The sequence below is a fragment of the Simochromis diagramma genome, unplaced genomic scaffold, assembly GCF_900408965.1.
Source record: "Simochromis diagramma unplaced genomic scaffold, fSimDia1.1 OVJJ01000361.1, whole genome shotgun sequence".
Classification (NCBI taxonomy): Eukaryota; Metazoa; Chordata; class Actinopteri; order Cichliformes; family Cichlidae; genus Simochromis; species Simochromis diagramma.
In genome coordinates this window covers 13,459,082-13,603,260 of record NW_024386860.1, presented here as the reverse complement: position 1 = coordinate 13,603,260, position 144,179 = coordinate 13,459,082, and the positions used below count along the sequence as shown (strand labels likewise).

At 39.8% G+C, this 144,179-nt stretch overlaps 5 protein-coding genes and 2 long non-coding RNA genes across 18 annotated transcripts; 4 read left to right on the top strand and 3 right to left on the bottom strand.

Moving 5' to 3' along the window:
- Window positions 1-1,490: 1,490 nt before the first annotated feature.
- LOC120732819 (fucolectin-5-like) lies at window positions 1,491-7,246 on the bottom strand. The gene is made up of 6 exons (XM_040030666.1): window positions 6,465-7,246; window positions 6,207-6,287; window positions 5,265-5,550; window positions 4,529-4,683; window positions 2,097-2,379; window positions 1,491-1,674 (listed from the first exon to the last, which is right to left on the bottom strand). The coding sequence occupies exons 2-6, from the start codon at window positions 6,268-6,270 to the stop codon at window positions 1,509-1,511; spliced, it is 954 nt and encodes a 317-aa protein (XP_039886600.1). The 5' UTR covers window positions 6,271-6,287; window positions 6,465-7,246; the 3' UTR covers window positions 1,491-1,508.
- Window positions 7,247-8,494: 1,248 nt separating this feature from the next.
- smarcc1a (SWI/SNF related, matrix associated, actin dependent regulator of chromatin, subfamily c, member 1a) lies at window positions 8,495-35,262 on the top strand. 3 transcript variants are annotated; one of them, XM_040030662.1, is made up of 29 exons: window positions 8,496-8,738; window positions 10,991-11,110; window positions 11,208-11,293; window positions 11,652-11,733; window positions 12,195-12,287; window positions 12,394-12,463; window positions 12,758-12,827; window positions 13,040-13,115; window positions 13,495-13,620; window positions 15,172-15,290; window positions 15,825-15,955; window positions 17,224-17,283; window positions 17,421-17,458; window positions 17,838-17,956; window positions 18,305-18,376; window positions 18,547-18,660; window positions 18,956-19,109; window positions 19,701-19,811; window positions 19,932-19,991; window positions 20,312-20,570; window positions 21,406-21,567; window positions 22,630-22,685; window positions 23,608-23,761; window positions 23,997-24,175; window positions 24,401-24,535; window positions 29,451-29,814; window positions 30,551-30,676; window positions 31,988-32,092; window positions 32,129-35,262. In XM_040030662.1, the coding sequence occupies exons 1-28, from the start codon at window positions 8,553-8,555 to the stop codon at window positions 32,077-32,079; spliced, it is 3,414 nt and encodes a 1,137-aa protein (XP_039886596.1). In that variant the 5' UTR covers window positions 8,496-8,552; the 3' UTR covers window positions 32,080-32,092; window positions 32,129-35,262. The 3 variants fall into 3 exon arrangements, with proteins under 3 accessions (XP_039886597.1, XP_039886596.1, XP_039886595.1); XM_040030663.1 differs by lacking the exon at window positions 32,129-35,262 and having other exon boundaries at window positions 8,495-8,738; window positions 15,196-15,290; XM_040030661.1 differs by having other exon boundaries at window positions 31,988-35,262.
- A 4,251-nt stretch (window positions 35,263-39,513) lies between these two features.
- Window positions 39,514-40,655, bottom strand: LOC120732817. The gene is made up of 2 exons (XR_005695685.1): window positions 40,270-40,655; window positions 39,514-40,074 (listed from the first exon to the last, which is right to left on the bottom strand). It is a non-coding gene; the product is annotated as an uncharacterized LOC120732817 (long non-coding RNA).
- A 282-nt stretch (window positions 40,656-40,937) lies between these two features.
- LOC120732814 lies at window positions 40,938-50,679 on the top strand. Of its 3 annotated transcripts, none has more exons than XM_040030658.1 (7): window positions 40,938-41,263; window positions 42,725-42,821; window positions 45,066-45,161; window positions 45,781-46,575; window positions 47,110-47,307; window positions 49,467-49,677; window positions 50,025-50,679. In XM_040030658.1, exons 4-7 carry the CDS (start codon window positions 45,870-45,872, stop codon window positions 50,275-50,277), a joined length of 1,368 nt encoding a protein of 455 aa, XP_039886592.1. In that variant the 5' UTR covers window positions 40,938-41,263; window positions 42,725-42,821; window positions 45,066-45,161; window positions 45,781-45,869; the 3' UTR covers window positions 50,278-50,679. The 3 variants fall into 3 exon arrangements, with proteins under 3 accessions (XP_039886592.1, XP_039886593.1, XP_039886594.1); XM_040030660.1 differs by lacking the exon at window positions 40,938-41,263 and adding an exon at window positions 41,303-41,737; XM_040030659.1 differs by lacking the exon at window positions 45,066-45,161 and having other exon boundaries at window positions 40,939-41,263.
- Window positions 50,680-67,109: 16,430 nt separating this feature from the next.
- Window positions 67,110-128,418, top strand: cspg5a (chondroitin sulfate proteoglycan 5a). 8 transcript variants are annotated; one of them, XM_040030651.1, is made up of 6 exons: window positions 67,110-67,670; window positions 88,470-89,454; window positions 104,874-105,062; window positions 116,195-116,273; window positions 119,747-119,803; window positions 127,366-128,418. In XM_040030651.1, the coding sequence occupies exons 1-6, from the start codon at window positions 67,574-67,576 to the stop codon at window positions 127,531-127,533; spliced, it is 1,575 nt and encodes a 524-aa protein (XP_039886585.1). In that variant the 5' UTR covers window positions 67,110-67,573; the 3' UTR covers window positions 127,534-128,418. The 8 variants fall into 8 exon arrangements, with proteins under 8 accessions (XP_039886585.1, XP_039886583.1, XP_039886586.1 ...); XM_040030652.1 differs by having other exon boundaries at window positions 67,111-67,670; window positions 116,198-116,273; XM_040030649.1 differs by lacking the exon at window positions 119,747-119,803 and having other exon boundaries at window positions 116,195-116,351.
- An 859-nt stretch (window positions 128,419-129,277) lies between these two features.
- On the bottom strand, window positions 129,278-136,760 carry LOC120732813. The gene is made up of 3 exons (XR_005695684.1): window positions 136,609-136,760; window positions 132,817-132,999; window positions 129,278-130,973 (listed from the first exon to the last, which is right to left on the bottom strand). It is a non-coding gene; the product is annotated as an uncharacterized LOC120732813 (long non-coding RNA).
- Window positions 136,761-140,651: 3,891 nt separating this feature from the next.
- elp6 (elongator acetyltransferase complex subunit 6) lies at window positions 140,652-143,585 on the top strand. Its single transcript, XM_040030648.1, is given in 8 exon segments — window positions 140,652-141,136; window positions 141,263-141,341; window positions 141,438-141,508; window positions 141,739-141,768; window positions 141,770-141,864; window positions 142,009-142,216; window positions 142,310-142,471; window positions 142,816-143,585. Coding segments are annotated over 8 exon segments (825 nt in total). The 5' UTR covers window positions 140,652-141,082; the 3' UTR covers window positions 142,942-143,585.
- Window positions 143,586-144,179: the final 594 nt, after the last annotated feature.

The following is a 144,179-nucleotide window of genomic DNA, read 5'->3' as shown; positions in this document are numbered from 1 at the left end:
AACAGCAAATGAACTGTACAACAGAAAATACAAATGCTATTTATGGTCTCCTCACAACAATGATAAGTAAAATAGATTGGGCCAATATGGCATGTTTGTTAATACAGAGACACACATGTTAATGTGTGCTCTGGTCTCCCACTCAGAGACACGGGTCTCCGAGTGTCCAGCATTCAGACGGCTACCTGAGGACACTCTTCATGTGAGAGAAAATCTGCTCACACAGACATGTAGAGTCAAATACTGTCAATAAGGCCTCTGCAATGTTCTGAAGACAGTTAAACTTGTCAGGTAGTGATGTCCAGCAGGTGAAAATGCAAGCTCCATGAACACGCACAGCTGTGGATTCCAGCTGCTTCGATGTCGCATTAACTGGCATTAAGACAAATCTAGCTGCTCATTAAAGATTTCTGGTTTGATCAGATAATAACACATTGGTCCATACACCTGAAAGTCTCAAAAATGCATTGTGAATTCTGTCTCGTGTATTTCCATGGTGCTGATGCTGTGCTGAGCAGAAAGCTCCTGAAGCTTTTGAAGTGTCGGAATGTGGAAAGCTAACAACGTCCCTCTCACCAGTAGGCTAAGTTATTTTTAGTCTGGTAGTTGGGGTTGTTAGCTAAGATACTGTCATTAAGAAGAGGCACAACTAATGTGTCTATGCAAGCTGATATGCAATGTACATTGCTGGCCCAGCCATTTATTTTTTTAATGCACCTTCTCAGATTAATTCACTGCATGTCGTGCCCAGGAATGGACTGGGACAAAAAAAAACAGCCCGGGCATTTTGACTAGAGACCAGCCCACCAGGTATTAAAGCCATTAAGCCTTTGAATGAAAACAGACGCTGTTGTGACAGTGATGTACAGTCTTGTTGGTATATGTATGATTTCTATACGTTTTATGTCAGATAAAAACTTTGGTTGTAAGCTTCAGATAATTATTTAATAACAGCCAGACATTTTAAATGAGAATAAGAAAGTATTTCTTTGTGCCCCCCTTTCCCTGTTAATGCCCTACCTGCCCCCCTGGCAAAACTTTGCTAGACCCGCCCCTGCACAGTTACCAGCTGTCAGCTACTTAGAAAAAGGATCCTGGTGTTATTTGTCTCTCAGAAACAGTTCATAACTTCCCTTCAACTCATTCATGTCACCTAAAAGGTAAACCTGTTTCTCCATCACCTGTTCAGCTCTGATGATTCAGTAAGGACGTCTCCTGGTCTCATCTTCATGTTTCCCTCTCACCAGATAACCAAACCGACATCATGACCAGCAGCTTATATTGTACGAACGTGATAATTATGTATATTGTAATAACGTGATATTATGTTGTTCAAACGTGAAAAGTATATTGTTAGAACAATAAAGTTTTCACGTTATAACGTAATATAGCTCTATTTTTCTTTTGGGTGGCAGGTCTATGCTTCCGTACCCTATGAATTTGGGAAAACATTTTCGAGTTACTGTGTAAGAGAAACCTTGCACAGTTATTCTTCACAAGCTTTACAGCTAATCGAGGACAGAGCCATACACTTCCACCTCACACAGAGTCAGGTATTCATGTCTTCCAGGGATGACTATGTTAACATAGCGGCCATCCATCCCCATCCCGTCACTTGCGTTACAGTGGAACTCTTGAATGGAACCTCCTGGGATGCTTGAGATCACAGCACACCTGGCAGAAGAAGCAGAGATTATTTGGTTAACCCAAGACATTTACCAGGGTGTTTCACATTGGATTCTTCACTTGGCAGTGTGGAGCTGCAAAATTTGACAACCCTGAAGGTGATATTGGGCAAATTAAGTCAGATAAGGTTCTTGCTTTCTATGAGTGGAATCACAGAAATTTTTGTTCATACTCATTTTCTGTTTGGATTTTGGTATTTTCCTTTAAGAGGACTAATATTTTTTACCTAATTTATTTGGACTCCCACATTAACCCGAGTATGGTTCACATTTATGATTTGTATTTTATCAACACACTGCTGTACAATAAATTTGCTCTCATCAGTTTTGGAAGATGCAAATGTCCCTATAGTTCCAGTTTGTAATTAATTCAATTTCTATTTAAGTTGCAGTTTTTAGTGTGCATTGTACCTGGGATTATAGTTGCCATTGTTTTCAAGAGAATCTCCGATGCGGATCTCGGCTCCATTTAGTCGTTCTGGGAGAGAATCTATTACATTCAGTACCTTAACAGAAAAAACTTTATGGGTTTTGCGCAGATCGAGTCGCCACCAGGGACTGAAGTCAGGTTTGGTATGAGTGCATGATGCCCCACCCCATATGCCGTTATGATTTCCATCTATGGCATTATAGGCAATACCAATTGTATAGAGTGAGGACTGTGAGGCTTTTCCTTGAAGTGCAAGATTTTCTCCTGCAAAAGAACAAATTCATGAAAAAAAAATTAAACATTGATGTCTTGTCAATAATCATGTTTCGGCGTCAAGAAATGCATTAGATTCAATTACACTTTTCAATTCAGTTTTATCTATAGAGAAACATTTACTTTAAAATTCTTTTTAATATAAGGTAAAAAGTCTAAAATACCCGAGATAAAACCCCAACAATCAGGTGATCCAACATAAGAAAACACTTGTCAACGGTGGGAAAGAAGAACTCTCTCTTCATACAAAGAGACTGCACAGAACCAGGCTCAGGGAGGTCATTCCATCTGCCTTCACTGGTTACACCTATCAGCCACCAAGGAGGCATCCAAGTCAGATGCCAAACCACCTTAACTGACTCCTTTTCATGTGGAGGAGTAGCGACTTTACGTTTAGCCCCTCTCAAATGAGCTCCACACTGTATAACTAAGGCTGACCCCAGGTACCCCACAGAGGAAGCTCTTCGTATCTGCAGTTTGATTGTTCTGATCACTACCCAAAGCTCGTGGCCATGGGTGAGGGTTTGGGAATATATTTACCAGTAAATCTAGAGCCTTCCTTTCAAGCTCATCTATGTTTTCATTAGAATCGAAGATTGCAGCTTTCACTTTATTGCTAGAGCCACGCCACTTGTCCAGTTTGGGTCTGGAGTGCACACACAGCTTCCCCTCTAACCTGCCTAACACTTTTCCCAGAATGATTTTAATTCAAATCAGCTTTAATTACATAGCCACAATTCATAATAATAGTAATCACAATATCTCAGTGTGCTTTCTATTGTAGAGTAAACCCCCTACAGTATCAGAGAGAGAATCACAGCAGTCATACAAGCCCCTTTGAGCAAGCCTTGGTGAACGTGGGAAGGGAAAAAAACACCCTTTTAACAGGAAGAAACCACTGGCAGAACAAGGCTCAGTGCTGCAAATGGTTGTAATGGATGACCTTTCATCCAGTCTTGAAAACATACCTGTAGTTTAAGAAACCAATTTGTATCATCTGGTTCCAAACATAAATATAACTGCACAGCAGTGAAAATATATATGCTCTGACTTCTGATAACAATCCCTAATTGAACTTTTCTGTGAGCGAAAAACTGTTTACTTGTTTATATGAACAGTTTAGGATTTATCAGATAACTATTGAATTGAATCTTTATTTTGAACATGTTTAAAAAAAAGTGTAACAACAGAGAAATAAAAAGAGACAAACAAAGCATTACAAAAGGAAAACAAACCAACTACAACTACAAAAAACTTTCATGTTCAAAAAGAAGTAGGAAAGCCTAAACTTATTTAATCCCTCCCCCCTTCCCACTACCTAGTAATCAATAGACTTCTCCTTTTCTTCCTGTTTAAAATTTCAACACATTGTATTCACATATTGTACATATATTGTATTCTAGGAAATATGAAGTTACTTTTGTAAAATGTTTTATTCAGAGTTATCAAATGCTGCAGTGACGTCTAGCAATACACAAGTACAGAGATGAACCCAATCCCAGAGACAATAAAGAGATCATTAGTAACCTTTGCTAGTCCTTTCTATGCTTTGCTGAATTATGAACCTTTTTTTTTTCTTTTTAGGCTGGACAAGAAAGTTGGATCAAGTAAAAGCTTCTGAATTAATGATTTAATTACTTCCACCTTAAAAGCCTTTAGCCTCTTAATACAGATTAACTGATCATATTTAAAATCAAAGCACTGATTAATGATAAGAGTTCTTTGTAGGAATGTGGACTAGTAGATATATTGATAGTGTGGATAAAGGCGTTACTGAAGTTAGTTCAGAGAAATCAATAGGAAGCAAGCAGTCTAAATAAATATCAGTAGTTACTTAAATAAAAGAAAAATATTTCTTTTAATTTATTTTAAATAAAAGAAAATTCATGAAGCAAACTCTTTGTCGTCATGGTTACAGTGATGAACACTAATGACGTGCTGGCTTTGCAGCTTTTTTTAGGAAATAAAGTACTGGGTGGTTTTTTTTTCACGTTTCTATTTGAAATTGTTTAAACTTTATTGCACTTCATATATCTATTGTTAAACTGCTTTAATATCAGCTTGAAACTCTGGATACCAGAGTTTGGCAATATAGCTGCATACCGTGCACATTTACTCATGTAGTAGTTCAAATTCTCACCAGTTGGAGCGTGATATCCGCAGACTTCCACTTCACAGAGTGCGAGGACCCTTTCTGAACCAGGAAGAGTCAAAGTTACATAACGCCCCTCCACACGACCAGCGAAATTCACAGTGTAGGATTTGCCTGCACCAACTTCAGAAATTTTTCCAACCCTAACAAGAAATGTGTGAGAAAATACAATTTACCATGGCAGCAAATATCAGAACATATGATAGTCAGCGTGATCATTTTTAATTAGTTAAATTTGCTGGTAGCTCCAGAGCCACAGACATGGCACAGAGAGGAGATTGGAGTGAGTGAATAGGCCTTTAAGACAGGTGCCTGCTGTACTCTCAGTTTTCATACTGGTATTTCTTTTTTTTCTTTTTTTTTAAACTGTAAGCACTCCATAACTATAGCACAATACTCACAGAGTCATTGGCACTTCTTTCACTTTATTCTTCTTGTGTTGTGCTGACAAAATCTACAAAAACTGTAACTTAATATTCTCTATTTCAATATATAATGGAATGATTTAATATAGGAATCTATTGTAGGGAGTGCCAATAAAAAGAATATGGGCATCTAACAATGTCAGTCCTACAGCAACCTCTCCTGTTGCCGTTCAGGAAAACAGCAATAAACAAACACTGCAAAGGTAAAAATGAGTAAAATGCCAAAACAGGATAACCAGAACAAAAGACAAAGAATCACAGTGTTGTTGCTAATTACTTATTTCTCTATATTTACTAACTTTGGGTTATTTAAGCCATCATTATTCAAAGAGTTGCCTATGTGGATCTCCAGCCCGTTGAGCTCTTCATGACAGCAGTCTCCTCTGTTGGTGATGGTGAGGGAAGTGACAATGTAGGACTCAAGCAAGTCCACTCTCCACCAGGGGTCAGTCTGTTGATCGGTGTGCGAGCATGATCCATGGCGAAGGTCAGAATCACGGTTTCCATCAATTGCAGCGTAGGCAGCCGACAATACCGTACTCATACAGGTTGACTGGGTTGCTTTGCCACGCAGGGCCACATTTTCTGGCAATAGCATAATGCAAATGAAAGATATCATGAAAGGACATGCATTCAAGCAAGCAGCTGAAAATGAGCACCCATCCAAATGTACCTCATTTAGTTACTTCCTCACGTAGTTAGCTTGATAACTCTGTTTACAGTACTACAGTGACTGTAGTATATGAACATATTTGGATAGGCATATTTGGTAGAGATGCAAAATATCAACAAACACAACTGCTGGTTAGTTTGCTTAGTCAGCAAAGTCTACCCATGATTCAAAATGATTACATAGGATGCTGAACTTGGTGAGCCAAAAGAATGGTTCGAAAGAAAGTTCTTACTGTAGAAACTAAAAAACTGACTCCTTCATGTGTTTTTTGGAAGTATTATTGTCTTACATGTTATGTAAGACACTGATGTTGCTGGATGCATTACTTACATAATGCATCCAGCTCTAAACAAAAACTGCAGTAACTGCAAATAACTTAACACATTATACTCTGTTAAGTTTCTGTTATACTTCTTCACTCTCTATCTCTACCTGATGATAAACTCATTGCCTCTTATTAATAATAAGAGGCAATGAGTTTATCATTGTCATTTTCACATCACTATCTTTTACATATATCTACTTTTCCTTAAAAAAAAGAGTCCATATATACCCAGATCATACTTACGATAGGTGCATGCTGAGGACATTCCCAGGAGAAGGAGCAAAACCAGTGATGGAATGTGTTTCATTGTTGCTACTGTTCACACTGAGAAAATAAAATACATTTGGGAAATGTGCTTGAATTCACCCCAACTTGCATATTTTTTAAACTCTAAACTAAATTTAAACAAAAATAAAACACATTTATGTGAAGTAAAAACAAACAGTGGCCCTCTTAACCCCCTTAGAGAATACTTTACGTCTTTAAATGAAAACTACATACCTTATAATCAGATGAGGAGCTGCTGTTAAGGATTGTTACTTATATTCACATCCAACCAGGGCACATGAGCTTTGTTTATCAATAACCCACCGAGGACTTTGTCCTTTTACTTGTAGAGATAAGGCTCATTTCAGTTACCAAACAAAATAGGGTATTGGGAGCTTCTGATGTTTTTGTAAAAAAGCATTGGTAAATGCAGGCTAGCTCTAAGGTTTATGGTACCATGCGTATTAAAACTTAAAAAGAAAAAGTGAAAAATAGAAAAACTGGCAAGAATAATAAAAACAAGAGGACAAACATTTCTCAAAAAAGTTAAATGGGTTTCATATACTCAAGTCAATCTCAAGTGGGTTAAATCCTAAAGTAAATCCGACCCCAACCTTAGTAATGAACTGACTCGCTTCTGGTTTATTCAGTTTTCAACAAATATAAGCAAAATCTGAAACGTTATGCTGAATATGCCACACTATTGTAATTTATTCTCATTTATAGGGCCGTGCTAATGTGCTTGGAGCAAAAAAAGAGCTCCTGTTCCACTCCCTGTGATTTGTGTACAGGTTTTTCTGTTGAATATAAAGGATTTTGCTCACTAATCTACCAGATATTTATCAGCTGGGGTTTGAAATTCCCAGTACCGGTATCATAAAGTGCCGTTATCAGCTCAGCTGGGATTTAAACAGTACACCCCTTTTACTGGGCACGTGACACATTTTTTATCTCTTGTGCTCGATTAAACTTGTGAAGGGTTTTAACAAGCTACTTTTTTTTAACTAGTGGATTTAATTAGACTAGAGATTAGAGAATTTGAGAAAAGTAGAATGTAGTGTAGAGTGTAGTGTTCAACCAAAAACAAATAAAGTAAATCAATAAAAAAAATAATAAAATAAAATAATCATTTCACCACTTTTTGGAAACACTTTCTTAACTTTTAGATTATATGTTAATGTACTTTATTTACAAGAAGTAAACCTATGTGAAGACAGCTTTATTCTCTTATTCTTGAACAGACATAGATAGATACATGTTATTGAGGTTTTATTTACATCACGGTGTAGTCATGTAAACTTGCTCCACCTCCTGGCTCTGTACAGACACAGGCACAAACTAAGCTGAAAAGAGTCTTGTGTTACCTGACAAAAAAAAATCTCTCTTGAGGTTAAATCTGGCCAAAGCTGGTAGGCAAAAAAAAAGTGTCACCACAAGATGGCGCCATCCTGACTGCTGCTCACAAATAGTCAACTTTGTCTATCAAATTACATGACAATAGTTAATTTATATTGCACCATACAATAGCTTTGAAAAGTAAAAGTGCTAATTTAGTAGATATAACCCCCCCCCCCTCCAAAAAAGTAAGACTGAACTCTCATATAAGTCTCATATTATGTTTGAGTAGTTAAAGCAGAAAAAAAAATCTGTAAGCAACACCAAAAAAAATTTAAATTGTGTTTTGTTACTATAATGTGGCTACTTGGATCTTGTTGGCAAAAACACATTCACTGGATTATAAAAGTTCATACGAAGATTCAAATCTATATGTTGCAGGAAAAAGTATCAAACCACATGAGAACAACAGACAAGAGTAATATAATAATAATGATGATAATCAAATGAATGAATACATTTTAGACATTAATCTTAGATTAAAAAAACAAACTTTTTTCCCCTCTTAGTTTTGTGAATTTATAACCATAAAGAGTGCAAGATTTTTCTTTAAAAATTTAATATTTTAATTTAAGTTTTTTGACATTTTTGACTTGAATTTTGGAAATTGATAGTTTTGTACTCAAATTACTTATAATGGCTATTATTAAGTTATTATATCAACCCGGTCCCATTTTTTAATTTTTTTTAATTTTACATACCATGGCCCCAATACGCCATCTTACTTTTAACATAAACTAACTTCAAAAAAAAAAAAAAAAAGGAGGAACCTTCTCAGGTGCCTACATTTCCCATGGACCATCTGATATTCAGGCTCGCGAGACTTCAAATTACTCAACACGTTTGCGGCTGCGCAATGTCATTCGAAAACTTGCACGCTGAGGGACGCCGTGGAGGAGAAAGACAACGCAGCGAACAAAACACACAATGGCGACGGCGGCGACAACGGCAGGCGGAACGGGCTCGGGTGGACCGACCACTGGCCCCGTCGGTGGTTTAACCGCAGTGGGACGAAAGAAAGATGGTGGTCCGTCTGCGAAATTTTGGGAAAGTTCAGACACGATATCCCAGCTGGAGACGGTGCGACTCTGGATCGGAAAGCACTACAAGAAGGTAAGCTAGCTGCCCGCTCCTCTATTGATTTCTATGAAGGCCCGCGTCCCGCTAGCACAAAGGGGCGCTCATATTTTAGTTAGCTGCAGCCACCCAGAGCTAAGTAGAGTTAAGTTTTAAGAGTGCTTATATATAATTTTGTTTGGGAGTTCACCGTCAGTATACTGCCTATTGTCTTGAACAGTTTGAGTTATCAGTTCTTGTTTATCAAATAGCTATTGTTAGCTCGCTAACTGCCCATTCAATGTTGCTACTAATATGACGCTCAGGGGGGAAATGTTTACAAACGAGCGACACATAGCCGCGTATAATTTTTTAACTAGTATGTAATAAGTTTCTCATTAAAAAGAAATAACGATAAACCAAACTTTCTTATTAGTTTTTCAAAAGGCCCAAGATGCTAACCTATATGTAAGTCACGGGATATACCCTGCAGAAATTATAATATTAGCTTAATAAACCCCAGCTTTCTTTTTATGCCATCTTAAAAGGTACTTTACTTAGAAGGTAATTATCTACTTCACTGCGTGCTGTTTGCAGGCCCAGTCCTGTTCCATGCTGTCAGTGTGAGTTTTGTCAACACAGCAGCATAGCACACCGTGCAGGTTGCACTTGCCTACTGAATTAGCCAAACAAAGAGTGCTCCTCTTATCACGTCAGGCTCTCATTCAAACCCACTGACACGTTGTGCCTGCTCAAGTTATAGCAGAAACATTATTCAAATGAAATGGCATAGATAAGGGCTTGTGAATACAGCGTTTACTCGCAGATTTATATTACAATATTTCATATATAAACTTGGCTTTTTTTAAGTATATCCACTGTTCAATAAAGTTGCATTTAAGAATAATAAATACATCCGTTTTTTTGTTGTTGTTGTTGTTGTTGTTGTTGTTTGTTTGTTTGTTTTTTTTGCAAAGATATTTATGTGAGTTATTTGAGGCCATATAGCAGTGGAAGGTCTTCCAGCTTTAAATGTACTTTGTTGCTGTTGACTGTGATCTTTCTGGCCAGTGTTTAGTTGTTGTGTTGCATGAACTTAGCATAGACTAAATCTAAAATAAGCAACTAAAACCTTATGTCATTATTTGGTGATGCAACAGTATATAAATGGGATTCACTAACATTGTCTCTTGGATTACATTGATTTTGCACTGGCTAAACCTTAAAGGATAAAGTCATGACTTGATTTTTAAATTTTTTTGGTCAAGATTGATTCTCTAGAGCAAAAAGATCAGGAAATAAATGGCATCCAACTATCCCTCTTGTCCTGCTGGTAACAGGACCTGGATATCAGGGACGGCAGTCTAAGCAGAAACCTGTCGCCATGCAAGGCAAAAGATATAACAAGTTTAAACAAAAATCATTAGTCTGTTGACTCTCTAGAGTTGCAACTAACAATTATTTTGATATTCGACTAATCTGCCTAATTATTTCAGTAACTCTTATCTCTGCTTCCTGTAGCCAAACCTCCTGTTCTACCCTGTAGTACCTCATCTGCTGAAGTCTGCCCACCTGTGAATATCACCCTGTTGTTTTGTCCCCCACCAACTTAACATAATGGTCCAAGAAACATTTGAATTTCAAAATAATCAAATGTATTTTTAACATTACTCAATAGTTTGTATATTATTTGGTTCATGAATTTATGATTGGATGTTCTGGAGCGAGGCTTGCTCTTATCTTTGTGATGATGTTCCCAGCTGCTGATAACCATGCTAATGATGCTCTCCGTCATGACTTAAGCCATCTGAGAGGTGCATGAGCCTCTTTACAGGACTAACTTATCTATACCCCACTGCTTAATACTAGTATAGCAAAACAAAACAGAAATAGAGCTCTAGTAAACGACTCTTGTGGCTGCTCATATCATGGTAACAGACTTCTTTTTATTATTTCCTTTTATTACTTAAGTTTTGATACTGTGATGTGTTATGTCGTGTTGTGTTGTATGCAATGTCGTTGTGGGACAGTTTTCCAATTTCATTGTACTATTGTACTATGAATGACTGTGCAATGACAATAAAGAGTCATCTTATTATCAAATGAAGAAGCCCATTCTCAGACTTTTGAGCATTTCTTTGGAATTAATTTATGTACAAAAAAAAAAATCTAAACTCTTGTAGGTTGTATTTTTCTGTCTTTTGGCCACCTTGATTTGCTAAAAAAAAAAATAAAGACTGCTAGATGAGATGGGAATCTGTGCCATTGCTATCATGTTACTGATAACTTTTTTTTGTGCCTACTTCCAGTACGTCCAGAATGACTCCCCCTCCAGTAAATCCCTGGCAGGTCTCGTGGTCCAACTGCTGCATTTCCAGGAAGACGCATTTGGGCGAAGAGTCAACAATCCTGCTCTTACAAAGCTACCTGTAAGCATACAAACATTGCATTCTACAAAAATCGCCATCACAGTTGAATCCCAAATGGTAAAGTGTTCTGTTCTTATGGTTCCTCTCATATCTTCAGGCCAAGTGTTTCCTGGATTTCAAGGCAGGAGGTGCTCTCTGTCACATTTTGGGATCTGTCTATAAGTTTAAGAGCGAGCAAGGCTGGTAAGTTAACTTGTGTAACTTAGTATGAGCAGATGGGTCTGACATTGATCATCAACTTAAACCCTCCTTTTGAAGTCATTGGGCTTAGAAATATAATTTAAACTATCTCAGTTGTGCATTTTGAAGATAAGCAAAAATCTTAATGGTCTTGTATTTTAGGATGTTGGTTTATGGAGTTAAAAAAATAACCATTTGTGTCAGTTCCCAGTGATTGTACTACCTTGAATGACTTTATTTGTCCCCCAAGTTGAATATCTCAGCAGTCCATGGATGGCGTAGGGCATAGAAGTTGCACATAAAGTCATAATAAATGCAGAGTTATTATTTGAATATTCATGTGGCTTTGTGTCATTCTCAGGCGAAGATTTGACCTACAGAATCCCTCCCGGATGGACAGGAACGTGGAAATGTTCTTAAATGTTGAAAAGAACCTGGTCCAGGTACAAGACAAAGTCCTAATGCTCGAGCTACTCCTTATGTTTATTCTAAGTACATTTGTTAATCAAAGTGCAGTCTTTAATAAAATTCAATTAGGCTTCGTGTATTCTAGTTATGAAGTTCAGATATTGCAGTTGTGTTTAACTGGCATTCACACTTTCAAACTGCATACAGGGTTTTTATTGTTAAAATTATTGTAAGTTTCAGTAACTCAAAGTCTTTTAACATTTTAAATGAATAAGCTCAGATTCCATTTAGCCAGTGTGCAGGTATCAGATTTTGACTGTATGCAGTTGTATGGAAATAAGGTAAAGGTGTGTTTTTATGTTGTCAAGTGTCCCTTAAAACTTCAACTGTAATCACTGCATTGAGAGATAAGTGAGTGTACTTTTGTTTTTGTACTTTTGCTTTGTTATAAAGCAACTTTTTGCGTGACTCTAACTTAAACCTTCTTCATGTGTAGAATAACTGCTTGACTCGACCCACTGTTTACCTGTCGCCAGACATCGAGCAGAAACAGGCTAGTAAGCTCAAAGACATCATCAAAAGACACCAGGTGAGCACAGAAATGAAATGATTTCCAGAGTAGTAAAATTCTCGTGGGACGCTCTGGTGTAGCAGCCTTTTAAGTTGTTCATTTTGTTTTTCTCTGTTCTCTTCAGGGCTCCATTACTGATGACAAGTCGAAGGCCACCCATATCATTTACCCATCACTATCCCAGCAAGAAGAAGGTTTGTTAGTTATCTCTGTGATTTACGGACTTAATTCTTAGTCAAGTAATGTGAACCACATATCTACTGTCTTTCATTCTCCCTTCATTATCCTTCTGACCTAAAACCAACTTATTACTACAGTTAAATAATGAAAGATTTTAAAAGTGACTTAAAATATAGTAAAGTGATCAAATACTGCTTGGTAATCTTACCACTTTGTTTTTTTTTAGTTTTGTTTTTGCTTATAAAAGTGTAAATAATTGTGAATAATAATTGTGAAAACTCCTGAATATTGGTATTTATGTTTTGCAGAGGAGTGGCTGCGTCCTGTCATGAGAAAAGACAAGCAGGTGCTTGTCCATTGGGGTCTCTACCCAGACAGGTGAGCAGAGTGAGGCATTAAGCAGCTCACAAAAAAGATCTGTGCTTCAGCTGGTGGATGTAAATTATTTCCTTCTAATATTTGGGCATTTTAGGAAAATGTTGGCATTTTATTAAAGAAAAGAAAAAGAAATAATCACTCGAATCATCCTGAGAGAGATATTTCTGTTCATGACTTCATGAAGTTACTGATAACTGTTTTTATTTTGTTAGCTACGACACCTGGGTGTCAGCCAGTGAGTTAGACGGTGACCCAGAGGACCCACCCAGCACTGACAGACCGTGGAAGGTGAGATGTCTGTAACCAATAGGTTTTCTTTTGATACTGGAAGACTTTTTTGTGTCCCTTAGAGTTTCCAGTTTTGGCTTTTGTTACCTATGTGTTTATAAATTGTCCTGAGAATATAAATGGTCACTATTGTATGCATCTGACATGCGTTTCTACCTGCATACCAAGTAAAGTTTTATTGTATTTATTTATTTTAAAATGTAAAGTGAAGCGGCTTTACCACATCAGCTAACCAATTTCCTTGTTTTTGCATTTATGTATTTCTGTCTCTTCTACTTGTTCTTTAGTGTCTTCCACTGAGAAATAATGGGAAATTAGGTCAGCAGAGTAAATTGATGAGTTGATTTTACTCTGTTATCTCCTTCCTTACTCTGATAAGGTCCATGCCAAGTGGGTTTTAGACACAGATGCCTTCAATGAGTGGATGAATGAGGAAGACTATGAAGTGGATGAGAACAAGAAGCCAGTCAGCTTCCGCCAGAGGATTTTCCCCAAAGAGGAAGAGGTATGTGTTTTTGCTGTGTGGGTGTGTGTCAGTGATCCAAACTTCAAATCCAAGAGAAAGCAGGTTTTCCAGCCACGCTTCATCAGTACAGTGTGACAGCACCGCTCCTACCATTGTTGTTAAAGGGCAGCAACCTGATCGTTGTTACAAGTGACTTGTGTTGAAATTGGCTCTTTTGTAGAGGTATTAATCTAAAATTGGTCTTCAAATCTGTACTGTATGTAAACCTGGAAATGGAAATTATTTGACTGAGACTAGGTGTGAATGCTGGTGTGAATTTGAATGTTTTTGCTGTTAGTCTGTCCCATTGCATGTTGCTTTGCTGTATGGATTGTGCACCTCACTCTTCTTCGTTCACAACTGGCTTCAGTCTGCATGCTGCCCATCCTTTCCAAGCCTTTCCTCACACTTTGTCTATTTCTAATGAGTTTCAGGGTTCCTGTTCGTGTTGGGTAAATGAAGTCCAAAAGTTATGATGCCAGAGACATTAAGTTTTCTTTTACACTGTCTTGGCCTTTTCACTGATCACTCATGATCACTCATGTGAGCATTAAGCAAACTGGCCACACAGATGTTTAAGTGCTCCAGTTTCCCATTAATTGTAGCTCTTTGGGTTACCCTTACGTTGTACTCTTGACCTCTGTCATACACGGACTCACACAAAACATTGAGTGAACTGCATCTATGAGGTTAGTAAGCACATGCTTCACTAAGCCTTTCAAAAAAATAGTTTTTATATGAATTAGCTTTTTATTAATCCTCAGCCCCAGAGTATGCCTGGAAGTAAACAGAAAAAAGACTGCCAGGAATGGCCATTGTAGTAAGTGCAGTCAGGACAGCCTGCCAGCTGACCTAATCATCAGGAACTGCTATGCTGGCTGGCATATTCATCCTTGTTTACATGTGTGAAGCTGTAGATGAAGCTTTCGCTTAAGTGTGAGTTTGGGCTGAATAGGCGGGCACTCACATCACATTCCTTTATGAAAAGCTGACTGGTCAGGCTTAGGCTTTTCTACTAGTTCTTATAATTTGGTGGATGAAGCACCATCTGCAGGATAGAAATATTTATGAAAGCTCCAAATTTATTGACAATGGATGAATTGTTTTGTAGGACTTGGATAAATCTCCAGAATGCAGTCATAGAGTGCGAAGTTAACATCATCTATAGAGCCACAGCAAACACATTAAAAGCTTTTCATTTTATCTAATCTGGAGCCTTTTTTTGTTACTTTTTGTTAAATTTGAAAAGGGGGGAAAAAGAATCAAATAGTGACAACTGGACAAAAAGAAGTTTGTCTGCTGCTGAAGAGAAATTCCTCTGATCCTGAAATGAGGGTCAGTGTGAAAGAGTGTCTGTTTGAAGAGGACAGTATACAGGAACCCTGATTGTCTCCTCCACCTCCACGGCATCCCCACCCCACCCTCTCCTACGGTCGTTCTCCCACTGCTTCCCCTCCTTGTGTGTGCAACCGTTCCATCCTCTCATTCTGCCGCTCTTTCTCTCATCCTCCATCCCTCGCTCCCTGCGCTGCTCGGGGTTTGTCTGATCAGTCTTCCCGTACACCCGATCGCAAGGAGCGCAAGGCCAACTCTGCGGGAAAGAAGAGGAGGCGCTCACCCTCTCCACCCAGCACTCCAGCCGAGTCCCGTAAGAAGGGAGGCAAGAAGGGGTAAGGATGCTTCTCTTCGTTTTTGTTTTTATTGGTAGTATAAAATGGAGCGAGTACTGAGTAAACGCAGATTTGTGCAAGTGGTCTCCTAAAACTTCAGATTTGTCTCTAAAGGATAAAACTTGGTGATCCAATACATTTTTTTCAAAAGACAACAGGCCTAAATGTGACTCAGGAACAGGAGATGTATCATTCATTTTGTTTAAGCAGATTTTAATAAAATATGCTGCAAAAATTAATTTTCCAAGGCTTGGGGACTAGTTGTATTTGGATATTAATCCACAGTGATTGTGCTAGGGAGCATTTATGGTAGCAGGACTGTGTATGTGTGATTGAGTCAATGTAGACTATATTTAATGAATGAACATGTCACTTTGTACAGCAGTGAGACTGATGTGAGTAGAATTAGGACGACAATGAAGCCCTGTGGTGCAGTATAATAAGATATCAGTTGTTTATCCTGGTGTTTGATTTTTTTTTATTGTCACGTTTTAACAGTTAGAGAAAAGCAAATAAATCATTTCTCTCTCTCAGGAACCCGGGGCCTCACTGGAAACGACGGGGCCACAGAGGAGAAGAGGAGGACACTGAAGAGGACATGACAAAAGACATGGACGATTCCTCAGCTGGTGCTAGCATGGAGGAGGGCAGCATCTCCAAGAATGGTATGTGCTGAGTATAGGGGCTAAGCTTGGCTCTATTTGTGTTTGTGTTGCAAACTACCATCTGTACATGAGATACTTTTCCTGTGTATTAAAGCATTAATTTGGATTATCATTAGATTAATTAAATACACTTGTTCATTAAATGTTTTAGCCCTCTAAAATGAATGTAATTATTCTGTCTTAGCTGTCATAGAAAACGTCAGACAGTTATTATGAAACGCCTAACTAATTGAATTTAAATTTAGGTGGTTACATGGACACAAAAACTGCTTGCATAGACCAAATATTTTTTTACCACAATAGGCATCCTAACTTGGCCATCAATACTTTGATATTTGTTAAATGTAGTTAAACATCACAGAATAGTCATATTAAAGAAATTTTACATAAGCAGATAAAAAGGGTATTTAATATTCAGTTACAAATGTAAAGTTTTGCTTTATAGCATGTATAGCAAAGTACGCATAACTAAAATGATTTTACTGTCTTTACATTTAATTGATCATCAATTGAGTCGTATTTAGATTTTATCTATAATTGTAACATAATCATATTTTAAATAGTTTTAAATGGTATTTGTCTGCAGTTGCCAGTAAGATCAGAGACAGAAATTAGGATATTTAAATGATTCCTGTCATAAGTGCCCTCTTCAGTCTTGTTGTTATGTGTTGCAATGTTCAGCTAGAGCTTTATAAGCAGTAAGAAACCTGCACTGTGATATTTGTCCTGTTTCTATCTTTGTAAGGTTTGTCCTTTTCTAAACAGAGATAAATTTTATTTCATTCAATTTTAAATTCATTTTTTTGTGATTTTTCTCTATGTGGCTGCTGTGCACTGAATCATTGTGTTTTGATGACAAGAAAACCCCCTCAGCAGCAAGGGAAAAAAACGTACCCATTGACGCTCACAGTTTAAGTCAGAAAGTAGAAAAACAGCCTTTGGGTGCTTCTTTTTCATGATCTGTATTCTGCTTAAAGATTCCCTTTAAAACCAACACACACAATTCTGTCTATAATACTCTTTTTAGACCAAGTCCCATTCGTTATGTCCCACTTTTGTCCCAAAGAAATCTCCTTGTCTTCCTCCAGCACACAGACACACACTCAGTCTATTTTAGTCTCCCCTTTTGCAAACCAGAAAGCTCGTTATTGTCTTCATGCCCATGGCTGAATTAGACAGTCTTTGAATAATTTTTCTTAAATATTTTAATTTTTCCCCTCTTCTGTACTTCACTTTGTACATTTTTTTTTCTTTTATTCCATGCACAGCAAATTCAAAGAAAGACAGCGAGAATACACCGGTCAAAGGAGGGCATGTGGCCGACTTGGGTATGTATTTATAAATGAACTTGTATCCTTGTGTAGGAGTTATATGAGTGAGATTAGCATCTTTTGTATGTGAGCATAAGCTGTCCCGCAGTTTAAAAGCAAACCTGAGTCAAGACATTTATTTTTATTTTTTCCAGATGACATGGAAGATGAATCTGTGATGTCTGGTGGGAAGGTAAGACCATTGTTGTCTGTCTTTATCTCTCCAGTGTAGTTAGGAATATCACATATACATATCACTCCCAGTCACTCCTGGGAGTGATATGTAATATAAACAGTGTATTTTGATTCAGTTAAACTAAATCTAATTGAAATATGAGGAAATGGTACGATTAAAATATCCCTATAGTTATTATTCAAAGAACTAAAAACTAGCGTGCACCTGCTGTTTTTCTTCATTCTTTATACAGGCTTTGTTTTCTTTTTTTAGATAAATGTTTGTGAGCAAAGCCACTTTACTTCCAAAGTAGGGCTGTCTCATGAATTGTAATTACACAGCACAATGACTTTTTTCAGACTGCTGTTACTTGACCTGTCTGCTTATCCTTCTGCAGGATGATGAGGAACAAGGCAAAAGTGAAATAAACCGACTGGATGCCAATGAGGACAATGTGACTGAACAGACGCATCACATCGTTATCCCCAGCTATGCTGCTTGGTTTGACTACAACAGGTAAGTGTTGTGAATCTGAAACTTAAGCTACATTACACAAATAACTTGGTTAATAAGTTATAACTAACTTTTCAAAAGCTTATGTGGAGTGGAGATGATAGGAGGCTTTTTATTTTGGAGAGATAGTGAGATGTTGCTGTTTGGAAGAAGATGGATTACAGATGCATTTTAAAAAACACAAAAAAACCCACCAGCTGCAGTTTACATGCAGTTAGAGGTGTACTTGATGACATCTGCAGGCCATTCTTAATCTCATTGCCATTAAAAAATACAATTTTATTTTAGGAATAACATTGTTTCTTCCTACTTTGATATCTATCAATATTTTTTCCTTTCCTTTCTTGTTAGCATCCATGAGATTGAGAGACGAGCCTTGCCAGAGTTCTTCAACGGAAAGAACAAGTCCAAAACTCCAGAAATGTGAGTTTATACACACACACACACACACACACACACACACACACACACACACACACACACACACACACACACACACACACACACCCCAGTCCCACATATATAAAAACGCAGCTTTCATGTAATAAGTCTCCTATCATTCTAACGGGACATACTGCGACATCTCAACACAGATACCTGGCCTATCGCAACTTCATGATCGACACGTATCGGCTGAATCCTCAGGAGTACCTCACCTCCACCTCCTGCCGCAGGAACCTGACTGGAGATGTTTGCGCCATCATGAGGTTCGACAGATCCACATGTTGTTAACTTTTCTGGGGTTTTTTTTTTTGGTTTTTTTACATATTAATTTGGTTGGATTAATGGGCAGTGGCTAACTCAATAAAAAAATATTTATGAATATTAAAAACTTACCCTAAATGAATTGAATTATTGTATTATGCAAGTTAACACCTACTGGGAGGCCTTCAGCCAAACACAGTCCTTGTAGGTACCACACATGCTTTAAAGAGAAGATGATAAGTAGCTTTTCATTGTTTTAATTATTTTTTAATGTAATTATTCTCCCTCCCCCTCCAGGGTACATGCATTCTTGGAGCAGTGGGGTTTGGTGAACTACCAGGTCGATGCAGAGTCTCGTCCATTGCCAATGGGCCCCCCACCCACTCCTCATTTTACTGTGCTGGCTGACACACCCTCTGGCCTCATGCCTCTTAACCACAGACCCCAACCGGTAAGGTCAACTTAAAGAGGGAAGGAAGAAGTAGGTTTGAATCCACTCGTCTGGCCAAGGACCATATTTTTTGAGGATAAATAGATTGGTTCCAAATAAAGAAATTTTTGAGCAATGACTCACTCCAGAGTGGCTTTTAATAACATCCCTGAACGTTATCGCTAAACACCTAAAATAGTTTTGTGGGGTTTTTTGTTTTGTTTTTATACCAAATATAGATCAAATTCCTGAAGAATTTTGTCCTTTTTGCTAGCAATTCACTTTAAAAGGGAAGCATGGAATCTGTGATTTGATTGTTTGTTTTGTTTTTGTGTGTGCCAACACACCAACCCCAAAAGATGTTTAACTTTGATTAAGATGTCAAAAGAAAAACAAACTGAAATAGTTGCAAAACAATTATCACTGAAATTATAATAATAATAAAAATCACAGCTGTGTTGTTTTCTCTGGGTTCCCTCCATTATACCCTTGTACCATTTCATTGATGAGCTTCATTTGTAAAACTGCTGCACGTCTCAGATGGTCACATTGCAAAAAAATACATCTTCATAAAGATGGTTTGCTAATGTTTGGCCATTTTATTCCTTCCAGATTCCTCCTCCACAGCCAATGCCCAATTTTGCAGACAAAAGCAAAGACAAGCCCATCGACCTGCAGAACTTTAGCCTTCGTTCTGACCTCTACAACAGGAAAAGCATCAAGGTTGGAGCTTGTTCAACTTCCTAATGTGTTTTTCATGTTTGAAGTTCTAACAGTCTCTCTGAGCTGGTGTGTTAGAATTTAAAAACAAAGAAATGTCTATTGTGGACTTTGATTCCTCAGGGTAAAGCAGGCAGCACTACCAGAGATTGGACTGAGCAGGAGACTCTGCTGCTGCTCGAGGTGAGTCTTAAAGTACAGAAGATAGGAGTGTCCTGTTTTAAATAAGAAAAACTTCCAATGTTTGGCTGCTGATCATAAGCTCAACCTGTTCTTATGACCTGATTTAAAAAAAAAAAAAAAAAAAAAAAAAAAAAAAAAAAAAAAAAAAAACAACACACTTTTTTCTGTCATTTTCTTTCTATGTTTTTTTGTCTTTAACAAAAAAAGATGGCGATAAACTCTTTATGCCTCATGGAATTATAAATATTGCTTTATTAAATGTTCTCTGGCTTTCTTTTTATAATAAGACTTGTATCGTCACTCCTGTCACCTATGGCTAGGCCCTGGAGATGTATAAAGATGACTGGAACAAGGTTTCAGAGCATGTTGGTTCACGCACCCAAGATGAGTGCATCCTGCACTTCCTGCGATTGCCCATTGAAGATCCATACCTGGAGAGTACGGAGGCCACACTTGGGCCTCTTTCCTATCAGCCCATACCTTTCAGCCAGTCTGGGAACCCAGTCATGAGCACAGTAGCCTTCCTGGCATCTGTTGTGGATCCCAGAGTGGCATCTGCTGCAGCCAAGGCAGCACTAGGTGAGAACTGGTGGGAAAGAGCCATAAACTTATACATAATGAGCTTCTGTATTTTAATTGCTAAATAGCTAGAAACAGAAACATTTACAACAAATATCAGTGCAGCAGTTTCTTGACTTCAGAGGAGATACTAGAGATTTATCTGTATTTTCAGTTTCATTATCTTAAACAACATCATGCAGCCACAAATATACACGGGTTGGGTTTTGAATGGTTCTGATTTTTAAATGTTAAAGAGGAAATGTCTGCCTTTTGGTTACACATGTTACTTTTGTGTAACTAAAAGTGACCTGTTACACAAGATAGTAATATTTTTCCTGGTCTTGTGCCAGTTACACTAAAAACAAAAAGACCAGTAGAAGATAAATGTAACTACTGAATTGCTCAGATAACGTAACATGAGATTTAGTTGAGACAACAGACAAACACTGGCCACTGTAATTAATAAATATCAAATGATTTGATTGTTGTCAGCTAAGCTAGAACATGAGCCGATACTGATGTGTGGCTAACAGGGGGAAAGTAGCTATGTACAGGTAAAAAAAAAAATGGTTTAGCTCTGTGAGTAATTAACACTGTTACTACTGCTTTTTGAAACTAAATAAACAGAGAACACCAAGTGAACACACAATACTGAAAGCAGCTCCAAAAACGGTCTGTGCATATGTGACTACTTTGTCATTATAAAGTGAATAAACACAAGCTGCACAGTCCAGCTGGCATGCTTGGGAATATAATACTAGCTTCATGTCTGAGCACACCATGAACTAATGGATTGTCATATTACTATCAATGAGAGTCTGAAAGTAAAAAAACGTCCACTCTTTGTTTGCAGAGGAGTTCTCTCGTGTGCGTGAAGAGGTGCCAGCTGAGTTGGTGGAGGCTCACGTGAAGAAGGTGCAGGAGGCGGCCAGAACTACTGGGAAGGTGGATCCCGCCTTTGGTTTGGAGAGCAGCGGCATTGCTGGAACTGCCCCCGAGGAGCCAGAAAAGACTGGTGAGTGTTGTTTGTACAGATTGTAAAGAAAGACAGGCTGATGCCTCCAAGCCAGCCTCGAAAGTCTTTAACGTATTTCTAAACATGTTAGAAGGTGTAATACCTCAAGCATTTCCTGTTGGGGGAAGGCAGGTATCATCTAAAATAATCATCTGTCTTTGCTGAGGTTTGGTAGTTTTGTGACCAGCTCCAACATCACAATGTTATTCAGCAATGAGGGATGTCCACTCTAATGTAAATTGCTGCTCTGTGCATATGTCCAGGCTAACCGATGTTTCTCATCATATTTAGGCTCGTATTTGACTTTTGCTACACATCAGTCCTTTTACCAGCAGGCTACTGAGGAGTAAAGACATATTGTGAAATGTTGTGGTGTTTCTGTGTACACTGCTGTGGTAACCAGTGGATTAAAGCTGCGGTTGCAGATGGGGCAGCGCAGTGGGAGGAGGTGAAGGAGAAAACTGGGTCACCACACTCATCGATGTTCTCATTGCTTTCTCTCTCTCTGTGTTGTCTTGAAAATTACCCACATCGCCCCTGCACGCAAACAAACACACACACACACACAATACTTATCACTTGTTAAAGATTAATGCTCTCTTGAGCTACAGTTGTAATCAATAAGTTTAAATGTGTTCCATGCCTCCTTTAGCCTAAAGCACTCAACTGGCACAAAATCAATATTCAAACTCTTAACATACGCTCAAGTGCACCCGTGACATGGTTTAACACTCAGCCACACGCATGTATTCACCCGGTCACGTGTAAGTGTACACACAACACTTGTCATTTCCTGTGGGCCTATTCATTTAAAGTGCTTTCAACCTTAGTACCTGCATGTCAAACGATGCCTTTTGATGTTGTTTATCTCAGTAAATCAATAAGTTAATTTCACTCCAGACAGGATGATATATCTTAGTTTGACTATTCAGCTACAGTCATATCACAAATGTTGGTAATATCTATGTAAATTTAGAATGTATTTAAAATAATCTCTGACCCTCTTTGTTAGTTTTATCTGTCTGACAGATGCTGATTTTTCAGTCTTGCTGTCAATTACAGAAACCACAGAGCCGGAAAAGATGGAAACAGACTCGGACTCCCAGCAGGTTGACAAGGTGAGACCACCTTTCATGCATCTTCAGATGTTCACTGTCTCATAAGAAAACACCTGTTTATAAATGGATATTATAATAAATCCCCTACTAATTAAAAGGTCAAACTGATTAATAAATCAGATTAAAACATCCAACTTGGGCCATGCGCATACCTGAATTCATTCATGGTTTAGGTTTTTCATCGAAAGTACACAATATAACCAGACTTGGGGTGACAAGTGTTGGTAATGGAGATGCAACATAATCCCATCCAATGGTGAGGTAGATTATTTTGATCAAAACTATGGTTTGAATTATACCTCAGGTTTTATTAAGAGTGTATGAATTGCAAAATATTGCAAAGTGTCTTACTACCAGCCAGATCAGTTCATCATGTTTTGCTCAAGAGTAAAAAAATGAAACAAAAACAAAGACTAACTACATTATTCTGATGTTATTACAAGGTTACAGCTTCAGATAGTCTGGCATGCTGTAACAGGTTCATGAGTGTTCCTGTACAGACAGATGACTTGTCACTTATTACATTGATAGCCACTTCACTTATTTTTTGCACGATTTAGAACTTTCCAGTTCATTTACTTTTAGCCTTCGTCTCGTGCTTTAAAAAGCGAGTGAATGTAATGACACTAGTGGCTGTTGACTTAATTATTCTCTTACATTAGTGATTGGGGGAAGAAAGTTAACAGGGTCGAGATTTGATCAACTATTGAGTGTACTCGCAGCATTTTGTAGGTGAAAAACCTTGAATGAATGTCCTTTATTCAACACTTTTAAGCAGCTAGCTACTCTGAACCACACTTATTTCTCAAATCTCAGAGCAAATCTTAAATTCAGACTCGCAGTACAGTTGTTGTTGTTGTTGTGGGGGTTTTTTCCTTCTGTGGTGGCACGCCTACCATTTTTGATTTTCCTCAACCTTCAGGGTGAGTTGAAGGATGAAGCTGAGAAGCCAAGCGAGTCTGCCGAGAAGAGCGACAAGACAGAAGCAACAGAAAAGGTGAAAAAAGAGGGAGCGGAGGCATCGGAGCGTGAAGAAGAGAATGAAGAGGGAGGGGAGGCTAAGACCGCTCAAGCAGGTAACAGTTTATGCCAAAGTGAAACTAAAGCTCCATTTCACAGGCATGCAACTTTGTTTTTAAATTGCAATTTAAAGGGTCTACTTCTGGTTGATTATCCTGATGATTTGATAATTTATTTAATGTTTTATTGTTTAATTAGTCTGTAAAATCTGATAATGTTTTTCCACACACATTCTTTGAAAAGTCTACATAAAGTGCTTGATCTTTTCTATTTTTTTCTTTTCCTTATCAGACAAAGACAAAGAGGAGTCTATGGAGACATCATCTTCAGACCAGGAGAAGGAGAAGGAGGAGAAAACCCCTACAGAGGAGGGAGAGGACAAGGGCAAGAAGCTGGAACATGATATCGGAGAAGGAAACATTGCCACTGCGGCTGCTGCTGCCTTGGCATCTGCTGCCACAAAAGCCAAGGTAAGACTGCAGGACTGCTGATTCTGCAACAGCAATTGCATGGAACAACTTCAGCTTTTCTCAAATGACACTGTGTTGCTGCTATAATTTTGTGTACCCGTTGTTCTGATGGAATCCTGTACTTTTTTTTTTTTTTTTTTGGTAAGTGTTAAAATAGTAAAATGCTGGAAATGGTTATTTAGCATTGATTAGATATTGACCATCAGCCCATTGCCTTCCTTTTAGCATTTGGCAGCAGTGGAGGAGCGGAAGATCAAGTCCTTGGTGGCTCTGCTGGTCGAGACCCAGATGAAGAAACTGGAGATCAAGTTGAGACACTTTGAGGAACTTGAGACCATCATGGACCGTGAGAAAGAGGCTGTAAGTCAGGAATACTTCAATACAATGTTGTATTCTGTTGGGCAGCTGGACTCTTCACTTTCAGTTAATGCAGGCACTCAAATCCTCTAATGCTCAGTAAAGGCTTATAACTGTGGTTATCAAAAATGAAGGTGAGCTGTTAACAGAAGTTCATCCGGCACTTTAAAACTACGCCTAGTCTCTAAAGTGGAAAATTAGCTGTTTGAAGCAAAGACAGATTTATAAAGTACCCACCTCTCAGACAAAGTGTCTACAGATCTTTAAAAGGTCTATAAAATTATTAATGCAACTAATACGTTTTTTTAAAAAGACTTGAAGTCAAAGGAGAATGTTTTTAGTCACAGGTTACTTTTAGCTGCTTCCGTATTTCCCAAGAGGTCACCACAGCGGATGGCTCTGCATGCTTGGTTTGGCACAGATTTCATGCCAGATGCCCTTCCTGACACAGCCATCCCATTAATCTGGGACTGGCAAGTAGAAAACCTCGTGTGGTTATTATACTATACGGAGTGCAGAATTATTAGGCAAGTTGTATTTTTGAGGAATAATTTTATTATTGAACAACAACCATGTTCTCAATGAACCCAAAAAACTCATTAATATCAAAGCTGAATGTTTTTGGAAGTAGTTTTTAGTTTGTTTTTAGTTTTAGCTATTTTAGGGGGATATCTGTGTGTGCAGGTGACTATTACTGTGCATAATTATTAGGCAACTTAACAGAAAACAAATATATACCCATTTCAATTATTTATTTTTACCAGTGAAACCAATATAACATCTCCACATTCACAAATATACATTTCTGACATTCAAAAACAAAACAAAAACAAATCAGCGACCAATATAGCCACCTTTCTTTGCAAGAACACTCAAAAGCCTGCCATCCATGGATTCTGTCAGTGTTTTGATCTGTTCACCATCAACATTGCGTGCAGCAGCAACCACAGCCTCCCAGACACTGTTCAGAGAGGTGTACTGTTTTCCCTCCTTGTAAATCTCACATTTGATGATGGACCACAGGTTCTCAATGGGGTTCAGATCAGGTGAACAAGGTGGCCATGTCATTAGTTTTTCTTCTTTTATACCCTTTCTTGCCAGCCACGCTGTGGAGTACTTGGACGCGTGTGATGGAGCATTGTCCTGCATGAAAATCATGTTTTTCTTGAAGGATGCAGACTTCTTCCTGTACCACTGCTTGAAGAAGGTGTCTTCCAGAAACTGGCAGTAGGACTGGGAGTTGAGCTTGACTCCATCCTCAACCTGAAAAGGCCCCACAAGCTCATCTTTGATGATACCAGCCCAAACCAGTACTCCACCTCCACCTTGCTGGCATCTGAGTCGGACTGGAGCTCTCTGCCCTTTACCAATCCAGCCATGGGCCCATCCATCTGGCCCATCAAGACTCACTCTCATTTCATCAGTCCATAAAACCTTAGAAAAACCAGTCTTGAGATATTTCTTGGCCCAGTCTTGACGTTTCAGCTTGTGTGTCTTGTTCAGTGGTGGTCGTCTTTCAGCCTTTCTTACCTTGGCCATGTCTCTGAGTATTGCACACCTTGTGCTTTTGGGCACTCCAGTGATGTTGCAGCTCTGAAATATGGCCAAACTGGTGGCAAGTGGCATCTTGGCAGCTGCACGCTTGACTTTTCTCAGTTCATGGGCAGTTATTTTGCGCCTTGGTTTTTCCACACGCTTGCGACCCTGTTGACTATTTTGAATGAAACACTTGATTGTTCGATGATCACGCTTCAGAAGCTTTGTAATTTTGAGACTGCTGCATCCCTCTGCAAGATATCTCACTATTTTTGACTTTTCTGAGCCTGTCAAGTCCTTCTTTTGACCCATTTTGCCAAAGAAAAGGACGTTGCCTAATAATTATGCACACCTGATATAGGGTGTTGATGTCATTAGACCACACCCCTTCTCATTACAGAGATACACATCACCTAATATGCTTAATTGGTAGTAGGCTTTCGAGCCTATACAGCTTGGAGTAAGACAACATGCATGAAGAGGATGATGTGGACAAAATACTCATTTGCCTAATAATTCTGCACTCCCTGTACATTGTGGAGAGATCCAGAACTGCTTGTTTTGGATGTTTTTGGAGACCCAACAGCAGAGTACTCATTTTGAAGTCTGCTACTCAAGGCTCATGCATTGTAATGTAAATTCTCTGCAGACAAGTCCGAGCAGTGGCAAAAAACAGGCAGCCACATGGACGTCACAGATACACACAATAATCAAGGCTTAAAGCCTTGTTTGTGTCTCCTCTCAGCCTTGAGCTGGGGATCTTTTGTGTGCGCCAAATGTTTCAACCACTACACCACAGAGTCAAGAACGTTTTCATTCTCACCACCGTGAAAATCTCCGGCACATAATGCTACTCAATTAGCTCATACAGCATGACTGCATCGTTAAGGTTTCACCTAATAGGTTTTGCATGTGTGCAAATGGTTTACTGTAGCAGTCTGAAAAGATAAATATTGGGATGGTGTTTTAAAATTAACCAAATATTTGTACGTTTCCTTAAACACCATTTTAACTTGCCATCAACAGGTTTCCTTGGGAAGGGTATATTTCACTTTTATGCGACTTTCACAGCATATTCTCTTAAGATTGTGTTATAAAGGTCTTACATTTAACTTGTTCATACTTACAGATACCCCATCTTAGCCTGTGAAAAAAATTTTTTTTTATAAAAAGAACAACACGTGTAACAAAATATTGAGATAAAGTTGAATGTTTGATTTAAACTCCTAAATTTAAGAACAGACATTTTAAGTTGGGTCAAATGTCAATATTTTAGGAGGGTTAAAAGGTGGAACATGAGTGCAGCATTACACCACTACCATATAATTAATAGGTAAATACACAAATATCCTTACTTGTTAGAAGTCTTTATTAGACTGTTTAAAAAATGTAAAATAATTGTAAAACACTTTAAAATGAAAAAGAAATATAACTATTTGGATTAGCACATCCTTTGGAGTTGTCCAGAAAAGACTGCGTTACAAAGTTTCGCTTCTTCTGTTGCTATATTGGCACAAGTAACTAATAAAGATTTAATTCATCAACAGATATTGGCCAGTCAACAGGTTTGTCCCCACTTGGCCCAAGTCTTCCATAGAGATTGAAAAAGAGACGCAGCATTAATTCTCTGTGAGGAGAACATTTTTTCCAAAGCAAAGCTGTTGTTCAGTGAGGCAAGTGAAAGTGTTACCTGCCCCGACAGAGCAAATGAATGACTCTCAGCTCTTGTTTGTGTGTGTTCTGTCCCTGCACAATCCCTGGAGACGCTAGTGAGAGTGTAAAACTGTGTTTTCACGGTAGCAGCATTGGCAGTGTAGCCCAGTTTCACAGCTGTAAACAGTGCATGAAAAGAAGTCTGGTTAAAGAGGCTTTCTGAACGCTGGAATGAAACCAACCCACTCCTGCTGCTGTTCCTAACATAAACTGTAAAACACTGAGACTCTAAAACAAAGAAACACAAGGCTTTATTTAGAGTTGTATGTGCTATGCAGAAGGAACTGAACAGACCTCCCCCTTTCTTGTTCTGATTTTTGTCATGAAGCTAGTTTATTTCTTTTTAGCTTCATAAACATTCTTTTTGACTTTGGCTGTAGTTCTTTATTTTTATATCCATGTTTTGAAATACCCACCTGATGATACTGTGGGTCCAGTCTCATCAGTATAAGGAATGTGTGGTGAGTGCAGTGGCCTATGTAGTTATTGTAGGACTTCGCTCATTCATCTCAGCATAGCTGCACACACACTAGCTGTACATCTGCTGCAAGTTCAGTCTGGAGGAAGAATTATTGCTGCCAGACTAGAGAAGTTCAGGAAAGGCCGCTGATTGATATCAGGAATGGCCAAAACAGCGACCTGTTTAGTTGGACAAAATGGAAATGAGCACGAGCTCTTCAGTTCTTAAATGCATGCACAGTTTTTAAAGATTTTAAAAAAAGAAAACGTTTTTAAAAGTAGTTGTAAAATATACCTTTGTGGCCTGTAACAAGAAAACCTGTATGTGTAAAAACTGTGTTTCGATTTCATGGCCATGGTATTCATAAGTTAGGCTTCTGTATGGAAGCCCGTTTCCGCCACTAAAAAAAAAAAAAAAAGCTAGTATCCATAACTCGAAATTTCGAGTTATTTTCTCGAAATTTCGAGATAATAACTCGAAATTTCGAGAAATATAACTCGAAATTTCGAGTTACTTTTCTCAAAATTTCGAGTTAGCTCTGCCAATCAAAAATATACGTGAATGAGGTCACTTTCTTGTTACCCGGAAGCATATGGCGCAGGACCGCGCACTCAAAAACGGATCCCAACAAATTAAAGTATGTTTGCTGATAGTAACACCATGTGATTCAGCTAATAACACAGGGATTTCATCATTTGTGAAGCCAGGCTGAAAACACTCAGCAATCTGTGCATTCACGACTGGATGTAATACCGGTAGCTTAGCTGTAGCATTTGTAGCTGAGGGCTTCAGCTTCCGTAACATGGAAATGACGTCATTCACGTAGATTACTGATTGGCAGCGCTAACTCGAAATTTCGAGTTGCTTTTCTCAAAATTTTGAGTTAATAACTTGAAATTTCGAGATAATAACTCGAAATTTCGAGAAAATAACTCGAAATTTCGAGAAAATAACTCGAAATTTTGAGTTATGGATCCTTTTTTTTTTTTTTTTAGTGGCGGAAACGGGCTTCCATACTTCTGCCCTGTAAAATATGCAGGCCTGCATTTTGTCAGTGTGCACCTTTTTGGCGTAAAGCAGACTTTATCAGGATATAAAGCAATGAAAATGTAACTTTATGTACTGCAATACCTGCCAGTTGGTGGTGGTATTTGGTATTATAACTGTCTTAAAATAATCTTTCCTCATGGTTCCTGCATTTCTGTGCAGTTGGAGCTTCAGAGGCAGCAGCTGCTAACCGAGCGTCAGGCGTTCCACATGGAGCAACTCAAATATGCCGAAATGAAGGCGAGGCAGCAGATGGAGCAGCAAGCGGCAGCCGCGGCTGCTGCTGCTGCTGCTGCAGCTGCCCAGGCCCAAGGACAGGGACAGGGGCCTGGGGCTGGACCACACTCTGGGCCCCCTCCACCAGGCATGCACCCAGGAGGACCCACACCACATCACGGAGGACCTCCTCCCCACCACGGAGCACCTCCACCACACCATGGAGGGCCCCCACCCGGCGCTGCAATGCACCCTGGCTACCCCCCAATGGGTCACCACCCAATGGCCCCTCACCACCCAGGACAGACAGGTGAGGGGAAAGGAAAACTACACTGGTGCTCAAAGTGATACAGAGATTAAGGAGCTTTGAAACAGGGGGAGCAGATGTGTTCTTTTAGATATTGTGAAATATTAGCATTTTCATATGGAAAGAATGTCAGCAGCTTTACCAGGTTATGACTTTGTTTGTTTTACACATTTGCCATATCAGATATTGATAGCTCAGTAGCTACTCTCTGCTGCCTTTAGTGGGTTGTCTTTCATATATACCCAAAGTTATACTAGCAGCTATGTTTTGTAGTCTTAGATCTTGGCCACTTGTTAGCCAGCTTGGTAGTAACTGCTAACTTGCTTAACAATTTTAATCTTTTTTTCTTTTTCTATTTTTTTTTATTTATTTTTTTTATAAATGATGCCTTAATCTACCTAAAAGAACAGCTACATGAATTACTTTATTAAAGTCCCACTAATTTGGACTGGTATTCTGGTCATTTGGACTAACCCTTGGTGATTATTTGCTTTTGGGAACTGCAGGAAAATGTGGACATAATTGGCTCATTACATTAAACTTCAGCAAAATAACATATCAAGTGTTCTCAGAGAATGAGGACAGAATGGATTAAATGGCTTTTTTTCTCTACAAAATCATGTTAGCTGTTGGTTGAATGTTTGTTTCTGGTTTGAAGCACCTCATGTAGGTTTTCTTCCTTATGTCCATCTGATCTCCATGTGTCTGATTTCTCTTATTTGTACTTTTCATGCTGCAGGACCAATGGGACCAGGTCAGCCAATACCTGGACGTATGATGTCTGGCCCTCCTTCTGCTGGGCCTCCTCCCGGTGGCATGCCTCCCATGATGCCCCCACGCCACCCCGGAGCCCCCAACGGCATGTGTAAGTATAAATAGTCACCCTCTCATTATGCTTGTGTTGTTTTTGAATATGTATAAGCAAACTCAAGGTGGTTTATTTCTGTTGATTTGTGAAAATTTAATTCACCAAAACCAATACACGCTAAATTATGGCCTTGTTTCTAGGATCCTTTATTTACCCAACAAACAACCTAAGAAAAAAAATCTTTCTGGGAAATTCAAATAATGCTTTGACCCGGAGCTGACAGCTGGTATTTACTTTGAATGTCAGCTGCAGCTAAACATTTGGATCATTGCTGCTTATTAGCATCACAGCACGCACAGACCCTGCGGTTTGCATTGATTTCTCTAACCTTGTAAAGCAGCCAATCAGCATCTGAAATTAAGCACCAGTGTAATGATATGTATTTAAGTTTTTTGGCAGCTGCTGTTTGTGTTTCCACGTGTACTAAAGCTGAAATTTGAATTCTAAGAATGGTGTTACTTAATCGTTTTTTTTGTTTTGCATTGTATTAAAGAGACTTCTCAGCATTTACATTCCTCAAGAGAAACAAAATTTGTTAGATTTATTGCAGGTGACATATTATAGCGATACCATTAATTCTTAGACTGTTAACTTTTAAAGCTATGTTTGCACTTTTTGATACCTAACCTGTAATTTTTTTTTTTTTTTTTAAAGGAGGAGAAAAATACAATTTTCTTCATGCCTTAGGATGTCATTTATGTTGCCCATCAGCATCAGTTATGGTTACCAGAAATCAATGCGGGCTTTAATTTAAAGCCTCACACCACTGCTGTGTGTGTTAGTCTAATAATTGCCCTGTAGCTAGGTTAAGCGTTGTAGATTGTTGTGATGAGATGAAACCTTTTTGTCTTTAAAGATACGGACTGTTTTTGATGTATTTTGCCTCATCATCCAGTAGAGGGAGCTCTTAAAGTCAGATATCAGCTTTACAAATTGCATCCGCAATTAACCTGTGATGAATAAATTGTACTGGAGGAGGATGGTAGCCACTTGAACCACTGAAAAAGCGGTCTTTGAGAATTTCTGGTTCTGTGAAAAGCTCTTCACGTCCAAGCTTATCACTTAGTGAAGCAGTGTTGTAATGTTGTCTTGAATATGACAGAAGAGACACAGTGCAGCTGTGACTGCACAGAGAAATGCAAACGATGAAAGCCAGACTAAAGGGTTAAATACCATGTAGAACTGGTTCATTACACATGACTGGTATTGAAAATACCAGGATTACAGTTACCTTCATATTCATTTATATATTAGTTCAAACTTTAGCTTGCTTCCTTTATGCTCTAAAACCAAGATTTTCCTTCTTAGATCCTGGTCCACCACCTGCACAGCCTGAAGCGATCCCTCCTGCTCCTGTAGGACCTCCAGCACCTCCGAGTGGGCGAGTGGCTGACAACTAAGAGCTACACACAAACACGCGCGGACACACACACACACACACACACACACACACACACACACACACACACACAAAAGCACACAAGCTTGAAGCTAACTCTCTGAACATCAACCCCTTTTTGATGGCCTTTGCTACTGGCTCGGTATTTTTCACTCAGCACTCACATCTACTATAAACTTCATCACAGGATACACACAGACACACACAGACACAGACACACACACAGACACACACACAGACACACACAGGGTTCAAAAGCAGAGGTAACCTGACATTTCACACATGCACCCATACATGCAGACTTCCACTCAGGGCACAGCGGCAAGGGTCGTCTACTTATAAACACTGTTTTCTGCTCTGTTGGGCCAAACCAAGGATGTAGAGAATGACCCTGTGTACAGAAAACAAAACAAGGAGACAGAACAAATAATGATTTAAAAAAACTGTCTCATCTCTTTTTCTTTTTCCTCCTTTCTTTTTCCAGTGCTGTTTTAATTGCACTGAAACCCCCTTCCAGTCTCACAAAACACACGCCCTGCTTTTTGTCTGGTTCCTCTTTCTCCAAGACAAACACTAGGGGGAGCTAGCGAGACTAGAGAGCTGGTGTGACCTGTAGGGGTGGGTGGTGTGTGTGTGTGTGTGTGTATTGAAGCAAGCAGATTTTTCAGACATTAACATGAATAAAACACACATGGGGGACCCAGCCTGCCCTCACTCTTGTCTTGTCGAGTATCTACCTCTCGCTCCTCTTGAAATGATACACTGTAGTTCTGTGTGTGTGAGTGTGTGTCTGTGAATGTGTGTGTCAGACAGAGGGCTGGGTGATGGTCATTTGTGCCTTTTTTTTTTTTTTTTAAATGTATGGAATCTGTTTTTTACTCACTTCTCCTCTAGCTGATTTTGAGATATAAAGTCAAAACTGAACAAAGAGGCAGGCGGAGATTTAACTTTAGGTCTGCCTTTGTCTGATAAGGTGCATCCTCCTTGACCCCCCCAAAAATGGCAGCTGTAAATACTGTTAACAGTATCTGAGTATAGGCGTGAGAGACTGTACCTGCTGAAAAGGTTTAAATTGTTCTTAGTTGTGCTTGGAATGTAAGGGTTCAATTAAAATTACTTATTTTTTTTCCAACTTTTTACTGGATTCGATTGGACTTTAAAATTCCATTTAAAAAAAGACCAGAAATTTCCAAGTTCTCTTCTCAGTGCTTTGTGACCTCCTAATCAGAGAAGTAAAACCTTTAAGTTGTATGATTTTAACATTTAAAATTTTGCCTACTAAAGACATTTGCAGTATTTAGCAAATATAAACTAAATTGGAAGCTAAATCTCATTTTGTGAGGCACAAGTTAGGACTTTCCGGCCATGAAAGGAAGTACATCCACCTCCTTCCTCTGTCTGTCACACCACCTGCAGCACTGTAACGCACACACACAGACATGTAAGCTAAGCTGTGGCGAACACTGGAGGCTGCATGCACACACCGACTTGGCCAGACCCTGCCACAAAGCACTGGACAAACACACATGTAATCTCCTGCTGACCTTCACACAGCCTTTACAGAGAGGGAGACGCTGTGATGCGGCTGAAACATCACAACACGACGATGCTCTTCCTCAGCACGGTGGGCTTCTAGATGTTTTTAGGTGCTGATACTGTAGCGATTAAACCCCGCCCCCCTCTCTTATGCTCAGTTTCTTCACGCCTAGTGCTGCCTACCTCGCTAACCCCTCTTCCCCCTCCTCCCCTCTTTAGTGCACGTTTTGCATTAATTTCCAGCTACTGTAAAACTCTGCAATATCCTCATTTTTGTGTATCAAACCATTACACGGAAAAATATTAAGTTACTAAGTAATCATAACTGTTTAGTCCTTAAACGCTCTGTCCTGTCATGTCACAGTAAATTAAATTAAACAAGGGGCGAAACCACTGAATACTTGCGTGCAGATTTGGTATTTAAATATCAGCTACTCAAGCTGGATGCTGGTTTCCTTTATCTTTTTCTGTAATGGGAAATTTAAAGTAACCTCAGCTGAGAGAAAAACAGTTATTGCGTGTTAATTTTTAGTATCAGCTGAACAAAGTGTCTGAAAAAATGAAAATTAAATCCCGTAGCTATAAAAGGGGGAAAAAAGGAACATTATGGACTTTTTGTTTTTGTTTTCGTCTCTCCTCTGAATTAGTTCTAGGATAGGACAACAGTTTCACCACAAGATCCATTTGTTAGCTGCGGTTTGTCGCAGTATTCCCCACATTTTCCACTGCTCAGGTTTCCCTTTTCTGAGCTTTTTAAAGTATTTTCATGTCAGTAATCTTGGAAATTAAAATCGGAATTTTATTCCTCGAAATGAGTCGTTCTCAATATTTGGAAGCCCGTTTTCCTCATGACGTAGTTGTTTTTGTCAGGTCATCAGCAAGTGCTTTCAACCCATTAAAAACATTTTATGACACTTGCAAGTTAGCTTTAAATAAATTAAAATGTTTATTTTATTCCTGCTGCTCTAATCATCATTTCAACTAGTCTGCATTCACCATCCTGCATCGTTCTAAAGCTGACATACAAGTGAATAATAAATCCAATATGAGGATGTTTTAATGTGAAGTCTTAACCAGAACTACTACTCCTTCCCTGTTGCTAGCACTGTTAGTATCTGCTACCTCTTCCTCCTCCTCCATCTGCTAGCTACCTCTTCTAGAAATCTTCCTCTTGCTATCTACTACCTCTCTGCGCACCCCTTTGCTACCTCTTGTTCCCCACCTCCTTCCTTTTTGTTTCTTCTTAATTTCTTTTAAAATAATTTCTTTGTCCTGCCCACATGACTGCTGCATCACTGACTGTTGCCCTCTTCTCCCAGTCTGTTGGAAGAAGAAAGCACACAAACACACCGTACGATCCCTCGCTCACACTCTCGTTCAACGTGCCCTCCCATTCAATATTTTACCAGGCTTGTTATGTAATATCACTTAAATATGATGGGATTTTCTTTACATATATTATCTTTAATGGATACTTTTTTGTGTTATTGGTAATGTATTTTCAAGGAGATGTTTTGTGTAGATGGAAGTTCTCTCTGTTCTTTGTAGCATTTGTTTCCCCCCCTTTTTTTTTTAATTTTTATTTTGTATGGGGTCTGTTGGTACTTGGACCTAGACACTGTCGAATAAACTGTGTTTTGTATGAAAATGTCTCAGTTTCTTTCTTTTCTCTTTAGACTAAAAGCACAATTGCTAAAATTGCAAAAGTTTTCATCTGAAACTGCACAAAAAGAAGAAGAATGTAGAAAATAAGTATGGTTTTATATTGCAGTTACAAGTTTGTATTTTAAAAATTAATCACCTGAAAGCCCAAGTCTTAACAATTAAGTAATTCTTAAAGTTAATTCAGAGTTTTAAAAAAATGGCTATTAGTGAATACTGAATTAGTCATTTCCAAAAGAAAAAAAACAGATTACACGAGTAGTACATTGCTTCATATTTGTAAGGGTTAATACTTCGTGTGATTGTGTTTTTGTGAACTACAAGCTTCAAGAGGACAAACTGGATAATCTATCCCGTGCTTTTGTGTCGGGATTAGGGACATTGCTCCAAAACATCTGCACATAATGCATTCACAATGTGTATATTACAGTTTTCAGTGACGTCACAGGCTTAGTCGGCTTTTGTGGAAGAAAATTGGTGAAGTCTAAACGTCTGTTTGAGACTTGAAATGAACAGTAGATTTTTAGAGCACCGTGCAATGAATCAACACTGACCAAACAGAACATGCATATGTGGTTGTCAATTAAATCACAATAAACCATTCTTTCATGCTCCTTACCAGTATGATTAATTTGTAATGCCATTACTTCTTCAACAATGGTTATGATAGACACAGTGCTGTCACATTATTATTATTATTATTATTATTATTATAATCAAATAATTTGAGCTTTTTCATTTCCTTTGGCACATTTCTTACATTTTTAATTTCCAAAGATACATTTTTCATAACAAAGCTAAAACATTTGCATTTGTGTGGCGCACAAATAAAATTTCCTTAAGTATTTTACGTATTGTTTAAACAGCTTCAGAGAATAATTGTAGTATAGGAAAAGAAAAATGAATCAAGTTAACACAGAGGTAAAGTACTGTCCACAAAGTTACTGCTATATGATTTGGGCTGCAAAAGTTATATTTTAGGCTATTATAGTTAAGTGAAATAACAAAGCAACAAACTGAGCATTTTTTCAAGTCTTGGAGGGATCCATGATAACTGGGTTGAAGATGTCATTGGTGTGCTTGTTTTGCTGCCTTAGCTGCTTAGCTCTCTGCTTGTAGCATCTGTGTATGAACAAACGAAGAGGAAAACTAATCCCGCCCGGCCGGCACTGTAATCTGGCGAGAGGGGGGATTTCTGCATACAGCAGATTGACCATGTGTATGTTATTGAGAGGTTTGAGGGGCCAGAGGGTGATTACTCCCTGAGTGGGACTGGGAAAGGGGGGATGGGAAGTTTGATGAGAGGGCAATGGAACATCTCTCATCAAGCACTGTGAATAACCTCTGGGGATGAAGTCAGTGTGTTGGTGTGAAAAACTGCAGTTCTAATGGCCATCTGATTGTTGTCTCTACAGCTAATTTTCATCTTCAAAACAATTGTTTTTAATAACTAGACTTTACTTTTTAAAAAAAAAAAAAAAAAAAAAGAACCTTACACTAGTATTATCATCAAGGGCATCCAGTGTCAAATCTTTGCCAAATCAATCAATAAGATTTCTATTCTGGATTGACCAAGGTTGTCAAGGACCGCCTTCTGATGGTGTTTACCAACAGGGCCAATTTCTGGTGCTATTTCTTGTTTTGGGGGGCAGCCAGAGAGGAGGAAAGACAGTAACATAGGGACTTTAAATAAAAGGACTATGAATGGTAAAAGGTGGAAGCTGGCTTTTAATTATGGACAGAAAAAAGGGAGAGGTATTGTGTCCCATGGATGTATTGATGGAAGACATCCAGATGGTTGCTATGAGAGAAAATTATACTAGAGAGAGGGTGAAAATACAAGCAAACAGCTGAACTTTTTTTTGTTTGGTAAGGTTTGGCCTGGAGGATGACAATCTAACTGCCATATTGCTAACCTGCATCGCAATAACCCTGACTGGCTTTTGTCAAAGGGATGTGATTGTGAATAGTTCTTAATAGTATTTTTAGATACAACTTATAGCCAGTAGTCAGAATTCATTGTTTCCACTTTACATGAGCCAAACCTTTCTCTGAATTTCTTGCCACCATGAAACCACAAAACAGCCTTCTTTTATTGTTTTTAAGACAAATACAGGCATTATTTTATGATGTTGCTGCAGGCAGTGGTTAAAATCTGATGAAAAGTATGTCTGCACTCTAAGTAGACCCTAAGGTGGTCTGCGGAAATTTCACTTGAGGCCCCTTGATTAATTGCAGGTTGGATAGCAGTCATTACTCAAAGACTTCCCAGGAACACACCTGCTAAGTACTTAAACTGCAAGAGCATTAAAGTCTGGATGTTTTGCCTTCTGCATGGCATCTTGGAAGGACACCTCAGCAGGGTGGCTAACTTTGAGCTAGATTTAGCATACTAAATATTTAGCCTGGAGCATCAACATGCTTGGTTAGTTCAGCAAACTAATAAAAAGTGCACGTGAACATTTTTATCAGCATATACGTGATATATTATATAGCAGCACAATGGAATATTAAACTGAAGCTCTATTTAGAGTTAATAGTCATGATTAATTTCCCTCTGATTTAAAATTGGCAGCCATCCAGTACAAAGTCTTACTCTAAAACCTGCTGTCCTTGACTGGTTTCCACATCAGAAACCAGCCTAAAACAGGCCGGCTGCCTGCCAACGAGGATACAAAAACGGACCAATTTGCATATTGCTGATGCATACCAAAAATGCCTGACAACGAGATGGAAAGAAGTGGTTGAGGGTTTTACACAAGGGCCTTTTAACTTGACACATGAGCTCAAACATTGGCCTTTTAGTGACAAGACCTTTTAGTATGCAGTCTGAGAAAATAGTGCTGACTTTACAAATATATTTTTGCGTGCTCATCTTACTCTTAGCTTTCTCCTCCTTATTTATCAATATAAATGAGGTTAGCGCATAGAGTTGTATGATTGCCATGAGTTTGTTGAGTACTTATTCAGAATCTGGCTGACTTCCTGTTTGCTTGCCACACATGAGTACGATTAAATAAAAGTAATCTTTCAGGTTTTGTAGAATTTGAATATGTTGAAACGTATTTAACAAATTCTGATCTGTTGAGTAATGGCGTCATTAATGGTGTTTTTAACTTTATTCACCATTTTAAAGCCACTTTTTGGCCTTGTGAACATCATCTGATGGACATACAAGTATTACACAGTTCAGGATTGTTTATTAGAGATTTGGCTGCAACAAAAACGTGTTTTGTCAGCTATATTTTACAATATCCTCTTTCTTATAATTTGTTTATGCTCGTCGCTCCAGCCGGTAACAGCTCCATTTTTCTTAGTCATAAATAGAACTTTAAAAAGACAAAAGAGCAAACTTGTAAAATTCACAGTTACAAAAACAGCAACAATTGCTACTAAATAGCTGACAGTGAAGGTTAATACTACTTCATGGTATCCCTAGTATTACAAGATAAAACATGTTATAGTTGCAGTGACATGCTGAATTGAAGTATGCAGTTCAGTGGTGATAATGGAGATATTGGTGTTGTATACCCTTAATGCACTTTTTCCTCACAGGTCCACATGCTAAAACCACACTTACGTCTTCCCAGAGGTCATGTGGGCAGGAACATGTGTGTTAATGTGTTCTCTCTCTGCAGAGTAAATGCCAGTCGTGTGCCCTAAATGTACAAGCAGAGGGGAAGGTTCAGGATGAGGCTAAGAGAAGCCATCCCTGGCCCAGTTATGACCTTTGAAAATTAGCAGTGTCAATCTCTGCTTGACTGGTGTTCTGACTAAAGTGAAACTGGGTGGACTCAGAAGAGTTCTTCACTTCTTCAAAAACAGCCTTGCTGAAAACCCATTTTAACCCTTTTTAAATAAATACACCTTTAAAATGGAAAAGCTATTAGGAATTAGTAGCAGCAGTTGAAAAGGTGGCTTATGCCTCACTTATTTCTGCTTGGTTTGTTAAGTAAAGGACAGAAGAAATGGGAGTGTCACCAATATTTTCAGCTAAGGTGATAAAATTTGGTAGATCACACATTTCTCAAACAGAAACAAGGGAAGGGATTGTACTGGTTTTTCACTTTTTTTGCTTTGACTTGGGAAAAAGCATCACATTTGCAGTTCATTCACACTGCACAGTAACTTTAAGTGTTGTGTAAACATCCCATCAGTAAGGCTGTTTCTGGGGGTGACACTTTTGATTCACCTTTCCTAATGTATTCAACTTAATGTTGTGTTACTTATAGTAATATTCTTGTTGCGATCCCATTGCAACTCTGCAGAGAAAAATGATTTTTGCACCGATTTTGTTGGCAAGCTCTTTCAAAAATGACCTCACGTGTGGCAGTAGATGCAGCGTTACAGCCAAAAATGTTTTGCACACTCACCCTCTCTGTGTGCACTTCCAAAAAAATCCTCGACACAACACAGTTTGTTCATTCAGCGCTTCAGATTCTCATTTCATTAGTTTTATTAAACCCGGCTGATGACTTGTCTCATTCACAGATGACTCTGTTACCACTCTGAATCGTGTCCTAAATGTGATCCTGCAGGTAGATGCCCTCAGGTCAGGGCCAGAAAAATTGCTTCTGGCAAAAGTAAATTCACCCTCTGAGGACCGGTAATAGTGATGCATCGAGTTGTGGTCCGGATATTTCTTTGTGAAGCAAAAGATGAGGAGTAAAGGTGAGAGCTGCTGCGGAGAGGGAATATGGGGATTGACAGATAAAATCCAGAGAGAAACAGAGAGAATCTCTGAGCTGCGAAGTGTAAAGCTCATCTGTAGTGGCAGATTGAGTCCAGATGTGGGAGGCTGGGGGAAAGCACAAATGTTAATTATGAAAAGTTTGGGGGGAAATGTGTGTTTATTGTATTTAATGTGCGGCGTGCATGAAAACACATCAGTGGCATTCAGTTAGGGCAGGCAAGGAAGCAGTGCTAGTCTAGTGAACTCTTACAAAAAAAACCTATTCAACTCTATCAAAGAGAAAGTGATCTCTCTTCTTACAGCTCAGACAGCATTAGACGAGAGCTTTGGTCCCATAAAATATCTCCTGTTGGCATCCATCCTGTAAATTACTGCCATTTTGTAGCCTCATCTTCTGAGAGAAGCCATTAGAATCTACAGCTTCTGTCATGTTCACCAGCGTGTCCGCGTCCTGGTAACAAAATGCTGAGCTTTTCAAGCTGAGAGGCCAGCAGCATTTACTGGTTGTTTGTTTATCCACATTGTGGGTTTGTCTGTGGTCTTTAACGGGAGGCTGACGGGTGCCCCAGTGACTGCACAACAAGCTGTTTTTAGTTCTGCTTTCTTTGCTCTGTGGTGTCCAACTCTAAACCTCAAGGGCCGGTGTCCTGCAGGTTTTAGATGTGTCATTGATCCAACACAGCTGATTTAAATGACTAAATTACCTCCTCAACATGTCTTGACGTTCTCCAGAGGGCTGGTAATGAACTAATCATTTGATTCAGATGTGTTGACCCAGGGTGAGATCTAAAACCTGCAGGATACCGGCCCTCGAGGCCTGGAGTTCCCCACCCTTGAGCTAAAGTCTGCATATTGTGCTCAAAGAGAGCTAGCATTGTTGCTCTCTTTGATTCAACATAGCTTACTTTTCATCCTAACAATCACCTCGCCAACATGTGTGATGTACAGGAGTTATATGCAGTTTTTAATGTCTCTCCTTTATCGAGTGTGTGAGTGCATGGGTTGGTTTTGGTTCAGAAGTGGGACTTTCTTCTTGTTCCCGCCCTCTGGCTTACACACCTGGAGGAGTCACACACCTGTTCCTGATGTCCTTGTTTGTGCTACCACTTAAGGTAGTGGCAGCGCTGCAGTCTTTGTTGGATTGTTGAGTTTTAACCAGTTAGTGAAGTCTGGCTCCTTCACCACTGGGATTGTGCGGTTTGCCTGTAAGTGGGGACAAAAAAAAAAAGCAAAAAAAAAAAAAAGCAGCTTACCTGCTGTTTCCTTGTCTACGAGGGACCTTTGCGGGAGAGCGGTGAGCTGTTTTGTGTTCTTGGGAGAGAATCTTTGGATCCATGTGGATTTGTGGAATAACCCTGTTGTGTGGAAGCCCAGGACTTTTGCTGGGGTTGATCTCCTGTTAAAACTGTTATTTACTGTAAATAAATAAACGCACTGAACTGTTTGAGTCCTGCCTGACTAGTGACCCTTAACAAACAGGCTACCCCAAAATGCAATGGTAGACATTTCTAAAGTGTCTTTTTAGTGCTCCTTGCAAAACACTAGAGGACCTTTCAGCAGTGTAACAACTGATAAGACCCAAATGTGCAACTCCATTGATGAGATTAAGGTTCAAATTCTTTGTGATAAAAAAAGGAGTTAGGACAAAGGTAATCAATGCAACCACACAAACAGAGAAATATGAAGCAAGCAGAGGCAAAAACACTAGAAGACTGTCATGGGAGGAGTACTAAAAGAACACTGCGAACACATCTGGAAGGAAACTAAGGTACGTAAAACAAACCTTAAATACAGATGCAGGTTAGATACATTAAGGTGGAGCAGATAACTGTATAGAAGGGAGAAACAAAAAGCCAAAAGGTAGGCAGAAAATTCAAATTAGCATGCTTTTAAAAATAAAACATGGGCAGAAAGAGTGTTTGTGACAGAATTATATGAAATTGGTTGGCTGAAATACACGGATAAGAAATGACCAGCAGTAACACCTAAACACAAGGACATAGACTTGCAGTCCAAATCAACTGTGGATTAAAGTGACATTGATTGATTGAATCTTTATTTTGAACATGTTGAAAAAGTACAACAAAATAGAATTAAAAGAGACAAATGAACAAAGCAAAACAAAAGGAAAACGAGCAACCACAACTCCAAATAACGTTCATGTTCAAAAAGGAGCAGGAAGATTCAATGATTAGTCATGAGACGTTCCAATTAAAGATTTCAGGTTGGCTTTTTATGAAAGTCAGAGGCACTGCAACAAAGTACTGACTGTGATCCAGCGCTTTTCCTCTACTTGATCTGGGATTACATATACCAAATTAGTTGCCCTTTTTTTTTTTTTTTTTTTTTTTTTTTTCTTTCTGCTTGCAATGACTATGTTTGATATTGCTGTGTTTACGGCTCGCCCGTCGCCTGGCCATTAATATTCATTATTTACATATATCATTAGCATTGGCATAGCATTGCTAAAAAAGAAAAGACAGAAAAGTATGAAATTTAAAAACAATCAGCTTCCCTAACCCAGTGGCTGCAGATGGCCCCCACTCCCTGAGCCTGGTTCTTCAGGAGATTTCTTCCTGTTTAAATGAATGTTTCCTTCTCACTGTCACCAAAGTGCTTGCTCATCTGATTGTTGGGCTTTTCTCAGTGTTATTGTAGGGTCTTTACCTTTTATCATAGCATAGAGGCAATTGATGTTGTGATTTGGCACTACATAAATACAATTGAACTAAATCTCTTTCCTTGTCCCTCCCAGGAGTTGACCGATCATTTCCCTCATAACTGCCAAGAAAGCACTTTGATCAGCTGATCAAGAAATAACGGTCAAGACCTCTCAAAGGAGCATCTACACTGTAAGTCTGATAACAGTTTAATATTATAAACTGATGATGAATAATTGATAGCATGTTTACTTGTAACAGTAGAAAGCCTGCAGCTCGCATGCATTTAACTCTGCTAATGTTTAAATTCAGGAAAGAATGAGCTAAACCGCAAACAAATTTCCAGTTATTTAATTATTTTACTTTATTTAGGCTGATCTGTTACAGTCTCATGTTTTAGGTGCGATTACACCGCAATTTGTGATGTTACAACTTCTAGGATAAAGAATTGTAAGATGTCTCTTATCTGTATCTGCAGTTTACCAGTGTACTTTATTTTTTAGAATATTTTCCGTTTTGATGAGCAATTAGCTAAAATGATGAGCCATAACTTTTGGTACAACTCAGTGTAAAATTTTGTTTTTTTGTTTTTTTTACATACAATAGTTTAGCAAGAATTATGGATGCAAATTCTTTCTGAATACAGTGTTCATGCTGTAGCAAAACCACAGAGATGAATAGCAAAATGAAATAGTGGGGGAAAAGTGTGAATGTGTTTACACTTCTACCAGAACTCTTGGAAATGATGGTTCAGTCATTTTATGTTCGAAGCTGTGCCTCATTCTCACCACTGGACATATTTGGACAGACTTTATTGTAGGGAGCCGGCAGCTTAAACACAGTTTTCTGGTCTGACTTTGATTAACTTTTTTATTCTAACAAGCACATCTGTCTTTTAATGTCTAGAAAAGCTGGTGGTTTCTTTGCATGTGTGAAAACAACTGGCTGCTATAGATACCCAGACATTAACCGCCTTGTGGGGACTCGAGCTATCGAGAGTTGTTGGGCTTTTATGAGAGTCGTTGACCCACCCGGCCATGAGATGAAAAGACTGTAAACTGTAGATAAATAAGTGATCATTTCTCTCTCACTACCTTTGTTTCAAAGTATAGGCAATCGTTACTTACATGCTTTGGATCGGTTTCAGTAGGAAAACATGGTTGTTTATTCTGTTAGACCTCTTTGTGTTAGTATGGAAGGAAACACACTGAATGAGCATTAAACTCATGATCTAATGAGAACTTTGGGTCCCTCTGAAGACATGAAATATATTTATACACAAACTGCAGAATAAGAAATGTTGTTTGAGCTGACATGCACTATAATTATCAGCTTGCAGAAACCATCTACAGACTGAACAAAATGGATGGATATGATAGGACTAAATAGTCTCAGCTTTTTGGCTTCTGACTTTTGAGTGTTATAAAGTTCTGTTAGATGTTAAGATTTTGCCTCCTAATACGTAAGTAATAGAGTACAGGCTGAGTACTTTACATGGACTGTAAATAAACTTTCTTTCTCCACTTCATAATCAGTGGAGTGCTCAAGATGTGCTGCATAGATGAGCAACATTTGTTTGCCAACGCTTATACACATCACTGCAAATGTGATCACAGAGAGAACTGGACACATTTTGTATCTTGTTGTAGTCCAGTCATGTCTTTTTGTAGTTGTTTACATCCTTCAAGGTATTTTATTTTAACAGTTCTTTCACACAAGAACTGCCAATAATGTTTGAGTAATCAGGTCATGTCAGAGGTTGTCTCAGACCCATTACCACTGCTGGACATCCTTGGACAGACTTTTTTCAGGAGCTGGCAGATTAATCACTCTTTTCTGATCTGACTGTAATGAGCATTTGTGTTCTCAAATGAACATCTGTCTTTCATTGCCTAGAAAAATTTCTGGCTGCTTTGTCTGTAAGAAAATGGCTGACGGGTTTAGGTATTCAGACATTAAATCTTTTGTGGGGCTTCAGCCATCAAGAGTTGTTGTTGAGGTCATATGAGACTCGTTGACACCCCCAGCCAAGAGGTGAGTGCTTTGGAACGCATGAATAAGGGTGTAGGTAGGTGTGAACTGTTGAAGCTTACGGTGGGCTTTCAGACACAGCGACCCTGGACTACTCCCAAAGCCTTACTTTTATGATGTTGCAGAGGAGGAAGGGAGAGGACAGCAATCAATCACTGAGGTGTGGTTTAAATCTGGGTGATCAAGGAGTCTGTCGCTACACAAAGGATTAGTGACAAAATCAAGACTCGGGGACAATACAAAAGGCTGATTACTAAGGTCACATGTAGATAGTAACCTGTAGATAAACAGGATGTGCAGGTATTATTACATCATGGAGTCGTATCTTAATCAAGTACCAACAAGCTTTTTAAGAGTCACAGACCAGAGATACTCACTCATTTTCATTTGACTCTGAGCGTGCAGGCTGGAAAAGCTTCTGCCTCTGGCCTTTAGGATCATGGGGATGTGTTTTTTGAAAGGCATAAGACCAAATTTATTTTTCCCAGGAGTTTCTACCAGGTAAGAAATCACAATTATTTTTGAACTATATACATCCACTAAAGAGATGTGTTAAATATACATTTATTTGTAAACTGGAGGGACATTTGGCAAAAGCATTGTATTTGAATGGATGTTAATTTTACCACATAATTATTTTCAGCATGCTTTTACCACATCTGCCCTAAGGTAAAGGTGTTTGCAATCATTTTGACAAAAATGCTGGATAGCTTTCTTGGAGTAATATAATTTCATTCTTCACAGCAAAACTTTCAACTTCCGTATAAATAGTTTAGACACCAATTACCAAACAATGGCTATGACTATAACTTGGATTAATACAATACTGCTTTGTTTACAGTGATTTAGCCCATGATGTTTGAATTTGCAGTCATATTTGTCTTTAAAGTAGTCCTTCGACTACAGCCAGGTAAGGAAATACCAAAAAGTTGATTCTGTTCAGTGGAGAAACATTTCTCCACTGAACAGACCTTATCTGGCTGAGCATGCATCAAGAGACTTTCTTGAGTAACTGGCCAAAAATAAACTTATTTGAGAGATGGCTTAAGCGAGTTCTGTGTATCTTCTTTGTATTATTTTAGTCTGGATGGTAAAAGTGTTATTGTTGTTAACTTTTCAGGTGCAGCCTGCCTTCGAAAACTTGAAGGCAGGGAGTTAGGCCAAAGGAGCGTTAAACAGGCCTGGAGCTGAGGCTTCCAACAAGTTAACATGAGGGTCAAGTGGCTATCACATCTGCCACCCGAAGTTTGGGTCATGGTGTTCAGCTACCTGAGCACACAGGAAAAGCACAGGGTACGCTGCTGCTGCAAAGTCCTCAAAAAGCTGATTGACCACCCATGCCTATGGCGGAACCACATGGTGGTCCTATCCAACTTTCCACGCTACACAGCTGGATTCTGGGACACACTAAAGTATCGCAGGGTGACCCATGTTGCAGTGCAACGTTTGAGGCCCAAAGACTGGAAACACCTTGTGAAGTCCCTCCCACGGCTCACCACTATTGTCTGCACGGAGGCACAGCAGCATTACAAGAAGAAAAAAGTGGACAACCTGCCTGATTTCCCCAACCTGAAGACTCTCGGGATACGAAACGCCACATGGAGCGAGCCAATGCTACAGCAGTGTCAGACTGGGCAGCTAGCAGAGCGGCTGACTCACCTGAGTGTGTGTAACATCCAGCTGCCAAGCACTGCTGAGTTCGTAAACAGCGTGTCACGCTTGTTCAATCTGGAATATTTGCTGTTTCACCAGCAGGTTGAAGCAAAGCTGCAGGTGGTGGCACCAGTGCCATCTAAGGCCTTCCATAACTTGCTATTGAACCTAAAGAAGCTGAAACACTTATCCTGGGAGATTACAGAGAACCCAGTGCCACTGCCCGACGACTACTTTTATCCCCCAGACCCAGAAGACCCAGGTAAGTCTAGTGTCTTTACAGCATTTTATAACCCTGCATCAGAACCAGTATACATTTTTTTTTTCACCTGAAATATTAAAATCACACTTTACATGTGGGTTTACCTGCTAAATTGCTCCCCAAACAACATTTACAGCTGCTGTGTAACTGGATCAAATGTATTTTGTGACTCAGCGGGTCAAAAAATCAGACAGCTTTCAGTAATTTCATACATTTATTAGCAATGTATCTAACTTGCAGCATCAAAGACATTACTGAGTACAGAGTGGATGATACTGTTTATCATAGTTTTTTCCTAAAGGAGTCAACTTGCTAAGAGTTGCTGGATCACATGTGACACGAGGAAGATTAGCTGCTATGATGCTGCAACTAATGAGGATCTTAATAAACTTAACTAAAGATGTCCTTTACTGATCAGTCACCATTCAGAGTTTTACTTACCTAAGCCTGTAGTGGTGGGACAGTTAGATCAGCCACTGTGCCAAATTATTAGCAAACATTTGACTAACTTGCTCCCATTATTTGGTCCTGTAGAAGCGTACGGTGGCCCAGCACTGACTTCTCTGGAGTTGGTGAATTACCCAGAAACCATGCTGTCTGAGAACGCGCTGAGGGGACTGACCTCACTGAAGTCACTGACTGTTCGCTATAGGTACCTAAAAATTGGCGTCAAATGTCGTCTAGAGTCCTGGCTGAGTTATCTGTATCAGCTAGAATCACTGGAAATCATTGGTGAGTGTCACCATTGTTCAATGTGTTTTTGTTTTTTTTAGTTTAGTTTCGCAAATTTGACCTGATATACAAAATAAAGCAGTAGCACAGACTAGCCACATAAGTCCTAGCAGCACTACAAATAGTACTCATTATTTTATTTTTAAAAAGCAGGTATTAGTATTTGTGTAAAGGTTGCCTGCCAGCATTTTAGTGAATACTCTGATGCTGTATACTATGGGGCGCCGTTTGTAAAGTGAAACATGCTGAAATTAACGGCAACATTTTTCCACATTTAGCTCAAAACCTTACAAAAACATATTTTTTTCGAGTAATTTTTTACAACATTTAGTAAAATATTTGTAACTTTTCATCAAATGTTAAATATTAAATCTAAATGTTAAATATTAAATCTAAATATTATATTTAAATCTAAATGTTAAATGTTAAATCTAAATGTTAAATATTAAATCTAAATGTTAAATGTTAAATCTAAATATTATATTTAAATCTAAATGTTAAATGTTTAATCTAAATGCTAAATGTTAAACCTAAATATTTAGGCTAATATGCAAATTTATTGTACGGATCAACGGAAATACCAAAATAAAAGCTTCCCGAAAACCTCCGGTGCAAAATTGTGTCTGTTCTCCTCCTCACTTCTCCCCGCCATGTGCTGCTTCACTTCTTGCCTACGAGCATGTCCAGCGATTTTGCTGGACATGTGCTGCAGCGATTGTGAAGTGAAGACTGCAGCTGCTAAGAGTGCACTACTGCTGAACCTTTGGATGGCCGACAAAACGGCTCTTCCGATGTTTTCAGCTAAATCGCCGGACGTGCTTTCTCATGGTCGGGTTATGGCTGAATTCCAGTGGAATGACGGTCCCGCCATAATAGACGTTTCAGCCATGTGTTCCAGCCCTAAACCCAACCTTATCCCTAACTATAACCTTATTCCTAACCTTTATTAGCAGTTAAATGACGTAAAATAGTGTTTTCCAAAGCGATTTTTAGAAAATGAACGAACATGTGTAGATTGAGTCCAAACGGTTCTCATGAGCTCTCCTTTTTCCGATGCCATCATTTAGGAATGTGTTGGGTACCAGAAAGCATATAATGTTGACAATTTGTCACCTAGCGAAAATTATTACGCTTTGGGAGTGAGAACGTGTCTGACCACTACCTGCACACTTTTGCACCTGAGGTTTTCGGAAAGCTTTTATTTTGGTATTTCCGCTGATCCGTGCAATAAATTTGCATGTTAGCCTAAACATTTAGATTTAACATTTAACATTTAGCATTTAGATTTAACATTTAGATTTAGATTTAAATATAATATTTAGATTTAGGCACGGTGGTTAGCACTGTTGCCGCACAGCAAGAAGGTCCTGAGTTCAATTCCACCATCAGGCCGGGGTCTTTCTGTGTGGAGTTTGCATGTTCTCCCCGTGTTTGCGTGGGTTCCCTCCGGGTACTCCGGCTTCCTCCCACCGTCCAAAGACATGCAGCTTGTGGGGATAGGTTAATTGGATAATCCAAATTGCCACTAGGTGTGAATGTGAATGTGAGTGTGAATGGTTGTCTGTCCCTATGTGTTAGCCCTGCGACAGACTGGCGACCTGTCCAGGGTGTACCCCACCTTTCGCCCTATGACAGCTGGGATAGGCTCCAGCACCCCCCGCGACCCTGAAAAGGATAAGTGGAAGCGAATGGATTTAGATTTAAATATAACATTTAGATTTAACATTTAGATTTAGATTTAAATATAATATTTAGATTTAACATTTAGATTTAAATATAATATTTAGATTGAATATTTAACATTTAGATTTAACATTTAAAATTCTGTTTTAAATATGAAAAGTTACAAATATTTTACTAAATGTTGTAAAAAATGACTTGTTTTGAGCTAAATGTGGAAAAATGTTGCCGTTAATTTCAGCATGTTTCACTTTACAAACGGCGCCCCATAGTATACATCCTTAGTTAGTAGGACAAATTTTCTCCATCAGAAAACGGGGGATGAAAACTTTGTTTGTCTCATGTGTTGCCTGTTCCTTCTTCCTGTTTGTAAAAGTAAGAAGCAAATTTGAAAAAAAAAAAAAAAAAAAAAAAAAGCAAAAGATCAAGCTTTAGGCCAAAACTGCCTCCTGTAACTCTTCTGATTTCTGTCTGTCTAGGTGGGAATCCTCTTGCTTTCTATACAACCATTTTTCCACCCCGTGTGACCAGGCTGGTGCTGAGAGTGATCATATCACTCAAGGATTTATGCTTCATCGTGAAGAAAGTCAAGAAACTTGAGCACCTCGACATGCATCAGAACCGCTTCTCCGGCAGTCTCTGCAAAAAGCTTCCCTCACTATTTCCTCAGCTCAAGACTCTCAGGATACGGTGAGATGGCAGATTTTTATTTTATATTTAGTATTTATTGTTATTGTAGATAGATAACATTGCTCAGTGAAATTATTACAGATTACATTTAATCGATTACCTTCATGCAGTACTGACTGACAATTTAAAAAAAAAAAATGTTGGTGGCTTAAACTTGCTTCATTTATTTAACAAAGGCACTAGAACTTTAAACTATGTTGCAGCATTTTCTTAAATACAACCCAAACATTAATCTGCTGGAAAGAGTCATCAAATTTTTATTTTTTCATTCTGGGTTTCCAGTTGCCCCAGCACCAGATCTTCCTATCAGGAGTCTAAAACATATATTTTTTGCCCTTTTTCTATAGATATTTCCTTGAAGAACCAAAAAGTGACCTCCTGCTCCTCAGCAATCTCAAACACCTCGAGCAGCTGGAGCTGATCGTGGAGCGCTCGTACATTCTCAAAAGTGACCGCAACGACCACCCCTGGCCGAGTCCGTCTTTGCAGGGGCTGATCAGAGAGCTGCAGGAGCTGTCCGAGAACAGGATCAACATCATCACCACAATGCGACAAAGAAACCTTTTTCAAGAATGTGATTGTGTTTGGGAAGGGGAGTAAAGACGCCGCGGTTAAGCCGCAGGTTGCCAAATGAAGCTGAATGATAGACACTGACATTCAGACAACACTGTCATCTGAAGTCAACCAGACTCGGAGACACTGCAGAGATTGTTTTCTTTTTCCCACAAAGTCTTATGTTTTCAAACTGTTGCAACATCACGCTCACTATAATCTGAATTCTGACACGATCGTACAATCATACACTGATGTCTGTAACCCAGCGGCAGCCACAGCAGCACAACGCAGTGTTACATGTTACAAAAATCTAGATTTGCACAACCGGCCGAAACAACACCAGTGCGCGATAGTGGATGTGACATGTGAGCTTTAAACCACCCTTAACAGGCGGGACCCTAAATGTGAGCAGTCTGGAAAGTCTTGAGATGTATATTTCAAAGCCAACAAAAAAGCCACATTACTGCAGAGAGTTATTGAACTGTTGGCCTAATCAGAAAGCTTTTTCCGGTGCACGAGGAGGTGAATTTACATGAGCTGTGTTGTAGATCTTTGTAGAGGATTATAATCGTTCTAGATTTACATGAATTGTAGATCAGTTTCCTTAAATTTAATTTTGTTTTTGCGTTTACGGTCATTTAAGGTAGTTTTCTTTTTTCTTAAACGGGGAGAAATGATAGATCTGTTTGCATATTGATTTTGCTCTGGCTGATTTTTTTATTTTTATTTTTAATGAACTTGGAAAAACTGAAGTCACTGTTATTATAATCTATTTGTTTCTGGCACAAAGAATGAAAGCAAATAACAAAAGTACAAAACAAACCATTAGCATCAAAACTGAGTAGCAAGCAAACTGAATTGAAAAGGCAAGAAGCTGCTTCTTTGTAGCTCCACTGAAATGCTACAGATTGTTAATGTTAATTCAGTGCTTATTTTTGAATGGTCGATCCAAGCATGTGTATTTGTTAAACAATTTTTACAAGTTGTGTGAACTTTTATATATTTTTATGGGGGTTTTTTCTAATACAAGCCCTTTTTTCTGAAGAATTGTATTGTTTGATTGAATCCTCTTTTTCTTTTTTTGCAAGTATAAAATCAAGCACCTAGCCATGAGAAACATAAAAGTTTTTGTTTGGGGGCAGCTTTTATATCTCCTCCCTGATGGTAAGAGTGAAAAAACTCAGCGGGAACCACTGAAGGTGTCCTACATGATGTTGGAAACGCTGTGGATGTAGTGCTGTTTGATCATCTCCAGGATGGATGAGACAGTGATAGCGATGATCTGTCCTGCTGTTCACACAAGCCTGCCCAGTTGTTGTATGAACAGAAAATACTTCAAAAACAATAAAAAATGTATTTTGTTCTTTAAATGTCAGACTTGAGTGAGTAGATGCTTGAAACAACACATGATTTGGTTCTCCTTTAATTGGCCTCAACAATGAGAAGCATCACCTTCCTTAACACATCCTTACATGCTTACACACGTGTTTTAAAGATCCAATTACACACAAAGCGGTCTTATTTAGGTATTTGCCAGACATGAGTGTAAATTACATAACACATCTTTCTCATAAGTCAAAAGTAGAAGACTGCAGTGGTTTACTTAAATATGAAATGAGTAAGACAAAGTTAGAGACGAAGTACAAAGTAACAAATACAAGTAAAAATACTTTGTAATTGGGCTTAAGTAGAATTTTCAGGTATTTTTACTTGAGTATTTACTTTTTACTTTTACTCCCTAAATTTTGACACAAGTATCTACACTTTCTATTCCTTTGTTTTCAAAACAGACTCGTTATTCAGGAACAGGAACGCTTCAATGCACTGCAGTGTTTTTTTTCTGTTGCTTTGTCCATATTTCTTAACTACATTGTTACATAAATTCATGTGGACACTCAGATGATATGCTGGGGGGGATGTCTACTTGTTAAGTGCAGTAAGCTGCAGTGCATGAGGTCTTTTCCTTATTCATATGTTGCAGTGTAGTGCCACTAATAAGTTGTCGTTCTTGGTTGCTACAGTTTCTTATTAGTGCGATCCATGTTTAGCACATTTTCAGCTGAGTTCACAAACTCATGACTCACCGTGTCTTGGATACCAAGTATTTTAGGGCTTCAGAAATAATCACAGTTGGCCAAAAAAGAGTTTGGTGTTGAAATTAAGGTCAGACTTAAGGTCACAACTTTCTCATAGCAAGTAATCCAAACCATGCAGTAACATAAAAAAAGTAATAAAAAAAATATTTGCTGTGTTTCAACAGTTTTGTGTGTATTCATCACTGCTGAAAACTGAGTGCATCGAGCCATGTGTATCCGTTTGTACACTCTCTAAATCCTGCACCAGCTGAAAGCGCCACAGGTCTTTGCCCTTTTGTTGGAGGAGACTGTTGCCATAGCAAAGGCTCAGTTGTTACACTGCCTGTGGCAACAAGCAGTTTGCCTGGCAGGTCACCATGTGAGGCCACTGGCACCGCTCTGTGATGACTTTAAATGCCTTTCTCCAATAGCCCCCAACCAGCTGCACAGGTATATAGATAAATTAAAATCCTATGCTAGCTGCAAGTGTTTTGCAGTTAATTTTAGGCCACTACAAATCTGTGGTCACTACTAGCAGTAGGATTAGCATTTTTCATATGGCAGCTAGTGAAACTGTTTAGATGTTGACTCAAAATTTAAGGGAACTCTTCAACAATAGTCAGTAGTAGTCAACAATAGCCTAACCTGAAACACTCCTATTGCCAGCTATGTGGACCAAGGCCTTATTACGGTTGTATAAGGATCGGGCCACACACCCCATACTCCCGAAGCACCTGCTGCAGCACACGCTGAGAGACACGGTCGAATGCCTTCTCCAAGTCCACAAAACACATGTAGACTGGTTTGGCAAACTCCCATGCACCCTCAGGTATAGAAGGATAAAGAGCTGGTCCAGTGTTCCACATTGTTCTTCCTGTATCCGAGGTTCGACTAATGGACGGACCCTCTTCTCCAGCACCCTGGCATAGACTTTCCCAGGGAGGCCGTGGAGTGTTATAGCTGGAACACACCCTCCGGTCCCCCTTCTTAAAAATGGGAACCACCACCCCAGTCTGCCAATCCAGAGGTACCGCCCCTGATCTCCACGCAACATTGTAGAGACGTGTCGACCAAGACAACACAGGCTAACCAAGCCCGATAAGACTCCTCCTTCAGCCTGGTGGCTCCCTTCATCACCTTGCGATCGCAGCTCAGTGAAGCGGCTTTGGCAATGGAGGTGCAGGTCTGGTGATACGATTACAAAATTGATCATCAAATCACTGAATTGCTACCGTATTGCAGTGGAGGGGTTTGTGTGTCCCAGGGATCCAACGGGCTATGTTGTCTGGGGGCTTTTGCCCCCTGGTAGGGTCTCCCATGGCAAATTGGTCCTGGCTGAGGGACCAGACAAAGAGCAATTCAGAAGACCCCTGTGAGTAGAACGTCAAGGGAACAGTTCACCCTGCTTGGGATAGGATTACCGGGGCCCTGCCCTGGAACTAGGCCTGGGGAGGGTGCCTGAGGGCCGGGCCTTAGTCCATGAGGCCCGGCCAGGCACAGCCTGAAAAAGGGACATGGGCACATCTTCCTGCAGGCCCATCACCCGCAGGAGGCGCCATAGGAGTTGAGTGCATTGTGTGCCAGGCGGCAGCCAGGACCGGAGGCCCTGGCGGACTGATCCCCAGCTACCTAGTCTAGAGTACACTGTCTAAATATATTGATAATGCAAACCACATAATTGTCTATTAATAATTTGGTCATGCTGTTTTCACAGCTGACATTTGACTGCTGTATCTGCATGTTTAAAAGGGCATAAACGTTGTGCCTGTGTGTGCACTGTGTATGTGCCAATAAGTGTCTGTGAGTATCATAAAAAATGGAGAAGGGTAAAGTAGGCCAGCTGTTCACAGCACTACAGGAGCTGGTGGAGTGAAGGAGTGATACAAAGACTGCACCCTTCTCTTCCTCTCTTTCTCATCTTTTGTCTCCTCCCCCAAAGCCATTGTTTCACTATAGTCCTTTATCTGACTTTTACACACATGTAGTCAGTGATGTGGACTGAAAACTGCAATGTTGTTTGAAAGCATGACGTGATAGTGATGACTTGAGTCATGATTTAAACCACGATATACAGATGAGGATTTATTCTGGTTAAATAAATGATTCAGTTAACTCTGCATTAATTTTATTGCTACAGTCATTCTAATGATTGAAATAGACCTGCAGCAGGTTAGGGTTATTAAGGACAGAAATGTCAGTGTACTAACAAGTAAAGTGAGCGTGCTGAGAAGATGGATGGAGTGCTTTGAGGCGCTGATGAATGAAGAAAATGAGGGAAAGTTAGTCAATTGGAAGGTGGCTGGCCTAAATAACTTGCCTGTGGAGGTATGAAGATGTGTAGGAGAGAGGACAGTGATGTGCAGGGGTGCAGTAACCACAGAGGGATACATCTGAGGAGGCATACCTTGAAGATATGGGGAAGAGTTGCGGGAGCTAGGTTAAGAGGAGACGTGATGGTCAGTAAGTAGCAGTATGGTTTCATGCAGAGACAGAGTCAATGTTTGCTTTGAGAGTGATACTGGGGAAGTATAGAGAAGGTCAGAAGAAGCATCACTGTGTCTTCTAGAGAAAGCCTATAATAAACTGTCAAGAGAGGAACTGCGGTACTGCAGGTGTGCGGTAGGGGTGACTGATGGGTTCAAGGTGGCCATGAGATCATCAGGTGTCAGCTCTTAGGCCCTTCTTATTTGGTGATGGACAGGTTAACAAATAAGGCCAGACAGGAGTCTCTGTGGACTATGTTGTTTGCAACAACATAAGTGAGAGCAGGGAGCAGGTGGACAAGAGTCTGGAGAGGTAATATATGTAGCAGAGAAGATGCAAAGAATTGAGGTATTGAAGGTGGACGAGTTTCCATACCTTGGGTCAACCATCCAAAACAACAGACAGTGTTTAACGGAGGAAAGAAGAGAGTGAAGGCAGGGTGACGTGGGTGAAGATGAGTGTCGGGGTAATTTGTGACAGACGGACAGAAGAATGAAAGCTGAGGTTTACAGACATGACAGTGGTGTACAGTGACGTTTACAGAAGGGCAAACAGAGATTCAGCAGTGTCATTGAGTTTCATGGGGCCCTGTTTTGAGACCAATAACCTTTGCTCCATACATCCGTCCCTTAAGTAACGTTATAAAAAAACACAAAACCTAAATTTTTATTGCTATTTAAAGAGGTATATTTATCTGTGAAGCCAGATGATAAAGAGCAGTTAAACTACAGGCATATTTAAAAGACATACAGGCCTGGGTGACCTATAATTTCCTACTTCTAAATTCAAACAAAACTGAAGTTTTCGTACTTGGCCCTTGAAGAAACAATGTGTCTAACCAGATACTGACTTGGATGGCATTACCCTGGTCCGTTGCAACACTGTGAGGACTCTTGGAATCATTTATAATTCATTATTATTGGGTTGTTCTGTAAGTTCCCTTAAAAAAATTGTATAACCATGTCCCATCATATTGTTAAGACCTCATAGTATTATATTAGATGTCATATTAGCACCTATCTTATCAATTGAACACTTTGCTCTCAGACTGCAATCTTATGTTTTTTCCTAGAGTTTCCAAAAGTAGAATGGGAGACAAAGCCTTCAGATGTCAGAGTTTAGCTAGGGCTAGATCAGGTGACCCTTAAGCCTCCCTTAGTTAAGCTTCTGTAACTTCTGGCCTGCTGTGGAACTTCCTGTGATCCACAGCATTTCTTCTTCCAACACTGACCTCATTGGATTTTACAATTCAGTTCAATTCAAGTTTATTTATATAGCGCCAAATCACAACAACAGTTGCCTCAACAGTCGCTTTACATTGTAAGGTAGACCCTACAATAATACATACAGAGAAAACCCAACAATCACAGAAAGGGGGATTTTTTACTCTAAACTCAATAAGAGTTTAAATTGCACATTAGATTTTGATTGGCTTTTGTCTAAGTTAACCCTTTAAGACCTACCATAGAACCAAGTCCGCCAGAGCGTATATTATATTTTTACATGCTGTGGAGCCATTTTTGGGAGCATTTCAAGTTGCTATACATCAATACAACCATTATAGCCCAGATTTTAATAATATGTATTCATTAAGTGCATAGTAATTACATAAATTGCAAAAAAGTGCAATAAACTACAAAAAATTTGAAAATCGTTTTTGATTTTTTAACATATATTTGTAGTTAGAGAAATTTAAGAGGCTTATCCCTCAAAACTGTAAATACAAAAAAGTTGCACAAAATAGTTTCCCACCACAGGAAATTTATTTTGAGTGTCTTCATAGTTTTATTTTTGAAATACACCAATTTTTATACACTGCAGGAAAAACGAAAATAAATATTATACTGCAAATTTGCAAAAAAGCAGCATATGCATCAAAATAAACTATTTCCAGCAGTGCAATATGAGTCCTAAGCATCCCAGAAACGACACAGAAAGTCATAAAGTCAAAGATAACTTTTAAAAAGAGCAGTATAGGCCCTGAGGCCCTGATGGCAAAAAAGACTACATTTCCGCGAAAATGACGTCACTTCCGGTTTCCGGCAGGTAATGGCGGAAATGCAAAAGTTCGCGCTGACGTCTATTCCAACGTAGGAAGTGTTATGAACAGCTGATCGGATCGGCAAAGCGTGTTTCTGGAATATTATGTTTTTGTTCCTGCAAGCGCTTTTTATGCAGTTTTTGCAAAGCTTTATGTGGAAGGAAACCGTGACCTAGGACAAGCTGATGGCATAAGATGTAAGTACAACTCCTCCGGTTTCATATGCAAAAAAAATTTTTGCGCTAGCTTACGTGGTTGCAGTGCTACTGGGATTTAAAAATAGTTACGCAAAACAGAGCGTTCCCGCTCCGATCGGCTCTAAAGGGTTAACAGTTTAAATGAATTTATATTACATACAATTGGCATGCCACTGTCATGGAATGGGCCCCAGTCCTCTCGTGACTCAAACAAACAGCCGCATGGATTTTCTTATCATTTCTACCTAATTGTGTTATAGTTCTTAGTGGGTCTTATTAACTAATGAAAACAAATTATTTAAATCTAGCTTAGATTTGGTTGGTTCTTTTTCTTCTCTGCCACCTCTCTGTACTTTCTGGCAAGCGTGTCTCTCTCACTCTGGAACTACTCGATCTGTGGTGACTGGTCCCACCAACCTGCCAAGTATTTGTTATGCTGTTTGCCATCTCTCTACATTCTTTTCTCTATCCTCGCTTTTTCCTAACCTTTACCACATGGCTGTTCTCACTGAGCCTGGTTCTGCTGGAGGTTTTTTCCTGATAAATCGGTTGATATTTATGCCCAGGTGTCAAGTATTTCCTTACAGGAGATTGTTGGCTTCTCTATAAAGTTTTTTAAGGTAAGTGAGATTAGTGTTTATTTTTTATTAATTTGCAGTACATAATTCAAATTTAACTGAAATGAATGAGTGTATGTGGCTACAAATGAAACATCTGTTGAATGATCGTGACAAGGACAGAAGTGATGTACATTAAATTTTAATTTCCGCAGAGCTTCCAAGTTCCTGTGTTCACCACAAATGTAACATCTTTTCACTGAGATAGATTTAGTTTTGTCAGGTGTTGAGAGCATGTTGGACATGAGTCAGGTGGATTTCCTGTAGAAGAAACCTGTTGTATTCTCTCCCTGTGAAGCAAATCCACTCAATACTGCACCTGAAGCTGGATTTGAGCTTATCTGGATAACTTCAGGGTTAACTCTGAGTTGTCGGTATGATGAAGGGAGTTCACTTCTTATTGGGGTGCATCACCATGGTAACTTGTTCAGCTGACCTAACGTGCTCCGAAGCAGGCCATGTTTGAGATCAACAGATATGAAATTGCCGCTTACTGACAGTCAGTTCACAGGGAAACAGTGCCACCATTCCTGGAAGATGCCTCAGACCTCTGTGCAAAGATGACTTTTAAAGATGCTGCGAACACTACATGTTTTTTGTGAACATCCTCGTAGCTAGACTGGTAAACCTTGGGTTGAGCTATCGAGTTGCTAATCACCTTTGTGTGACCCCTTACCCAAGTGAGGGCAATCTGAACCCCTAACCCACATCTGAAAAATGGTCATATGACTCATTTGACCATTTTAGCACTTTGACATGACCCTGACTCATTTCAAATGAGTCAGGGTCATGTCAAAGTGCCAAAATTGCTAACATAGGTTAATTGTGTCCATAAACTATGCAGCTACATCACACAGACGGCCTCTAATGAGTGCTACGTGCTTATAAAACACATTTTCATTCACCAAAACTGCAGCACAAACTTCTTGGATGTTTTTTCCTCACAGCAATATTCATCAGATAATCCTATGAAAATGCTCCAAAAGGCAACAAAACAATAAACATTCGTGAGAAGTGGCAATACTAAATGTCAGGTTGGAATTAGAAGGAGTAAAATTTCTCCCACATGGGGAGAGATGATCCAAGTTCTTTTGACAGGAATGATTTCAAGATATTTATACGAAGAATAAGTGAATGAAAATGTGAAGAATGGTGAGAGCCGCCATCTGGAGATAGACATTGCTGCTGTAGTCTACAAACAGGAAACAAACGGGAAATGTTTGAAATGCTCTGTTTGTTTTTTGAACACAAGGCTATTCTGTCAGCCACGCTGTTCTGCTAAAAATAAAGTATCAAAAGATACAGCACACAACAAATTATTGTTAGGTTTCAAGTACTGTGTAATCATAACAATACTTTAATACGTGGTAAATTTGGGACTTTATTACATAAGCCTTTTTAAAATGTATCTATCTGGCTGAGGGTCTTTTGCGGTGGTCTGTTGGTGCAGCACATTCTATCCTGGGATGCTCAATGGATATAACGGAGGTGTGGGGAGAGAGAAGAGCTCTCTCTCTGTCTTCACTGAGGAAGAAAGCCTCCCTCCCCCTGCATGAAACTCTGGCAGCACTGGACAGCTCCTTCAGTGACCGGATGCTCCACATACAGAGTTCAAAGGAGCAACGCTGCACGTCTTTTCCTCCCGCTGCTGTCAGATTGTTCAAACACTGTTCCCTAAACCCTCCTGAAATATGTACACTATTTGTTTGTGTTTTAATATGTAATAAAAACAGTCACACTGTAGCATTTATGTTTTTAATGTGCAAAACTCATGCAAATGAAATCTGTAAGTATATCAAACACAGTAATTATTCCTCATCTTTTTGGACCACAAATGTTTTTTTTAGGATATAGGCAAGAAAATGAATGAGCATCAACTCTAAAAAGACTGACTTACAAAATCTGTAACAATAAGTCAGGAAACAGCATCTTATTTTCACATGTATGCCAAGCAGCATTCTCCTGGTTTCAAAACCAGATTCTGCTCTCATCACCCTTTGTCAAAGTAACCTAATGAGACTGGATATAATTTACGCTGCATGTATGGAGATATAGGTCATACAATAACCCCAGGTCTGCAATTACTTACAAGACTGCTGTGGCGTTTGTTTCAGGAAGCTCCAGTTGTTTGGAACACCACCAGTGAGCAATTTGCTTTATGGGTCACAACTAACATCTACCTTGTGCAGATGCTGACTTAAACTGGCAGGGTATGTCCCCCCCCCCACAAAGCCCCAGCACAGTTATTTTCATACGTGTCCTAAAATGATTTCTGTCTTTATTATTATGGGCCAGAATAATGCACCAGCCAGTCATCCAAAAGTGTATATTTTCCTCTTTTATTTCAAAATTTTGAGGATGTTGTTCTTGGCTGGAACTTCTAGATAAGGAAATGACACTGCAGCAGGGAAATGTGAAAATCGTTGGTTGTTCAACTTTATTAGAAATGATTTTCATTATTCTGCTTGCACTGTGACAACAGAGCAAGTGGAGGATGGAGGAAAACAAGAGTGGGTGATGAAGAATGTAATGCTCAGGATGCCATATCATTTATTATTCCATCAGAGGTGCTGAGCCGGGGGGTGGAGGCTTCTTTTGTTTCAGGGGTTGACCGAGAGATTAAATGGGCCTAATCTGTGTGTTGATGAGCACCGTTTCCTGTTTAATAACACAGAAGCGCCCGGACTGTCATAACAACAGCACGTGACCCTGATACGTACACGATAGTAGAAAGCATTGACCCTAAAACACTGGGAAATGCCACACGTCCAGACAGAATTAGGCTGATGTTCATGTGTAGTTCCTAATCTGTGTGCTTGTTTACAGTGAACATGAAGGTTATCCCGTTGTAACAGAAGACATCAGACCTTACTATCGATACACATTTTGTTTGCAGCTGCCAAAGAAACTGTGTTGGAGTTTCTGTGATACCAGTTCTTGTACATTTGAAGACTTTTAATTATGTAAACAAGTAGCCTGTTGACTAGAAATTCAACAACAATTTTAGCGATCAATTAAACTTTCATGAACAGCTGGGTTTCCGACTGATGCAAACAGGAAATTTGAGTCACCACCATTTAATATTTTTAATTTAAATATTACATTAAAAATATTAAATTATATTTTTAATCCTAATTTAATGAACATTCTCCTTTCACAGCAGATTTATGACTTTACGCTTTATGAAATTGCCATGTTTACTTGTGCGACTTTATCTCAGTGCTGTTTCTACACACCGATTTAAAGATATCTAGATTTAAATGATGCATACAATACATTGAGGACATTTTGAGTGCCCAGAACAAGAATCCTTTTATCTTATTGACTTTTTGTTCCTCTAGTGCTATCATGAGGTCGATCATTTGCTGTTTTGATTCAATTATCAAAACAACTCTTGGAAAGATTTCCACGAGATCTGGTGCCCAACAGCCAGCTGAAAGTCACGGCAAACCATGAAATAGTCACCAAACTCTGGTTTCTTGCTGTAGGGCCTTCTGTGGAATTTGTTCTATTGTAACCCTTGTGTTGTCCTCGGGTCAAAAATGGTCCCTAGGTGAATGGCAAACAAGTATATGGGAATCCCGAGGACAACAGTGCTGTGCTCCAGTTTCCTCAATAAGAAAAATTAAACAAATAAGGAAAATGAAGCAGTACTCATCAGAGCAGCATAACACCTAATCCTTTTTGTTTCTTACTATTACTTACAATGGGGCAAAAAAGTATTTAGTCAGCCACCGATTGTGCAAGTTCCCCCACCTAAAATGATGACAGAGGTCAGTAATTTGCACCAGAGGTACACTTCAACTGTGAGAGACAGAATGTGAAAAAAAAAAAATCCATGAATCCACATGGTAGGATTTCTAAAGAATTTATTCGTAAATCAGGGTGGAAAATAAGTATTTGGTCAATAACAAAAATACAACTCAATACTTTGTAACATAACCTTTGTTGGCAATAACGTGTCAGGCATTATCAAACGTGTACTATAGGTCTTTACCAGGTTTGCACACACAGTAGCTGGTATTTTGGCCCATTCCTCCATGCAGATCTTCTCTGCATGGAGGAATGTGCATGAAGCAGTGATGTTTTGGGGCTGTTGCCGAGCAACACGGACTTTCAACTCCCGCCACAGATTTTCTATGGGGTTGAGGTCTGGAGACTGGCTAGGCCACTCCAGGACTTTCAAATGCTTCTTACGGAGCCACTCCTTTGTTGCCCGGGCGGTGTGTTTTGGATCATTGTCGTGTTGGAAGACCCAGCCTCGTTTCATCTTCAAAGTTCTCACTGATGGAAGGAGGTTTTGGCTCAAAATCTCACGATACATGGCCCCATTCATTCTGTCCTTAACACGGATCAGTCGTCCTGTCCCCTTGGCAGAAAAACAGCCCCATAGCATGATGTTTCCACCCCCGTGCTTCACAGTAGGTATGGTGTTCTTGGGATGCAACTCAGTATTCGTCTTCCTCCAAACACGACGAGTTGAGTTTATACCAAAAAGTTCTACTTTGGTTTCATCTGACCACATGACATTCTCCCAATCCTCTGCTGTATCATCCATGTGCTCTCTGGCAAACTTCAGACGGGCCTGGACATGCACTGGCTTCAGCAGCGGAACACGTCTGGCACTGCGGGATTTGATTCCCCTGCCGTTGTAGTGTGTTACTGATGGTGACCTTTGTTACTTTGGTCCCAGCTCTCTGCAGGTCATTCACCAGGTCCCCCCGTGTGGTTCTGGGATCTTTGCTCACCGTTCTCATGATCATTTTGACCCCACGGGATGAGATCTTGCGTGGAGCCCCAGATCGAGGGAGATTATCAGTGGTCTTGTATGTCTTCCATTTTCTGATGATTGCTCCCACAGTTGATTTTTTCACACCAAGCTGCTTGCCTATTGTAGATTCACTCTTCCCAGTCTGGTGCAGGTCTACAATACTTTTCCTGGTGTCCTTCGAAAGCTCTTTGGTCTTTGCCATGGCGGAGTTTGGAGTCTGACTGTTTGAGGCTGTGGACAGGTGTCTTTTATACAGATGATGAGTTCAAACAGGTGCCATTCATACAGGTAACGAGTGGGGGACAGAAAAGCTTCTTACAGAAGACGTTACAGGTCTGTGAGAGCCAGAGATTTTCCTTGTTTGAGGTGACCAAATATTTATTTTCCACCCTGATTTACGAATAAATTCTTTACAAATCCTACCATGTGAATTCATGGATTTTTTTTTCACATTCTGTCTCTCACAGTTGAAGTGTACCTCTGGTGCAAATTACTGACCTCTGTCATCATTTTAGGTGGGGGAACTTGCACAATCGGTGGCTGACTAAATACTTTTTTGCCCCACTGTACCTTTCTATTAATTAATTACTTGACCTACATCTGCCAAAATGTGAATCTCTTCATTGTTGGTAACTTAAGGCTACCTCTTCACAATGTGGAGAAAACAAAAATCTGTGAAATGTAACTCTTTAGTTTTTCTCCTTTGAGATTTGGTCCTGATTAGGATTCATGCTAACTCTAATGCTACATATTCACCATAGGCCATATCTGATATGTTATCCTGCTAAACTATGGGCATGATACCCATGAAACACTAGCATGCTTAGACTGTTAGCTTGGAAATCTTGCTTTGCACACCTTAGTTCTCCTTTATTGCATCTTCCAAAAGCATTAGTTTATAAAAATGATGAATTTTGGACCAATAATTCAGCCTGCCAACTGACAACATTAATGCAAACAGCTGAATGAGATGAAGAAAACACTGGTGAAAAGGCAAATAAACCAGTTTATTAGACTTGGGAGATATCTCGTTTTGGTGAAAGATTGTTCTGAAATGCACCAGAAATGAATTTTCATACCAGATAGGGCAACTTTTGTTATTTCTTCTCTGTCCAGCATTGCTGTCAGTGGCATCACACAGTGGAATAGATAAAGCAGTCGCCCAGAAAATCAGATGAAAGCTGAAATGAACAGAAAGGTCAGCAGTGTGGATGCATTATTGTTGTGGTCATGAGTACACTGAAGCTTCTGTGGGTCATTGCAGGAGGTGGAAGGAGAGAGGGAGATGAAGAGTATTTTGGTTGAGGATAGGTCTTTGTTACATGCTGGATCTGTAATATTTTATATTATTTAAATCAAAGCTGCCAAGTTGTCCTTTGTGACCCACTTTTCACAATTCACTGCACACATTTTCTATTCTGCTAAACATTTAGTAAAAAATCCAAAATCTGCCATTGCTGCTGCTTTCAAATGCACAGATGCACATAAGCAGCCAAGCAGTGTTACAAGAACACACACATATATGTATAAATATAAATACACATGCACACCCAAGCACAAAACACCTCCTGTTGCCCAGCCTCGCTCTCTTCCTTTATGCTGTTTTTGTGTGGAAGAATGCCCACGACCCCCACCACGATCATTACCCCCAAGGCCCTTGGGCATTCATCACCATGTGCATCCCCCTCTTTTCACCGCAGACACCCCCATCCCTCCTCTAGGCCTACTCCCCCTCTTTTGTTTGAGTCTCTGTGTCACACCATCAAACAAAGCTAGTTGTTTTGACTGCACTACACTTTTTTTTTAACATGATCTCAAACTACCTCATTCTCTCTGAGACGCATATGCAGTGAACAAAGGAAAGTAAAGCTCCTTCGATAGTGACTGATCTCCTTCGTCGGAAAAAAAGTGGCCAGAGTGAAGAGTGCACTTCTATTGAGATCCAGCATGATCAGATGAATAGCAAATGATCGCAACCTGTGGGAAAGGGTTGGAAGGAGGGTGGAGGTGATGAAAAGTTTAGAAAAAGAAAAGTGGGAATGGAAGAGTGATGGATGAGGAAAACTTTGACTCTCGGGGAAGAAGTGAGAAGTCTTGGGATGCAGGTGGAAAATCGAAGAAAATGTTTATTGAAGGAAGAGGAGGCTTTGAATTAATCAGTGAAGAAGAGGAGGGAAACTTTCTTAAAGAATGAGAATAAAAGGTTTTAACAAGAATGGGAAAGGTTTTTGGAAAAATGAAGAATGAGATATATTCTGCAATACATACATGAATTAATGTATGTATAATGAGTCAGAGGAAGAAGGACAAAAAACAAAGGCATTAAAAAGAGGGGGTGATGAAGAGAGGTGAATGAAACAGTATGGAAAGAATAAACCATCAACAATGGGAAGACAACATTCCATGTTGACATTAAAAAAGAGTGAAATGAGGTGGAAAAGTTGGGAGAGGAAGAAAAGAGTCACTCAGAAAAGGATTCACTTGTTTTTAGAAAAAAGGGGAAAGGGCAAGTGTCTTAGGATGAGGAAGTAGAGAAAAAAAAGTTCAAAATGAATGGAGAAAGGAGGAGGGAATGTGTTTTGAGAGAGGATGGATTTAGAAAGAATAGAGACAAAGACAAGAAGTTTGAAGAAGAGGAAGCTGCCAGGATTAAACATATATATATATATATATATATATATATACCACCAAGTACCTGCAGAGGGTCAGGCAAGTCCTGAGGAGTCAGCTGAACGGTAAGAACAAGATCCGGGCCATCAACACGTACGCCCTGCCCGTGATCAGGTACCCTGCTGGGGTAATAGGCTGGCCAAAGGAGGAGATAGAAGCCACTGACATAAAGACAAGAAAGCTCCTTACCATGCATGGAGGGTTTCACCCCAAGTCCAGCACCCTGAGGCTGTACGCTAAGCGGAAGGAAGGGGGCCGGGGACTGGTGAGTGTCAGCACCACAGTCCAGGATGAGACAAGGAACATCCAAGAATACATTGGGAAGATGGCCCCAACTGACCGAGTGCTCAGTGAATACCTCAGGCAGCAGAAACCCAAGAAAGAGGAGGGAGACGAGGAACCATCATGGAAGGACAGGCCCCTGCACGGTATGTACCACCGGCAGATAGAGGAGGTGGCTGATATCCAGAAATCCTACCAGTGGCTGGACAAAGCTGGACTGAAAGACAGCACAGAGGCACTAATCATGGCAGCACAAGAACAAGCTCTGAGTACAAGATCCATAGAGGCTGGGGTCTATCACACCAGGCAAGACCCCAGGTGCAGGCTGTGTAAAGATGCCCCAGAGACAATCCAGCACATAACAGCAGGGTGCAAGATGCTAGCAGGCAAGGCATACATGGAACGCCACAACCAAGTGGCCGGCATAGTGTACAGGAACATCTGTGCCGAGTATAACCTGGAAGTCCCGAGGTCAAAATGGGAGATGCCCCCAAGGGTGGTGGAGAATGACCGAGCTAAGATCCTGTGGGACTTCCAGATACAGACGGACAAAATGGTGGTGGCTAACCAACCGGACATAGTGGTGGTAGACAAACAGAAGAAGACGGCCGTAGTGATCGATGTAGCGGTTCCGAATGACAGCAATATCAGGAAGAAGGAACACGAGAAGCTGGAGAAATACCAAGGGCTCAGAGAAGAGCTCGAGAGGATGTGGAGGGTGAAGGTAACGGTGGTCCCCGTGGTAATCGGAGCACTAGGTGCGGTGACTCCCAAGCTAGGCGAGTGGCTCCAGCAGATCCCGGGAATAACATCGGAGATCTCTGTCCAGAAGAGCGCAGTCCTGGAACAGCTAAGATACTGCGCAGGACCCTCAAGCTCCCAGGCCTCTGGTAGAGGACCCGAGCTTGAAGGATAAACCGCCCGCAGGGGCGTGCTGGGTGTTTTTATATATATATATATATATATATATATATTTAAAAAAAAAGCTTGAGGAAAGTGTAGTCCATCAGATTTATGTGGTCTGTGGGAGATTCAGCAGTACTGGGAATGGTTGGCGTGCTAGTGGGAGATGCTTAGGCAACAAAAGACCAGCATCAGGTGTAGTAGGCCTCTTTGCTCAGTGAAGGAGACTGAATCAGTCCTCCAAGCTAAATGTGTGCAGTAAATGTACCATCAGTTAGTGAGTTACTACAGCTGATTAGCTGATAACTTGGGGATGGATGCTTCCCCTAGATGTCACATCACTTCTTTAGGAATCATAAACTAAACCTGTAGCTGCCTGGGCTGTGCGAACTTCAATTTATGTCAAGCACAGATTATTATCCATAGCGTTTTAACTGTTTTGAACTTTTACCATACATCTTGCTCTGTTCTGTTTGTGTTTTAAGATTTTTTTTGAGTGAGGAGGAAAATAATGCCAGAGAAAATTGTAAGGATGGCAGCAATAATGGGCAAAGGTAGAGGTTTAGGGTCTGGAAAGGGGGCGAAATGGAATATGAGGGAAGGAAGAATATTGTAAGAGATGTATACATGGGGGGAGACAAAATGTTTTATGGATAAGCAAGATGGATAAAAGGGCTTTGGTGATAGAAAAAGTCGGGGAAAGTTTTAGGAAACCGGAGGATGAGGGGAGTAGGAGTAGGGAGACTTCAAGGGGAAATGAACGAGGGAGGGAAGGGAGGAGGGATGAGGATGGGGGCGTAGGGAAGAAGAGGAGGGGGGCATCACCGGCCCTTTTTTCTCCTCCCCAGATGATGAGAAGGCTGCCGAGCGCACTGCACACCGCCGTACGTTTGTTCCCTTCTCAGTCACAAAGTGCCCAAAGCACCAATCCGTTCCGAGCTAAACCGAGCCACGGCGTGCGTCTACTCCCCCAAAAGTAACCCCCGCCTCCACCACCACCACCAACACCCCACCACCGCCGTCTCCGACCGCCGCTTTTTGGCGATGGAGCCGTAACCAGCCTCACTGCGTTGAACAAGCGAGTGAAAGAACGGAGCAGATACGCGGAGACAGCTGAGACCAAGCGGCTATGGAGGAGAAGCGCGGGGAGGCTTGAGTCTAGACCGCACGCAAATCAGCAGCTCCACTTGTCCGGATTACTTTTTGCAACCTCCACCGAACTCTCTTGTTATTAACATTATAACAAAAAGGATTCTCTCTTCTTTCGTCTGACCATCAAAGCCTATCACTCTACAGCAAGGATGCAGGAGAAGCAAGCGATCTTTTGCACGGGATGCTGGAGACTAACGCTGCTGTCGTGCGTCCTGGCTCTGCACTTGATCCCGTTGTCTGTCCGCGGTAAGAAACTGCCCTTCACTGTCCAGTTTAATCACCTCAAAATGTTTTATTCCTTGATTTTTCTTTTTTTTTCTTTTTTTTCCTTTCTTTCTTTCTTTTTTTTGTTAAATTTCTTGCTGCTGCAGCAAGTCCCCTCTGTGGATTCAGGGTACCTTAACACACTCCCACAGGGCAGCCAGAAAGGAGGTCAGTGAGGCTCTGATTGTAGGTTAGGCAACACTTCACACTCAATAGACTACAGTTGGGTGCCATATTAATAACGTTTTATTGGTCATTTTCTAATCAATGCAATCTGAAATAAATCTGATTTCGGAGGATGCGTCGTCGAAAATGGGCTATATGTTAAATGAATATATACATTTTATTGACAGTAAAACAGCTGTCACCTGGACATCACGCTGTAGGGCTTCCTGTGCAATTTCGTGTGAATCTTTACATTTTAGGAGAGAAAATGTCCTGATTAGGTCACGGAAAGCTCACCATTGAACGCAGGTCCCAGTGGGGATGTCATGGAGATGCTACGAGAAACAAAAATGGCATAAAGCAAAATCAGGTCAGGATAAACGCACGAGTCGGCAATTTAAGTCCTCGTGAATATATTATGGAAACACCAGAGGAGGCAACAACTGGGTCAATATAAACCCATGTGATACGGACACGGCGCAAGAGGGGGTGTTAAGACATAAGTTAAAATATTACCGTGAGTCTGTGGAAGGGCTTATATGGGGATGTCATAGAAGTATACGACTATATGTTCTCAGTGTTCAGTGTTGCAAGCACTGTAAGTCATTATGCAGCAGGGGAGGGTTTAAAAACCGTTTAACTGGCTCCAGCATTAAAGACATGCCGATGCACCGACACGGCGGCATTTTGGACGTCAGTCACCGACAAATCAACTCAGTAAATCATCACTTTGAGCACTGCGGGCACACATTAAGCAACAGCAGGAACATTTTTGGGAGAATTTAGAGATTTGTGGCAGTGACAGCGTCCAGTCGATGCAGTAAACCGGTTCCCTGGAGGCGCACTGGCACTACAGCGACACAAAGGCGAGGATTAGGGCCGGGGGGGACCTGATGAATAATTCATGAAGGGATCTGAACGGACATTCTGATACACAGAGAGGAAGGGGAAAAAACATTAAAAAAGACAAGAAAGCTCTCTGCCTCTGCCTCTGTGTGTGTGTGTGTGTGTGTGTGTGTGTGTGTGTGTGTGTCTTTGTCTGAGATTCATTGCGCACGGCCGAGCTACATTGCTGTCAGATTAATAATGCAGGAGCGTGCACGAGATGGAATCAGTCTGGCGTTATAATCTAATATAATCTGGCTGATTCCTTTCATAACGCTCGCTGAAATTCATGGAGTGTGATTGTGAGGTTAAAGCCACATATTTTATTGTCCGCCTGTTTAATACTGAGCAAAATCCATAAATGTGTCTGGAAGCTTTCTACACATTCAGCAGCAGCCGAACAAAAATAATGACTTAACCCTCCGACCAAATTATGTCATTTCATTCAGCAGCCTTTGTTCCAGTTTCCCGCACTAATGTCATGGATGCAAGCAGGCCGTTTCTCCTGCTTTGTCACACTAAAGTGTGATGATGAAAACCAGTTTTTAAAGGATTTTAAAAGTTTTTCAAACCTTACCCATGCAATGTAATGCACATTGATGATAGAGCTTTAGATTCATTTAAATGAATATTTTTTTTTAAATGTATTTATCCCAAGCAAAGTTATATGTGAGGATTAATAATGCTGCAAGGCTTTCTAGGACGACTGGAACTCCCCCCCCCCCCCCTAAAAGTTAAAAACATTCAACTACATGCATCTCTAAAATTATTTGCTGGAACTATTTCTAATCTGGGCGCAGTAACTCAGTGGTGTCTTTGCTGTATGCACATTTTTCAGAATATTAAGAAGTTCCCTTAAAGGTGTGTATTGATATTGCATCACGACTCCAAACTTAAATCTTTTTGGCAATATCAATCAGTTATTGCAGTGGAATCATTAAAAAAATCTCCTCACAGCTACACTATCATCTGTTTTAGAGTGTAGGGGCAGCACTGCTTTGAGCTAAACATGATGAACACATGTATTCTTTCCCAAATTCACCATATTAGTTTAGCACCAGGTGCTAACGAGCTAATGATTCAACCTCTTAAGCCCTCGAATGTCAGTAAGAAAATATAATTCGTTCAGCAGCTGTTGTTCATCCTCACCTTTGTGGGTCAAGCTAAGAATTTTAGGGTAATAAAATACAGTTTGATCACCTTAAACTCAACTTGAGTACCAATAACTCATTTAGGGTCTTTTGTCCACACTATAGCAGGCATTTGGTGTCAGCTCAACCTTAAGTGGATGGATAACAAAAACAGGTCAGCTGATGTGGTGCAGACAACATAAAACAACCTTGGGCTAACAATCCTTCCCCCTCCTCCTTCTCCATCCACACATACACGCACATCATCATCATCATCATCATCACATCTTCTCGCTTCACCGGTGAATAAGGAGGCGGCAGCTTGCCCCACATCTGTGACTGATGCTCAGACGACCAAGGCCAACTGTGCTGAGACGATGACAGCCGACCAGAAACTCGTCACTCATTTGCTGTCGTCTTTTTCTCCGGTGGCCATTTGCAATCCTCCTCCCTCTTGTGTGTTTAACACTTTTATGTCGCCGTCTCTCCCGTCGTCCCATCCCCTATGAGCATTTCAGGTGGTTGATGTGTGATGGATGGCGTAACGGTGTCCAGCGCTTGTTTCTGTAATGAAACTCATGAATCTACGCAGCCTTTCCTCATCTTATGCTCTCCCTTCATCTCCCCCTCCTCTCTCAGTGTCTCTTCTCTTCTGGCCTGCTGACACATATCTGCATGTTGACAGATTATCTTTGATGTGCACTGGGTTAATCTTCAAGCCAAATCCTCCCTCCATGACTCCACTAACCCAGTCCAGCCTCTTTATTTTAAAAAGCAAGCAACACAAAATTTACTCCGTCTATGCTCTGGTTATTGGTGAACAATGGCTTTGCACTCGCTCATCCTCCACCTTTTGGTCTCCATGGAAACCACACACATCCACTGAACAGTGTGTTCATATCACGGGCATAATGTGCGATCGCGCTTTGAATTCCATTAAGTTCAAAATGTTGGTTGGATTTTTGGCTAATGCTTACATTTCTTGCCAAGTCTGGTGGTTCTCCGCCTACTGACCATGCATGCATGTGTGTGTCTGTGTCCATTGAGAGTGGACGTAGTCTTTTATTACCAGCTCTAATTTGTAGATGTTATCATTATTTGTACTGTCTATTCATTATTTCTGGATAATGATTTCATACTCGGCGCAGTGTTTGATTTCCAGTGGGGCCAATTTAGTATTGGCTCCAGAAACAATAGTGTCTAAACTCAGCACATAGAAGCAGTCTTCATCTCTTCATGCCACCTTGCAGCTCATATACAGTTAGCCTTGGTGCTTGTTACATGTTCAGAGTTTGCATATGCACTCCAGGTTTTATAAGAAAGTACAGAAAGTGATGTGATTTTATATATTGCATCATATCTTCTATCTGAGCCGGCATGAGTGTGTCGTGGACATGCAGAGCAGCCAGGATTGATGGCTGACGTTTCCAAAACGCTGCAGTTGTGTATAAAGAGCAGAGTTCAGGAAGCAATTAGCAGCGACAAGCGGTCTTGTTAGTAAAGTGACAGAAAATGAAAAGACAGCAGTGATATCCATTTTGTCTTCCTTGAATCAGAACAAGGAATCTGTGATGCAACACTCTGAAGATGTTTTTTTTTTTTTTTAATTATTCATTTTCAACTTCTTCTCTCAGCTGATCGCTTTGTGAGGTAACCCCAGCATATCATTTTCCTCTATTCTATATTTTATGCCCAATGCAGCCCTCCTCATTTATCCAGGCTTGGCACTGACTGAAGGAGTACCAGGGCTTGTGACTTCACTGTGGCTGTGTTATTTCCTGTAATACACTTAGTAGCTTTATTTTGATGCTTTAGCAAAAGTGACACAAAAAGCTTTAACATATTAAAAACATGGATTGCACATTGCATTGGATGTGATGCATATCATTAACAATACTACTTGCCTTTTAATGCTCTGTATGAGACTCACATCAGTTCATATAAAGGTCACATCCCTCTGCACACACTCATAAACTGGGCTGCACCATAGACCTAGTTATCTGGTATTCCAGTTTTTAATCCAAACATAACTGATGCTTGTTTATCAGACCAGCTCTCTGTCATTTTTGATGTGCTGCTCCCTCTCTCCCCTACAAAAACCACATCTCCCTTTCCGCCAGTCACATTATATTAATTCCTCCATTGCTAACAGTTTTTGTGGGGCCTTCAAAGCCGCCTTAGATATTTGGACTGTACAGGCTCCCCTGCCCTATCCCAGCACTGAGAACCTTACTAATTTATTAAACACCACTTGCTCCTCAGTTATGGAGAATCATACTCCATATAAACCGAAGAATCCCAGGCCTAAACAGTCACCCTGGATCAGTGACGCCACTAGAGCTCTTAGCAGAAGATCAGAAAGAAAATGGAAACAGGACAAGATTTAAGTCTCATTTGAAATCTTAAAAAATAAACTTCATCAGCACTTCTAGGTCTACCATTTCTCTTCAAACAGGCAGTTGTTCAACCCCTGCTGTAGTGAAGAACAACCAGCTAGACCCCATCTTACCCAGCAGCTACCAAGCTATGTCTTAACTTTTCTTCGTCTTCGAAGTCTTGGAAAAATAATTTTAAATCAGTTTCTTACATATTTGCAACATAACCAAATCTTTGAAAAGTTTCAGTTGGATTTCGGGGCCAATTATAACACAGAGTCAGCCCTGCTGAAAGTATTACACCGATCTGCTCCTGTCAGCTGATTTAAGGCTAGCTGATATCAAAGCAACATCCCCTGGTATTATGAAGCATACATATCCCAGTGACCAACAGTGATGATATTCCACAGATCTGAATTTCAGTGGCTGACATGAGGGCACAGATGGATATTTGATTAAAGTAGTATTCAGCACAAAGTGAATCTGCCCACAGTTTACGATATAAGTCAAGCAGGATGTTATGAAGCTTTTATGTTAACTTTTGAAGTTGTGCACTTTTGCAGTATTTTAAAGGTACTGTTTGATACTTTTAGCATTTTTTCTTTCTTACTTACTGTTTGGTGGTGTGTGGAAATAATGCAAAGTTGCATCCCAAGTATAGGAAGCGTTATATGAATACAGTTATACATGTGATGACTTATGTACAAAGCATTATCATGTCATTGGCTATTATGTGCTTCATCCCAGATAAATCTGTTTGTTAGGAACCTATATGATCCTAATCTTACCTGAAATATCCTCACACCTGGATCTGCCCACAGATCACTGCTAGCATACGCAGGTGGCCACGGGCTTGACCCGACCAGCTGCTGTCCAGGCTTTATTGGCATTGCTGTGTGTGTGCAGACAGACTGTCCTCTACACAAAAGTGTGTGTGTGTGTGCGTGAGTGATTTGTCAAAAAGTAGCAATGCCCAGTGAAAAAGGACAAAAAGTCTAAAATGTGTGTTGTATGTTCCAGGCAAAGTGGTACCAGTTTGCTTATAGTTTCAGCGATACATCACGACACAAGCATAATTTGTTAAGTTAATAAAACTAAATGTCAGATTTTGCTTATTGAGGTCACAAGTGAATAATGTCCTTAAAAGCAGACACTGAGCCAAATGGAGCAGCAAGCTATGAAAATAGAACGCAAAGTATGTTGAGTTATTTTATTTGAACTTCCACTGAGTGTTTTCATTATGCATAGTAAAGAAATTATAAATTGATTCAGAAACTGTTGGGTATCTCTGGAAGGGCAGTCAGTCTCATATTTCTAAAGGCTCTTGTGTTTATTTGAGAAAAGTTGTGGCTTTTTAAAAATTGAACAACAGCAATACTGCAAGAAAAACTCTTTAACATGAAGATAAATGCAGAGTGCGATACCAGAACTCCTGCTGAATGTAATCACATTTATTCACTGATGGTAGTTTAAATGGTTTCGCTGGTTGGAGTGTGATTGAACGTGCAAATTTACTGCATCAGTTCCACACATTTGGTGCGATGACTTAATTTGTTCTTGTAGACAAAATCTCCAAAGTGACAGCGGAGTTATTTTTGCCATACTTATTAAGACGCCCAGTCTCAGGGCTGTCGCATTTAAATAAACCACCCACCTCTGCACTTGGAACAGCTGCTCCTTAGTGTCGCTCATATTATTGTTTCAAACAAGAGCTCAGAAAGTGAGTCCACAAGTGCAGCAGAATTAACAGAGTCCACCTACACTCGCCGTTCCTTGTTCCACAACCTGTGAATTACAGCCCACATCTGACATTTCTTCTTCCAGGCTGGTGGTGTTCATTGACGTCTGTTTTTTGCAGTGTAATGTTTATTTGTATCAGGACAAGTACAGTATGTAATATAAAGGAATGCAATAGTCACCTGCATTCATAGCTAAAACACTGCACTGTTTGAAGTACCCAACATAGGTTGGGTTTACAAAGAGGAACATGGGAAAAATATTCTTACATAGCCTTGAAGCTTTAAAAATTGCCACAGAATAATGAGAAGAATTAAACTGATATGCTGGAGTGAGAACGGTCTGCCTTTGATATGGTGAAACTGGTAATCTTGCAACAGATAAAAACTGCTAAAGCTCACCTGTGTCCCTCTATTTTCATTTTCTTCCCTTTTATGTCATCATCCTTGTGCCCAGGTGTTTTTGCTGCAGCTCTGACTCACAGGTGTGATTGTTGTCAGTAACCGTCCTTGGCAGTGATCCTCCGCCATTTTTTTCCTTTCCTTTTCTTTTTTGACTAAAGAGAGTCATGAAAATCCTTGACAAAGTTTCATGAGCAATTTGACAGTCATTGGGTGCCTCTGTCCTTTCTCCCCCCTCAAAGACAATATGATACAGGATGTGCGCCTTTTTTTTTTCCTTTGCAGTGCTGAGTTGGCGCACTCAAACTCTGCATACCCTTGAACATTAATTTACATGTTTCTGTCTTTATGCAGGTAGTGTGTGTGTGAGGCAAAAGGTGAAAAATGTATGAAAGATGAATCAGATCTTTTTTCGCTTGTGTGTAGGCTTGCACCTGTCTCTTTGTGTTACCAGTACTACAGAGTAGCAGCTTTCTACTGTCTATCTCTCTTAAAATGTGTTTGTTTTTAATGTGTTATGTAGGTGCTAGACTGCCTGTCTGAGAGCGTGTCCTTGGTAATGCGAGTCACTGAGTTCATGCTCGTGCACCAGCTCTCCTTAGCTGGCTGTGCGCATTCCCGCCTCTACTGCAGGTTGTCATATTAACATTCAGTCTGCCCATCACACACCACTGTGAGGGTATACACAGACGCACACACACCTGTCGTGGCTAACAACCAGGAAGGAAAGGACATAATTATGCAGCTGGGTTTATATAGTTTACATAGTGGGGTTTTTTTCCCTATTGTGTGATGTTTGCTTCACAGTTTACGGTCAAATTTGCATGACAGTAAACTCTAGTATCACACAAGGCAGGCAGGCAATTAGTCTTTATCACCAATCAAGCACATTAAGTGATTGGACATTAAATAAATTGTTTAATCAGAGTTAGTCTTAATAAAACTGATTTCAGGCTTTGGGAAATTGTCATGGTAACATGACAAAAACATTTTAAATCCAGTATTTCTGACACTAATGAGCACAGGGTCTGCAGCATCAGAGTCTTATATTACAATGTCCAGATAGATATAGGTCCTGCTAACAGTAAATGCTGATCTGTGTACATCTGACTGATTCATTCATGCATGCAGCAGCATTGTGGTTCATGCAAAATAAACAGGTTTGCCTTTTGTAATAACTATGAGGGGAGTAGGCTGGGGTGGATGGATGGGTCAAAACATCAGTTTTTTCATGTTTATTCATTGTCTTCTGCAAGCTGGTGAACCCAGACCCAATTTAACTCCTAAAGTTATATATTTAAATATTTCCCAAGCTTTCCAAAACAGACTATCTAGCATTTGCATGGAGTTCTTGCTGTGATTGGCTACGTGTTTGGACCATTGAAAGATGTTTATTGTTATCCCATTAATTAAAAAAAACAAAAGTCATACCATTTATGTCCACTGTGAACGACCATCTTTGAACAGAGGCGGTGGCTTACGACACCTACTGTCTGCCATCTATAACCCAGTTTTGAGATCCCTGCCCAGACACCTTAACGCCCACTGACATCCTGGGCCTGTTGACCTTAGGAAATCACATGATAGGGTAGGGGCCAGGTTTCACAATGAGTTGACCCGAAACCTTGGCTGAATGCGAGCTACACCCGTTTTCACACCTTGGCTCATGTGATTAGGTAGAGGATCAGTATGGGGTCCTTGACCCTCTTGGGGGGACACTCCTACAGGGCTCAAGTCTGGGACTCTCCACTGTTTGACCTTAGAACTGAAGAAGCTTCTCAGATGAGACGTGAAACGTCTTCAAGCAACTTAAGGAAGTCCAGACGCTTTTCTTTCCAAGCTCCTTAGACTACGATGACCTGAGTGACTGAGAACCTTCACAGACGTCATACCTTTGATGACTTTCCATCAAGACACATTTTATTTACACATAAACAAACTTAACCAGATCATTGTCATTTAAACAAAACACTTAAAAAAAAACACTTCAGTTTTTGAAATATATGTAAGGATTTTGAAAGGTAGAGACAAAGGACATAAGATAAGAAAATTCCTGTTTGTGTCATTCTAATGGCAGCTACAAGCTGAGTAAGTTGACTTTGAGTTAGTAAATGTGAGAACAGTTTGAATCATTTTTTTGTCTCTTTTGTCAGTACCAATGATTTTGTGTGATCTTTGCTTAATTCACACAATGCTATTTGACCTGAAATTTCTACAAGCGTTGAAATAAATTGTCCTTGTAGAGGAGCGTTCTGGTCATTCTCTCTTTCCCTTTTAAACTATGAGATACAAAACTTAATGCTTGACCCCAATTTATAAGAAACTTGTTGGGTGTGGATGAGTGAGACAGTTGGAGTGAGCTGGTTGTAGTGGGAGTTAAGGTTGATCTGGCTGCAGTCTTTATAATGACATTTTTTGTAGTCTCCATGGGAAGCAGAGGGCAAGTTGCTTCGAGTGTTTGACCATTTTTCAATACTAGTGACAGAAACAAGGTCCACATGCAACATCCAGCTACTCCTTGTACAATGGTAACAAATTACTAGCAGACTGAAATCATCCACTCGTTGCTCAAGGCACCTAAATGCAACTGCCTAAAATGATGCAGCAGATATCCTTGTTGTACTAAATTCCCGCTCACCATTCATAAATTAATACCAAAAAATTTGGCATTCAAATTTCAGATGAGGGTGTTGAGTGTGCTGTTGCGCTCTCATAAACCCATATTTGTTGCAGCAGAGGAGGAAAACAAACTGTGTAACTTTAGATGCGTATATGCACATGTGCAGTGTGCATGGACTTGCACCAAATCGCAACTGTCACTGAAATGAAAAGAGGTGGAGGAAAAGCTCATGTGTGAGCAAATGTGCACAAAACTCTGAGATCAACCTTCACAGACAATTGTTGTATTATTTGGTGTGCATGTGTGTGTGTTTGTCCATGAGTGTGTTAGTGTATGTTTTATGTGTATGTATGTCGTTCTTGTTGGGTTCGGAGCATTACATCAACCCTAGAGAGGCTGAGAGTGTATCCATGGCAACACATCCTTCCTCCATCCCACCACCTGTAGAATCAGAAATGAAAGGATTTATACGACGGAAGGGAAAAAAAGGCAGCGTCAGACTGGAAAAGAGAAATCAGAGTGTGAAAAGAGAGAGAAAATTAAGAGATGGTGATAGAGAGGAAGAATTGCACAAATGAAAGGGAAAGTGAAGGAGGAAGGGATGACATGATGAGTAATATTTATGATGTAAGATGTGGGGAGGTTAGGAGCATGTAAGGAGATGGCAGGTCAGAGAGAATAGGAAAGGAAATGGATGAGTGAAAAATAAGAGACAGTGAGGAAAAACAGTTACAGAGTGCAGAACGCTGCTTTATGTCGATATTAATGAGCAGCACGAGTAAAGATAAAGAGGCCTTGTGTCCCATTCGTTAGAACGAGTGTGGGAATAGGATAAGAGATGAGGAATGTGTCTGTGGCTCTCATGTGGTTCAGGTATTTGAAGCTGGGATCAATGAGAATGAGTTAAAGAGGCTCTCAGTCACTCTGTTTCATCACCATTCACTGGGCTTCACTGGTCTCTTCTGTGGTCACTTCTGTGCCAGCGCCTTCACAGAATCATCTCATTCCTGTGAATAACATCCAGTCACTACTAGAAAAACACCAAAGTCCTGTTTTTTGCCTTTAACAACTTGGGAAAACCATTTTGGGGATAGATTCGGGTTTTATCATGACTACATGATCAAATTGGAGTTAGATTGCTGTGTTTTTAATGAATCTTTATTTAAGGCAAAGATACTATTTGTAGTGGGGGGGGGTTTTAAATCCATAATGACTAATCCAATAAACTATGAAAAATGAATGGCAAATATTGTACCTAGATAAAGGTGTATTCAAAGTGAAAGCATTTTTTGTCAAGAAAGCAAAAAATGTGAACTGTAGTAAAACTAGAAACTCATGTCAGTTGTTGTGTTATTTTTCAGTCTATTGGTTTTCAAATGCTTTTGGTATGTCAAACCCATCACAAAATATTATATGTAGAGGGGAAAAAATTCCCTTTTAACAGCAACATGCCTGTTATGTTACGCTACTTTGCAATCTTTGTTTCTGTAGATGTTTGTGTTGTTCACCTTTGGATTAGATTTTGGCTAAAATATTTACAGATAAATGTGAGAAGTTTCAATCAAAATAACAAAATTGTGTGATTTAGTAGGTTACAGGATTTTTTTTTTTTTAATGCAATGAGTTCTATTTGCGAAAGTCAAGTAAAGGGCCATAAACAGACAAAAGATGATCCAAGGGACTGCTTGAAGATCCAGTAAAAATTAAATAGATATTCACTTTTTAGTCACTCAACTATTAGTCACTCATAGCTACGTAACAGAGTCCAAGACTGAGAATATGGAGTACTAATACCCTCATTTGAGAAACAGTGCTCTTCCCACTAGCACCATGTAATTATTCACCTTTAGTTCATTTTAAAGAGATGCTGATTTTTTCAGGATTTCCCTTTTTCAATACAATTTGCATTATTTAGTTCACACAAATACTACTTTGTGCGCTTTTTGCAAGGATCCTCCCCTCGTAGATATTTTTTATCTGCCCACCACATCCAACCCAACTCCACAGCAATTTATGACTGATGAATAAACTTACACTGCCTCCAATTTTCCTTTTCTTTTTTCTTGGCAGAGCAAATTATTACAGATAATCTGTTACATGCTTTCAAATTTTAAGCTAATACTGTAATGTAGACACACAAAAACAGCATCATGGGCAGTTTAGCACCACAGTGCTTAAACGGACGCTTACAAGCCTTTCTATGTCATCTGTCCACTGTCCAACCTTTCACCTTCAAAGTCCACTCTGGGTCACCAAAGTGACTGGCGGGCCCTAACTGTCACTATCAATCAACTTCTTCTTTACAGTCTGTCAAGGCCAGTCGGAGTCCCCTAGGTCTGTGGGTGGTTTAGTGGCTTCCTCTCTCCAAACTGATCTGGGTTAAACAAAGGGCGAAGCCTGAGGGTCGGCAGCTCGCCAGCACAGGCTAACAGCACTTGGCCTTGAGGCGCCATCACCCCCTAACAATCAGTCTGATGCGCGCACACACACACTAAAGCCGAACTCTCTCTTCTCATTATGACCATCCACACCCTTCGCTGGGGGAGCTGGAAGCCACCCCAATTACCAGTGGGCTGTGCTGGCAGAGAGACAGCACAGACACATACACACTCAAAATCACAACCATAAACAGATTCACAGACATGCGGCGTGAGGCGTCATCTTGCGTAATGCTGTTTAATTGTCTCATTTGAAGTGGGAGGGAAACAAACAAAGGCTCTTTTATTTCGGTGGTTTCTCATTTGAGCCTCAACTGGTGTGTCTCAGACCCTGACAGAGTCCAAAATCCTGTACTGACGCTCTCTGACTGAACCTTGCAGCTTAGGTTAACCAGTTTTGTGGCATTACTCGGGTATAAGGCCGTTCGGTTAAGTTCTTCTTTTTAATGCAAACCCTACTGTATTATAGAGTAAACTATTTTGAGCAGGGGCAAAAGGTTGGACTTTTGAAAACTAATTTCCAAAACAGTCTCTGCTAAAATGCAAAAAAAAAAAAAAATATCCCCATGTTTTCAACTCATGAACTCACGAATCTCACTTTTGATTTAAAAATAAGAAGAGACAACTTTCAGCTTAATACCAAAGTTCAAATGTCAACCAAATTTTAGAGGTGTGATTCACTGATAAAATGATACTGTAAAACAGGCCTTTTGTCCATTTTAGTATCTGCTCTAAACCTTTGACGATCTCTATGATGTACCCTGCTCGGCTGATTTGTGGGTGAATTTATTTCTTCTGTGTACTTTGAGAACTTTCCATTTATTCTTGGTGTGAAAGCTGAGGTTGAACATTTCTTAATCCTAGAAAGTGCAGGGTGCAAAGCCACACCATCAAAAGGTCCAAGCAACAAATGGTGAGTTTTGAATGTGCAATAAAAGAACTGAAGATGTCACTAGTGACATGATTAAAAGCAATAGAACATCTACTAAACTGACTGTGTGATGAGACTGTTAGTGGCTGCTTTGATGTGTTATGGAAATTCTGTTTTTAGTTTTTAATTTTGTTGGAGGTTGAGCTTCTGTCATCGGCGAATCATAATGAGATCTCACTCAACATCATTTGTTTTTAATGACACGTACACAGACTGGGTTATCGGAGCCCACAGGTAAACAGCATTTACATAAACTTTGATCCTTTTGTTCTTAAGTTTCCTCTTATGTTCTGAAGGCATGAACATAAACAATGAAACGCTTATGTATGAGTCTTAGACAAGGCAATAAGTCATAGCCTGATTATACCATTTATTAATTTAGTTGTGGATATCGTGCACATTAAAAATGCTAAAGTACTTCAGGTGACTTATACCACCACTGAATAGCAAATATTTATTCTGTATAAATTGTGAATTTTCTACATTACCTGCAGCTCATTAGAACAACTGTGGGATAAACATGCCGTGTACCGATGTGATGCAGAACTTACTTTCTCGGGCTGTCACAGACGCAGCTCCTTAACCAGCTGTCTGTCAAACGGTTCCTCCTCGTTAATCCAATTAAGCTAATGAGCCATTGAAAGGAAGACAATTGCACTTAACTGGAGCCCAGTCCACAGATGCACAGTGAGGATTCTGGCACATTAACACCACTGTGGTCTCAAACAGCAGACCGCATGAGTTCTGTCTGCAGAAGTTATTGTGCATAAACAAGTTTGAGTGTGCTAACTTGTAGATGAGCCTTCTGTACTCAGCGTCTAGCAGTTGGAATGTGGGCTCAAAGTTATCTTTCATGTGTAGAGGAACAGGTCTTCAAGTAGTTTTAAAGCAACTACAGTTTTAAAGCAGCAGCTCTACTCTTCTTTGGAGTGTTTTTTCATTGGTGATACAGTATAAGAAACTTTGTGGCTGTGCCTTACTCATTTTTTAATTACTGTAGGCGGGTTGCACAACATTGCATATGTAAAGATGTAAGAAAAAAAAAATGCATATACTGAATAATGCAGAGTCAGTCAGTAAAGTGCATCAGCTGTCAGTAAAGCGAGTGCACATCCACATTGATTTCAAGCTTTAGAGATGCAAACTGCTGGTGAAAAGTTCACTGTGCAGAGTAGAGAACAGGCTTTAAGTTAGAGGTTTGGCTCTTGTAGAGTCGCTTAGTGGATATCGGCATACTGGCTACATGAGATCTGTGTAAAGTTACCCCAAAAGATTGTGAGGAGAGCTGATTACAAATCTACTTTGTGCAAAGAACTGAGAATATAAGAAAAACTGTCATATAACAAAATGTTACCTAACCGAACTCATTTCTTTCTTTGAATCCTACAAATCAGACTTATACTGTGTTTCATTGTGCTTATAACAGTGACGGAAAAAGATCTATTCTATTCTGTTCCACTAAAAGCCGTCAAATGACAAGCTCCAAAAATTTTGAAACTGGCACGACGCCAGCCTCAGCTTCGGTAATTTTTGTGCTCCACCCATCCTCCGTTTTTATCCAGAATGACGCTTTTCTGGCTCATAAACAGCTGCCAAGAATGAAGCAATGTTAAGATCCAGTTTCCGTAATGTCCTGTCATTACTCATATCTCACAACAGAATTGTGTCAGTGCTGTTTTACATCCCGTATGGTAACAAAGTGACAAGTCATTAGAGATGTTTGTCCTAAAGGCTCGGTCATGCCTGTCACGGCTCCTTGCAATTACTGTCGGTGAAAGCCTACGACAAATCACCCTGCTAATTCAACATGTTTGTGGAGACCTGTGTACCTATGATACTGCAAAGCACTGATAGTACAGTTGAATACAGCTGAATATTAAATGTGGAACTAGAAACTAAAGTGTACATATTCTCCCAAAAACATGTCACAGACTCTGGATCTGATCTGATCATAGTAGTTCAACCTCTTGGAGACTTAATGCAATTTTGTGTAAGTTGAATGGTACCAATTGCAAATGCTGTCAAGCATGCACACACCAGTGGTCTTTAAGCACTGCCTGTTGAACCAGAAGCATACTGTAATATTATCCAGCAGAAACAGTGTTAGATTTAAGGTGACTGACAGCTGACAGTACAGAGTGGATAGGAGATCTTTGCAGTGTACTTTTTTCACCTTGGCTACTGACAGACATAGTGAGAGTAAAACTCCAAGAGTATTTCATAGACCATGAAAGTATCCTCCTCTCTCTCTCTCTTTGTCACTCTTACTTTGGCTTTTTCACCATCTCACTCCATCCCTCACACTGTCACCCCCTCCCTTAGTTTTTCATTGAGCTTCCCCCCCTCTGTCACTGTGTTACTTCTCTTCCCTTGTCATCATCTCTCGCCATCACCCTGCTGTCATTATCTACGGTTGTGCTGTAGCCATTACTGTCTGCTTCTCAGCCTGTACGGTTTGTATTCATCAGGTTTGTTGCAGCAGCTAAAGGAGGAGTATGTTATGTCGAATACTGTCTGTCTGTCTCAGATATTGTGCTCATGTGGACAAGCTGTCATGCGGTGAGTCTATTCCCATCAGGTGTGCGTAGACAAAGAGCACGAGATATGGGAAGCAAACGAAAGGCAGTGTGTTTATGCACGCATCTTAAATCCTAATTTTCTAGTGAGCATCAAATATTAGGCATGTAAAATGTTTTTGTGTAGTTACTGTGAAGCCCATTTCTTTAATGTGTGTGAGGGAGCAATAGAGAGATTGTGGTTTTGGCATATTATCCCCTGGCTGCTCAGTTGATGTGTTAAACAGCAGTACATTGAGGGACTGCTGGAGGGATTAGCCCCAGAATGACCGCAGCTTCAAAGATGCAGCTCAATGTTGCAGCGCCAGAAAAGAATCTTTGAATAAACTGAAGGCTTCCACCTGTCAAATACCTTGCAGCTGATGTGACAGCCTACTGCCTAATGATGACAGGACCGCTTGGAAGGAGCCTTACGCACGTGCGCTTATTTGGATTAGTTTGTTTTAGTGCACTGTATTGCGTCTTTGAACATACTGTGTGATCTTGTTTACTATACAGTGAATATAATTGTGAGTCTGAGGGAGTATCTGCAGGTTTTCACGATCCCAGAAGCATGATAAGACCGCACACTGAACTTACATACAACAGGCCCCAATCTCATGATATTGCAGCTTTAAACTTGAAGTGACATAGTCAGGTGAATTATGGTCCTATACTTATGTGTGCTGATGTGATATTTTTAATTATAAATCATAAATTTGCCAGTCTATCTCTACAGTTTTCATATTTTATAAATTTTTTAATTTATTTATCATATTCAAGGCTCATTATTTGTAATTTTGTGGTAATTTTTCAACAATTAAACATGTCATTTGGGCAGTTACAATTTTCAGATATTTTAATCTTTTTCTCTACCAAAATATTCAGAAGCCAGATGTTTCTTTTTTTTTCTGCACTTGTGAAGTGACGCCACTATTAGATTGCAGCTTCTGACTATCTAAAGGCATGTGTTTGCTTTGGTCAGACATCTCGTCATAGTCATAAAATTTTGGTGGCAATGAGATTTAACGAACTTCTCGCTGTGTAAGTGGAGATAACACAGAGTGTTCAGGAAAACATTTAGAGATTAAAATGCCCACAGCCTCACCATCTGAGATTAACAGCAGTCAGCAAAGATCCTCGCAGATATCCTCACATATGCTTTTTGGAGGAGGCTGTTAGCCAAAGCTCCTTACAGGACCAACAGTGCATTTATTCACTGTGTGGGGATCATTGGTGACTCAACTTTGGTGACTTGAATTAGTGCGTGCCCAAAACAGGTTACATAAATGTGATGTCGGTCCTTTTTATGAGTGCAGATAATAAATGGTGAATATTGCAGTCAGACTCAATATTAATATTAAACTCCGGGCTGATACGATCTTTTCTTATAAAGCAGATATGATCTCTCTTCAGATAAATATGTCATGCAGAAGACCTTTTTAATATCTTGTGCTTATTAAAAACTCATTGTGCATAATGTTTTCTTTTCTATTGGAGCTGACTAGGCCTTGGTCTCTGATACAGTAGTCAGTTAATTAGGAAATCTTATCGTCTTAACATGGAAAAATATTTTTGACTGGAACCATTACTATTGCATTTGAGCAGAAAGTTGGATCTAGGAAAATGTAATAAACTAGAGTACTAAATCAAACCATCGCCGTAACAAATTTAGTCTGAGTCACAGCCTGATATGACTTGTGTCTCTGCCAAAAGAGACTGAAGAGCCATTTTATTTATTTATCATTATTCATTTATCTTTTTTTCCTCCGAATAAAACTACTACCTGCCTAAAAGAAACAGTTTTCCAATGTAAATTTCTATTAAAACACTTTCATTATCAATTAGTGGCTTATAGAAAAACTAGCAGGAGATATAGTAGCAGAGACGTTAGTGAAAAAAATTCCACTATTTACCAACTGACGGCTGAACGTGTCAGTCGGTAAGAGTCATGTCGAGAACATTACTTCTATGTTTGAGATCAGTTGGGAGGTTCTCTGTGATTGGTTTACTGGAAAGAACTGGCACATACTCATTCTGAAAATGAAGTGCAATGTTTCATTATGATTTACGGTATAAATGGCATGTTACACTACAAATTTAGGTTACAGTTTTCTTACAGCTGTCGAGACATTGTCTTGTCTGAGTCTCCCCAAGATCATCACCTCCCCCCTGCAGGGCACCCCCAAATCCCTTCCATTCTCTAGTCCTGTAATCCCTAATCCCAGCTCCTCACCATTCAGAGACATTAGTGAATTATTCTTTTAATCCAAAGAGGGAGCGGCAGCAAAGCAGCTTTCTGCATGACTCAACAAGCCACCCTCGGATGAAGTAATCGACCAAAGGATAAGGATACAGCCAATCATGCCTCGTTTTGATTTGTTTTACTAGCCAGCCTCCTTGAACCCACTCTGTTCGTTCTGTAATGACAAATAAGCTCCGCGTGTGAAGTCACTGTGTGGATCACTGTGTGGATCACTGGTTTGTGAAACTTAAATTCTCTGGAAAGCGCAAACAGGACCAGCTGAATCATTATTGAATATGTATGTAGTTAATTAACAACAGATGTTGCATTTCCTTCAGTTTTTCTTGTTACGTTGCCAATATTTGTGTTCCCATGATCTGATTTTAAGCCTCTTCCTGGTGATAGGCAGAGTACATTGGTGTTAGATACCCATAAATAAGCATTCACTTTGTGCTGCTTTGCTTACAGGGCCAGGTCACATACAAAAAGATGGTGATGTTTTCGGTGATCTGTTCCCAACCCCTGTTTCAGTCCCTTGATGGTTTAATATTTCATAGTAATAGTTCTGATGTCACGGCTTATTTGGGATCAGCATTTTTCTTCTATTTCTGGATGCACACAATTTCTTTTTATAGCTAAGGCTGTTTCACAAGCCAGGTCATAAAGGGGAGCTTTATTTAAGGCAAAGTTACTGCATGAGGTGAAAAAGATAGTTTCCACCTTTTGGATGTTGATTTGGCTTCTTTATCAGCACAGTTCATCTCATCAAGGTTATTTAACTACCTTAAAAGCTTTCTGATTGTCAGATGTAAAAATCTCTAAGCTAGAGATGGCACGATACCACTTTTTTATGTCCGATACGATACCGATATCATAAATTTGGATATCTGCCGATACCGATATGAATCCGATATAGTGTGTTTTTTAATCAATAAAACTGTTTTTTTAATATCTTGCTCCATTTTGTATAAGTTCATACTCAAGTTTAAATAAACAACAACACTAAACTTTGCTAGATCCGCCCCTGCACAGTTACCAGTCGTCAACTACGTAGAAAAGGATCCTGGTGTAGAAAGTGATATTAAATAAATTCTAACAACAGCTTATCAAGCTTAAACGTGCTGCTGTTGTTCAGCCGCTGGTTTCCTCTTTCTGGTGCAAAGTGGGCCAAAAACAAAGAAGAGAGACGGATTAGCGACAGAAAAGCCGATCAGCTGATCATTGATCAGTTTCATGATTGAAGTAGCAGCAGGAGAGGGAGGGAGAGAGAAGAGACAGTCGCTCCATATATCGGTTGTTAAGCTTAACGCTGGAATGCTTTACAAACATTCAGAGATGAACTTACACACTTGCTTTACTTCTCTCTGGGATAACTTCCTCGGAGATGAAATGCCGGTTTGGTAGGGAGGCTACAAATACACACACTCTATCAAATACACTCTATCACGTGAGCACACTGCTCTGACGTGCTATGGTTATGAGCCGAGTTACGCCATGTTGCAAGTTTTGTGAGGTGCTTTTTTGATATTTAATGGATCGGATTACATTTTTTATTTCTCTCCAATATCCGATCCAGTAATTTACGTCAGTATCGGACCGATAGCAATATGTAATATCGGATGGGTTCATCTATACTCTAAGCAGGTATGCTGCATATAACATATAACATCGTGGTCATTAAACCCATTGTTGCATTGGAATTTAGAGGAACTACACTGGTAATAGGAGTTTGTTTTAACCTGTCTTAGAGCACAGCTTTCTCTGATGTTGGTACACAGTGAGAAACTCGTTGGTCCAGATGATAACAAAAGAAATTTGAAAACTGCAGTTTTAGCTTTAAATTAATAATCTGTGGTAACTGCAGCCGGATTAACCTGTTGGGGGTCCATGAGCACAAATTTCCTGTTGGGCCTCTTTTGTTATAATTTAATTAAGGACAACTTAGTGTAGGAATACATGTAGAGCACAGAGCCTTATAATGAGCTAATAAAAATGGGGTTATTTGCTGAAGTTGTGACAAAGTGGTTCAAATATTTGTGAATTAAATCATCCAAAAATCAAAACATGCTCAGAGGGTTTGGGGCTTTCGGGATCCTCGGGGAATTGAGGTTATCATCACCTTTTAGTCAGCAGTACAAACATATCCAAAAAAGGAATATTAACATAGTTTTATCATTGTTTTTTTTTTAAGTGTATTTTATAGAATTTCTCAGTCACTGTTAATAATGCAGTCACTCAGCGTCAGAATCATACAGTTTAGGTCCTACAAGTCAAAGCAGCTATGTTTCATAGAAATAGGTTAATTGGAGGGTTAAAAGGTTTTTAATGATGCAAATTTGTCTCTTTTCGGGAGCTAAATTGTTTTCACCTCATTAAACTCTATGTTTTCATTCAAGCGGTACTGAAGCATGACTCTGCTCACAGTTTCAAAAAGAAATTCATGCATAATGGTAAACCCCAGTGTTTACAATTATATCACCTTCATGGCTTGAATATTCATAATGCAGAGTGATATTTATGTAAGGCGGTGTTTCCCATGGGCCACTTTTCAAATGCTAACAGAGTCGATTGACAGCTTTGGCTGCAGTTCACATAGAGGCCGCTGTAGATGTAGTAATGAGTGAATAAGAGTTAAAGGGGGCTAAATGGCTAAATTGCTTACACCTGCTTTTGACAGAAGAACTGTATTTTATTTTCGTTTTTTGCAGTGTTGATCATATGATTAAACTGAAATGAAATAATACAGATGTCCATTTGTTTTTTCTTGCAGTGAAGCGGATTTTGCTGAGAGAAAAGGTTGCACTCTGCTAATGTGGAATTATGACACATTAGCAGAGTTGAAGGCACTTGAAGGCACCTTTTTTTCAAATGATGACTTCAAGAGATGCTATTGGTAGTTAAATCACACCAGAAACTTAGGATGTGCAAGAGAAGCAGCTAAGGTGGTCAAAAATGACGTCTGTCAGATGGCTTCTGATCAAGTATTGTGTGAAATTAAAATGCAAAATATCAAAAAGTAGCTTGTAGTGCTGTTACCAAATGTTACTTAGTAAAAACTTTTTACTACATTTTAAACCCACATAAAAAATTAACAAACTCAACCACATTCCTTGTCTCTGAACTGAAAACTAAAAATATTAGAATTTTCTTTTTTTAGATCATCGATTTTACACTTTTGGGCCTCTTCACTCTGGATGATTTTGCAAGTGGCGTCTTCCAGAGAGTTCAGAAAGTGGGAATTCTTTGGTATTCCAAAATTCCCTTCTGTTTACTTTACACCTCTTTCTGTGTCTTTGCAGGAAACGCTGTTGGGATCAATGTCACTGAGCCGGATAGTGCGTCCAATGTCACCTCCCTGCTTAACGAAGAGGAAGGGCCAATCAAAGTCAACAAAATGTTTGCTGTGGTAACTGGAATAAATAGCCCAGCCACCCCTGAGCCAGTCAGCACCGTGACCCCAAGGGCTGGCCGTATCCCCCGTGGCGGCGAGGAGGAGGAGCAGAGTAGTGGCATGTTTGGTGAAACGGTGGTTTCCACAGTAGAAGATGCCAGTGTGGCTACTCCACCACAGCTCAGCCCCGACTCAGCTGAGACGGAGCATCTGTTGCCTAGCAACCCACGCAAACAGGGAGTTGACGAGGGCAAGGAGGAGGATGATGATGAAGAGGAGCGTCAGCCACACACTGACCCACCTTGGATCCATGCCAAGGACACAGCTGTGTTCGACCTGGACCACCTTTTTACCACAACCGCTGCCCCACCCCCAGCCGCCACTAACCCCTCTAACCCTGATGTCCTCCACGTGGACTTCTTTGACCCCTCTTCTCGTGGGCGCAACCTAGACCTCGCCCCCGCCTCACCTTCATCACTGGCCCATGAGCTGCAAGGTGGCGACACAACCTCCTGGGCAATGCCAGATACTTACGACTATCTTACACCCTATGACGACGGTGTATCCCCCACTGCTGATGAGTACACCTACAGCACCACAACTGATGCTTATGACACCGATGAAGATCTCCGACTTGCTGCTGGGTCTCCTGCTCGTTCCAAGCCACAGCTTCCCGGGTCTGGCTCATTCTTCCCTGGGGGGTCATTTCCTGGTGCGAGAGCTCCAGTACCAAAAGACCCTGTGGTAGCCCCTCCAGCGGCCTTACCAAATGGATGCCGTGTGGGCTACCAGATGATAAACGGAAGTTGCCGCTCGCAGTGTGACATGCTGCCCAACTATTGCTTCAATGGAGGACAGTGTTACCAGTTGGATGGCGTGGAGGTTTTCTGCAGGTATGACACATGACGATCACTCAGTCACACCAGCCTATACAAACACTATATGAAACAAGACCAAACCACTCAGCAGGTTCTGTTAGTGTGCTTTAACCTGCCTCAAAAATATCACCCACTTAATACAAATGTAGCTGTGTGAGGCTTAAACGGGTTAACTTATTTGCGACTGTGTTAAAAAATAAACAAATAAATGTGTTATCTGATAGGCTGAATGGAGCTTCAGCAAACTTCTGATTTAGTTTTCTGCTTTTTGGTTAGAAACATGTGGAAAAGCTCAGAAACAAAATAAAAAACAGTGCATTTTAAGAGCGTTTTATGAGGGAATGGCCCCCCATTTGCCAGAGCTGGACTTTGCACAGACTCTAATAAACAGGATTTTATGAACACACATGCATAAAGTTGAAGGCAAAGTTTTGTAAACACATACAAAGACTCTCTCAGATGTATATAACAAACTGTAAATTAGATGCTATCTTAAATTTAGGATCTCATATTTAGGACCAGTTCTGTGCCATTACATTACGACTAGCTTCTCGGGCATCAGCTACACGCTGCATTAATAACTTTCCTCGGGACTCAGTCCAATGGGGTTGCTGTGGAGGCGAATCTAGGTGGAGGTCAAAAGTCAAACGGATTAAGTGCATCATTTATGAAAATTTAATGTAAGCCACTGAACATTTTCAGGTCAATGTGAGCACTGAACGTCAACTATCAGAGAGCATCTGTGGATCAAAACATTGCCTCGTAGTCCTGTCCGCATTCAGATGAGGGCAAAATCATTTCACATTTAAAATGACTGCGTTCTGAATAGTAAGATTCATTCCAGCCCCGGCTTTGTGCGCCAAACTAAGGGTTTGCTTTTCAGAAAACAAAACTGACTTTTGAAAAACACAGACAGCTGTTCACAGCCCTCACTCCAGCTCTGAAAAGCTTTCTAGGATCCTCAAAGAGTCTCAATTAACATGTTGATTAGAACAAAAACATAAGGTAAGGCTTTGGTGTTTGTGCTGTTACACACAGCTCTGGAGACTGGAGAAATTGGAGTGACGATGATATAGATCACACAGCTGTCAACTAGGAGACCACATCATGTCCCTTGTGGGAGTTTTGGTTTGGTTTAGTTTTGTTTTCACTTTAGCTTTCATAGTTTGGTCAGAATCAGGCGCTAAAACTATTTGGTTATGATTAAGAAAATAAATTGTGGTTTGTTTTAGAGAAGGCAAGTTCACAAAAATGCGTTAAAACTTGACACTGGACTGAGATCAGCTGATATGCAACACTGCAGCTGTGGTATGCTTGGGTTTATACAACTCAACAAAGGCATTACCACAATCCAATCACATCCCAATTTCCCTCGGGATGAATAAAGTATGATCAATCAATCACTCAATCAATTATTATATTATTTATAGTGCAGCTCAAACTTAATATACTTTAATCATACAATCAATCATACAGAATTATTTTCACTGTATATATACCCGCATTGTGCACCTACTTTAAAGAGAGAATTGTTTTGACCTCTTTTTCATCTTTATATTATTAAGTACTTTTCAGTATGCAATAAATGAAGTCTTTGAGGCTGTTGATCACCTAATATTTTATTTTATTTTAATTTTTATTATATTATATGTTATTATTTATCCATTTATTTTGAAAAACAAATACTTAACTATTCATGCATTTAAACACGGGTACATTTAGTAATGCTGCTGTACTTGGTGGGCCAGGTGGACCCTCATCAGCGCATGTTGGCTGGTACTGAGATCGGCCGATATGCAGCACTGCAGCTGTGGTAAGCTTGCATTTATGTAACTTGAAACAGGCACTATTACCGCAGCACAGTCGATGCAGCTCAAGATTAATATACTTAATTAATAATTATTAATTATTAATATGCTATATTAATCATGCATTATCAAATTCTCTGTGCTTACACCTACTCTGCACTGAGTATTTTCTTTCATCATGCAATAATTGTAATCATTTCTTGTGCAGTTTTTGTTGCTCTTGCTTGCTTTAATCTGACTGTACATTTAATATTTGATGAGCTAACTGCTGACACAACAGCACACTCGAACACCTCATTTTCTTAATGTGTGTATTTTATTCTGGCATTTTAAACTTACTAGCAGGGGCACTAAAGTTTCTTCACTATATTTAAAGGATATACTTTTTGTTACAGTCTTCATAACCATGACTGTTTCTTGATGCAGCACAGCCACTAATCTGCATCAGACTTCTCAGTTTTGAACTCTTTGATGCCTCGTTCACTCAAAGGTCAGCGTTGTCAAGGCAGCTTGCAAAAGGTTAATTGTATGAACTTTCAAAATTTGTGTGTCTAAAGTTGAAGTTTAATGATTTCATCATAAAATTTTGCATTTTTCTCTTCTGTGATATATTAAAAAACAAACAAACAAATAAACAAACAAACAGAGATTCTGTGATTTGTAAGCAGCTACTAACTAAAACAGTTAAAAGGAAAACAGCTACACCAAAAACAAAAATCAACCACAGCACACCAATGATCTCTGATGGTGGCTCGTCTGTGATTTTACACACATTTTCCCTTAATTATGAAAGGAATCAACCAATCGGTGAGAAGCTACTTCTAGTTGCTGAACAGCTGCATTGATTGACATGCAAATTTATGCACAATGGTGATCAGCTCCACCACTGGAACTCAAAATGTTGCTCTCATTCACACACACCAAACACACTCACAAAACTCTGTATGCACTCCAACAAAAATGTAACATTGTGAATAAAAAGCCCAGATTTACCTGCATTAAAGTAACAAGGTCAGCGATTTATCCCCTCAGCTTACTTTAACTTAATGGACCACATCGCATCTCATCAATGTGGGACTGACTGCCTTTTATCCCATTTGGTCATGACTTCTTTCTTAGCTGTTGTTTACCTCACTTTCCTGAAATACTTAAGAATTTCATTCTTTAATTTCACTGATTGTTCAATTGGGAAAATGTATTGCAGGTAGTGGTGTTGTAAAGAGGAGACGATTGATTTAATGTCTGGTTTGAATGATGTTGCATCAAAGTTTACTTAACAGAACAAAACCCATCCCAAGTATTTTAAATTTCAAGTATTTTTATATTTTTTATTACTGGGGATGATTCAGGAATCAATCAAGTAGTCAGTATGTGGTAGATGTAAATTCAGATTTAGATGTGGTATTATGAGCTCGACGAGTTAGTCACTGCTAAATGTCACTTAGCTGTCTCTCTGGTATGGTTGCTAAGTAGACAATTAACTTTATAAACGGATCTATTTCTGGAGACTGACTGGCCATGATTATTGAACAGTATGTCTCATGATGCACAGCAGTTCACACTAGAAAAAGTTGCATTTCCTGCGAAAATGCAGTGTGAATGCCTCGTATTGGAATCTGCTGAAAACAACTGAAAAAGCAGAATTATCTGCTGAAAAGAGGTGTAGAAGCAGAAGTGCTTGCTGACGATGGCTGTATGTGTAAGGATACACTGGAGAGTGTCAAGAAAGCAGAGCGCATACAAGCAAGAAACATGTGTGGCAACTGTCACAAGTAGGATTCGAACCTCTGCCACCAGGTCTCACAGCAGCTGCTCATCCCTCTGAGCCAAATGAGCTCTGTTCACAAACAAAGATATGATGAGAGGAAAAATGTGCCTTTCAGGCATTCACACAATTATGCAAAAGTGGATGGTGCACCACAGCTGTAAATCCTGGGTTGCATTGTCTCTTGACGGTCTCACCGTACTAAGTCCTTAAAGGTCATTGTTGCTTTTACGTACCGTAATGATGCTAATTCACATTTATAGTTCACCAAATTTGATCTCGATATGAAAAAATTGGGTGAATACATATTTCTATAGTACAATCACAGGTGTTTCTAGAAGAATACGTTCAACACATGTGCACTAGACAACACAATGGCAACCTCCTGACAGCAACAGGAAGTGATGCTCTGTTTTGTGATTGTCAATGTACAGTATAAACAACAGGACATAAGTATTGTACACACAACAAGCATCCAGTTTACTTTTCAGGCACATACGCATCCCATGTAGCCTCAGATTTTGGGCTGCACTTAGACGTCCATACAGTGGTCCATACAAACCTTCACAGGCATGAGCAGGTGTTCAAATATATGTCGCACAGATGCTCAAGGACACTCAGGCATAGAAACCATGAGTTTGAGCACATGCTTTACTTCAACTTGATCAGTTCTTCTTAAAACCTGCAGTAAATTAAAGCTTAACCTACTGAATAAAAACTATTATTATATATATTCGCAGACGTCATGCAAACATCATGCAAACAAGTGTCAATTTGGCTCTCAGAGAATTACAACATAGACTTAATCTCAAGTATTTTACCTGCTTTTAGTATAGTAATTTCCAAATCAATAAAACCTAAAACCCTAAAAGAAAAAAGCCATTACAGGACCGAGCACGACTGAAATAATCATCTCTGTTGCATGAAATCAACAGATTACAAATATCATTGACTGAATGGGAAATGGAGCAAAGCTCACTCAGCGATGCTGAAAAACTCTTGCTAAGCGGACAGTGTGATCCAGATATTTAGGGCAGATTTTGGGCTTCAGTCAGCAGATAGTAGCACTGATGAACCTCCTGAGAGTGAGTCAGATGAGGGCTGAGAGATACTGAGAGGCGTTTGACTGCTGGGCAAAAGCTCAATGTGGGTCAATAGAGCGCTGGCACAGATGAGGACCAATATGTTCGTCTGTGTGTGCGTCTGATTACACATGTGACTAGGTTTGCGTGTATGTGTCTAACTGTGAGTATGTGTGTGTGGTGTACATTTCTGTGCATGTGTGTTGGAGTTGGAGCTGGACATGGAGCCAATTCAATTACAGGGGGATGAATGTTTGGACCTTTGACCCTCTGCAGTAAAACTCACGACCCTTTGAAGTGTGTTTTACTGACCTCAGACATGCCCATCATATCTCTTTTAAAGATAGAATACATACCTGCAGAGGTGCAAAGCTTTCCATTTTCATCATCAGTGCTTGTAGGTATGGGCTGTACTGCAGTGGTTAGCATTGTTTACCTCTTTAAGCAAGAAAATCATCTGTTCAAATGCACCAATCCACCATCCCTTTCTGTGTGGTGTTTGCACGTTCTCCCCGTGTCTGCATAGGTTGTCTCTTTCTCTATTCTACACTGGCTGTAGGTTAGGATGTGACTATGAATGGTTGCTTGGTAACCTCTACCCGACTAGTGACCCTGACCTGTATAAACAGTTTAGAATATGGATGATTGCTATTGAACAGTTTCTAAATTTATACTTTTTATTAATATTTAGCAAATAATAATAATAAGGCAAAGTATACATTTCACTGAATGAAACACAGACAGAACAGCTACTGCTGGTAGAATGACTTTGAATGGGCACTCTATTGATTTTACTCGTTAAAAGGAATGTCACAGCTTTTGAAAACTGTTGGCTGCAGCTTGATATGCTGATGCACTGTTTCACAGCACTATTGCCTAATAACAAAGACGTCCCCCAGTTTTGATCTTGTTCCTTATCTTAGGCTAGTTTTCTGCTTTTACAGCAAAGTGTTGTGGGCCTAAATTGCTGCATTTCAAATAATGCAATAATGTGTGGCACACACTAATAAATGACTGAATCATTTATGCTTTTGTGTGGTCATGGAGGTAATTTCACACACAGCGCAAAATTTGAACAGCATCTAACAGCAGATGTCCCAGGTGGTATTCAACAATGGAAATTAAATAAACATTAAAATTAACGACTTGTGTGTAATGAAAGCAGAGTTTCTAATAAAATATGTGCAATTCAGCATAGCTGGGCCTTCAGTGAAGTACCATGACTGGGATTTATAGGAAGCAGTAGTTTGATCAATACCATAGACTAAAAGTTGATATATTTTAGCCTTTTCTGCTTAGAATATCCCTTTTTTATGCTGTATATTTGTACTTCAGAGTCAAGGTCAATGTAAGGATGTAAATATATATTTTACGTGATAAATACTGAAGATTGGAGATGTTTCATTAACAACAAAAACGGCACCAGATGGAAGTTCCTGAGAAGTTTCAGCTCCACTGCAGCCTGAGCTGTCTTGGACACACACTCGCACTCGCCTGTCTGTAGCAAGCTGAGCCACCACATGTCAGAGCTGTCATTTTCTTTTCAACTAAAATCACATTTTTATTGGTCAAGTTTACTCTGTTTAAGCAAATTAGATCCTTACGTGGCCTTCAGTTTGCACATGCATTTGTGACTGCTTTCATTTTGTGAGATGTTAACTTTAAACCTCAGTCGTTATAAACATACTGCAATGTGATATCTTGTTTTTTAAGCTATCTGAGGCATCTCCGGTGCTGGCTTCCCTTGTCCTCCTGACTGATGGGATCTGACAGCATTAGTGCCATAAATTGCCTTCTCCTCTGGAGCTGCAGGACTGAAAGGACCATATTCGGAGAAACAGATGAGAAATCTGAGGGAGTGAAGAGCAAGGGTATGCATCAGGGAAAGAGAAAGAGAGGAGAGGAGAGAGTGTTTATGTTCTGCTTGTGGTAGGGAAAGCAGATTAATGGAAGGAGAAAGAAAGTGACATACAAAGGAAATCAAAAGAGTGATCAGGGAAAAACAGAGCGAGAAACTATCGGCATGAAATAAAAAGGAGACAGATATAAAGGGAGAAGTGGACAGAGAAAACGAGAGGAGGTGGAGGGGAAACTGACTGAGAGAATGAGTCAGAACCTTATAATGTTTGCCAGTATGGAAACGACTTGGGCGAGCCAGGTCGAGTTTACTAGTGTATGTGTGTCTGTGTGTGCGTCTTGCAGCTTGATATAATTAAGTGAGGTTTTGAGAACCAACAGCAGTTTGCATTCATTTAAGATTTCATGATCAGATCATGGAAACACACAAAATACCCACTTAGATGCACACAAACACTCAAATGCTCTCACACACTGGATTATGGGTGCATGAGGGATCACCTCAGAGTCACAGAGCGTGGGGGTCATGGAAGCAGCTCGGAGTTCAAACACACAGGAGATTTACAGCTGAGGAGAACGCCAGGGAAAAAAGACACGCACGCATTAACAGACACAGTTTGTTTTTGCCAAAAATCTTGTCTGACATAATGAATCGCTGGCTGCACACACGCATACATATTCACAAATTTGTTTTTGGCCAGGTTTGTCTAGCTGCAGGTTAGCTATGTTTCGATTATTAGCTTGTGTGTACACAGAAATGCAAACAGACAGACACACACACACACACACACACACACACACACACACACACACACACACACACACACACACACACAAACAAATCCAATCCAGGTTTTTTTCTAATCTATTAATCACTGTTCAGAGTCCATCATATCTCTCTGTCTCTGTTTTGGTTTCTGCATGCTCTTATTTTGAAAGAATTGTAAAATAAATAAATAAATAAAATAGTCTCTCCTGCATTTTTTTGTGCTCTATCATAGTTTTCCCCCTTTCTACAAAATCCAACCAGATGCTCAAAAAGATGATTGAATTGCAAAAGAAGTTGTGATTTAAGAATATAATCACGACACTTTACTACAATTGAAAAAATGAAGTAAAAATGCCAAAGAGGTAAAAATGTGATTGCACACCTGCTGTTTTTTTTTTGTTGTTGTTGTTGTTGTTGGGTTTTTGTTTTGTTTTTTTTAGCAAAAATCCAATAAAATCAAAACCATCTGCAGTCATATAAACCTAAAAAAAAAAACACTGTGAGGAAATCCAGTTAGAGAGTTTAGTAGCCTGAATCAGCTGTGAGATGAATCAAATGTAATGCAGGTTTCATATGTTTATATCCCCACAAAATAGGTTTTGCTTATAATCTTGGAGCCACAGTGCTCAATGTAGCTCAGCTAGTATGGTTAGTGCTTCATCTTAGACTCTTTAAGACATAAACATCAGGTGGGTTGGATTTGGCTGCCAAAGGTTCAAGCTATCTATTTTTATTCTCAGCTATACTAACAACACTAGCTGCACTGAAATGGTCAAGTTCAGCAGAAATAAATGCTGGGTCCGATCTCCTCTCTACATTAGTGGTTGTAAGTGGATTTTGTTATCTGTTCACCAACATTTCATTTTTTCATTTCATTATTTAATTGCATTAAGATGAATCCATTTGTCAGCCTTTTTGGGAAACCCAGAGCATCGTTTGATCTAATTTACTGTATTCCTCTCAGGGTCACACACACAGAAGCTTTCAATGCACACATCCCCCACATAATTCCTATAGTTAGTGTGACATGGGACACATCTGCAAATCTGTAATTGGTTTGCAGTTTATAGTGTTGCGTGGGTGCTCTCCAGGGATACAGGGGTTTTATGTAAATAGGTTTTGGTTACAATCATATCTGCAGCTCTGTGCTGAGTGACTCATTTGCAACATTAAGCAGCCTCAGTTTTTTTTATAATAGCAGGAAGCTGAGTACTTACAGTCAAGCAACTCTGCAGAAAATGATATGTAAATGTGACAAGCCAACTGAATGTGCTTAATTGGGTGTTTATATTTAGATGTTCCAAGCAGGCAAGCATATGCACCAATATATGTGCGTCCTTGCCTAGCTTTACCCTAAAATTGGAGCAACTTCGTCCAGCACAATGCCTCTAAACAACACTGTTTCTGAAATTTTTTAAGCCGGATGTAATACATTGATCGTGTTGTGACATTTCAAATCCCGTTCTGTTTTCAGTTCAAGGATTTACCTTCGCTGGATGATTGAATGGTCCAGTTTTTAACCCTCTGTGGCTGCTAATGAGGCTATAATGGTTTCATCTGAATAATGGAAGCCGATGTGGTGATATTTTATTTAAGCTGGTTTGTTTTGAATGTACTGCAGATGATGTGATGCCTCAGGGAGCTCTAAGTGGATGGCTAATAAAGACAAAAAGCATCTGACCTGAAATAATACAACAATGCACATTAATAAACCAAAGTGGCCGGGATCACAAAAACAGTGTCTCTTTGTTCATTTATCTCTTTTATTTTTTGAGTTGTTGCAGAGAGCTCCCTTCTTAATAATCAGTTTTATTTTTCATTGTCTCCTATCTGATTATCTTGTGTCTCATGTGATTAAAACAACAGCAGAAAAGCCAGTAAGTGGTGAAAGGTGTAAACGCTTTCAGCTGCATGGTGTTGCACACAAATATCACAACAGTTTATTGAAACAGTGTAAAGTTGGGCTAAATAACCTACTCTTTTTTTTAATCAGAAGCCGGTGCTCAGGTGGAGAGAAAGCAGAAGATCTAAAAGCATTTATGAGTCAAATAAGTCTTTGTTACTGTTACAAGAACAAAACATAGAAAACATCCAAACTCAAGACCAACTCTTAGAGATTACCGATTCTGTCATTGTATATGTGTATGAAAAGCTCGATATAGCTAATTCCATTGAGCCAAGATCAGAAAGATTTTCTATAAACTACAGTTGTCGAGACATTGCTCATGTTCTAGGACTATGACGGGGAAGTTAGAAACTAGGTAAGCCTCAACAAAGGTTTTAGCACCATAATTTGGTAACCACACACCAAATATTAACTGTTAACTGTCTAAATGAAGACTTATCTGTCCCACTTTATAACACTTAGTATGTTCATATATGTAGATAGATTTAATCTGAAATGGGACTTTATGTGTCATTCAGTACCCGCAAGGACGTGTTTGATTGATTTTAGATTCATTCTACAGCCTGACAACCTTCAAACAACTTTCTTCAGACAGATGAATGAGAATAGAATAGAATAGAATAGCCTTTGTGTCAAGTATTTTAAAAAACTGTGCAAGTTAACTAAGAAGTGGTTGTATTTGGAAATCAAAGAAACTCCACACCAGTTCTTGATTGGATTGAGGTGTTTCTGACTACACAGAAAGCGGAGTCCCGTACATACAGAGGGTAAAGTCTTTGAGTGCGCTGGTGAAGTCAAGGGTATTTTTCATGTACCCTACTTGATTCTAGCCCATTCAAACATATTTTCCTTGGTAAAACAAAACCAAGAAGCCGTGAACTTTTACTCTCTGTCTTAATTAAATTTCTAGTCTGATGAGATTCTCTTTGCATCCACGGTGTTTCCTCGCTCTTTCCGTCAACGTTTTAAAACCAGCTCCAGTTTTATAATCCCTGTCCTCTGTCTGAACCTTCCTAGAGCCCTTAGGAAAATGAGAATGTTTGTTTTCATTCAATAACAGAAACTCAAAGTTTTGTTTCAGAGCCAGTATCAAAGCTTATGTTTTATAGTTTTCAGACGTAGCGTGCCGTGCCCTCTCCTGTCCTCCGCTGGCCTTTAATCCTGACGTTCACCTCTTTCTGAATGACTCAGTTTTTCCCTTCATACTCATTCTGGAGTTATTGCATCAGAAAATGTGTTTTGCTTCAAGGAAAACAATGTTTGAAAAAAGCACAGCTTTTAATGCAAATCTGGGACTTATGCTAAAATATTCAGGAAACACCCAGCTTTGCTCTCTCTTGTCACCCCAGATCCAGCTCTTTTAGATAAGACATGTTTGGTTGTTTCTCCCTCTAACCTTCCAAAGACCCTGATAAAATATGCATCTCCCCTTTGCTTGTTCTCTCCTTACTCTGCAAAATAATCACTTTCCCTTAAGGAGGGTATTAAACAACAAACACAGAAGAAAGCACGGGATGCCAACTGCTAAAAGTTGAATATGCTTATCATAGTTCTTCATGGGTCCACCTGGTTTTAATGTGAGCAAGTTAGGCTATATTGCATGGGAGCTGTATGACAATTTGTCCAAAATCTGAGTAGCAGTATCTGCTTTTGGCTCCAATCCATCGATCGTAACCCTTGTGGTGTCCTCGGATCAAAAATGGTCCCTAGGTGAATGACAAACAAGCATATGGGAATCCCGAGGACACCATTGCTCTTGCACAGTTCCCTGTCCTACCCTAACTTTTTTCTCATTACCCCCCTCATATCCTCCATTCTCACCCTCCATTACTCCTTATCAAAGCTAGCAGGGGGTCCTATTAGCCATTCTGCACTGTTGTCATCCTCTGCAAGTTAAATAAAAACTCTGTCTGCCTCACTCAGCACAGCAGGCCAGCATAATCAGGTAAATATTGAGAGGATTTGTTAGCTCTTTGTAATGTGGCTCAGGATGCCCCAAGTCTAACTCCGATATATTACTGCCAGGCTACAACATAGCTTTAAATGCGGCTGTGGTGAGCCGCGGCAAGGGAGATAATGATGGGTTAGGGAGGGAAAAAAACTGTGCTGTGGGACACAAAGGGAAGGGCTGTGGGATATGTGGGAAGTTTTATAGAAGGAAGGACTGGGAATGAGGGAGGCTGTCTGTCATATCTCAGCCAAAGTGGAGTTGGGTGCTTTTGAAGGAGATTTAACAGTAAAAGTTTTTTCCTCACTGATCAAGGGTCTTTTCCAGTTTGATTTCACCTCTTTGCAGCTGGTGGGGACGCGAGACTTTTGGAGGAGGAAATTCAATCCTAAAGATTCTCTTCGAAATTCAGCCAAGCCAAGCCAGCCGAGCTATTTCCTCCTGTGTCAGCCTGTTAAGCTGTGTTCCAACAATCTTAATTGAGGAAGCCGGAGTCATTCTTGCTGTCAACACATCCCACAAAAACAATGGAATTAGCTGTTAGTTCAGCTTTCAGTCATTTCTTTTTACTTTTCTACCTTCTTTCTCCTAATTGATTCCAAGTGCAATCAAACTTTAAAACAGGCTTTTATTCAGTACTTAATAATTACTCGTGATGCTTTGAAGTCTTGATGGCATGAATTTTCCCACAAACATCTCAGTTGGTCCTTTTCATGGTTCCTAACCCAACAGTAACAAAAATGACATCAGCTGACTGCGGGATTTCATGGGTTTCTGTATTGGCTTGATTGGCAAAGACCTTCCTCTGTCAGAGTAAGTCATTCAGATACTTTACACACTGGATATAAGAGAAATGTTGCTATTTGCTTAGTTCTTCTGTTTCACGATCAGAATTTAAACTAAAATCTCCTTAAAGTTCCTGGAGGATATCTTGTGTCACAGAGTCATTATTTACATCACAGAGTGAGCCCCGTTCTCAATCCCAGGTCATCAAATACTGACGTCTCTGAGACAGACACAGGCACTGGTGCCTAAATCAATGGCTCTCTTCGACAGCATGTCTCTGTGTCCTTTCCCCTCAACCCCAACTAGCCCACCCCTCCCTGAGCCTCCCTGGTACTGCTGGAGGTTTCTTCCTGTTAAAAAGGAGTTTTTCTGTCCCACTTTTACCAAAATCTTGGTTCTACATAAATACAATTGAACTGAACTGAATTGAAAGATGAGTTGTAGCAACAATGAAATAAGTGTCCTAGTCCTAGCCCTGGTGATTATTAAAGGATATCATTAATAATAATATTGCTCTCCTTGTTCCTTTATCATTATTGTTAATGTGTCATATTAAGTGTCGTGTCCTTAAAGCCTTAAATGTGTGGGTAGCAAAACGTGAACTTAAACCTCAAAGGAGGAACAGCAACTGCAGCCCCTCTGTTGATGAACTGTCCCGTTTTCAAACATAATTATTAATTATTGGTATTCAATATCAGCACAGCCAGTGCATCAAAGCACCGATGCCAAAGGACACCTTGCTTGTATCCTTGTCCTAGCAGCTTCTGACACAACGTGTAAAGTATTTTACATGTTGATGGGCTACAATGGGAATGTGTTGGCAGGAGAGTGAGTGCATAATAACAAGTGTTAGCATGGTAACACACTAAATTAAAATGATTGATTATTGATGAATTTGTCTCAGTTGGAGTTTTGGAGACAAGCTGAGGTGTAAATTTAAATTCTGTTCTCTCATTTTGATGTTGATGAACTTTTGTGTATTACACGAATAAGATAGATCAGACTTTGGCTACACACTCATTACAGATAGGGTCATTGCTGGCTTTCGTTTTGCTCATTCCTTTACAACTATAACAAGATTACGATATTCGACTCGGACTGCTGTGTTCAATCCTAACGTCAAAAAAAAAGAGTAAAAAAGAAATACAGTTGCACAAACTGAAAGGAGAGACATAATTCAGCTGGAGGCGCTTGACAAAGTGCAGGAGGAGGAGGAGGAGGAAGGAGAGACAAGAGAGATGAGGGTGGAGATGAAGGGAGAGAAAGAGAGCCACTGAACAAGAAAAGAAATCTTTAAGAAGACAAGCAGCAGGAGTGAAGAAGCAGGAGGGGGAGTGAGGGAGGGAATGGGAGAAAAATAAACGGGGAACTGGCCACTAACACAGAATGGTGTCCCTCCGGACCACTCAGAGCAGATGTATGTGTCTGATGGCATGTCAGCCTCACGTCTGCTCTGTTTGCCGCTCAGCTGGGTTGCCATGGTGACTAGCACATCCTTGCTCGCCTTCTTCCTTTATGCATCCGTCCCTTTCTCCCCCACCTACACCCTCCCTCTATCCATCTTACATAAACCTCTTACTTGTATGAATGCAGAAACACTCTGAGAGTGAATGCAGTGAAGTCTACATTTTTAAAAAAAGTGATTTTGGGCTTCATCGCTTCTCTTTCTTGCATATATGCCCGAACTCAAAACGTCTCCTGGCATGTTGCCAGTGTTTCCTTCAGCTGGTAAAATAAAAGCATCAAGGATTCAGGAAGGATACAGGAAGTGAGCCAGTGAAAGAAGCCTGTTTAACATGTATGGAGCTCAGTCAGAGGGTATGAGCACCACCAGCACCTTTAATCACTTTTATGGTCCTCCGTTTGTGTAGATCTGTAGATCTATGGATACAATACGTGACACAGAGAGTAGGGGAGATGCAGCCAAAGCCAAAGCTGTCACCACACGAGTATTAATTAAGGTTACAACATGGCCTTTTCTGAATCTAGAGTCCTTGGAAGGTTTAAAATGGTTAATGCAATCATATATACCCAAATCAGAGATGCAATTAGCTCAGCTTAGCATAACAACTGGAAACATTCAATCTAATCTACTGTCCAAATATCAGAAATACACCTAATCAACATATGTAGAGTCGTTCATTTTTAAGTTTAGATCACAGGTTGTCAAAGTTTGGATGGATCAGTACCATTTTAGGACTGCTTGTTAATAATTCACACATCAGACAAATTAAATTATGAATGGCTGCTTTTGGTTGATGATGACCATTCTTTATTCTGGGATGTAGTTTTATAAACATGAGAATGGTAGAATTTCTTTGTACAAGCTGTGAGTTTAGACAAAGCCAGGGTAGCTCAGCTAAGCTTAATACCTCACAATTCTAGCTCTGTGACACACACACACACACACATTAGTTCTATTGATCTCCACATTTAACTGTTGGCAGGAAAACAAATGGGTGAAATTAAACTAGACATCACTGAGCATAGTTGGGATAATAAGCAAAAGTCCTTTAAGGCAAAAATGAACCTCAACTTTTTTCATCTGCATTTTTGCACTTGTGGCAGTGAGGTAGTGCCTCTCTGCAGCATCACAGTCTCATTAAGTGGTGAAATAGTCATTGCCATTTCACACGCCAAACAGTCTGTAGACAAAGCCATCTGCCCCTGTCGTTTATGTCCCCGGGCGGACACCGTACTCCGCCAAATGGCTATGAAGGGAGTCTGGGACTTGCATGGCAGCTGTGTGTGTTTTTGTGTGTCGACGTGTGTGTGTGCAAACAATATACATCCACACATGGTTGCCCATATGTTTTGTGTTACATGTTCTAAACGCTAATATCTTTTCTGACTGTGTATGCGTGTGTTTTTGTTTGACGGCGAGTGTGTTTATAAAAAAAATCACCTCAGGCTGTTTTTCCTTTTTCACTTTCTATTTTCAGACACACATAGTGATGACTTTGTATATTTTTCAATAAAGCGTTCACAAACCTGCCGGCGACAAACGCTCTTCTAGTAGATGGCTTTACGCTGAAGGTTTATGTAACACGCATCATGTTGTGGAACATTTGGAGGACTTTTGGCAGCATGTAAAGAGCCTCCTGAATTCCCACATCTCTCTGTTTCTGATTAAAGATAATCAGAAGCAGAGAGGAAATCCTGAACTTTAATGAAGAGACTTTGAGTGCGGAGGCATTCACAGCATGTGTGTTCATTAAATAATTCTTAAAAGCCAAATGTATAACTTGTAACTGGCTAAAACGTGAAACTGACAGGCACACAAAACTCGCAGAAATTGGTAAGACATGATTTTAACTCACTGATCTCTTTTTTCCTTCCCTTTCTGCTCACAACTTATTTCATTTCACATTCTTCACTGTTCATCGTCCCGGTCATATCTTTTTGTTCTGCTCTGTTTCCTCCCCTTGTCCCCGATTTTTCTCTCTATATGTAATTCCACCTGACTCAATTTCTCTCTCAACCTGTCCTCTGAAACCTCTTTGTCTGCCTCAGATGCAACGTCCAGGACTACATCTGGCACAAGGGTGCCCGTTGCGAGTCGGTGGTTACTGAGTTCCAGGTGATGTGTCTGGCCGTGGGCGCCTCGGCTCTGGTGGTCCTGCTGCTCTTCATGATCATCGTGTGCTTCGCCAAGAAGCTCCACGTGCTCAAGACAGAGAATAAGAAGTTGCGTAAGCGCAGGTGAGGAGACGACAAAAGTCTGAAAAAAAGTTGGGTTTTTTACCCTTATTTGGTTTGTGCCTCAAAATAACAGCATCTAAAGATTAGTACCGCTGATGTGTGTATGGTAAACGAGACAGTGAGAGCTTTTGGGGCCAAAATGGGTAGGGTGCACTGGTCTCTTACAAACCAGTAAATAATTATGATCATAAACAGTGACAAAAACAAATGCATTTTGTTTCAACTAGGGCAGGACATCTTGAATAAACATTCAAACCATGATCATCCTACATAAAAATATTCACTGAGTAGCAGTAATTTATTAGTTTAGATCAGGGGTGGGCAATTCCAGGCCCCGAGGGCCGGTGTCCTGCAGGTTTTAGATCTCACCTTGGGCCAACACACCTGAATCACATGATTAGTTCATTACCAGGCCTCTGGAGAACTTCAGGACATGTTGAGGAGCTAATTTAACCATTTAAATCAGCTGTGTTGGTTCAAGGACACATCTAAAACCTGCAGGGACACCGGCCCTCGGGGCCTGGAATTGCCCACCCCTGGTTTAGATTCTCATAAATACTTTTTTAAAAGTGTTAAATTATATATTTGGGAATGGGTGACTTGGCTCTTGCCAAAGTAACATTTGAAGTCACTTTTCGCTTTAGAAGTGCTGCTAGGCAGACACAACCAAGTCCTTTGATATGCAAAGCTCACCTTGTACTGTTATTCACTTTAAAAATACATATCTTTGCCCTTCTAACTCTTCAGTACTGATAACGAATAATCCAAAATCTCAAAATCTTCCTTTTATTTAAAAAAAACCTGGAAGTTGTTTATCTTCCCATTTTTATTAAATACTGGATCTTCATCCAGCTCAAAAAGAAAGGATCTAGTTGTTTATTCTATCTTCACTCTGTCTGGCAATACCACCAGCCTCTGCGTGTTAGACATATTTTTGGTAATGCAAACAAGAGCTTCCAGAGAACAAAATAAAAGATGATTTAAGTCCGCTGAGTAGGGAAATTCTGAAGAAGAAATAAACAGATAAAATCCCCTCTGTCATGTATCCTGCAAACTCCACACTCAACTTTCACTTACTTCATTTTTTTTTTTTTTACTTTAAAAGATCAGTCAAACAAAACTAAAAACTGGGGCCTTTGGGCAATATGATGCAGCAGATTTATTATCAGCTACTCGGCAGTCGCTGTGTCTCAGCTGCAGTACATTACTCCCTCCATCGATGACTCAACCAGAAAACAGTTTATTGGCTGGCACTGCCGTTGGGCCAAAGTGCCACCCTGGCTTGTGTTTGTGTGAAACGACAGAGAGCGGCTGATGCAGAGAGAGAGCACAGGGGAAAATAAGTTTGGTAGAAGGAATCTAAAAAAGATCTGTTTGAAAGGTCCTTGGACCAGCACGTCTGAGCAAGTGATGAAATCAGTGGTGTACAATAAGAAAAAGGAAAAAGTACAGAGTTTAAAACCTGCAGCAGGATTGTTTTCAGAAGTTTGGCTGTGAAACATGTTGATCAACAGGAGGCAAAGACTGAAAATAATAATAAGAACCAAGAACAGCAGAATTTCAATGAGTATGATAAGCACCTCCCATTGAGGGATCCTGCCTCTTTTTAGAGAGCACTGACCTACAACAACAATCTCTGATTAATTTAAGGGACCCAAACCCAAACTTGATATTATTTGAGAAACAATTTCTGTTTTTTGTAAAAGTTACATGTTAATTAAGAATGTTGCACCATTTTAATTTAGATGTTTAGAGGTGATTAAAGGGAGCTGAAATCACAGAGTGAAGATTTCGTAAAATGTCAGAGGCTCGTAGCAGAATTACAGAAAATATTAGAAACGTAAAAAAAGAAAGGCAGGTGAGGTAAACAATAACATGAGTCTTCCTCTCTCAGAGACAGGGCTGCAGAAAATGCTTGTGTATTTTATTTTTTTTTACAGCAATTACTTCTCATATCTCACAGCAAAGTTTTCAGGAAAGAATGACTCAGAACATTTGAAGTAAAAGAGATTCAGTGCTGAGCTCAAGGACGAAAGAGTGAAAATGCAGCTTTTCTGCAGCAGTACAGCGACTGCATAACCACAATCACGACATGCAGATGTTTCGCTGGGTGGTTATTTGGGCTTGTTTTGCAGCCAGTCACTGAATTGATCACGACCTCTGTATAAAGCTTGTCAGAAACTGGGCAATGATCCTAAGCACAACTGAAAATCTACAACAGAATGGTGGAAAGGTGAATTTTAAAAGATCTAAATGAGCTAAAGCAACAACTTAAAGAAGTGTGGACTAAAATACCTCTACAGCAATGTCAGAAACTGCCAAATCACACAGTAATTAATTATTTTGATTTATTGGTGCTTAGGTTGGATCTAGAATCACAGGGTGTACTGGACAGGAAATCAGGTCTGCACAGTGACATGTGAAAACATTCCTTTTCACATGAATGTATCTGTGTAAGTCATGTTATGCCACTTTCTATTCAGTTCTAGCCACATGTGTGATTAATATGTTGTACTTTAAAAAAGGAGTGCTAAGCTTGTGAACTTTGTTTGTATGTAAAAAACAGACAGCAGAGTCTTTCCTTATTTTCTGTCATACTATGACAGAGGTGAAATGGCCACATTAAACATGGCCCAAAATTTCAAGTAATGAGTTCAGTATATGCACTAATGAACTAATCCTTGTGAGCCAAAAGCTCGGGCACCAGAATGTTTTAAACACCCAGTTTCACACAGATTTTTTTTCAACTGTCTGATGTCAAAGACAGAGCGTGAGCTTCATATGGGGGGATGAACTAAAACCACCTGTTTCATATAGATGGGCTAGACAAAGGCCCAGTGTATGATATATAAGGATTATTTTGAACTGAGAGTCATGCAAAGCAAGGAGAACACAAATATATAGGCAAAAATTAGCTTAAATATTACAGCAACTGATTTTTTATTTGTGTTTAATTCATGTATTTTTAACACGTGTCAAAATTTTTGACAACAGTGGAAATAAATGAATAATGTCCTTTTACCATAGACTTAAACCTTTGAGGTTAATAGGATGCTTGGTTATAGAGTCAAAAATCGAGGTTAGTCTGAATCCAGTTTCTAGGACAGAGAATAGTTTAACGCTATTTAAAGTGAAGATAAGAAAGAAAAATACAGGTATAAAAGTAGGAGGAGAAGGGAAAAGCCAACAAAGAAAAGGCAAAGAGACGAGGACAGTCTGAAGGAATGTAGGAGGAAGCCAGGGGTGGGAGGGGCAGCATGGAGAGCTGATGGCGAGCAGCCGGCTGAAAAACTGATGACAAGATAGATGCGGCAGGCAGTGCAAAGAAGAAAAGCAGGAAAGGTTTTGTTCTGGTTTTGAGGCATCGCAAGTGTTTTTGATGCATGAAGCATATTTGATGTGAAGGATTCTCCACCACCACTGTGGTTGAATGGTTTCATGTGGTTCAGATTTTTAAAAATGTTTTCAGCCTAATGTTTTATGATTAATTGACCGGCCTCATTTTTGAACTGCTTTAAAAAATTTTGGAAAAAATAACTGTTTTAGTTTCTTACAGCACACGGGGATGTGTCGAGCATTTTGCAATCATGAAATCTTGAGACACTGGAGAACGATTAGCATTTCTTTTTCAGTCAGTCACTGAAGTAATTACTCTGCACTGCATCTTTAATTACATTGATGTAACTAGAGTGTACAGAGAGCTCTTTAAAAGTTCAGATGTAAAGTTTTGCAGACTGAACCAAAAGTAATGAATATCAAAACGTTTAGTTTTTAGTTTAATCACAAGAAATAAGAAAATTAAACATTAAAGAATAAGACTTAAAAATGAGAAACGTTTGTGCATACTTCAAAATGCAATATGGGGTCAGAACATTAGAAACACACATTTTTTTTGTTAAAAAAGTAATTGGGGGCTTTTATTTTGAAAAAGTGACATATTAAAGGATGCTGATACCTTTCTACAACAAAATAATGGATTTTATTTTGATAAAAGAGATTTTCCTGAACATCCTGGTCATTTTTCACAGCTTTAATGCATTGCATCCTAAATGATTTGAATTAACACCTATAAGATGTGTGTTTTTATGTGAATGTGTGTCATACCAGTAAACATTGGGGCAGAAGAGCTGTGCTGGATTCAGTTAGATTGCACAGATCACTCCCATGTATCTAATGACCTGACCACTGAAGATAATACTTGGGATATTTGAAGACCTGTATATGTATATATGTGTTGCAAAGAATTAACTAAAAATGCTCTAATATAGGAACTGCTTTGGCCTCTAAAACACACATTGTTAGTCGTGTTCAGGACAATTTATGGAGTCAATGAGGGACCTTATTCTGTAACCACGGGACACACTTGTAAAAATGCACAACGCGAAAAAAGGCTGATTCTTTGATATACAGGACAGTGAAGGAGAAAAAGAGAGTGACAGACAGATTGCAGGGCTGGACTGAATACAAGAAGAGTGGGTGGGGGTTGTTTCGGCATTGCTTTGCCAGTCCTGGCGTTTTAGTGATGATCTCCCTAGCAACAGAGCCGTTGTGGATGAGAAGCATCACGGATGCAAATGTGAACCCAAGGACCGACTCCTCATCACCAGATCCCACGCTATAGTGTTTATTTTTAGCTTCACTGAGAAGGTTATCTTCCTGCTAGTCATGGTAATGGAGATTATGGACGATGAGGATGATGGTGAGAAGGAAAAGTAGTGCAGTCAGTAGCAGCTGTAACGCTAGTGAGCAGAAATTAAAAAAGGGGGGGATAGGGTGATGTCAGTGGTACTCTGGATCCAGCTGAAAGTAGGGCAGTCTGAACAGGCAGAGGGGAGGGAGGCTGGGAGAAACAGGCGGAGGCGGGGTTGACCTACATACAGCTGTGCGACCTGAGGGGTGTGAGCGGTAGGGTGCACCATGAAAGAGACAACAGAGCCTCATCAAGTGGTCGGCAAAAGAAATCGAAGAGGAGCAAGAAAGGAGAAAGAAGCAAGAGAGCATAAAGGAGAAAAGGAGGCGAAGGGCGACATTTTAGGGGAGTAGAAAGGAGGGCAGGATGAAACAGGCAGAGGGACTGTTGCAGGAAAGAGAAAGTGAAAGAGGAATAAAAGAGGGCGGATACAGAGAAAAAATCTCAACGTGACACAGAGGAGAGTGTGTGCTTCTCACAAGCCTCATGAATACATGCGACTCCCACACTCCCCCATCTGCTTTGGGTAATTGCAGTGTTTCTCTGCCGCAGTCGAGATCAGACCCAACATCCTGGTCGAAGATGGAGCAGGGGGAAAAAAAGAGAGAACGGGAGGGAGGAGGAAGAGATTGATGAAGTGTTATGAAGCATTTTCAAATTCCTCAGGGAATTTCATCTATCTGAACAGTAATGAGCTTTTTTCTATCTCGAGTATTTAAATGATCAAATTATAGGCGTCACCTATCTGGAATCAAGCTGAATACCAGTTTGTTCATGTAATGCTGTTTATACTAACTGAAGCTGCTCATTGTCATTAATGACAAATGCTGGAATGAGATTAAACATAGGATCCTGAATCAATTGTTACATAGTTACTATTCACCCCCACCCCAAAAAAAACAAACTTGGTTTCACTTTTAGGAAATAATATGTTTAAGTTTATGAATGCTAATTTGTTAGAATTAAACATCAGTAGATGCTATAACAGTAACAATAAGACAAATTCAATCAAAATGACAGCACCAGTATGAAGTTAGATTGACCCATCCATCCACCCAGACCTTCTTCAAGACAAATAATCTGGATATTATTTCAAAATCCAGAACGACTGTTTCAACCTTGGTCTGTCTGACTTATCATAAGCACTATACTCATTACCCTTACCTGTCTGATAGATTCAAGTTATGTATTTAACTGCTCAGACTACATATGCATGTTTTTATTACGTTATACTGCAGTTTATTGTTTATTACGTTTAATTCTTTGATACTAATTTCCAGCTTTACCAGTATGTTCATTTAGTGACCAATTTATCACCCCCTGTACTTGTCACTGGCAATTTTCAATAATCAAAAATTACCAGACCTGTAGGATATATTAGGGCTCATTATTGTGAAGGAAATAATATTAAGGAAAGCCTGTTTAGGCAGGTAGAAAACGTCATGATACCTGTAGCTGCTATATGGCTAATTGTGCAGTTTTTCATTTGTGAATCTGCACAAAACTCTGCACCAAGTATGTAAATATTAGGGGTGCAACGATACTCGTATCGATATAGAACCGTTCGATACAGTGCTTCCGGTTCGGTACGCATATGTATGAACAATACAAAATACATTTTTAATTTATTTTATCAACTTTCCTTCTGACGATGCTGTCTGTGTTGAGCGCTCAGTGGATCTGCGCTCGACAGTGCAGCCTAGGCGGAGTAGTCGAACGCAGATTCACTGAGCGCAGGGCAAGCTAGCCAGACAGAAGTTAAGCTCTCCTTGCAACATGGCAAATTGAACCTCCCCCACCCTCATTCAGATCTGGCGTTTGGAACTATTTTGGTTTTCATGTGACGTATGACCCTGAAGGTAAGCGCGTCATGGACTAAAGTAAAACAGTATGTTGGATGTGCCAGGCAATGCTCAATTACATGGGTGGGAGCTAGTGTGTTAGCGCAGTTAGCTCGTTAACATGTTGGCCGTCCAGCCCCATGCACGGGTGATCTGCAGTAGCTCGTTAACAGAGATTTGCCGTGTTGTGGCGTTAACGTCATTTCAACGAGATTTACGCTGACAGCACTAGTGGGAACACAACGAATATGACTGCATATTTACACCGACATCATCCTAGTGCAAAGACAAGTGGAAGCAGACAAAAACAACAAACACGCATGCTACAAACTTTACCCAAGTCATTTAGACAGCCGTTAGCACATGATTCTCCTTATGGGAACCTGATATGTTTAATATGCTGCTGAGAATATAGCCCAGAAGAAGTGTATAGTATAGCTTTTATTTTGGAAAGAGCCATTTCTCTGTAATAAACTCTCTTTTCCAAAGATGAGTGATTCCTCAATCAGATACAGGGTTCGCAAAATCGCCTGCCCAACGTCCCAGGGCTAGCGATTTTTCCAGTTGGGCTACCAAAATCTATCTCTGCCCTGCCCGTCGGGCTATCGTAGGAAGGAAAATATATGTCAATGCTTTTGCATTCTTTCGGAAATGTAGCTGGGTAATTACGTCATTGGCATCGGTGAGCCACTGTCAATATGTGACATATTGAAATCGCGTTTGAATTTGCGCTTGTTTTTTGCTTTCACTTTGCAATCGTGCGAACTGTGTATAGAGAGCGACAGTACTGATTGGTGAGTGATGATAATTTGCGCACCAATTCCTCTGACATCGTCTTATCAATCGTTAGCTTACTATGCAAACATGACAAGTGAAATCTCCCGCAGCAAGCTTAAACATGTGAGAGGTTGATCGTGCAGAGAATCGCTGAGCTTTATGTGAGTGCGTGTGTAAAAGCAGCAGGATATATATTGTAGCGGGTCAGGGCTGTTCAGGGGTTCTGTTTGTACAGTTATGTTTTGTTTATGTTGCCATAGTGACGGGTGACGCCCTCTCGCTGCGACGGTGTGTCCTTCCGGGGTCAGAGGGCGCCCTGTGTGTTGTTGTTGTTGTTGTTGCTGTGCTGTTGCCGTACTGAGCAGTTAGCTAGCGGCAGTGTTCTTCTGCAGATGTCAATAAACGGCTGTGCTCCCTGGCTAGCTCACTGGAAGCAAGACCAAACGACACCTCCGTCTCCTCCTTGTCTGAGCTCGCCACATTGGTGTCAGAAGTGGGATGATGGTGGCACCCCATGTTCTGACCCGAGTGACTTTTCCCCCGCCGGTCGTGACCGGCTGGTGCGCCAAAAGAAGGCACCTGGACATTTGCAGGACTTTGTGTGGGGTAATGGGGTCGTCGGGGACGACTGACCCCTTAGGTGGGGGCTATGTAGCGGGTCAGGGCTGTTCGGGGTTCTGTTTGTACAGTTATGTTTTGTTTATGTTGCCATAGTGACGGGTGACGCCCTCTCGCTGCGACGGTGTGTCCTTCCGGGGTCAGAGGGCGCCCTGTGTGTTGTTGTTGTTGTTGTTGTTACTGTGCTGTTGCCGCGCTGAGCAGTTAGCTAGCGGCAGTGTTCTTCTGCAGATGTCAATAAACGGCTGTGCTCCCTGGCTAGCTCACGGGAAGCAAGACCAAACGATACCTCCGTCTCCTCGTTGTCTGAGCTCGCCACAATATTTTAGTTCTGCTGAACCAAATAAGACAGGTCAGGGTGAAGAAGTGACAGCCAAAGAAAAGCTTACCACAAAACGGAAAAGTTAGGACAAATCAGACTATAAGGCAAAAAGAAAGTGCAGCTTTATGATTTCATGGACAAAAGAATTTCTGTGGCTGCGATATGATGAGCTATATAACCAGGGGTGCACATAAGTGGTCCGCAGGTGCGCATTCGCTGTCAACATAAAAAACGCACACAAGATAAGAAGTTGCAACGCGTGTTTGCATACATAAGATTTTCAGGAGGAGGACAGACATTTGTTTAGAACTCTTAAAGATGTCGAAGAAGCTCCTTTAAGCAATTACTGTGATGTTCCTCCACCTCCAAAGAAATGTCAGAAGGAGTCCGAACCACAAAAGAAGCACGTATTCTCGGAAAAGTAGTTGCAGGAGGTGAGCTGGCTTCAAACAAATGATGAACGCACAGAGATGTGGTGCAGAATGTGCCGTGAAAATTTAATAAATGACAAATTAAAAAGGCATGAACATTTTTTTTGGATCGAAAAAATATCGAACCGTGACACCAAAGTATCGAACCGAACCGTGAATTTTGTGTATTGTTGCACCCCTAGTAAATATATATTTGTTATCTTAGGTGCAGCATTTTAACAGCCATTGGCAGAAAGACAGCAGAGTGAACGGTCCAAAGCTGGTGATGCACTTCAGTGTCTCCCCCTCTCATGTCATTACCTTGTTTTTCCTGTTCTGTGGTTCATCAAATATAAATCTCAGGAATGCGGATCAGAGAAGCAGTAGTGTTTTTTGTGTGTGTCTGTGTAGTAAGTAGATCACAGCCTTTTGTTTAACTATAGATAAGAAAGGGATTTAAAATGTTAAGAGGCTCAGGGTAAAGGTTAATATGTGCGTGGGACAAATAACAGCTGAGAAGACAAATCTATGAAACTGCGCTACTGTCTGCTTTGACCTCTGAGACACACATCTCTTTGAGTTAAGAAGTTGAAGTGGAAGAAAATAGAAAGGGAATTCCTCTTTGCTGTTTCTCTCCTGAGATGAAAGAAAAGCCAGAGTGTATCTGTGTCTGTTTCACAGCAGTACACCTCGTTTTCAGGAGACAGATTAGATGGTGAATGACAGAAGCGCCGTAGTTTAAACCATACTGCATATGTCGTCAGTGCTCCATTGTGTGTGCTTAGTAACCTAACATACAGTAAAAAGATGTTCCTTTATGGCGTAAGATGGAAAAAAGAAATACTTTGCAGGAATTTTCAATACATGTTTCTTATCATCAGAGGAGAAAAGGAAATCTGAGCTATACACAGATGAAGTTGGGTTGGATGGATGGGTCAACAAAATATTAGATTTTAGCCACAATTTATTTACTCTTTCATTTTTTTAAAAGGCAGTTTTTTTTGTTTTGTTTTGTTTTTTTTGTTTTTTAATTTTTGTGCAATTCCATATGAATCCCTGGTTCCATCCCAGGAGGAGATACAAATCCCTTTGGGATTGAGTCAGGAAGGGCATTGGGTGTAAATAATCTGCCAAATCAAACATGCGGAGCTACCTGCTGTAGCAGCCCCTTGTGAATAGGGGAGAAGCCAGAAGTAGTTAACTGCTTTTTATTGTAACAGTGACAAAAATAGTCTTAAAATGCTAATAAATAAAAAATAATAATCAATCAAGCCAATAAAACTGTAGTAAAAAAGTTAAAAATCTAACATCAGAGCATTAAAATTTTAGGACCTGGTGCAGATTTTGCATGCCTTTTGCTGAAAATAGCTGATATACAGCTGCTTCTTTAGGAGAATAATGATTTTTTTCTCCTACATCCATGTTCTGATCAGGGAAGTGATGTGTGAAAGCAGGTAATTTCACCCCATTAGTGTCTGATTAAATAAAAGATTGTTACATCAGTGCTCGCATTTCTAATTCCTTTCTGAAAACTGCTGATTGAAAACAGCAGGTTTCATTTTACAGGGTTTTGAACGATGTTGTAGGTGGACGATCCAGACTTTTCGCAACCTGTAACCACCAGATATTTTTACAGTCCAAGACTCGATACTGCTTCATATTGTGGCGGGGGATGTGTATAATGTATTTGTATGGTAGAGATTTTTATTTTCCTAGATTTTATTAACACAGATCAGTTGCATCAGTCGTGTCAGCTGAGTTGAGAAAAAGCAAATCTACACAAAAGTATGTTTTTAACTTGTTTGGATTTTTCCCTGTTTTAAACAATCATTGGTCAAATGTTAGTCAAGGTGAAGCCTCTTGACTGATCCAGGTATCCTTTTATTCTTAGTTCGTTGCATCACAGATAAAATGTTTGTGTCTGATTTTTTCTGACAAGCAGAAGTCCTAATCTTTTGCTGTCTGACTAATGCTGCTTTCTTGCTTTTTCTCTCCCCTTCTATCTTTTTCGTCAACAATGTAATCTTTCCCTAAATTTGTCATTTTCTTCACTTTTTCCTCCACTGATATTTTCTCCTTTGATCCCATTTTGTTTTACCATCTCTCCATTTGTCTTCTTCTTGTCGCCTAATGCCCTTTTCTTTTTCACATCATTGCTGCATCTCCCTTTTTTACTTGCTGGATCCTCAAATTGGCAACTTACATTTCCAAACCTGGCCCTGCAATTTTCCTACCATTACTCTCGTTACTGTCATTCTTTCTTTCCTCATCTTCGCTCTTTTCCAACCTTCTTTTTTTTTGTCCTCCCAAATTCACATCTTTTCACTTTCATCTTTGACCTCGCTGCTGTGCTCTGTATTTTATTCTTTCCTTCTCTGAATTTCTCAACATCTTTATTTTTTTCCATCTTTCTTCTCCTAATTGTTTCCTTCTTTTTTCTCATCATCCTCTCCATCCCATCCTCTGATGCCCAGCAGTAAGTACCGGCCTTCATCGGAGCAGCACAATGATAATTTCTCGCTGTCCACCATCGCTGAGGGCTCCCACCCAAATGTAAGGAAACTGTGCGACACCCCTCCTAACGTCCCTCATGCCCGTGCATTGGCTTACTATGATAACATTATCTGTCAGGTAACGTGGTTCTCGCCTCTATCTCTCACCCCTTTTTCTGCATCTCCCCCAAATCCTGCCCGGGCCCTCGACTCTCCTCCAAATGCATGGGCATGAGTATTCTCCAATACTCCGAGGTGTGAAATGCTAAAGGAGGGGGATGGGAGTGGTCATAGTGCAATAAAGAATGGTGGGAGTTTTCTAAAATACTGCAGGAAATCTAAATGCAATAAAAGCGAGCGGGCATCCATGCACTCTAATAATTTCTACCCTCACATTCATAGGATTTTATCTAAGAACAAATTTAATCCATTAATCAGAATATCACATGAATTAATTTTGAAGTTAAATTTGAGCCTGTTTATCACAAACAAATCACACTCTTTTTTTTCTACAGGTTTTCCTGTTTAGTTTTTTTGTCTTTGTAATACCTCAAATTCTTATTTTAATGAACCAAGATGAAAACTCACATAACATTAGAAGCTATTTTGCATCATCTGCAAGTTGAATTTCATCCCATATATACATTTCAATTCCTGGAAAAACAAGAAAAATGCATTAAATGTCTCAATTCTTACATTTTAAAATTTAAATTTAACACGACTTCAAGTTAAAGAGCATAAACATGTGAAAATATGCTGTTCTGTACTATATACGGTACCCATGACAATGAAGTCATGTCCTGACTTATATTTGTAATATCTGCACAGATAGTCAAGGACCTTTAGCAACTGTAGATCTACACACTGCATTTTCAATTATCATTTTAACACAATGAGAAAAGCTAATTTGATTGAAACTTGAAGAATACGCCTTTTTGAAACACTTCCTGTCGTGGATCGTCATGTCTACAATGTCTTTACAATGTGAAACAAGTTTCTCATTAACCAACACAAAGGTCCCGCATGTCATACAAATGCTGTTTTCAAAATCACTGACAAGCTACAAATATGTGGACTTAGATGTCTGCTGTTAGGTTATGAAGCGCCTTGAGGCGACTTTTGTTGTGATTTTGCGCTATATAAATAAAATTTAATTGAATCGAATTGAATTATGGACTGTAATGAATCATAGAAATAAATACCCAAGGAGTAACTGAGCCCTTGCAGCCCGTTACCATTGCAACACAACTCTTGTAAAGGCTTATAGTTTGATTCTGTTTATTGATTTAGTTTGTTGGTGTAGTTTTTATTTATCCTATTTTACAACATAGCATAGTTCAAGTACAATGAAAACTTGAAATAGTGAGAATGGCTGGAAATAACCTATAATTTCTTATCTTAGGCAAAGTCTAAAACAGTTCCCTAATTTATTTTGTCTGCATAGTGTCCAAAAAACACTGATTTCCTGAAACCATGTAGTCTGAATGTTTATGGACTGTTTTCATAATGCAGCTGCAAACTGAGCCACCGCCCTGATTACTATAAGGAAAAAAACAAAAAACTCCCCTCTGTGACCCCTCCCTATCCCATCTCTTTCTGATCACCTCTTGCATCAGGATGTCATAGCATGCCTGCTCTGTCGCTAATATGCGCCACCCAGTGGCCATATCAGCCACCGCAGCTTTGCTTTGCTGCTAAGAAATCTGTACTTTTAACAAATTGTCTGCTTGACTTGTTTATCCTGAAAGTGGGCGGGGAAATGGGAGGGTTTTCTGGATTTCTGGGGGAGGAGAAAATGGGGAAAGGATTCCCAGAACCAGGTAAGCTTTTAAGGGATATTTCCTGGACATGGTTGGGGTTATCAGGATAAACATCTGAGATGCAACGTCTCGCTGCTGCCTGAAGGAGGCAGCAGAGATTCGACAGGTACCTCACTAACTGAAGCATGGGTAGCTTGTAGAGCTAACGCTAACGTTGTAGCAGCATGGGTAGTTGTAGTGCTACAACTGGTAAAGAGTTTGTTTTGTTTTCAGATTTTAAACCTTTTGAAAATGTGGTACCACCCTCTAACAACTTCGTAGGTTTTTTCGGGTTTTTTGTTTTGTTTAATTTTTTTGTTTTTACTTTATGATTATCTTTAATATTATGCGACAGCATAGGCTAGCAGTTTTTAGATGGAAAACTGTCACAACCATTCATTGTAACCACACCTAAATACCGTTTACCATTTATAACCCTGAAATATCTAAAAACTCAAAGCAGTAAAAAAAAAAACATCATCGTATTCTAACATCGTCTCTTAGCTCTCCTTCCTAACTCAGGACAACCCATCAAACCCTGCAAATTACCTCTCATCATTGGGTTGAATAGTATTTGTAAACTGTTTGCACAATTTAAGCTAAACTGTGAGATCTACACATAATTCTGACGATTATGTATAGTACACATTTCTGATGCAGTGTCATACATATCACTGACTTATAGTTAGCTGGTGAAAATGAACCAAGAAATGCAGGAATTTGCCAGAGAAGACAGTGAAAAAAGAACCCACAGGCTAGCAAACATGGAAATGTAAAAATGCCTTTAGGACTGTTGTGCAAATATTTTCCATCACAGTATTTGGTGAGAAGGATAATATTTATTTACAAAAATATACCTTTAAGCACAAGGCTGGGTTACGATCACCGTAGCAATGTCAGGCTTCACATATTTATCCTGCAGGTCTATTAATTTATATTTGTATTCTGAATTAAGATTTCCAGTGTTTCGAATGAACGTTAAATAAAAAAAATGCTAGTGCTATTGAGAGTGAGGGTGTCCAAGGGTAAAAGAAATAAATCAGAATATATAAAATATTGCAAGTGATTATTAAATCATTTACTTATGTAACTGATTTCCTTCTCTAGTATCTTACAGTATCTTAAAGTTTCCAACTACTATTCAACCCAGATTAATTTTGCAACAGGTTTGCCAACCACATACAAAACTGACCTTTCCATATGAACTTACCCAAACCAAAAACCACACGAACTCACCAGTTTTCCCCAAATAAACCCCAAATAATCCTCTAATAAAGCAAATACCCTGAATTCCCTTCCAAACTAACAGCGCAGTGTCTGTGCTATGAAGGCTGAGACCTGAACAGAAATATCCAAAACTGTACGTACTGTGGTGATACAGAGTTACAACCAGGCAGCACCAGAGTCCGCATCTGTAGCCAGCTGGGAATATCAGCTGACATCCGAGAGGAAGTCTAGTTACTCCTACTATTGGTCTCTGTCTCCAGTGCTCCATCTCTCTCTCTCTGTTTTATCTGTCTCTATCTCTTCCTGTCTGCCTCCCTCTTCTCCCTCTGCCTCTCTTGCCACTTAATCTCTCTGTATCACCTCTGATCTGCCGTGCCTCTCGCTACTTCTCTTTCTTTCTTTCCGCTTCACCCTCCTTCTTTCTCTGTCCGTCCTTATCTGTCTTTCTGAGGATGCCTTGTATGGTTTTTGAGGAGTATAACCCTTTGCCCCATCCCCCTCCCCTCAGAAAACCATGAGCAGATACACCTGGGAGTGTAAGACCAAAGAGGAGTCCGACTGTGAGGTAAGATCGAATCCCAAATGTTAGATAGTCCCGATCCTCTCTTCCGCCTTCCCAAACAGCTCTTTCATTGTTACTGTGGCCCTGTCAATCACCCTTTTCAACTATCAGTGAATCAATCTGAGCCTTTCCCACCCACAAAATCAATAAAAGCCAAAATAAAAAGGGATAGTAAAGTCAGAAAAACATGCTATGTTAGAGCAGAACACACAACTAAAATTAACAAAGACAGCCAATATTTAGTGTTGACCTGACAAATTTACATTTGGTAAACTTTGGGCTCCATTTAATATTCATAAGGATTAAAAGTATGGCTTTATATAATACCCTTAATTTTCCAGCTTTTATGGTCTTCAGGTGTTTATTTTGGTTTTGTTTTTGTTTTTTTTAAGCAGTGTTAGTATGTGTTAGCCAAATGGATGCAAATATAACTTATTTGGTAGCATTAAACTGACAGTTTTTTTTTAAAGGGCAAAAAAAAAAACCATTTAATTTTGACTTGTGCAGGTAATTACTTTTGGCTACTCCCTTATTTCCTGAGAGGTCACCACAGTGTACAGATCAGATTGGTTAGATTTTACCCCAGATGCCCTTCCTGATGCAAACCTCCCATTTATCCAGGCTTGAGACTGGCACTAGGACTCGTGGGTCACACTAACTCATGAAGGCCCTGCGAGTGTAAGGCACATTTAAATATATATATATATATATATATATATATATATTTCAAATTTGAGGGGCTCTACACTAATATTCTACTTCCAGATTTTGAAAAAAATTGCTAGCTAGCTCATGAAAATGGAGTAATGTCTTCTTTGAATGCAAAGTTTCATTTATTTTCAGTTTTTAAGACAGAAAAAAGAGAATATTTTAGACATGCCGGCTTTAATCTGACTATTCTTTTGTTAATCTGTCACATGATATTTTATGAAAGTGAGATACTAAAGTAGCGCTTTAACCCTTTTTAAGCATTTTTTTGTAACACATAGCATTTAAATTGGTTACTTTTTTTCTGTTTTTTATATTTAAAAATGGAAAAAAAAAAACTAAATTATTGCAGATGCTTTAAGCAGTCTGATATAATTTAATTATTTACCATTAGGTGATTCCTGGAGCTCATGGTTTACCCAGAGTTTTCTAGAATAGCTAAATCCCTCTAGGTCTGTTTATCACCTTGCGATAAAAGAGTGAGTACTGTGAAATTAGAATTGAATGGAAAATCTATGGAAACCAGTAAAGAACGTTGCTCTGGAAGAAGAAAAAAATCACAATGTAAATAAAACAAGATCAGTTAACACAATGCAACCAACAGCCAAAAGAATAGTTCCTCCAGCAATAAAGATCCAACGCCTAGAAGTTAAAAAATCCAGTCTAACAAAGGCATAAAAACAGCGTCGCTGCTGCCACAAGGAGCTGCTGACCTTGTGAGGACCTTGTCACATGTCCAGACAGCCACTGTACCACCTCCATAACACACACAGGCGCACATGCTGAGGCTTTAATGGAAGAAGAAATACCATTCAGAAAAAGACGAATTTACAGAGAAATTGAACCCCCTCACACAATGCCATTTCTGCACAATAACACAAAAAACACTCAAAGTTTCCCGGCAGTAATAGAACGCTTTGTGTTTCATTCACCGTGGTAGATTGAACCCACTTGTCCCTAATCTTCCCTTCACAGCAATTCAGCAGAGTCCAGCCACACAGTTTTCTCTGCAGCAAACCCTGAAATGAAATTGTTTTCTGTCAATACTAAATAAATTCCACACAGAAAATGAGTTGACCAGGCAGAGCTGGCTGTAATTTCTAAGAGGATTTCATTTCCACTGACTGAATTGGCTCTCAGACTGACTTATCATAACAGAATTAACCTGAAGTGCAAAGGCTGCAGGTTTGATGTGTAAATCAGCAAAAAAAAATACTAAATACTCTCTTTAAAAATGATTTCATTCTTATGATCCTTTGTGCAGAGTGTGATCCATGTGGTCTTAAAACAACAAACTCTGCGATTAATCTTTGATCTCGATAATAAAGTAGATAGTTGAAAACTTCTGACTTTAAATTTGACTTCTCTGTAGGTCATTGTGACAGCCGTGAACTGTTGTTGCTATGGTTCATGTGACTGTCCAAATTTTTCGAGAAAGGACGCAGCTTTAGAATCACTTAAATAAATAAATAATAAAAAGGTAAGTGTGAGTGCATACAGGTACTTAACCATTTGCAGTAATAAAATCCAAAGAAATTTTTCTTTTATGATTAATTCTACTAATAATTATTTGTTGGTAAGACCCAACTTCCTATTCAGTGACTTGTTTCGTTAGGGGAATTCACACCACTTCAGCACAGGCCTTTAAAAGACATAAGACTATATGATGTTTGCCCCTCCCAGAGCCTGCTCCTGCAGGTTTCTTCCTGTTAAAAGGGAGTTTTTTCCTTCCCACTATCACCAAGTGCTTGCTCATAGGGAGTCATCTCATTGTTGGGGGTTCTCTGTATTATTTCAGGATCTTTATCTTACAATATGAAGCACCTTTAGGCGACTGTTGTTGTGATTTGGCACTATGTAAATGAAATTGAATTGAATTGATAAAATGCATACAATGTAGCATATGATTAAAACTCAAAATACTCCATATTCAGATCCAAGTCAGGATGTTGGAGTGATGCTTGCCATGCTATTCCTTTTTGGATTAGTCACACAGTCACAGCCGCATTGTGCAGTGTCCCGACTGCCTGCCTCACCCTGTGCTTCCCCCTAACTCTGCACAGTCCTTATATAGACACATATCCACTCAGGGGCAAACATCAGTCAGTAAACTCAAACAGCTATGTATACACATCCGTGGTGGCATTCCTTTTAATACAAGCAGGCAAATATTAGCAGACACACATGCATTCCAGTACAAATATTTTAATATGATGTGTGTTCATGCATAATGCTAATGCTAAAACACACAAAGGTGTATTGACTCTTAAACACTGTTAATCAGCTGCAGAGAAAAAACTGAAGAAAATATTGATACATAAATACAACACCATCAAAATGTTTTATAGCTAAAACACTAAATCCTTAAATTCAGGTCTCTGACAAGATCCAAAACATATTTACTCTTTTACTTAACAAAAACCCTCTATGTTTATTATTTAAATATTTCTGACTTTGGCAACCATAAATAGTGTGGGAGTAGGGCAAGTGTGGAGAGGCTTAGGATTTATCATTTAATAATGACCAAAGAGTATTTATGTCAGGTTAGGTAGGGGTGGAGAGAGGACGCAAATGCAGGACTCTTAATGGTGATGTAAACCCAGAAACACAAAGTTCAAATGTGAAACCAAAATAGGTCCAAAAACCGAAACACAAGCACTAGTGAAACACATGGAGGGGACATAGGGAGGCTTTATAGACATATACATGAGGGGCATTGAAGATCTGGCACAGACTGAAACTTATAACAATCTGAAAGGAGGGAAAGGAACAAAAGCATAACAAGATTTGAGAGAAAACTAAGTAAAACAGGAAATAAGTGAAAGACAGAAAGACTAACATCGAGACACGAAGACTGACACTAAACATTATGACAGAGACAGAGGAACACAAACGCAGAGAAATAAGAGGTACCAAAGCAAAAAAGAAACCCAACAAACCCAACATATACAACAGGAACCAACTCAAGTACATTACAAAACCAAATAAACGTTCATTTTGTTTAGAATTAAGTGAAATTCATCCTAACTAGCATGGGGATGTCACCACCTAATTTAGCAACAACGGCAAAAAAGATCACAGACTTCTCTAAGTTTTATTATATTAAAATTACAGTGATTGCAAATGAATCTTAAGTGCAATATTCATTTATTTCCCAAAGCTTTCATGCAATTTGCAGGACCATTAAACTAAATTGGAATCCAGTACACAAGAGAAGGACGTCAGGAACTGTCCATGTGCCTCTATCATCATCATCATCATCATCAAAGCCCTGTTTTTCTCTGTTCCCACTCTCCCAAAATGAAACCCACTCAAAAGTCCTGATGACTCTGTGACTGCTGCCCACTCAATGCCCACACCCCTCTCCACCCATGCACTAAAACATTGAAATCCAACAAACACAAACATTTTACAGTTTCACGCTGACGGGAGGAAAGAGGGCCCCTATCCCGTAACCATGGAAGTGACGTATCCACACGTCTTGCCTGAAGTTACTATCTAGGCCAGCAGCCATCGGGTAAATGCTCTCACTGCTCTTCCTTTCTAAAAAGTGCCATTGAATTTAAACACAAACATTCAATTAGGGGGTGTTTGTGAATGGCACAGGCCCCAGGGTCTGGAATTTGATGTGTGCGTGCGCACGTGTTTGAATGAATGTGTCTATCTCGACATACTCTGTTTGTGCTTGCCTGTATGGGTGCGCCCTTGCGGTTGTGAGTGTGACAGAGAGGCTCAGGCTGACGCCCCAGGATGCCTCAGCTCAGTAGGGTCGATGATGCCATGCAAAATTAATGGAAGCTAAGAGGCTGGAAAACTGAGCTAAAATAGACTCTGCAATCAATTTTTCCCCTCTGACCTTAATTAAATTCAGATGAATTAAACTGAAACCTCTAAAACACAACAGTTTTCTCCCCCGGTGGGTATGTATGACGGTGGTACCCACAGATAATCAAACAGGGTTAGTTTACTTTTGTTCATTTTCTTGTGTTTTGGGACACTAAATGGTCACGGTGGAGGTGAAGCAGGAAGACGCTGGGTGCACTGCATGAGCGGTCATCACTGTCCATGGGGTGTATTGTAAGGGTTTTGCATGTGGATGTGCATGTGCTTCCTGGGTTGCCTGAAGGTGTAAGGAGGGCGGGTGGATGGTGTCGCTCATGCAGCTCACCTCAGTGTCGCCTCAACCAAACACAACATACCAGCCAAGCATGATAAACAGCAGAGCTTTTAAACCACTGAAATGACTGCTACTAAAATTATTTTTGCTTTCAATACCTTCTGTTTTTCCTGATGGTATTTTTCACCATTCTGACAGCTTTTAAAGGCTTATACGTGTGTTTTTTGCAGAATTTAAAGCTTTTACTACAAATCCAAAGTCAAACCAATTCACCAGCATTTTTCTGCAATCACTTTTTGTTTATAACACACTCTAATGAAGATAGGTGTAAACTGATTATCATAGATTATTGTATTTGTTTCCAATATAAAACTTTTAGTTGTAAATATTTTCACAAATGCTAGAAATTACAACCTTTTTATTACATGCTTACATTATGATAGCATTCAAGCGTTTTTTAAACTAGTCACAAAATATTATATAGGCTGTATACTAAATGTTATGAATGTTCTATTTTGCTTATGAATTTCAGATTGAAGAGGTTAAAGTGAAGAATTATCATGCATTTTGGATGCTCACCATATTATTGCAATTTTCAAATCTAGCTGACCTTTTAAGTCCTTAGCCACACAGGCCTATAGAAGAGCCAGTGTGACTGAAGTGTGGCAACCCCTGGTATTCAGAGGCTGCAAGGGAAAAATGTGTGTTTCCCAGTTGGCAACTGGTTGCTGGAGGTTGCTGGAGGTTGCTGGCTGTCATCAGGTGAAATTGGTCACAAATAGTGTGCTGGATCAAAAACCTCCTTACAGTTGCTTTGATTGCACCAACATGTTTCAAAAGGGTGCTGCAACTTTAAAAAACAACTTTTACTTTGAAGCTAAACGTTTTCTTTTTCTCTGTTTTCTGTGTTGCACTTTCTCAGCTCTGCAAGTAAGTTGAGTATTTGCAGACATCTTTAAGACATCTTACCTGCAAACTAGGGCTAACTATGGCAATCTACTAGCAACCAAGGAAATCACAAGGAGGCTGTTGGTGCAGTACTGTATATCTCTTTATGACCAATTTCACTGTCAGCAACTACTCGTCAACTAACAAAGAATATGCATTTTTTTCTAGCAACCTGTAGTTGCCAGGGAATCCCTGACTTGTCTTTAGACCTGCATAACTGAGGCTGTTGCAACCGATTTCCCAGCAACTGCCAGCAACCATTCAGCAGTCGGGAAATACACAGTTTTCCCTAGTAACTGGTGATTGCCAGAGTGTCAAGGACCGGTTTCTCTGTGACTGGTCCCAAAACCTGCTTGAATATATACTCATCACAGCAAAACTTATGTTGGTTTCATTTCATGGCAGATAGGTTTTCCTGTCACAAGGGGGAAAATGGTTCTTGCTACTTAAACCTTAACAATTGTTGCTTTATGTTTCCAGTAAATCGAATTCAGTCATCATTATTTCACAATTCTGACACAAGATTTAGCTGAGATTCTGTTTCAGTGCACAAAATTAAAGAAAAATCATTGAATGCCCATATTGAGCAGTTCACTTGCATTTTATTTTTAAACATGGATAAAATACATATTAAATCTTAAACGCTTATACATGGTCACATAGAGCTCCCACACATACATAAATTCAAGTGAACTTTTTGTTCCATTCAGGGTGCCGATCTGGCACAATAGAGCCCCCCACACACATTCACACGTACACTGATATATGCACAAAGCATCTGTCAGCTTCCCATGCTCTACACACAAGAAAGGGCATTCGGCCTTCTAAGCTTGTGAAAACCTAAAATTACATAATGCATTTTCATTTATATTTTGCTGTTTTGAGTATATCCTTATTTCACCTCTCACACCTGTGCTCTTCTGTTCAAGCACTGATAAATGTCAGTTCACAGTTAACCATTAAGTGCAGACAAAAAAAATCAATCAGTCAATACCTATCTTTACTTTTATGTATTATTTGATGTAGTACTGATTGTATTCTTTTTGGAACTCATTAGATCCAACTTTAAAAGCAAAAGAAAAAAGTAAACACAGCAGCAGTGTGGTCCTTTAAAGCACCACATTAGAACATGACAATTTGTTTCCATGCATGAAATTAAAGACAAATTAAAACTTATCAAAAATGTGTTGAGCCAAAGCTCATTTTTGTTTTCTTTAAGTTTGTAGCTAGAATAGGAATGTTAGTATTGGATGATTCAGTAAAATAAATATTTAGGTTCAGTGCCAGTGCTGACGTCTCAGAATCTGTGTGCTTGGGGTGAATCATGAATTCATTTTTCTGAAAAATACACTATGGTGAGTGTGTCTCACTGAAAAACTATTGAAAAATGCTTGGTCAACATTATGGAAAATGTGGGTTTTAATAATGTAAACTACTGAATAGTGGCTGGATGTAGCCATATATCGATTTGCCACTCCAACCTCCACATTCTTTCTTTGCCTTGGTACATAAAGCACAAAATATTTCCTAAACTGGCACTGAATGCTGGCATTGGGCATAAATTGTTAATACAGAATTACTTAATATGGAACGATTGGTAATCTGTTTGCTGAAGAATTCTCGTGATAAAGAAAGTCCACTCTTTTCTTTTGCAGAAAGTTTAAATGAACTCAGAGGCAGTTCTCGACCAATAAGCAGGGTTGTAACTAAAAATCAGACTGATGGTTGATTGATTTCTTTGGTTCTAACTGTAATTTATTCCCCCACTCCTCCTCCACCCCTTCTTGGGTAGGATGATCCTAATTCCCAGAACAAGCTGGAGGACCCGGTGAAGGCCCCGCCCAAGGAGGATGACTCCCTCAACATCCACAACTCTCTGACCCCCAAACATGAGAACCACAAGGTCCTGGGCGAGGAGAACTCCTCGGAGGTAAACTCACTGCAGAACAACATGATGTGAAACAAAACAACCCCAGCAACCCATCAATCCAACATCGAAAAACGACAAGGTGCGCCGGCAATGGGTGCCCGCAAACCCCTCCCTGCTTGCTGTCCATCCGCTGCCGTGTGCACCTAAGTGGTCCAACCAACCAATCAGCCAGCCTGCCAGCCAGCCAATATACCAGCCAACCAACACAGTCTGTACCCGTTTCCAACACGGCAACACTGCCACAAAGCGGCCCCAAGTCGCCGCAAAAATCATACACGACCATCGCCGCCGTCACTGCCCCAGGTGAAAGTAACCCCACCCCCACCAATTGCACCCTGCCGCTGCCCTGCAACACCCCCTTACATCCAGCCACACCCCTGTTTCGCAGCCCCTTGTTACCCCCTTGTTGCTGTCACTCTACTGTCCCTTATCTTTCTTACCTGCACACACACACACACACACACACACACACACATACACACACACATACACACATAAGAAGCATACACCCACTGTGAAAAGATGACGACATAGCCACACTTATATGTATACACACACACACATAGACACACCCTCCCCCTGCCTGCATTGGTGTATTTTGTAAAAAGAAAGAAATCATACAGAAGTTTAAAACGTACGTAAAACGTCAATGTAAAAAAAAAAAAGTTAAGATAAAGCTACTGAGAGGTTTTGATGTTTGTCTGACTAATCCAGTGAGTATGTATAAATATTGGAGAAAAAATGCTTGGATTGATTTAAAAGAAGCAACACAATGTGTCTTGGTTTTCATTGATGTGATTTCTAATCCTTTGATGTACTTGTTTTTTTGTTTTTTTTTGTACTTTTTTGGGATTTCGAACAGAGAATAAACAAACAAGATTCAGACAGTTGTTGAAATAAACCTTTTTAACATGACCTCTTTGGGTCCTGTGTTTTACCTCAGTGTCGCCTCCCCCTTTTCTTACCCCTGAATTCCAACGCTCTGTGCATGGCTTTGAACGCAGCTTCTTCAGTCCTTGTCATAAATGTACTTCCTTGGTTACGCAGTCAGGTTGGGGAGTCTGATCCGCTTCACAACAATTAATAGTTATTTTCAAAAAGCACAGATTATGTCTAATATTGATATTTAGTATCACATATAAGCCTAAGTGGCTGTTAGATGCTGACATATATTTCACAAGAAATCACAGCTCCACCTATTAGCTTTCACACACATCCCATGGCCTTAATCTGTAGACTGAGGTGTCTCAGTTATCCTGGTTTAAGTGGTATGCCTTGAATATAACTGCAAACTTAGGTAAAAGTTACACCTCTGTGTAGCGACTGAAATAGTTTGATTTGCTGTAGGCGAAGAAGATGACCTTTGTTCCTGCACGGGTCATTATGATTTTCTAACCTTAGTGTAAAATTTCAAAAACAAACAAACAAAGAATTTTTAAAAGTTTGTGATTTCTGTAATTTAACAATATTTAGCAGAAAGCTCTTTAAGGTAGGATGGACGTTAGGGTGGGAACAAAACACCAGGATTCGAATGATAAATTCTAGGACTATACACACCAGTCAATCCTGAGGTATGATGTGTGTAATCTAGTTTATTCCAGACAAATATAAATAAAAGTAAAGTTGTAGATGAAATGGAAGTTGGAGGAAAAGGTGGGTTAATTGTTCCATACTGGTTAATAAAATTAAAATAAATAGTGTTTTTGATGATGTAGGAAGTTTCAACATGTAAGATTTTGACCTTAACGAAAACATTGGATGCAGAAATTGCTTCTTTTTTTTCATTACAAAGATAGATGGATGAAAATAAAAAATCAGAGATTTGACGATGTTACTGGCATTTTGGTCTACTGTTACAAAAATTGCCCTCACAGCACATAAATCATGACAACAAACACCAGGAACCAGTCTGCTGCTTTTGCATGTTTCCTGCCTCCAGAGACGCTTCCCTGTTTCCAGCTGGACACACACACCATGCAGACATGCTCACGCTTGTGAATAAATAACACTTCGGGATGAAAACCCCCCACATCTGCTGCATTCACATTTACCGTAAAATCTGCTATAGACAAAAAACAGTGCAATACAAAGGAAATTATTACAATAGCTTTTGGTTGACAAAATATTTGTATTTTTTATTTTTCAGACAGTTCTTAAAAATAATCCCTCATTGTTCACACACAATTCCAATGTTTCAGCTCTACTTTAGTAAATCTTGTATTATTTTTTTTTTCAGATGCCCCCACATATTCACAGGTACACTTGCATATGTACAGAGCATCGGTCTAGTCACTAACATATGAGCAAACACCGTCCACACCTTGATGATCACATCTGGTTTCAAAACATGAAAATGGCACTGGCTTCACAATGTGGTTCCAAGAACCACTGGGTTACCCAAGGCTGCGTTCATACTTTATATAAAGCCTTCTACATCACCATGCATCATTTAAAATTGGCCACAGCCCTTCCAGGTGTCTCTTTATGTGAGCATGTGCCACTTTCAGCACTCCTGCTATGTGACGACAGCTTCCTCTAAGTCTTATTCTCACCAATTATACGTGTGCAGAGAGTAAACACTCTGTGTCAGACTGACATGATCTTCATGATCCTGCAGTGTCCACACCTAAAGGTGATGCATCAAGAACAAGCCATTGTTATTCTCACCAGTTGTTGCACACCTTGAATTCATCCCTCAGAGTCAGCACAAACAACCTGAACCAGGCTCACTTTTTTTGTCCGAACCAAAACAATTGTGACTGGTCACATAAACTATTAGGTAACTTTTGTTCCCTGTGACTTCATCTGATTCTTCTAAATTAAATTCAAAGGCTGCTGCAATGTCAAATCAGCATTAGTGCTAAAAGTTGTTCAGAGGTGCATAAGAAGAGGACCTTGAAGGGTCTTTTTATGGATGGAGCCACAGAACCTTTTGATTGGAAATGATTGAACAAAATCAGGTATTGTGTGTTTCAAGGCATGTTCTTATCAGGTCTTAAGCTTAGTTTCAACAAAATCAGTAAAGCCAGTCAAGGTAAGTCTGAAATCATTCTAGGTGACAGCTTCCTTTGTTTTTCTTGTTCTGAGGGTTTAAACTTTTAAAATGTTGATATTTTACATTTGAGAAAATTCATAAATCATTCGTTTTTTTTCTATGGGTTGCATCTTGACAGTTTTTTGTGACTTTTGTGAAGTAATTTGCACAAGAATAAAAGTACAGTAACAACGAAACACACATTTACCAAGAGCTGTAAAAGACCCTGATTGGGTCTCAGATGAGGCTGGAGTGCCTGCAGCCTTTTGTCAGGTTTCTTTTTTGGATCACGAAGAAAAAGACGGGTTAAACAGCAGTATTGTGGTGGATCCTTCCCAGGCTGGATGGGTGCTGCTGTGTGGAGAGTGGGGGAAGGTTTGGATGCCCTTCTCTTTCTTCAAATAAATAGATCGGGGGTAAGAGAGCATTTCAGCCCCTGAAAAGTACATGAAAAGACTTTTTAAAAGCACAGAATAGGAAACAGCAGTCGGTGAGCTACAAAAACAGCAGCAACAGTGATTATCACTCTCTTTATTCCTGCCAGCCTATCATACACACTTGTGGAAGCTGGCACATGCAGTAGCACATGACTGCACATGCTCAAACACACACACACACAAACTAAAGGAGGGTCCTCTGAATTGAAGCAAGTGAAGGCAAAAGTACCATTGGACTCCATGGCAACAAGTGGGCATTACATTACCGAGCGAGGGAGGGTGGGGGAGGTGCCGTCATCCCTCTGAGAGTAACACTGTGACAGACTGAACCTTATTTATGAGGCATGTTTCTTCAGTTAATGGCAACTAAAATGCAGATAAAAGGGATAATAGATCACGATCAATCCAAAAGAATAGCAGCTAAATATTTCTTTCTTTCTCATGATTTGGTTTATTTTTGTCTTCATCTTTGTGATGCCTACTCATTGCTGTGGCATCTTTTCCTTTCAGGCAGTATTCAGTAACGGATATTTGTCTACTTTACCTTTAAATCTTTGTTTTTTGTGGTAAGATTAAAGCAGATACATTTGAAAATGCATTACTGCATGTATTAGGAGGATAATCCACATGTAGCTGTAGCAGTTTGCAAAATGCTGTCTCTATGGGGACTATTTAAGCATACTGTCATTGCACTTGGGTGTGTTCTAGTGACGCAGTTCTAGTTCCATGATTTCATTAGGTTTTAAATTTGTAGACCTGAGCCAGTAAATGCTGAGAACCTCACCAACTGGGGACCATTTCTTGACCTGAATTTGGACAAGATGCAGAACTAGTTGATGTTGGTTTTCCAGGGCAGCATTCATAGTCTGGTGTTATTTCTTTTGGCCTACTGGATTTGCGCTATGGGGCTAAACCATTTCAATACCAGAGAAGGCATAAAAACAACTTTAGTGTGAGCGTTGTTTTCTTAAGGCAAATAAGTAAAGGATATAATTTAATTCATTAAGTTCTTCTTATCCTGTCAGTGCTATCCTCTTCCTCACAGTTAACAGCTGTAAATGGCCTGTATTTGTATAGCGCTTTACTAGTCCCTAAGGACCCCAAAGCGCTTTACACATGCAGTCATCCACTCATTCACACACACATTCACACACTGGTGATGGCAGCTACATTGTAGCCACAGCCACCCTGGGGCGCACTGACAGAGGCGAGGCTGCCGGACACTGGCACCACCACCAGTAGGCAACGGGTGAAGTGTCTTGCCCAAGGACACAACGGACACTGCTCCAGTGCTCTCAATTGAGAGCTGTAGTACACACTTATGAGGGATTAGCAAATTATTTCAGTGAGTAACCTTTTGAAGATGATCCGATGATCCAAAAAAGTATTAGGAATGTCAGACATATCACTAAACAGTAAAGCTGTGTACCACAAAAACTAAAACAAAATAAAGTCCTATTAAATAAAACACCTACAGTTCAGATAACCCTGAATATTGCTGAATAGAAGCACACATGATTTATTGCAAAATCAGGAAGCAGTATTATAAAATAATGAATGTTTTCCCAGCTGTACCCTTATGTAATACATAAAGGTCGTGTTTGTTTGTGTTGTTCAAGGCAATTAGATAACGAGGGCAAGGGTCAGAGCCGCAAAGTATTCCACAAAGCTTCACTGTATGTGGGATGATAATAGGAGCTTGGAAGATTTTTGTGAGACTGATTTTAAGCAGAAAGATGCTAACAGTCTGCCCCTTGATCCCTCTGAGAAAAGACTGAAACCTGTTGAGTTAAAGCAGATATTAACCCTGCATGAGGATGTGTGTTTTCCATGTGCACTAACCCTTTCCCCGTTATACGCGCACCCTTCTCTTTCCTCTCCTTCTGTTCTTCACTCTCACTTATCTGCTGCTGGCAGTGATTTTGTGCATCTTCAGACAGAGGGCGTCGTTGCCATGGAAACCCACATTGAGGCTACAGTTTGAGCAGACGAGATCCAAATGCAGTGACCTCCAGCCTTCTCTGCCTTCACACGCACACACGCACAAACACAAACACACACACACACACGGATGGATGAGGCAGATTAAGCGACTCTTATGCAGCTTTACGGTCATCTAGAAATAGACTGTAGAATATCAAAGCATTAAAAGTGCTCTTAACTCCACTTTAGGTTCAATGTTGCACCCTGCAATCTCTTCAGACAAACCTAATCCTCTCCAACACAGCTGTCCAGCTACCACTTACAGCTGAAATACCCACTGTACTTTGTAATGTCCTCATCATGACTCTCGTCAAATTTTAGTGTTGGTTTATAGTGTCTTTCAAGAGAAACACAAAACAAAAATTTAAAAACAATTCAAAGACTTGCATGTCACAAGTCTGTTGGGTCGTGGCAGATGGCCCCCCCTCCCTGAGCCTGGTTCTGCCAGAGGGTTCTTCCTGTTAAAAGGGAGTTTTTCCTTCCCACTGTCGCCAAAGTGCTTGCTCATAGGGGGTCATATAATTGTTGGGTTTTTCTCTGTATGTATTATTGTAGGGTCTACCTTAAAATTTAAAAGCACCTTGAGGCAACTGTTGTTGTGATTTTGCGCTGTATAAATAAAATTGAATTGAATTGAACTGAATGTCAACTCTGAACTTGTGTGTAGGTGTAAATCCGAGAATGTGGTTGTCTGTCTTTCTGTCCTGTGATGGACTAGAAACCTGTCTAGGGAGTACCCTATTGCTGGATCTGAGCGAGAAACTGAGGACACTCCAAAGACTTTGGGATGTTTCAATAATAACCCCCAAAATCGTACCATGTATCACAAGTATCATAGATACTTGTCTATGTTACTCGTGTATAATCCACAAAATTAACATTAAGACTCAAAACTAAGGATTGAGACAATAAACTCATCAGGAAAGTGTTTACTGAGACCATAGTGGGCATTTGGATCTTTCTCCAGCTAATTTCTACAAAACCAGAGGAGTCGCCTCCTGGTGGCCATTAGAAAAAATGCATGCTTAATTGCACTAGGTTTTCTTCTCTTTTTTTTTTAACTCAAATTTGTTTGTGACTCCTCATTTCATTTGTTGAGCACAAATTACCACAGAAGGGTAAACTATCCACGATTAGACAACAAAATAGCCCTACACATCATTTAAAATTACCCCACCAACTAACTAACTGACACAGAATTAAGGAAGAGCAGTCAGCCAATCTTTTCCATTTCTGGGTTTGGTAAAGGTTTCTGTGTTTAGTCCCTGTTTTTCACCTGGAAATATTAGCGCAGTGGTTAGCACTGTTCCTGGGTTCAAATACACTGGCTGCCTTTGATTTTTCTGCATTAAGTTTTCACATTTTACCTTTGCTCTCCAGCTTCACAGTCCAAAGACAAGCATTGAGTTAGCTTAATTGGTGATCTTAAAATGTCCATGAGAGTGAATGGTTACTTATCTTTCTATGTTAGGCCTGCAACACACTGTTGACCTATCCACGGAGCCCTGTTTGATAGCTGGGATAGGCTCAGCTTCCCCACAGTGAATTAGATAAGAGGATGGATGGATTATTTAAAATCTTATGACCCATTTTTTTTAATCAGGAAGGGTCTCAAGTCCCATCGCATAATCTATAACATTATCAGCATGTTTTTTTTTCTTTCTTTTTTTTTAAATTGAAAAACACTTTCATTCTCTCTGAAATGCTACAAAGAAGTTCCGCTAATAAGAAGAGTGCATTTTTAAAGTGACAAGAACATCAAAAATACACAGCATTTGATTTAATGCAGCGAGTCACTTTCATTTTATCTAGAATGGAAAACAAATGCTCTTTTTAACTTCATATTATGGGGAAAATCCTCTATCAGAGGTGTAAAGTATGTATGAAGGGTACAAGCAGTAAAATGGGGGCAGCAGCAAAGGAACTAGAAAAAACAGTGAACATGTTGAAGGCATGTGAAGATTTTTTTTCTCTTCTGTTCAGAGTCAAACCTGCTGGGACTTGGGATTCATCAGCAGGCTGCGATTGGCTGACAGCACGGTGGAATGATGGTGCTAGGATCATGAAGTGGCCGTTGTGATTGGCTGATGCAGGCACACAAATAGTAGGGTGCATGAAGGAGGCATGCACACTCAAACACACACACAATCATGCACGTATCTGTACACAGAAATGCTAAAATTAACACGACATGCACACATTTTCACACCGAAACACAGATATAGTGACACACATGTAGAAGCAACCAGATAACTGCCCCAGTGCTCTCAATTGAAATCTACATGCGTGCATACACAAGTGTACTGCGTGCCTTACAAAGCCGCATTAAAAGCAGGACAGAAATCAAAAGAAACAAGACAGAAAGCAAGAGGGGGAGTAAGAGAGCATGTCTTACCCACCAACCCCCGATTTCTAAATGAATCATTCTGGCACCGTCTAGTTTACTAATGAGGCTCTGAGGAATGCTGTTGATCAGAACAGGACCCTCTGGCCTTTTATGATGGAAATGTGGTGATACATTACCAGTCCCAACCAGAGAAACCCACCCCCTGTCCTCCGTTCCTCCAAGTGAGTGAGTGAGTGAAACAGTTGACAGCCGCGTAGTGCCGTGCAACAGTGACTTTTACAAAGCTAAGAGTGATGTGACCCAAATGTTTCCTTAAACAGAGACTGTGTAGTCTGATGATGATGAAGACGAGGCCCCCTGACTAAATAAAGTCTTGGCCTATTCATGTGTTGTTGTGGTCGGGCTTCGTGTGTTTTGTTTCGGGATCTGTCTTTTCCTTGTGTGTGTGTGTGTGTGTGTGTGTGTGTGTGTGTGTGTGTGTGTGTGTGTGTGTGTGTGTGTGTGTGTGTGTGCGTGCGTGTGTGTGTGTGTTGCCAAAATCTACTCCTTGAGACGTCTGCTTCAGCATAAGTGACCAAAAAGGTGATTTTGAGTTTGGCTTTGGAAAGCAAGCCACCACTTGTGTCTCTATTTTAGGCCCTTTCATCTGTAATTTGTAAATAGCCGCAATCTCCACTTTCTGTGAAGAGATAAAATATTCAAAGTAGAGTGTTGTCCGAGCACTCATCATTGTGGCCAGCGTGATCCCACTGAAAGTTGTTCTCTTGTTTAACCTATAAGTGATCGCCAATCACTTACCATAAATTATTGGAGTTGTTTTGGAGTAGATTTGGCCACTCCTGCCAACATTCACCGCTGTTCCAAGTTTTCTCCAATTGAGGATAATGGGCATTCCCTGGTTCTTTGGACTTTCAAAGCCAAATGGCTTGTAACTCGTTCCAGACTGATAGTTGTCAACAAGTTTCTTTCTCATCTGTTCGCAAGTTCCTTTAGATTGTGACATTACGTGTTGCTTTCTGAGGTCTTTTAGCTCGCAGGCAGGTTCTGTTTAATTATTTCTTGATTCAGCAGGTCTGACAGTAATCAGGTCTTGGAGTGTGTGTGTGTGTGTGTGTGTGTGTGTGTGTGTGTGTGTGTGTGTGTGTGTGTGTGTGTGTGTGTGTGTGAGAGAGAGAGAGAGAGAGAGAGTGTGTGTTTAAATCTTAATATAAAACTGCACTGTGTATTTATTCAACTTATGTTCTATTATCAGAATTTGTTTGTTGATCTCATCAATCACTGCCTCAAAGTAAGTTCACACTTACCTGGTGAAATGTCATCTGTTGGGTTGGCACAAAATTTGTTGTGGACATTCATATTTCCCAGATGATGTATTTTTGTCACTCTTAGATTAGCTTTACAGCCAAACAAACAAGCAAGGTTTTGTGAGGTTTCCATTGTGGCTGGTCTAATTCCCTTTAAGTGTCAGCAGCTGATGTCACTACCTGCAGGTTAGCATTATTTACTCACTCAAAACTGCTGCAGGATTTTTGATGGCATTGTCCCATTACACCTGTAAACTACATAGGCAGACAAATTGATGGAACAAAGCAAACATTGTCCGAAAGGCATGAATCCTAAAAGGCTCAAAGTTACTTTTTGTATTGCAATTTGTATTTTATTTCATGACTTTATAGATTTAGAGAAACTGGAAACATGGGCGGAAAAGTGGAGTCTATGACATTCAAATAATGTTCCCCATCTGAGAACTGAACCGTTGAAGTTGTATCCAACTGCAAATGTATTTTCTTAATTTTCTGCTGTGCATCATTGAAACTAAAATTATTTCAGGTCCTCAGTTATTAACTCACCATGAGATCCTGTCTTCTAACTGTGTACTCTAAACAAATATTTAAATATTTAAACTCAAACAAATACTCGAGACTAAACAATTTAATTGCATACTTTTGATTTCATGTCAAATTATCATGTAATTGACAAAACTATTTACTATGCATCTAATAAAATACTATAAATCAGATGTATCCAGTCTGCTTTAAAGAGAACAAACACAATTTGCAAACATGTTCAACAGGAGAATAATTAGTTGTTAATATTTTTGTGCATTACCTCTCTTACTTTACTCCTACATTTGCGTATTAATAACCAGTCTATTTCTGCACTGTAAGGTGACCATCAATTTGGAGCTCCACCTCAACAAGAACGTCAAGCTGAAACCTTCCAAAGGACCTGTTGCACACTATGACGTTTACCTCTACAGGATGCCCAACACCAAACCACACATCACCAACGGGCCAAGTCCCAGGACTGTTAATGGCCCCAGCAAAGCTAAAGGTCGAGTTTTAAAGTGGGCGGATGCCCTGTACCCAGCTTCTTCTCCTTGTTCTATCTGTAACCCCATCAGTACTCCCTCTCTGCCAGCCTCCATCACCAATGAGCAACAAGGGTACAGGACATGGATACTTAACCCGTACAACCCCTGATGACCTGTTCCTTGTACATTTCACTGTCATCTTGAAAAAGGTTCTGTGAATGTGCATTTTACTTGTTTTTGGAGTTAATGAAAATCTTTCATTCAGGGAAATTGAAATTCACAAAATAGTGTTTGCTGATCTGCTTCCAAGGTTGGATCAGATTGGATTATTATAACGCTGGGGAGGGCGACAAACTCTGGAGTTCCAAGAATTATAAACTGTCCTCAGCTGAGAAAAGCTAAATGCACGATGTTTTCTGGAAGGGGGAAAGAGCATTTGGATATGTATTAGATTATATGCAGTGACATGAATGCAAACATCAAGCAGTGAATAAAATATAGTAATAATATTTGGGGATTTATTTCAGATATGTTTACATTGTTTTAAATATTTATATTAAAGTAATTACAGAAGCACAAAAAAACATTAATAAAACTTTTTTTTTAAGTCTCTTTATACTTTAAAGTTTACAGCTACACTGCATTGTGCTATTTACTGTTTTTCTTGGGAACACTTCAGGGACGATGGGAATCAGACCAGTGACCTTCTGATGGTCTCAATCCACAAAGGCTGCCGACAACCTTCACAGAGGCAGAAACTTGTATTTATTTCTTTATTTATTTGTATTTGTGTCAGTCCTCAAACAGTTACGCCAGACCAAATGGTCATTTCACCAAACAAGTCAATAAAAACTTACTGGATTTCTTTGTATTACTCTTCTCACTTGATGACTAATTACTGGACTAAATATATTTTTTTTATATCTTGCTGATTATTTAAGTGGTTAAGATTTTCGAGCTGGTGTGTCCAGAGAACCGGTGAAAATGAATATAAAACACTGAAAAGAGCTTTGTTTAAACTGCTAAACTGTTAAGTGTTAAAGTACACAATCTTTATCACTTATTTCAAAACTACACGAATGAATACTTGACTTAAAAATAAATAATATCCACGTGTATTGTTAAAGGCACGCCGTTAGGAAGCCATCACTTATTATCCATGTAAGTTTTTGAAGCCTTCTTAGCATCTTAAGCTCGATGTTTTGTTTCTCTGCCCGCAGCTTTACTGTTTCGGTCGTCTCGCTGCACTCATTACATCATGTTTGGCCGCAGCAGGCAGCTGTTCCCAAAGAGAAAAACTCAGCTGAACCAATTTCAAAAGTAGCAGACAGGCAAACCCATTTAACCCCTAGCTGGTGAATAACTCAGGGCATCTGCAGCTGAAATAGAGACAAATGAAAAGAAGTTATCCGGGAGGTTTATTTTTCTGCGGTATTTTGTTGCCAAGGCTCACATCGCTGCAAACCAATACAAAATTTGTTCTCAGTGATCACCTTCATCCTATCATTAAATCAATGCTTCTATCCTGAAGGAAGCAGTCTGCCACCATCCACAGGGCACAAGGGGTCACTGAATGGTGAAAATGACGTGGCTCATATGGTGTGGACTTTACAGTCACCAGATCTCAACCAAGCTGAACATCTATGGGATGTTTGGAAATTCCATGTCAGACAGTGTTGTTCACCACTATCAAAACACCAAATGAGGGAATACATCATGAAAAAATTGTGTTCATCCCTCCAGTGGAGATCTTTGACTTAAAAACTCAGTGTTCATGTGGACTGAAGCAATTTTACTTCAATGTTTTTGCCTTTTCTTTATTTCAAGTTAGTGAAAACCAAAGAAACTTTAGATATTCATCATCTGGACACAACATGCGCCTGTATTTCTATTGGATATGTAAGTTTGATCTAAAATACCTTCAGGCAGTCAGGAAAGAAATTAGTGGAAATAAAAAGAAAAGAAGTAATTGAATAAATTCAGCAAATCAGAATCAGGCAGCTAATGAGCCGGCCGGTTTTTGCCGGTAATTTTACAGGCACTGTGATAATGTCATCATGTGCAGTTTCATTGCATTTACTGTAATCATCTCTTTGGTGTTGAGTTGTGTGAGAGTTACACAGTGCCACCTGCTGATTGGAAAAATGTCCGGTGGCTTTAGTTCTGTTTCCCAGTTTAACTAGACCGAGCTGGTTGCTTGAATCGTGAATGTAAGATGGATGACTTCATATACACACACACATTATGTAATCAGGCTTTCTGCATTTCAACACAAACCGTTCCTTAAATTTGGACGGCAACAACATCAAATATAGCAACAAAACTGTATGTTTCACAAAGACTTATCAGCTGACTGATGTCAAAATTTTGGAAACCTCCAGTGTGATGAGAATTGTTGAGGCAGAACAACCCAAAGGTTAATGAGTATTCCCTCAGAAGTGCTTCACCATGAATAGAATCTGTCATTAAGTTTAAACAGAGCAAGACATAAAATAAAAATGATGAAGAAGGATGTGCTGAGTGATGAATGTGCAGAGATTAAATCTTCAGATCTTTAATTGATTAATAATAAGCCAATACTGATTGACATTCAAGCGGCAAAAGAGATGCAAAATGACAGTTTTAAAAATGCATAGCAAATAGAAATATTTAATTGCAGTTTTTCATTTCACTTTTGTGGGCTGCTAGATATAGATTTCATATCACTGTTGGAACTTATTTAAATGCTAGATGTAAAGAAAAATGTCAGAGGAAAAAATGTGTCTCTGGAGATGAAGACTGGAGTGTGCAGGTGCATCTCTGAGGTGAAATTGGTTACTATTACCATGGAATAATAATAATAATAATAATAATAATAATAATAATACTTTAACATATATTCCTGTATATAACTGTTTTTGTGAAATACTCGGGTTGCATCTACCACCACGTCTATTACCACAGTACCACCAGCATGTGGGGCTGCTTGCACACGACATTAAGACGGCAACGCCGAAGAAGTTGCCATGTGCTTACGAAGATTGTCTATGAAGACAATGCGCACTCGCTACCACGCTTTCCTGTTTGCTAGCCCGTAGTGGAATTTATTTTAGTATGATCGTAAGTCAAATATTAAGATTTGCCTTAATATTTGTCTTTATCATAGCTTGAGTGTAATGTGCCAAAAATTAAAAAAAAAAATTGTGAAAATGATCGAAAAGATTTTCCACGGATAAAGGGTCGGAGTGAGACCTCTTCTTTGGTTTAAATTTCCAGGCGTTAACAACAAGCAGAAAGCAGAGACTGTGGAGAAAAGCTTTCTAATCTTTGATTTGTTAAAAATAGAATCGTAAGCCTTTAATTTTATCCCATATATGTACAAAACAGACATGTCGGTTAATTTCTGTTAAAATCTCCTGGTGTGTGTCACTTTGAAACCGTTTAGCTTGTATTATTTACAGTTAGCTTAGCTTCCAAGGTTAGCTATGTTTACAGAGCTCAACAGCATCCTGAACGCCACTCCAGACAGCTTCACTCAGGTAAGGAATGCAGTATTTTCAGTCTCACTTTGAACACTACTTTACTTGTAGTCGTGTATTTGTAACGAGCTTAAGTGCACTGCAAGTTATCCAGCGTCATTAAGTGCCACAATGCCCATCCTACAGGGGGAATTTATTTTAGTGTCTGACAGACAGAGTGATGCCTCTTTCCTCATTCACCACTTCCTGTCTTTCTACCTGCGAGGTGAGGTGTAACTTGCCACAGTATTGTCATTTTCTATCTGTCTGTTTAACAGCTAATGTGTTTAATCTGTTTTTTTGTTTGTTTGTTTGGTTTTAGCGCGATGCAAAGTGTGCTTTCTGGGTCTGGTGCAGTCCTTCAGTCACTACAGTGCAATCAGTCAAAGACTGGTGAGTGTTAACTAACATTTTCTGCAAGAAAACATCAAAACCACTGGCATGAAGGGCAATTTCCATCCTTCCCCAGTGAGCCACTGTCATTAAAGACATGATATCTTATTCAAGATCTAAATCTATTTAAACAAGGATCAGCAGCAGAATTAAAACGCTTTATTAGTGACACAACAGGAGTCAAATATTTTTTTGAAAACCTCTTTTTTGCACGAAATGTGTGTTCTCAGGGTGTAAGTTTAACACAGGCAAGGGAAAAGGGGTCAGCTGATTTTCCTAGAGGGCCTTAAGGAGTCGCTATCTATTTTGATTCCTCAAGAAACCACAACAGAAAGTCAAGCCATGGACTTCCTCAGGTATAACCACTGTTCTTACTCATTATAACTTTCATTGCATAATTGTCACGTATTTAAAAATAATAACGTGTTAACAAAAAAAAAGACAAAAAAAAAAAAAACCTCAACCGACTAGTCTGACAGCATCACCTCCTTTGTCCCCAGAGATCCTACCGTTGGCCTGCAGAGGCTGTATGAGTTTGTGCGGTCCAGTGTGAGCAGTGATGGTGGTGGGGAGGAAGGGGTGGAAGAGTGGGGTCCTCCCGTTTTGCTGGTGGATGACGTCAGTGTGCTTTTGAGTCTGGGGGTCAGCGCTGGAGCCGCGCTGGACTTCAGCCACTACTGCAGAGCCACAGTCTGCTCTCAGCTACAGGTTAGACCAAAATGCCCTTTGATTAAAAGTCCTCTCCTCAAATTAAACTCAATGGATTCTACAAATACTCTTATAAACATGTCTGCACTGCAGGGGAACATAGTGATGCTGGTACGCTGTCATGGAGAAGAAGCGGAGGATGATGGAAGTGATGAGGGATCAGAGTGGCTCCTCAAGGGCCTGACCCACCAGTGCAGCCTCACTCTTCATGTACAGGGTCTCCCAACTGGCTACTGCAGGGACATACACGGTCAGGTATGTGTGTATGTGGATGCAAATTTTCTAATTCAGACTGAACACATCAGAGACACAGATCTGCTCATTATCCAGGTGTTTAGATTCAGTTAACAAGTCAAAATCGATTTGAGCTTTCTATGTTATAGAGTTACAAATATTTGAACAGAAAGAGGCTAAAATTATTGTTTTTGGTAACTGTGATTAACATTTTTGTAATTAAGAACATTATTACTGACTAATTTTCTGTTGATTGATTACTTTATTAATCTCATTTCAGCTGTACTTGACAAAATCCATCTAGTGTCTATTTCTTGTCCTTAAACAGTATCAAATTTAGCACAAGGTGCACTGTTGTTTTTCAGGTGGAGGTTTGTTGGAGGAGGAGACGAGGCGATGGGCAGCACACACAGAAGAAGCTTTTTCAGTACAAGGTCCACGATAAAGGAGCCTCCTTCTTTGCTCCTGGGACATCCAGCGCCGTTCTCTAGTTATACCCTTAGACACATTTAGTCTCTTTTACGTGACAACAGACCAACCACTGTTATGTTTTCATGTTGCGCAAATAGCAAATGCTGCCAAAGTGGTTGGTGAATTGGCCATGGCTGGTCACTGCTGTCAGCAAACAGTGTCTGGATCCCAAACCTTGTGATGGAAGGACATTGTGATCCAATTCCAGACCTCTGAATCTCCAGAGGATAGAGTTATTATCATGCTGACTCGTGATGTTGTCATTATTTGGTCGATTTCAGTGGACGACTCAACAAAATACTCAGAATGCAGGATTGCTGGTGGTTTGAAAGAATCTTGTTAATGAATAAAAGTATTATTCACAGAACAGTTTTGTGGAGCCGTGTTGCCAATGAATGTTAATATAATAAAATCGAATTCATTTTTTCTTATTTAAATGCACACATTTTACAACAACAGTTGTCTCAGGGTACATTACATTGCAAGAAAAACACACAAGTAAAATGTGTTTGGAGAGAAACCAAGCCTACCTCATGAGTAAGCACTTAAAAACAGAAAACTCAAATTTTACTGGAAAAATCCTCTGGCAGAAACATACCTAGGGAGGTAATCCACCTCTGAAGGCAGACACCTGGAGATAGGTACAGGTGGGAATAGTTAACAATGATTAAAGCCCAAATGAGCCCAAAGAGTAAGAAGAAACAATCTTAATTCAGTCTAATAGTGGTACTTGAATGCCTGGAGTATCCTCAGTGGTCACCTAAGTAGAGAGGGTGTCACTTGAACCCAAAATGGAAAGCTCTCCATCACATCCTAATTTTTAAAACTTGTAGTTGTGAGGAAAAGTGGTCTGTTGGGATAGTATGGAACTACGTGGTCTTCAAAATATGATGGACCTCAGTAATTAAGCGCTGTATAAGTGACAAGAGGATTTAACAGGGAGTCAATGAACAGAATATTAGAGAGTTATGAGCCTCCTTTGTTCATATTAGTACTCTTGATTCCTTCAGCATTTTGGATGAATTGAAAGGTCTTCAAAGATATCAGGGCATCCTGATAAGAATTCTTCTGACTACTTCCTTTAGTGTTCAGCACAGCAGATCATCTGCCTCGATCTCACCCTATACCTAGAGTCCTCTCCTGCCACACCAACCCTCTGCTTGTCCTCCTTCACTACATCCATGAATCTTCTCTGTGGTCTTCCTGTTTTGCTCCCTCATCCTTGGAAGCTCCATAGTCAGTATCCCTTGTCCAATAT

Excerpts from the sequence above, each read along its gene's own strand:
- smarcc1a (XM_040030662.1), top strand. The coding sequence starts at position 8,553 with ATGGCGACGGCGGCGACAACGGCAGGCGGAACGGGCTCGGGTGGACCG. Across the intron at positions 19,992-20,311 it reads AGACTCTGCTGCTGCTCGAG|GCCCTGGAGATGTATAAAGA; the intron begins GTGAGTCTTAAA and ends ACCTATGGCTAG. Across the intron at positions 23,762-23,996 it reads GGCTAAGACCGCTCAAGCAG|ACAAAGACAAAGAGGAGTCT; the intron begins GTAACAGTTTAT and ends TTTCCTTATCAG.
- LOC120732814 (XM_040030658.1), top strand. The coding sequence starts at position 45,870 with ATGAGGGTCAAGTGGCTATCACATCTGCCACCCGAAGTTTGGGTCATG. Across the intron at positions 46,576-47,109 it reads CCCAGACCCAGAAGACCCAG|AAGCGTACGGTGGCCCAGCA; the intron begins GTAAGTCTAGTG and ends TTGGTCCTGTAG. Across the intron at positions 49,678-50,024 it reads CTCAAGACTCTCAGGATACG|ATATTTCCTTGAAGAACCAA; the intron begins GTGAGATGGCAG and ends CTTTTTCTATAG.
- cspg5a (XM_040030649.1), top strand. The coding sequence starts at position 67,574 with ATGCAGGAGAAGCAAGCGATCTTTTGCACGGGATGCTGGAGACTAACG. Across the intron at positions 67,671-88,469 it reads GATCCCGTTGTCTGTCCGCG|GAAACGCTGTTGGGATCAAT; the intron begins GTAAGAAACTGC and ends GTGTCTTTGCAG. Across the intron at positions 105,063-116,194 it reads AAGAAGTTGCGTAAGCGCAG|CAGTAAGTACCGGCCTTCAT; the intron begins GTGAGGAGACGA and ends TCTGATGCCCAG.
- LOC120732819 (XM_040030666.1), bottom strand. The coding sequence starts at position 6,270 with ATGAAACACATTCCATCACTGGTTTTGCTCCTTCTCCTGGGAATGTCC. Across the intron at positions 5,551-6,206 it reads GTCCTCAGCATGCACCTATC|AAAATGTGGCCCTGCGTGGC; the intron begins GTAAGTATGATC and ends TGCTATTGCCAG. Across the intron at positions 4,684-5,264 it reads GATGGCTTAAATAACCCAAA|GGTTGGAAAAATTTCTGAAG; the intron begins GTTAGTAAATAT and ends ATTTCTTGTTAG.